The following is a 144,179-nucleotide window of genomic DNA, read 5'->3' as shown; positions in this document are numbered from 1 at the left end:
TGGAGTCTTTCGCCGGACGTGAAATCAACGGAGGCGGTGGAAGAGGAGGAGGAATTACGGCGGTGCAACCTGTTCATCATCTTCTGCTTAATTATCTCTTTCATTCTCCCCAAATTGACCGAGTCCTCTGTGAGACTCTTATGTAGCAATGACTTTGGGGAGAGAGAGATAGAGAGGGGATTAGCTGTACAAGTTGAATTTCAGTTGGAGCAGGAGTGCTGCTCCAATCAGTTTCAACACATTCGGTAACAAACCCCCCAAAGCCTTAATTTAATTACTAAATACACCATCAATTTTATGGTTTAAAATTATTTGTATATATACTTTTTAAATTTATATAAATTTAAAAATAACATTGATTATAATAAGTTTAACTGTTTAATAACTAAGTTTTCTCGGTAAATAGTTATTAATTAATATTTAAACTCAATAACTTTAAGTGCTGAACTTTACTTTATGATTTTTTTTATGAGAACACATCTTTCACATTTGATTTTGAAATAGTAAGCAACAAGCATATGTAAGGTGGGAAATGTTATAATCACATGTTTTTATTCGCAAAATATATAAAGTCAATTTTAAGTATGTTATTTTGACACGAGAAGTTAAAAACATCTTTTTTTTGTAATTAAAAATCAATGTTTCCGTTCATCGCGGATCATTACTTGATATTATTAATTTCATTTCTTTTAAAAAAAAAAGACTTTTTGTTGAATAAAATGTTTATTAAATATCGGATCAGTAAAATACTCTTTGAACTATATACAAATCAAATATTGTAGCTTTAGAACCACGAGAACGTATCAATTTAATAATTATTTAAATATTTCACTTATATAAGATATACTAATTAAATGTCTAATATAAAAGGAATCTAAAGCATGAAATGTTACTTGATGAATGATGATGGAAACAAATAAAATAGGATAATCCAGCTCTAGGAGAAAACAGTTTTTAAATATAAGAAAGAAAGTGATATATTATAGCCTGTCTTGCACATGGGACTGAGAAAGTGAAGATAGTGATTTTGGCATCACAATAGACCTTATCCTATAACGTTAGGACTAAGTTTTTCTTTGTAATTTTTTTAATTATCGTTTAGGACTACGTTCGTTTAAAAGAAAGAATTACCGAAGGCGTTTCAAATTTGTGGTATGATAAATTATACAACATGAGTTTGGTTGCATAACCAAGCACGGTTGAACGGGCATTTACTATTGTATTTTACCGCAATAAATTTAATTATTTAATAGATAAAATTTTAAAATAAAAATAATCTAAAAAAGTGATAAACTGTAGTTCTTATTTTGTATACGTTTAGTTATCATTATTTTTAAATAAGTCTTTGAACTTATTGTTTTTCTACACATTTAGTTTTTATGTCTTACTACTCCATATTAGGTTTTCAGTTTGTACATTTAGTATTTTTTTTTTTTTTTTTTTTTGCAAGATAAATCATTAGTAGGGTAGAAATGTAAGATTTTTTTACCGAGTTTCACATCTGGATAAGACGAAGGGCAACGACGACATTCCAGATCATAAAACCTTGAACATCCTTCCTCTTTTCTATTGATTTCCTTTTCAGTAGGTTTTTATTTCTAAAAACCCTAGCTCCAACGGGTTCGTATTAAGGAGGTAATCGGTTATAGTATTTATCATCGAGTACGATTATTCTTGAAATCGCCAGTGTGTGACTATGTATGTGTGTATGTTAAGTTTATGTAAGTAATCTATAGGTGCGTGAGTGGATGGTGGAGCTTGTCGGAGAGAAAAGGACTTGTTAGAGATGGAGGGTGGAGCTTTGTCGGGGATAAAGGGTGTTTTTGTCAATCGTCTCCATCCCCCTTGTTCTTTTTTTAAATCACAACTATGTGGTCTTCCATATTCGAAATCAAATCCCCAAATGAAATCGAGAATCACGAATGTTTTATTTCATGATTTTCAGATATAGAACTATGAGGGTGGTTTTCTGAGGCGGAGAGATAGCAAGTAGAAGGTAACGACATTGGAGATCGGTGGAGTCGTCTAGTGGTGGCGTTGATAGAAAAAGAACGGCGGTGATTAAAAGAAGAGGTTGGCGACAGTCTTCCAACTAAGAGAGGTAGGAGAGGGAGGGAGAGAGAGAGAGAGAGAGAGAGAGAGAGAGAGAGAGAGAGAAAGAAAGGGGAGAGAGAGAGAGAGAGAAAGAGAGAGAGAAAGAGAGAAAGAGAGAGATAGTCTAATAAAAAAGGGATGTGGGTAAAATAAGGTACCAAAATTTTTTTTTTTAAAAAAAGGACGAAAATGCCCATGACTTTTAAACATGTGAGACTTAACATATGTTTTGGATGAAAAGTTAACTCGAGGGACCAAATTTGTAACGTCTAAAAACTCATAGTAAAATTTTTGATTTTCAAAAAAAAAAAAACTCAAGTCAATAAAACATTGTTTTCCAAAACATCAAACAAATCAAAGTATCAATACATCTCTCAAAATATCAAAATCTATTTGCACGATCACGCATTCGCCTTTCCCCAAGCCTCTGAAGTACCTGAAATATTAAAATCCACAACTATAAGTCAACGTTTAGTGAGTTCTCCAAAATATTACACACAATCAAGTGCCAACACAATGCATACAAGTATGAGCCTCTAGTCTGCCTGGACTGCCTCACAAAGCCTATACTATGTACGGACCGCTCTCCCGAGCCGATAGTTTACTGGCCCGTCTCGCAAGACCTACAATAGTTGGACCGCTCACCTTGGGCCTACAGTATCAAGTTGACCGTCCAGGCCTTTTGGCCTTCAGCACACAGCTAAACCGCCTCAACCCAACCACAACATGTTGACATATACATATAAACAATATGAAGAAAACACATGTAATCTTAAAAAATCTACAAACCTATCATATCGCTATAATATATCAACATCCTATACCCAAGGATACAGAACATAATAAAGTGGGCTAGCCTTGGTGCCTTAGACCCATAGGAATAGTGAGAAAACTCACCTCGAAATCAAGCAGATAATACAATAGCTCCTTCTCGAGATCAAATTCGATACCACGAGTCACCTATAATACAGTAGGAACTCAACCTCAGTCTAATGTCCAAACTCACAAGTTGACTTAAAGTAAACTAAGTCAACAAGTCAACCCGCATGGTAAACGGTCAAATCAACATCTCAAAAACTCCAATCAGCGAGTCGCCATGTCATGGCCATCCAGCGGCCACGTCGTGGTAACATAAGGACAAAACAGTCGGGTTCTTACCCAGTTGCCACACCGTAGTAGCCTAAAGGTCATGTCGTGGAATAGCTTAACATATTAAGTTGTTTTCCAACAATTCCAAGAGCTCCAAAGCTCAGATCTGGTCTTTCCTACGGTCTTGATGAATAAGTTTACACATTTATCCATTAAAAAATCACAATAAGTCAATATCTCAAACCCAAAGTCCTTAAATGCAACTCAAGTTATGCAAACACCCATTAAGCACTTAATCATTATAGTTACTCCTTCAAAGTTTCTAGAAGAGTTTCCTACACCTACTGGACCATAAAAATCATAGATTTATGGATATGCATGTCCCTTCCATTTTAGGTCAAAAACATGGCAAATATGTACTCAAAGCTTGTGCATTGGACCAAAACTCTAAGGATCCTCAGATCTGGAACATATATCACTAAGATGACCACAAGGATCCATGAAGTTGCCAACTTTAGGGAATCCAACCTTCCAAACTTCCAAAGCATGAAGATTAAGGGACAAAAGGCCTAGATCTAGAAGCAAGTAACAAAAATATTGGATCTTGGACACTTACAAAGGTCCAGATGATGCACAAGGGAAAGATGATGAGGTTTGCTTGTTGAATCCACACTCTAAAGTACCTTCTTCTTCTTCTTCTATAAGCTACCAAGAGCACCAAAATGACCAAGAATCGCCAAAAGAGGCTAGGGTTAGGGTTTCTGAGGTTAAAGGATGATGGAGGATGAGGATGAGGATGAGGATGAGCAAATCCTAGCTCATACTTTCCTTTATATAGGCCATAAAACCCAGAACATTAGGGTTTTAATCGTCGGACAGTCACCACGTCATAGCGATCCCACTTCCATGTCGTAGGGACCAAAATAGATATGCGGTTCATTAATCATTGCCACGTCGTGGCACCCTAAAAACATAAATAATTTTAAATAACAAGTATCTAAAGATCCGGATGTTACAATTCTCCCTCACTTAAATCAAACTTCGTCCTTGAAGTTTGTGGCTACAAACATGTATGGGTAGTACTCGTGCATCTTCGCCTCGGGCTCCCATGTTCACTCAGAATCCTTATGATATTGTTATTGGACCTTGACCGAAAGCACTTCCTTACTACGCAATGTCTTGATCTTTCTATAAAAAATCTCTATTGCCCTCTCGATATAATTAAGGCACTCTTCAACCTGAATGTCGTCAATCGGCACTACTCTTGAATCATCCATTAAGCACTTCCGAAGCTGAGAAACATGGAAAGTGCTATGAATCTAGCTGAGCTCCTCAGACACATCCAACTAGTAGGCCACCTTGCCCACTCCCGGTGCTACTCGAAAAGGCCCAGTGAATTTGGGACCCAACTTGTCTCACTTCCTAAAGAGTATAACACCCTTCTAGGGAGATACCTTTAGTAATACCATATCCCCCAACCTGAAACCCCAACTTAAATCGTCGCCTGTCTATGTATCTCTTTTTTCTGCTCTGAGTTCTACAATCTTTTCCTAACCTACTGAATGATCTTTATCATCTTGAGCACTATATCCATGCTCCCATGACCTGCTGACCAACCTCTCCCCAACAAAGCGGGGTCTAACACTTCCTCCTATAAAGAAGCTCGAAGGGAGGCGTACTGATACTGTAATGATGATTGTTGTTGTATGAAAACTCATCCAAAGGTATGTAAGAGTTCCAACTCCCACCAAAATCAATGATGCAAGCCCTCAATGTGACATCCTAATTTTCAAGACCAAAAATTTTGTTTTTAACATAATCGAGTTAATTCTATTCATAAACCATAGTCACATGTCTCAAAATATATCATCAAAATAGTAATAATGTCAGAGTACAATCTCATAGATCTCAAAGTATGAAAATCATATGTGTGCGATGCGATGCTACCGTGCTAGCTCCTTTACCTTCGATGAAGAAGTACCTGAAACAAAACTGAAAATTGTAAGCACGAAGCTTAGTTATTTCCCCCATCACACCACATATCATACAATTTACATACTGTCGGGAAATTCTAGGGTGTCAACCTACCCTGCCAGGCATTTCTGGGGTGCCTGACCTACCCATGTCAAGCAGTTATGGGGTGCTTGACCTATCTTGCCAGGCAATTTTGGGGTGCCCGACCTACCCTCAGGTCCTTACAACCGTATCACGGAAACTATTTCACCCCTACTACTACCACATAAAAGTACATAGCATAATCATATTGTCAGACATATCGGGGTACCCTACCTACCCTCAGGTCCTTAATTCCAGGTGTTGGCCTCATTTCCAACCTCCATAGCCCTTAACCCTAATCTCAAAACCCTAAATCCTCCTTGAGTCTTGTGAGCTCATTGTGGGTGTGTTTGAAGATCATTGAAGGAAGAAAAGCCTGGTTCAAAGTGGTGGTTTGAGTAGGAGCTTTCAGATCTAGGTTTTTTTCTCCATTTCAAATACATTTCGGGTATAAAGTCCTGACCTTGCTTAATATTTGATTAGATCTCCTTATTTTGGGTTTTGTGGTGTTTTGGCCTCTTTTGGGGTTAATGATGGAGTAAATTCATTTTAGGGGTTATTCTTCCCAGATTTGGGTTGGTTTTGGTACCCTTGATCTTAAAGGTGCAAGCTTTATGAAGATTTTGGTGTCATGCATGCATTAAGTCAATTATTAAGTCCATTCCAAGCTTAAAAGATTCATTTAGACATGCATGAATGTAAAGTTGGCAACTTTACATGGTTTTCCAGCTTAGGGAAGTTAGATCTACGTTTTGGAGACACGTCCTAATGGATTAAGTGCTTAATGTGTTAAGAGGTGGGTTACTGGTGATATCAAAGAATTTGTAACATCCCAAAATACGACCCAAATTTTTTTTGTTTAAATAGTAATAAAAATCATATACTGATTGTCATATCATAAAAACCATACGTCAAATATCTCAACTCATAATAAAATGTCGTGAAACAACTGTATCAAAACAAATTACAAATCAAAACAAACTCCCGAGCTCTTCCCTTACTTGCGGAAGTCCAAAACTAAAACTATAAGCACGAAGCTTAGTGAGCTCCCCCAAACTACCATATACCAAACAGTAACATATAAACACGTACTGGTCCTTGCCCACTACATGGGACCGAAGCTCGGAAACTGCATCGGACCGTAGTCCGGAACTGACTAGGATCTTGTCCCCTGCATCGGATCGATGTCCGGAACTAACCGCATCGGACCGAAGTCCGGAACTGACTGCATCAGACCGAAGTCCGGAACTAACTGATCGTAGCATAGCATAAACATGTATCAACTAGCATAACGCACATCATCATAAACTAATATACTGCATACTACGTCAGGCCGTAGCCCAGAACACATAACACATAAATCCTGTCTGAGCCACGCAGGCATCAAACACACTAACAACTGCATCGGACCGAAGTTCGGAAACTAATACTAACTAAACGGGCCGCCATTGTGGCCTTAGACCCATTCCTACTGGAAGGAAACTCACCTCGTAGCCTAGCTGCTGAAAGGACTGCTCCGGAATCTTTCTGCTGCGTCTCCGGTTTCACCCCGGCTACAATATCCATGAGCACCATCAATGAAATACTGATAATAATAATAATGAGGGTAAAATGAATCTCCTACCCCTGGTCCAAGTCAACCTAACTGTCAAAGTCAACATTCAGTTAACCTGACTCGTCGAGTTGGGTCGCCAACTCGTCGAGTCCTTACTCTTACTTTCTTGATTCCACTCGCTACTACTCGTCGAGTTTTGGCGCAAACTCGGCGAGTTCCTCTTCACTACTAACACTCTGACTATCTGCATCCGACTCTCCGAGTTGTATGAACAACTCGTCGAGTTCTCCTTCATCAGATGATCATTCTAGCTGTGACTCGCCGAGTTGTATGAACAACTCGTCGAGTCTGTTCTTGAAGTATGAAGATGGCCTTGAACTCGCCGAGTCAGGGCATTGACACGCCGAGTTCTTCCACGAATGAGTCTAACCTCCTAGCTCACCGAGTCCACCTCTCACTCATTGTTTCCACTCGGCATAACTCGAAAAGGGAAACACAGGGGACTCGCGACTCGACTCGCCGAGTTAGAAGAACGACTCGCCGAGTCGCATGCATGCAAACATTATATACTCGATTCTGCTTGAAACCATTCCATACCATTAATAGATCTGGGTTCCTGGGACTTGATTTACACGTAAAGTATCCAACTTTACGTGTAAATAACATCAAATGAAGAATTTAAGGTTCAAAGCACACTATAATAGTAGATCTAGAGCTTTCATGCAAAATGGATACATAAAGGTGTTAGATCTAAGCTTCTGGAGTTCAAACCTATCTAGATCCGAAGGCTAATCAACTCCATGAGTCCTCTATGCTACTATTAAGCTAAGAAATGGTTCAAGAATGGCTTTAATGGCTTCAAAAAGGAGATTTAAGCATAGAAACAGAAAAGGCCCAAGATATACCTTACTTGCTTCTGAAATTCCTCAAGGATCTAGGATCTCCTTATTCTCTTCTTGCTCTGCCTTCCTTTATCTCTCAAAATCTTCAAATAACACACCAAAATCACACAAAATGCAAAGAGGGCTCTAGGGTTTCAAGAATGATGCTCTGAGGGGTGATGGGGGCTAACTTGAGGACCCAATAGTTGTTTAAATAGGGTGCAAACCCTTGAAATTAGGGTTTCATCCAGACTGGCGGACTCGTCGAGTCCGGAATATGGACTCGTCGAGTCGCCAACTTAAACGTGTTCGAAATCGCGACCCTACTCGACGAGTCCAGCTACCGACTCGCCGAGTCCCCCTTTAAACTTGAAGAAAAATAACAATAAATAGAATATAAATATCATACCAAAATTGGGGTGTTATAGAATTTGTTGGATAAACTCGGCGAGTTGGCTCGATTTTCCCCGACATTTTCAGATTTATAGAGAAACTCGACAAGTTGGTGAGTCAACTCGGTGAGTTCACTTGGTTTTTCTCGATCTGTGCAGATTGATGGAGAAACTCGACGAGTTGGGTCAACTTGGACTGTCGACTCTGACTTTCGATTTATGTCTTTGACCAAGTTTGTCCCGAGGGGTGTTATGATAACTTGATTTGGATTTAGGGAAAATATGAGCTTAGGATAAGACCTATATGGGGTTGGGCCCAAATTCGTAAAATTGGGCCATTAGTGGGCCTTCGTGGATCTTTCGGTTTTAAGCCTCAGGTTTGGTTCATGTTGGGTTAGGAGTAAAATGGTCATTTTACCCCAAGTATGGATTATGGATTATAGTGTGGGACCCAATTGATAATTGGGTGTGTTATTGGTTTTGATAGCTCGAAAGCCAGCATGGCAGCAGCTGAGGACTTTCTTTTGGTGAGCTTCTGTATTCGAGGTGAGTTTCCCTCACTGTACTTACGGGTTGAAGGCACCAATGCCGACCCTTTGGATTGTTATCCTGGTTTATCTTATGTTGCTATGTTGTTATGATATGTTAGATCGGTATCTTGGTAGATAGGATGTTGCTATGATGTTATGATCGATTAGATCGGAATCCTAGTAGGCAGGATGTTGTTATGCTTAGTGATCTGTAGATCTGTTTGTTTGTCTATAGACTTGTTGGAATAGTGTCTAAGGCTATAACTATATTCGGTTGTGCATGGTCCTTTTGGGTTGCCTTCACCATAGCAACTTGAAGGATGATTTGTTAAGAGAGAGTAAATATTATAAGAAATAATATTTAGCTATTTGATTAATATAAGTCATAAATTAATTGGTATTAATTTGGTGACTTAAAGAGATTAATTAAATAAGAGGGTATAAACTATCAATTGTTTGATAGTTAGACTTTAGACTGTAAATCCATTAGGGTTGACTTTGGACGGATTCTAAGAGCTTTAGGATAGCTCAAAATCGTCCATAGGGTTATCTATGGAATGGATTTGGATTGCCTTAAGAGAAGATTATCCAATTAGGGTTTAGGTTGAAACCCTTAAGGAGTCTACAAGTATAAATAGACCCTATGGGTGAGGGAATTCGACACACAACCTTAAGCAAGGATACTCTGGCCGAATTCCTCCCCTCTCCTCTCTCCTAAATCATCTTGCTTGCTATTGGTGTTTGTAAGCCATTAGAGGAGTGACATTTGTGACTCTAGAAGCTCCAAGACAAACAAGATCAACAAGGGATTCAAAGGTATGATTCTAGATCTGTCTCATCATTGTTATTTAGCCTAATTAGCTATTAGAAGTCTTGGATTCAAAAGCATGTTTATTAGAAAGCCTAGATCCAAGCATTAGGGTTTTGCATGCGCACATAGGAAAGTTCTTATGGCTAAAACCCAACAGTGGTATCAGAGCCTAGATTGGTTTTCTACAAATTGTTGCTTGAATAACTGAAACAAACCTGCAAAATTCGAATTTTTGGGTTTTGAGTCACTGACTCGTCGAGTTCCAAGGTGGACTCGTCGAGTAGGCCTGACTCGGCGAGTCCCTTTGTGCACTCGGCGAGTCCAAGCGTCAGGAAGGGCCAAATTCGGGATTTCCTTGTGTTTATCTTATCCAAACTTTCCATAAACTAATTAGATCAATATGAATCCGATTTCTTGATAAATATAAGTGTTATCTTGATCTAGTTAAAGGTAATTATCAACTAATTAAATATTTAGTTTCCTTATATGATAATTAATTAATTATTTTGATTATTTTTGGTAATTATCTTCAAAGAAATCAAAGATAAATCAAATAAAGATAATTAAGATATTAATTGTTAATTGAAATTATTTGTTATTTGACCCTCCATGTTTTAAATGTTTAAAACCTACCCTATAGTTTTGAAATTTATATTTGTGATTAAAAGTTCTAATTTAGACAACTTAAATTTCAAACCCTAGATTTTGAAAAGTTTAAAATGCAACCCTATACTTATATAATATTACTAGGATAATATATATATGTATAACTAAATGCTAGTCTTACCGCTAGTAGGCCTCATTCACGAAGCCGATCTATAAGGTGGGTATAAGGTTGCGGCCTATAAAATGGCGCTTAATGGGTGTACACTCACACCCACCGCTTGCTTGATTGGTGGAGGGTCGTTAGCCGAACGGGTAGGATAGGGCAACCTCATCCTCTCATTAAAAGTATAATAAGAAATACGAAGTAACTAAACTTTCTTTTAAAATTTCCCAATCTTAGTTACTTTAGGAAAAGTGAATTGATGCAATCCCATGAAATTACACTTTGCACCTTGCTAAGATGTTAGTGGAGCGTGAGTGGTTTACCGGCACACTAATTGGTTCTAAGCGAAGGTGGCAAAGGGTGATTCATTGTTTATCATAGTTCGATGGAGCGTGTGTGGTTTACCGGCACATCGAATAGGTGATCGTAACAATGAAGGCACCATGTAAATTTGCATGGTAATTCACACCCGCTTTGTGATCCTCGGCATCCCAGTCACAAACAAGAGGGGCATATCGAGATTTAAACATGCCATTGAATAGTTCAATGAATCTCATCCGAACCTAGGAATTCTCAAAACACTTAGGACTAAAAGTTTAAGTTTTGTAATGGAGAATTAGTGAATCGTCATTCACTTACCTTCAATTTATTTGCATGTTGGATTACGGCATCCCTTTTCTAGTATGTAAATGTCATTGTTGGATCCTAGCCCTAATTTTCTTATTGGGTGATAATTAGGGATTCCTGTTCTAATCTATCTTTGTCCTTTCTATAGATGTCAAACGCAAACAACGTTGCTGCTAGTTCTTTCACGTTGATGAGCCTTTGCCAAAAGGTCACCTTCGATGGAACGAACTTTGGCGAATGGATAAGATACATTCGCACCATTGCTCGCTATGAGGATAAAGAGTATGTCCTCGACGAGAAGCTCGAGAAAATCAACCCCGAAGTTGCTACTCCCGCTGAAATCACCGCCTTTGAAACCCATGAGCGAGATGCAACGAAAGTACATTGCATCATGATCGCCACCATGAACTCCGAATTCCAAAAGTCCTACGAGGACATGTATCCATACGAGATGCATCAAGACTTGTTGGAGAGGTACCACCAAAACGCGAGACAAGAGCGTTACGAGATCTTCACTAATATGATTTCCGCTAAGATGGGTCATGGAGAATCTCTTACCGTGCACTTGCAAAAGATGCAAAGGTATGTCGACCGCCTTCGCAAGTTAAATGTTGACTTCGGCAAAGACTTGGCGATCGACATGGTGCTTCACTCTTTGCCTCCAATGTACAATCAATTTAGGATGACCTACCATATGAACAAAGAGGAGGTCACTCTAAGTAAACTCCAAGGTCTCTTGAGGGTCGCTGAGAGCAATTTCAAGGACAATTCTGTTGCACCAACTCCCAATCCGTCTGCTGCTCCTGTCTTGGCTATTGGTCAAGGGAAGAGAAAGAAGAGGAAAGCTTCTTCAAATAACTATCGAAAGGTGAAAGCCCGAGATGGTTCCTCTTCTAGTGGGACCAAAGTTGATCCCTCTAAGCCCTGCTCTAACCCGAAGGAGGCAGAGTGCCACCACTGCCACAAGATAGGACATTGGAAGCGAAGCTGCCCGGACTACCTGCAAGCCATCAAGGAAGGAAAGATCAAGCCATCTTTCGCAGGTATATATGCAATAAAATCTAACGATTCTAATCATGCTATTTCTTGGGTTCTTGACACCGGTTGTGGTTATCACATTTGTTCTAATGTGCAGGGACTAAGAAGAAGTAGGGATGTGGAGCAAGGAAGAATCAATCTAATCATGGGGAACAAAAGATCGTCGCCTGTGACCAAGATTGGAGTGTATTCTTTAGTGCTTAAGAATAGTTTAGTTTTAGATTTGAACAATTGTTGCTATTCGCCAGAAATGGCTAGAAACATCATTTCATTTCATGGTTTATATAGACAAGGTTTTAGATTTTCTTTTAATAATGAGAATGGTTCTATTTTGGCTTATCTAAATGGTGTCTTTTACTTTGAAGCTATACCATGTAATGGAATATATGAAACTGTTATGATTGTTGATAACTTAGGAAATGATGTTTTGAATATTGATTCTTCCACTAGTATGGATAAAGCATCCTTGTGGCATTGTCGTCTTGGACATGTCAACAAGAAACGCATAGCCCAACTCCAAAAGGATGGAGTGTTGGAGTTATTCGACCTTAGGGAAGATGACACATGCGAGTCTTGTTTGCTTGGAAAGATGACTAAGTCACCCTTCACGAGTACTTGTGAAAGGGGTGAGGGCCTATTGGACCTAATACATACCGATGTATGTGGACCCTTTAGATCCACCACGAAGGATGGGAACCGCTTCTATGTGACTTTTACCGATGACTATAGTAGATATGGGTATATCTACTTAATCAAGCAAAAGTCAGAAACCTTTGAAAAGTTCAAAGAGTTCAAGAATGAAGTGGAGAATCAATTGGGCAGGAAAATCAAGATGCTTCGATCCGATCGAGGAGGAGAGTACCTAAGTCTTGAATTCCACGAGTATCTCAAGGAGTGTGGAATAGTTTCGCAATTGACGCCTCCTAGGACACCACAATTGAATGGTATGGCAGAAAGGCGTAATCGAACCTTATTGGATATGGTTCGCTCTATGATGAGTCGTGCTTCACTACCTATCTTCTTTTGGGGGTATGCCTTAGAGACTGCCGCCCATATCCTTAACCGAGTCCCTACTAAGAAGGTTGCCAAAACACCTCACGAGATGTGGACGGGGAAAGCTCCCTCGTTGGCACATATCAAGGTTTGGGGTTGCGAGGTTTTCGTAAGACGAGATACTCACGACAAGCTTGAACCTCGAAGTGAGCGATGTATTTTCATCGGCTACCCGCAAACTTCCTTTGGATATCTCTTCTATAGACCGAAAGATAATGTTATCTTTGTTGCGAGGAGAGGAGTTTTCCGAGAGCGAGAACTCATAAGCCAAGGAGACAGTGGGAGGCAAATCGAACTTGAAGAGATTCAAGAGTCGATAGATGAAGGAACCTCTACCGCTGGCATTCAACCCGAGGAGGAAACTCCGGTTGAACCGATTGACGAATCCTTACCTCTTAGACGTTCCGATAGAGTTAGAGTTTATCCCCAGTTTTATGGTTTTCATATTACTACCGAAGGGGACACGTATATTAGTGATGGTACACTAGTAAATCTTGATGAACCTAATAGCTATAAGGAAGCCATGGCAGGCCCGGAGTCTGCGAAATGGAAAGAGGCGATGGATAGCGAGATCCAATCCATGTACGATAACCAAGTTTGGAATTTGGTTGATTACGTGCCCGAACGTAAGACCGTAGGGTGCAAGTGGATCTTCAAGAAGAAGACCGACGTGGATGGGAACGTACACACATATAAGGCGCGATTGGTTGCGAAGGGCTTTACTCAAACTCCCGGAGTTGACTATGATGAGACCTTCTCACCAGTTGCGAAGATTAAATCTATTAGAGTGATGCTAGCAATTGCCGCATTTCATGATTATGAGATTTGGCAAATGGATGTCAAGACCGCTTTCCTTAACGGAAAGTTGGCTGAGGATGTTTACATGGCTCAGCCAGAGGGGTTTGTGGATCCGAAGCATCCGAATAGAGTGTGTAAGCTTGAGAAGTCAATTTATGGACTTAAGCAAGCGTCTCGCAGATGGAATCTTTGCTTCGATGAGAAAGTCAAAGAGTTTGGATTTGTACGAAGCGAAGACGAATCTTGTGTATATGTCAAAGCCAGTGGGAGTGTAGTAAGCTTCCTCGTTCTATATGTCGATGACATATTACTCATAGGAAACGACATCCCGACTCTGCAGGAGGTTAAGTCCTGGCTCGGGAAGTGCTTCGCTATGAAGGACCTCGGAGAGGCTTCTTACATTTTGGGAATAAGGATAGTAAGAGAAAGAAGTAAGAGACTAATTGGACTTAGTCAGAATACTTACTTGGAGAAGGTACTAAAACGTTTTAGTATGGAAAACTCAAAGAAGGGAGAACTACCGATACAAGGAAATGCCAAGTTGAGTAAGACTCAAAGTCCGAGTACCGAAGCTGAGATAGCAGAAATGAGCCGAGTACCATACGCTTCCGCAGTTGGCTCAATCATGTACGCTATGACTTGTACTCGCCCTGATGTAGCCTTCGCTTTGAGCATGGTTAGCAGATATCAAGGGAACCCTGGCAAAGCACATTGGATTGCGGTGAAGAACATCCTTAAGTACCTTCGGAGGACGAAAGAATGGTTCTTAGTCCTTGGAGGGAGTGATGACTTGAAGGTGCGAGGGTATAGTGACGCCAGCTTTCAAACCGACAGGGACAACTATCGTTCGCAGTCGGGCTGGGTTTTTACCCTAAATGGAGGAGCAGTGACATGGAAAAGTTCCAAGCAGGAAACCGTAGCTGATTCAACGTGCGAATCAGAGTACATCGCAGCAAGCGAAGCGTCGAAGGAGGCAATATGGCTGAAGAACTTCATCGGTGATCTTGGAGTTGTACCGGCCATAAAGGAGCCCATGGAGATTTTCTGTGATAACGAAGATGCGGTTGCCTTGACCAAGGAACCGAGGGATCATGGTAGATCTCGACATATCGACAGTAAATATCACTTCATTAGACATCGTGTAGAAGAAGGACAACTCGTAGTGAAGAGGATATCATCAGAAGATAACCCAGCAGATCCGCTTACGAAGGGACTAAGTAGGGTTAAGCACTTACAGCATGCTAGGAGTATTGGGCTGAAGGATGATATTAGCATAGATTAGATAGTATTAGAAACGTATAATAGATAAATGTAATTGACATTTGATGAATAAATAAAGAAGTTTTATTTATGAGTAAAGTTACTATCACATGTTAGTTGTTTAACTATTGTTTCACTTTGCATGTTTTGACTTCCAGAATAATTGAGTTTATTAGGAATAATCGAATTATTCAAATGGTCCACAATCGTTCATATGTTGGGAGTAGATATGAATGAAGATTGTCGTGAATTGGTGTGTAGAGTGTCTAAATGGTGTTAGACATAGCAAGAGTTGCTGCAACGTTTATGAGTGCTTATGAACTGGTTTTGAGCATTGGAATAAACCCGCGCTTGCTGGAATCACCTTATGGAATACGATATAAAAGGTGATCGCGAGACGATAATATCATATGGTCTTAAAACCTAGATATATGGTTTATTATTTGTTAATTGATTGTGCATTGATAATGCGAAAACGCATCAGTAACTTGATGTTATAAAATGCATTGTTGTGTATAGTTGGTTAATGAATAAGTAAATGCATATAAGTCGAAGTTTATCTGTAAATTTTATCCTAAGAGGATAGAAGAGATATCTTGGCCACTCGATGATTTGATTTGACTTATGTGCCGGGCCCGGTCAGAACTGAATTGATGTGTTCGATTAAGTTCTATGTCAAATAAATCGAAGATCGAGAAATCTAAATGCTAGACTAACCGTTCCATAGGATTGTCAGCATGATATCTAACAGAGGACTGTACGATCCCTTATCTAAAGGACAAGATTGATTAGATCAGAGTTGACAGCGTCTTTGAGAGCTACGATTGCAAACCGTATTGTACTTGTATAGTTACTAGACTTATCCAAGTGGGAGACTGTTGGAATAGTGTCTAAGGCTATAACTATATTCGGTTGTGCATGGTCCTTTTGGGTTGCCTTCACCATAGCAACTTGAAGGATGATTTGTTAAGAGAGAGTAAATATTATAAGAAATAATATTTAGCTATTTGATTAATATAAGTCATAAATTAATTGGTATTAATTTGGTGACTTAAAGAGATTAATTAAATAAGAGGGTATAAACTATCAATTGTTTGATAGTTAGACTTTAGACTGTAAATCCATTAGGGTTGACTTTGGACGGATTCTAAGAGCTTTAGGATAGCTCAAAATCGTCCATAGGGTTATCTATGGAATGGATTTGGATTGCCTTAAGAGAAGATTATCCAATTAGGGTTTAGGTTGAAACCCTTAAGGAGTCTACAAGTATAAATAGACCCTATGGGTGAGGGAATTCGACACACAACCTTAAGCAAGGATACTCTGGCCGAATTCCTCCCCTCTCCTCTCTCCTAAATCATCTTGCTTGCTATTGGTGTTTGTAAGCCATTAGAGGAGTGACATTTGTGACTCTAGAAGCTCCAAGACAAACAAGATCAACAAGGGATTCAAAGGTATGATTCTAGATCTGTTTCATCATTGTTATTTAGCCTAATTAGCTATTAGAAGTCTTGGATTCAAAAGCATGTTTATTAGAAAGCCTAGATCCAAGCATTAGGGTTTTGCATGCGCACATAGGAAAGTTCTTATGGCTAAAACCCAACAAGACTGTCATATGATTATTTGTTATATGTGCATATGTTTGGTCGATGGATGAGGCTTCATTGCTTCGTGTGTAAGACAACAGGCCAGGACATTCAATCATATGGTTGAACGGGCCCAAGGGTATTCCATCCTGAGGATGATTAGACCCATAGTATGTTGGCATTCTAACCCGATGGTTGAGGGTCTGGGGTATTCCAACGTGATGGTTAACTGGACCCATAATATGTTGGCATTCCAACCCGATGGTTGAGGACCTAGGGTATTCCAACCCGATGGTTGATTGGACCCATAATATGTTGTTATTTGTATATGTTATATGTTTGGGTGTGGGTACTTTGGGGGGACTTGCTAAGCTTCGTGCTTACAATTTTTGTTTATGGTTTCAGGTACTTCAGTGGATCTTGGCAAGGTGAAGGTGTGACCGTACACATCCTTGCGTTTTGGACTTGTGATTTATGGAAAACTCCGATAATGTGAAGGTTTTGAAAACTATGTTGAAAGATATTCTGATTTTTAAATAATCTTTTGGGAACAACGATTTTTGTAAACACTTCTGTAGAAAAAGGTTTGTTTTGAAAAAGCTATATGTTACACGACTGACTCTTGAAACTCTCAAGATCAATACGAATCCCACTAACTTCTTGACATATGAGTTTTCTCTCAAGGAACATTCCTTGACGAGCTAAAACAAGTATTCAAAAGTTTGTGTGGCTTCCCTACAAGAAAACACTTCATAGAATAGGTCTCAGAGTATCTTTTAGTTCTCGATTAATGAAAACATCACAACTCAAATTCTATATGTGCTAGAGTAAGTAAACATTTTACTCAACACATTTTGAGGTGTTTTCAACCTTTTTAGTTTGAAAAGAGTTTCAAGATACGATTTGTAGTTACTAGAACATGGCTAAAACATCCCAAAATACGATCCAAAAATTTTTGTTTAACAATTACTAAAAATACTAAGATAATATCATAAAATAAAACTCATACGTCAATATCTCAAAACAGCAACAAAGTATTGTGTAGAACTGTATCAAAACTGTATCAAATCACATTTATGAAAAACTAAAAACATCTCCCAGGACAACTGAAACTGTGTTGTATGCGATGCCATCAACCCGAGCTCTTCCCTTTGCTTATGGAAGTACCTGAAACCAAAACTAAAACTGTAAACACGAAGCTTAGTGAGCTCCCCCAAACTACCACATACCATACAATACATGTAGACACATACTGGGCCTTGCCCACTGCATCGGACCGAAGTCCGGAACTAACCAGGGCCTTGCCCTCTGCATCGGACCAAAGTCTGGAACTACTGAGGCCTTGCCTCCTGCATCGGACCGAAATCCGGAACTAACTGCATCGGACCGAAGTCCGGAACTAACTGCATCGGACCAAAGTCCGGAACTAACTGCATCAGACAGAAGTCCGGAACTACTGAACATAGCATAGCATAAACATATCAACTAGCATGAACACATAAACTGCATACTACATCGGGCTGTAACCCGGACACATAACACATAAATCCTATCTGAGCCAAGAAGGCATCAAACATATTGAAATCTACATCGGACCGAAGTCCGGAAACTACTACTAGCTAAACGGACCGGCATTGTGGCCTTAGACCCGTTCCTACTGGAAGGAAACGCACCTCGTGATCTGGCTGCTGAGTGTATGGCTCTGGAAGCTATCTGCTGCTGCTCCGGTATCTCCCCGGCTACAATTCCACAAATACACTCAATCAAATACTAATAACTGCATTGGGTAAAATGACTCTTTTACCCCTGGCTAAAGTCAACTCTCCTGGTCAAAGTCAGCTTACAGTTGACCTGACTCGCCGAGTCCCTACTCTCATTTCTCAAACCTGCTCGCTGCTACTCGACGAGTTCCCATTTTATTCTAAAACTCAGGCTATCTACATCCGACTCGCCGAGTTGTATGAACAACTCGACGAGTTGTTCTTGAATCTAAGAAGATTGTCTTAGACTCGCCGAGTTGTATGAACAACTCGTCGAGTCCCTCCATTACTGAGTCTAACCTCCGACTCACTGAGTCCATTCTACTACTCACTGATCCCCACTCGGAATCACTCAAAGGGGAAAGATCGGGGACTCGCGACCTGACTCGCCGAGTCCGAAGAACGAATCGCCGAGTCACATGCATGCAGTTACTAAAAACTCGATTCTGCTCAAAACCACTGCATACAATTTATAGATCTGAGTTTCTAAGGCTGTTTTACCACGTAAAGTTTCCAATTTTACGTGTACATATGCATGAAAAAGGATATAAAGGCTAAAAAGGCACTTAGAAGAGTAGATCTAGGGCTATCATGCAAAATGGCTCCATAAAGGTGATAGATCTACGTTTTTGAAACTGAAACATGGCTAGATCCGAAGGCTAATCAATCTAATGTGATCTCTCTACTATGAACAAGCTAAGGAATGGATAAAATGGGCCAAATATGGTTATAAAGGAGAATCAACCATAGAAACAGAAGGAATCCGATTATTACCTCAATAAACTCTGAAATGGGTGGAAGATCTTGGATCTTCTTCTTCTCCTTTGGATCTAGCCTCCTTCTTCTCTTCAAAACTTCAAGATTTACACAAGAAATGCTCAAATACTCAAGGGAATGGTTAGGGTTTGCTAAATGATGCTCTGAGGGTGAAGGAGACGAGTTTGGGGGCTCATATGATGGTTTAAATAGGGTGCAAACCCGGGGATTTAGGGTTTCTACTTGGCAAGCGGACTCGCCGAGTCCCGAATATGGACTCGTCGAGTCGCCGATCTAAACATTGCTCAAGACCCCGTCTCTACTCGACGAGTCGGGAAATAGACTCGTCGAGTCCCTCTGCAAACTTCTAAATAAATCATATAAAAACAACATACCATAGACGGGTCATTACAATGGCTCTAAAACTTGATTGTAATGAAGTATGGCTCATCTCTTGATCAAACTATTTCCAACAATATCTGATTCCTTTTCTTAATCATACAATTGTACTTAGATATTTTTGAGGATCACTTGTGATATAAATCCACAATCACGAAGATGATCATAAAACATGTTACTAAAATATTCTCATTTCTTATTAGATTGAAGAATATTTTATCTTTCTGCCTAATAGATTATTCTTATTCGTTTTGCTACTCTTTGGATCTTTTCAAAGTATTAGAATTATGCTTAATCTCAAAAACACAAACATATTTACTGAAGCATCAGTCAAAAAATTGGAACTTGTCCGTATAACGTAAAAAATGAAAATCATGTTTTTAGACCTCTCTGAAAAGTAATAGCAATCTATTAAATTATCCTAACTCCTTAGTAGTATCTCTAAATTATGATCTTTAAACCATGTGACCAAAGTCCATTTCTCATGATCATATTTAGCTCACATTGATCAAGCTCCCTTTTTTTTTATCTTAGCTCTTTTAATATCATCAAAATGTGATCATCACATCATGTATTAATACACAAATAAAACTAAAGATCATGAATACTAAGACCAAAATCCAACTTAGCGTGTTGCAAGCAATTTCATCCACTCAAATGAAGTTTTTTTAGCCCATTTTAAAATCTTTAGCCATAAAGAATAATCAGTGTACTTCCAATGACTTATTTATTATAACACTCAAATTTTATTTATTCTTGTTAAATCATTGTACCCTGTAAAATCTACCCAATTATAGCCATGTTATACATCAGATATTGAATAGTTTTTTACTCAAATTACAATGCTATTGATTTCATATTTATACATTAGACCACATACTCTATAACGATTATTTAGAGAGGCTTTAAAATGATTTGGAATAAAGTTGGTCTAGAAATGAAAATGGAAAGACAAAAGAAGCTTAACTGAATTGAAAATATTTTAAAGTCTCGTCTCCTCAATATGTTCTTATGCTCATCTTCTGCTTAAACTTCCATATAAAATAACTCTTGATTTAGATTAAAAGTCAATTTTCTGAAAGTCAAACACATGATGTCATTATAGGTTAAACTCATTAACATATATAAAAAGTCTATTTATTAATATAAAAATAAAAAAAAGGAGAAAAACAATTTACACTTAACCTTACTCTTGATTGTTAAAGTAGATAAGATAAAACACTTAACATAGCTTAACTTGATTTATTGTTAAGGTATTAAGGGTGTTATAATATTGAAAAAGTACATCCATATACTATGTCTTATCTATATTATTTGAAATCAGATTATTACTTTCTAAATGTGCATTCAAAATTTTCCTTGTACAAAGTATACATTTATCTCAATATTCAAGTATTTTACAACATCATGTAAAAAAGATGATCTAATCACATATCAATGATAATACATTGTTATTTGCATCCTATCTAGATCAATGGAATCTTGCATTTAGTTCAAGCTTGCAGCATGTGCTTGGTGATTGAACATAAAACATGATAACAATATCAGAGAGCATGAGTTACTGGAGACCCTGGAGAATTAATAACATGCTCATTCTCCACACCATCTTCATTCACCCTTTCTTTCCTTTTGGAGACCAAAAGAATGAATTGAAAGTGCAGGGACTAAAGTACAATTGTTCAGTAGTTGAACATGAGGCATTCTAGAACCATCTTGAGGCCTTTAAGGTTTCTAAAATTATCCTTGATGGATAATTAGGAAGTTAGATAATTACCTAGTTCAAGATAATATTGTTATATTGGGTTTGAGCTTATCTAGGGTTTCCTGACTGCACTATATAAAGGCCCCTAGGGCTATAATTTTCGACCACTCATACCTTAAAGAGTATAGGCTGAAATTTTGATCTTCTTCATCCTCTTTCCTTAATATCCTTCTTGTTTGTGTTGGATGTGAACCACTAGAGGCACGACGCTTGTGAGGCTTGCTTCCAAAAGATCGACAAAATGGTTTCTTGATTGTTTGCATACACAATCAATAAGGTATGTATTCAATCTTATAAATTCAGATTTTGATAAGAAGTTTTGTGGTTTTGATAGTTCATAGTATGTTGCCTTTATGTGAAAGACATAGATCCTTTATAGGTTGCATGTGCCATAATCATTTAATTGTTAAATGTTTTTCTGCTTAGTGCATATAATTTTGTAACATATGGTTTCCATTAGTGGTATGAAGAGCCAATGTATTTCTTTTATGTATTTGCACATTGGTGAATTGATCAAAACAAAAGAAACTAGATTTTTTGGAATAGTCGCAGCTCACGACGTGAGCATTGATGCTCACGATGTGAGCTCCATTCAGATCCGATTTTTTGAAGCTTATCTGCCTAATCTTCTTATGTGTGATAATTATCTGCTATATTTATCTTCTAAATCCGATTTTACTGAATATATGATGATAAAATAAAAGCCTAAAAATTAGGAGATAGGTCTTTAGCTTGATTAATTATTTGTTGATTAATATGATTGATTTTTTATGTGTATAAATAATTAATTTAGATATTAATTAAACTTAATAATTAATGTCAAATCTTATTTTGTTTATTTTAAATTTAAACTAATTGTTTAATTTTCAAAATTTAAATATAAACAAATATTTTTTTTTTTGAAAAAGTTTAAAAAATACATCTTATACTATATGTAGAATTAAATGTTTAATTATTATTATACGTATAAGATTAAGTTAGTCGAACCGCTAGTACGTCTTATTTACAAAGTTGATCTATGAAATATATACGGAAATTGTCTGTAAAATAATAATTAAATGGATATCCACTTTTGCTAATACATCTTATTTATAAAGTTGATTAATAAAAGATATAAAAAACTATCTATAAAATAATAATTAAATGGATATCCACTTTTACCCAACACTTACGTGAAGAAAATTGAAGTTAAAAACAATAATATTTTATAAAAAATTATAAAAAAAAGTAATATTTTTGAAAAAGTTATAAATCAATAGGTTATTTTTGGAGCATTTTACATATAATAAAAGTTAAGAAAATAAAATTTAACTTTTCCAACTACAAAAACTAAAATAAATACATCTAGGTTTAAAAGGCAATCCCAAAACACATCTAACGTATTTAAACGCAAAACTTTTCTAACGTATTCACGGAACGTCAAAACCCTAAAGGCCTAAACCTTCATCGTCAAATTGGCTGTTTGCCTCTTCTCGACGACAATGGCTGTAAGTAACAATCTTCGAGCTTCTGAATTCAGTATCTCTTTTTTTCCTTCTATTTCGTTCTTGTATAAAGATAATTAGACTGTCTCCAGTCTATGAGTAGATCGTTATCGTCTTCTTATCGCTCAAGTAGGGTAGACTTGCTAGTTTGAAGAGATTAAGGCTAATTAAAGTGTTTGAATCTCTAAGAGTCGGTTTGTGTTTATAAACCAGATTTTGTGGTTAAATGGGGGCGGATTTATCATTTTGGGTTGCTCATATACGCTCGAAATATAAGGCTCGAGTATTTGTGTAAAAAATTGACAAAAGTTTACAGGGTAATTGGGGTTTTTTTTTGATATTCTGTGCAGCAGTTATTTGCGTATTATGTACATTTGATTCAACTTTATTGCTTAGTTGTTTCTGATTGTAGGGTTGTAGTTAGTATGTAGTTTTTTCATTTTACTCTCACTTGCATCTGATGAACTATCATCATCGGCATCTAAGTTTGTGGAGAAAATTGTTATTTTTTTGCTGATGCTTGGATTGGGTTTAAAAGAATTTCTTTTGATTCTTGAACAGTTTGCAGATGATTTACTTTTCTGAATGTATAGTTTTGATGAAAATTTGGGAACTTAACTTAGTTGGTTATGCATTGCAGACTGTACCAGTTAATCCAAAACCTTTCTTGAACAACTTGACTGGGAAGCCAGTGATTGTGAAGCTCAAGTGGGGAATGGAGTACAAAGGTTATCTTGTCTCTGTTGATTCTTACATGAACTTGCAGGTATGATTAAACTTTTTGTTTCAACCTGTTATGTTCATTTGTGCATTTTTGTGCCTCTAATGTTGTTTAATGGCATCATCTTATTTTCCAGTTGGCCAACTCTGAAGAATACATTGATGGGCAGTTTACTGGTAACCTTGGAGAGATTCTAATCAGGTATGTAGAGGCATATGTAATAATGTTCTGTTTTGTGCATAGATTCTTGGCTAAAAAGATTTGTGTTTGATATGCAGATGTAATAATGTTCTGTATTTACGAGGCGTTCCAGAGGATGAAGAAATAGAGGAAGCAGATCGTGATTAGCTAGCAAGCAGGTGGATTGGATCATTAGATGTATTGTATTTTATTTTTATTTCTTCTGTTTTTGTATGGAAATATCTTGTGCTCCATATTCCCTACAACTTTTAATCAGGTGTGGATGTGGGTGGATCCATGAATATATCAGACAATGTTTCACAAATCATTAAAAAATATTGTTGCATAAGGAAATATCTAATTTTGTTTAATCATAAATATATTACAACGTAGGTTATATGTTAAAATACAACAGTTTAAAATTTAACAAAGAAAATACTTTTAAATTTTACTATAAACATAAGGGGATGAAAATATGTTCAATGTGTATGACCCATTACTAGATTCGTGTGAAATCCACAATGTCGGCGATGAAAATATGTTCTTCATCCTTCACCACTATAAAACCCAAGAAGGTATAACGATGAATAATTTACAAAACGAGTGGGTGGGTATTTTATAAAGTGCACTTTATATTTTTACTTACTAATCGTTGTATTTAACTATTTATTTATAATAACACAAAATAAATTCTTTTGCAACAAAGAAAGTTTTTAAGAGCTACAATTTTGAAAACGCATCATTTGTCCAAAAATGCAAATTTTAGATTCGATAATGTATTCCAAAAATATAAATAGTATACCTTACAAGCGTAACCTTCTATTCAGTGATCTAAAAGAAACCATGATAATCAATTTTCAAGAAATCCCGTCAACTTTAGAATAAAATCTCTTATCTTCAAGGTCGTCCCTCTTCCTGTATATATTGAATATGCAACATTTTCAACGATTCTCCGACGCCAAATCACATGAGGCGGAACTATTCTCTCACCTCTTTCATCATCATCTTCAAATAAATCAAAATCATCTACCGATTCTTCATATTCATGTAAGTTTAATTTATTTTCTGGAATGTTAATTGGAATTGAAGATTTCCTCTTTTTCTTCCGTTTTCTCTTTAACTCGTTACCTTGACGTATGTCAACGTGGTAGTGATTATCTTGTTTGCTTTGTAACGCAACTTCCACGAAAATTACCTCCGATTCTTCAAATTCTTCACCCATCACTTGGGTAGGGAGGCATCTCAAAGATGTTGGGAAACCATTGGAATTTATATGCGAAGCAAAATGAATCGTACAAGGCACACTGTGTAATTGATGTATGGGTTTGTTCTTCAAAGTCTTCTTTTGTCATTTGTAAATATCTTTAGATTTAATTAAAACAAAGTCTTTACACTATCGTGTCTTGTTGCATACATCTTTGTCAAAGAATTTTGGGGGTATTCAATGGATTAAATGACATGGACATTTCCCTAAGTTATATATATATATATATATATATATATATATATATATATATATATATATATATATATATATATATATATATATATATATATATATATATATATATATATATATATATATATTAGTTTATAACCTGTGGAAACCACGGTTATAAAATTAATTAAACTTTCATAGTGATTATTCAAAATTATTAAACAATTATTTTAAATAAATTATTAATTAAGAGATATTTTTTATTTATATAAAATTATAATCGTTAATTTAAATAAATACGTGAATTTATATCACCTTATAATTTGTATTAATTTTATTTTAGTTTTTATCTTAATGTTGTTAATTTAATGTAATTGAAGTGTGAAATTTAAAATTTGAAATTTGAAATAGAAAATTAATAGGTTGATAAATGACATTCATTAGTTAAAAGGTCTAATAGGGTGCCACATGACAAAAAAAGAATAAAATATGTATTAATTAGGAACCTTAATATGATGACACATGTTAAAAGGAGATAAAAATATTCTTTTATTACAATAGTTATATATATATATATATATATATATATATATATATATATATATATATATATCTTAACTATATTATTAAGGATATTGCCCACCTCTTGAAAATTAAGAGGTACAACATATCTTACCCAATGTACAATGACATTAAGCAATATACGTATTATACTACACGCCTACACAAGGATCATATACTACACCGTACAATGACCTTACCTAATCTCCTAACCACAACCATCTAACTTATTCACATCGACATGCCCCTTTCCAACTTCATACGGAGGTGGTGATGAACAGATCCGCAGATGGTCATGAAGACGGATTAATGATACTCAACATCTTCGATCCTCAATCCGATCGTCAGCCTTCAAGCAGTCGAGGTCTTAACATGGCGGATCTCCAGCGTTTCCAATATAAACCCTTTCCCCGCCTTCGATTTTCACCCTAACAGACGTCTTAGCATCTTCGATCCTCAGAAACCCTAAAGCTCTGCCATCTAACCTATTCACATCGACACCACCAAAGATGCCCCTTTCCCCGCCTTCAATTTTCACCCTAAAACGCTCTCAGGTCTCAGCTATTAACTGTAATCCCTAGCCCTATAATGTCCCCTCTATCGCCACCAGACATCACACACCATAAAAAAGAAAAAGCCCTAACTCTTCTAGCTACGACTGAGGACTTCTCTTCAACCTGCATCGAAAGCTATAAACCCTTCTTCCATTGACACGCCTTTTACCTTTTCCCCTCGTCTGCTGCTGACTGCTCCTGAATTAAGGAACTTCGGTGGCCGACACATTTCCTCCGCGCTCTTCATGGTACTACTTCACCATCATCTTCATCATCATATGTCGTTTCTTTTCTGTCTCTCTACTTTTATCTTTTTCTTAATGTAAAATTCAGTTCAGTCGTGTATTTGATTCGATATATAACCTGAAACAACCTTTGATGCCGACAATGGAATTGGATTCGGAAGCGTTTGTGGAGGTGGATCCGAGCGGCAGGTACGGACGCTACAGGTTTCGATGCAGGCCTTGAAGAAGTGGTCATTGCAAATATTGAAAGGCTTAGATTATCTACACAAGCATGAACCCTGTATCATTCACACAGATCTCAATTGCAGCAATGTCTTCATCAATAGCAATATCGGCGAGGTACAAATATTGATCCAATAAAGGATTGGTTTTAAACATTTTTAATAATAAATATATAATTAATTAATGAATAGATATATACATATTAGGTAAAAATTGGCAATTTGGGTTTGGCTGCAATAGTTGGTAAGAGCCATTGTGCACATTCAATACTGGGATGTGACATCCCCAAAATCACGGCCAGAAAAGACCGATTTTGTTTATGCTTTATAAAAATCAGAGTACTTCATTTTATAAAAAGGTTGCGGAATTTGTTCCCAGAAAAACATGGTAAATACGTTATTAAAACATTTTCGAAGAAACGTATTTATTTCATTTTAAAACGTTTGGGACGTCATCGTTAATACAGGAACATAAGCATAAACAGAACTTACAATTATTCACACTAGTGGTCTACATCTCTTTAAATCTCTCAGTGTAATGTCACTTCATATCAACACCTGTGATATAAATAAACTGAGTGGGTCAGGTTGGGAAACCTGGTGAGCACATAGGGATTTCAATCCCACAATGTTATACCATATATATAGTTTAAAATTCACAAAATATACAATTTCACTATACATATATATAAACAACTCTTATCCCACCCCGTCGATCCTCGCAACGAGGCTATCCATACTCTCGGACCTAAGATTAGTCGTTTTACCTACTCCATACTCTCGGATCAGAAATGAACGAATTTACCAAATCCATACTCTCGGACTAGGGACGAATGACTAATCCATACTCTCGGATTAAAGATGAATGATTATGCCTAATCCATACTCTCGGACTAGGGACAATAGCTAATCCATACTCTCGGATTAACGACGAATGATTATGCCTAATCCATATTCTCGGACTAGGGACAATGACTATGTCTAATCCATACTCCCGGATAAGTGACATATACTAACTTCTATTCTCTGAGTTTTACTCACTTGTACTCGTAAGAATATACTACCCAATATTCCTCATTTTTAATTTAGGTCTACTCTTTATCCTAAATTATCAAATATAATCAGGTATGTTCTTTAACACGAATTTCAAGCAACATCAATTAACTCGCACATAAACATATAATTAATACTTCAATCAATACTTGTATTAAAATCATGTTCATGAAAGGGACTATGCACTCACCTGAGAAGGTGGTGACTCGGTACTCGGACATCGCTTCGTTTACTTTAAAATAATTTCCTTCGACGAAACCTAGTATTATCACCAATAGATTTTAGTCTATTATTCGCCGAGACTAATTAATAGTCTAGCTATTATTACTATTATATAAGCGTTAAAAAAATACTTACATAACCCATAATAATAGCCCAAGTATTTATTATATGTTCTTAATAACGTTAATATAATTAAATAAAAACTATATTAAAAATAGCGTAGGCGTAGCTCACTTACAGCGGGTTTTATAGAAAACCAGGCTTTGCTTGGAGCAGCGTTTCCGAGCCGAAAAGCTCTTCTTCTCGGAGCCATCGAGCACTCCGGGGCTTCCGCCTCATGCTAGGGAGGTTCCCTAGGCTTTTCGGGGGATTTCGGGGCTAGAGAGAGGTTCTAGAGAGAGAGTAAAGAGAAGAAAGAATGGGAAAGGTGTGAAGAAAATGAGGGTGGGAGAGGTGGTATTTATAGGGTGAAAATAGCTGAACTTGGTGCCACATGTCACCATCTAGTGGCAAGACTTGGGGAGAAAGCAATGGCCAAGATTGTGCCACATCACCCATTTTCGCACAACACACTTCCGACTTCTAAAATCCGTAACTTTCACATACGACCTTCGTTTTTGACGTTATTTATATCCACGCGTAGGTAAAAATAATATCTACAACTTTCATTTTGACTCCGTCGGCTAATTCTCGACCGATCTTAAATTTAACAGTACGAGGCGTTTAGACTGTTAAATGACCGTGAAGAATTCGTAACTCCTTCATACGGACTCCGTTTTCGTCTGTCTTTTTACCGTTGAGTTCCTATTAATGGGATCTTCAACTCTCATTTATTTCACGTAAGCCAAAAACCGCTCGAACTAAAATTCGAGTTTCGGGCTGTACACTGCTAAGCCGAATCTTAGAAAAATCATAACTTCCTCATACGAAGTCAGATTTGGGCGTTCTTTTTATCGACGCTCTTAGTTTAACATATTCTACGACTTTTGTTTAGATTGCTAAGGCTAAAAAGTCTTCTATCGTAAATTCACTATTTACGTCTTCCGGTGCCGTGCCGGTTTTGCCGTAAAACTTCGGCGGGCCATAACTTCTTCGTTATAACTCGGATTTCGGCGTTCTATATATGTACGGAAACCTTGTGACATATTCTAAAACTTGGTTAAGACTATTCATTCTAAATAATCTTTTGTCGAAAAGTCATTTTTGACCCCTATTGCCTCTAAATTGACTAGCCCGGATCTGCGGGCGTTACATGGGGACACTTGAATTCATGGCTCCTAAGCTGTACGAGGAGGATTACATGGAGCTGGTCGATTTGGGTTTGAGATGGTGACTCTTGAACTGCCTTACAGTGAATGTGATAATATTGCCAGAATTTACAAGAAGGTGACATCGAGTCTATGCCCTTCATGGAGGCGTTGAGGCAACTATTTTTCTCTACAGGTGAGTTTACCATTACCATTCAATGCATCAAAAGTTAATGCATAATTGATCAGAATCTCAAATTTTCTTAGAGGTAAACCTTATAAACCAAAAGTTGTAATATAACTAGAAGGAATTATTTTTATTTGTAAATGTTGCAAATGTTATTATGATCCTAAAACACAAATGAAATCTTTCGGGTTATTAGTCATATAGACATGAAATGAGATATTAATTCTTTCTTATTTATTTAAATTTGAAATGTGGCGCCATGTATTCATTCCCACAAATAAAACTACACCCAAAAGCAATTGAAGCTACAAGAAGTGCTGGAAAAGTTCCTGATGTTTTTTATTGCCTCAAGCTCTTGGAAGCCACTGACATTTCTACTATCCCTGGTTCAGGTTTTGGCCAACAAGAAGGGTAGCTTACTTTTCTCCTTTGCCATTTATATCCTTCTTGTTTATTTATACTCTGGTTCAGGCAATGGCATTTAGATGTGTATTGTTTCTATTTATGCCTCCTTAGTTTAATTTATTGTTGATATGGTTTTTGTTTGTTTTCTTGGACTACGATTTTGCATCTTCATGGACTGTATGGTTTATCATTTGGGTATTGTCTCATAATCTCATTATGTCTTTTCCCCTTTACTTTATCATTTCCTTTGTTCAAAAAAGGTCTAATTACCCTTTGGTTCCTCTCTGGATCCCCCATTTGTAACTTTATTTCCTTTTTGATTAATATATTTGTTTCTAATTTCAAACCAGGTTGATGAAGATGACTACTATCATTGGAGACTCAAGAAAAGGAATATCTTGAAATTTTCGCATGATTCTGTTGCCACAAAATCACAATTAGCTCAATGAATTAGTGAGTGAAAATTTTCTTATTGCTTTGTTGTAATTTAACGTTGGGTTAAATGCATATTTATGTAACAACATTAACCAAATGAGGACAAATTCCTGCATTAAGTGGAAACAAAAGTTTCTATCTTTTTAATATAACCGAGAGTCTGAGACTAGATGATCAGACAAGGCCTAAAGGTCTTGTCATATCAAAATTAAAGTTTTTTATTTTCTTTTCCATGTATTGAATTTAGCTGATGTCATGGTTGGATCACGAACTCTGATTGGAGGAATTTTTAGACGCTCAGGCCTCAACCGCTTTGAAAGTAATAAATATTTGGATTACACTCTCACTCCTTTACAACTAATTCATAAAGTGTTGTTTGGATAAAATTATATTTGAGGACAAATTTGGAAAAAAGTTAGGAGATAACAAATTTTTATGCAACTTGTTTCAGAAGGAGCGCGTCTTCAAAGGATTCAAGAAAGATTGAACATACCATTTGATGAAGAAAGCCTTGAACATCAAGTATATTTCAACACCGCTTTAGATTTTTGTTTATAATAATGAATAATCATTACTTTGGAAAAGGTTAACATAAATAATAATTTATGTTATCAACAGAAAGCTCTTATAGATTTGTGGTATTTAACATATCCAGATGTTAAACTTCAAGGTTTGACCTCAGAGCAATGGAAGGATATGGGGTGGCAAGGAGTCAATCCATCAACCGACTTTAGGTTCAATTGCACTTTTTTTTTTTAATTATTTGAATTTCTTGATAAATACAAATATCTATTTTGTTCATGATAACATATTAGTTACGAATGTATAAAAAAAATTTCAAATTGTTTGTTGGTATGATTACAAATAGACGGGTAAAAAGGTCATTTACTCAAACATTACATTCGGTCCAAAAAAGAAACAGACTATTCTATATTCTATCACATCTCCTGTTTTTATACAAAATGTTTTTCTGGTGGAGTTTTTTTTTTCTATAGGGGTTGCGGTTTTATGTATTCGTTTGGCTACCTGTATGAGTGTGAGTGTATAACAAAAATATAATTTTTTTAGTGTATACCAATTATAATATCATACTTCGGCTAATTGTTTAGTTTTGTAGCCTATTAAAGTATCTTTTTTTATGTATCTATGAAGCTAGGTGTTTATAGAAGCTGGTTGAAGTGTCTTTGTGTGTGTGTTTAAAGAGAAGATGGGTTAAATGCAAGAAACACCAACCTGCTCAAGTATGTTGCTATTTCTAGCATATAGTCCGTTTTATCACTTTGGTGGAGTAACATTTACTTAGCATTTGATTCTTGGTGACCTATTAGATTAGAAAGATTTTTTGGATTGATTTGTTTTTCAAGAAGGATGACCTTGTCAAAAACTGCAGATAATAAATTGTGATGATAATTTCCTATGTTGGATCCACTATTTTGCCCACATTTTCTGTTTATTTGTTTCCTTAATTTCTATTGTAGAGATTCTGGAGTATTACCAGCAACTCGATTTTGTGTGTACGTTGTGGTTGACATGGTTTTTGAATTTTTAATGTATGATGTGTACACCTGAAAAACCCATTGACTGGTCATTTTCTACTGTTTATTTGCAAGGTGTCATGTTGTCTCCTTTTTGTTTGTTTTATATTCATTTGACTGTATTTGAAATCCACAACATAAGTCAACATATAAAGTTGTAACAATACATATTAGACACTATATATGGATCAATATGGTTAAACTATGGTAACATATATATTAAAAATTACTTATTTGCTTTATTACTTACATTGTTCATTATATGTAGGTTACATTGTACCTAATCATACAGACCAATAATTGTTATAAATTCAACTCGAAGTGCATGCTTATGTTGAATATATTGAATATAGTATAATAATTAATTTTAAAATAATTGTATGAATGAAGATTTCTAAAAGATTAGTAAATATAGGGCATATTTTTATTAGCTTTCAATTATTTAATTTATTTTGTCCTAACTAAATCTCTTAATTTTAGGGTTAATCGAATATTTATTGTAAAAGTTAAATTTAAATAAAAACTTATTTTTTTTTTTTTGAAAATTTTAAACACAATTGGTTTTTGGTTCAAATTCATATAACATACGGTGATTGTACGTTTTACATAAAATACCATTTTAGAAATATTTTTTTATGAAATAGTATTTTTAATTACTTTTATTATTTGTTTTAATTAATCATCACTACAAAAGCAATTCTCACTCCATAATACAAAAGAAAAAAAAAATCAGGACATGTTTTTTCATGGTAATAAAATTAAAACTAACTTTTATTAATTTTGTATTACATACTAAAATATATCATATTTTTCAGAAAATAGGTGTCGTGTAAGGCATGAGAGAGTTGTGTGAGCCGATTACATGGTGGAGTTTTTCATTTTTTTTTTATAAATTCGTAGTAGAATGAATATACTACAACACAATCTAGAACGAATCATATTAACAAGGAATAAAGTGACAATTATGTTGAAGAATTGGAATAAATGACCATGTAGGCTACTCTGAGATTCAAACATGGATTATGGAATGACACCTGATTAATATGTAAAAAAAAATTAGAACAATGTCATTGATGTCGAAATAGTTGTTGGTCAACATGCTGAAAATTGATTGTTTTTTACAAGGATTTTTCTATGTCCATCTAAAGATGACATATTCTCATTCAAGTTGAAGAGAAAATTGTTTCCAATTCAATTATGTTTCGAAATGACAATCAACAAAGCTCGAAAACAAACAATCTTGCATGTAGATACTTATCTTTTGAAATGGATTTTGTTGCATGACCAACTTTATATGGCATTTCCCAGAAGGATATCATGTGTCAATAAAAAAGTATTAGTGAACTCTGACGAACAATTAAATGGCAGTGATGTCTATACATCAAATGTGGTTTATAAAGAAATGTTGTGCGACTAATAATGCACAATTAATCATGTGTTAATGTATATTTGTAAATTTTCTCAACTTTTCATTTTAAATTCTTATTGATTTCGTTTTGCTAACATGACTTTTATATAATTGTTTATATGTGGTAAACTATTTGCACAAAAGAACTAATCGTTTTTACCGAGTAATTTCTGAAAAAATTTGCACCCGTCGCTTGGCGCGGGTAAACGGCTAATATATATATATATATATATATATATATATATATATATATATATATATGTATGTATATATATATATATGTATGTATGTATGTATATATATATATATATATATATATATATATATATATATATAAAAGATCAATGGAGAACTAAATTGAGGGAGAGAAAGAGAACACTTTTTATCTACAATGAATTTAATTACCAAATTTCATATGTGCATGTTAATACATATATCTAAAAATATTACAGAAAAAAAATTATATGTTTGTATATATGCATATCTTTTTAGAATATATATATATATATATATATATATATATATATATATATATATATATATATATATATATGCATTAAAAAAGCATTTTTTTAAATTCTTTTTTTAAATCTTATTTTTGAAATATAAGGCATATTTTCATATATTTTTATTTTTAAATTTTATTTTTAATTTTTTTGATTTTTTTTAAATCTATGAAAATATTCCTTAAAATTTGAAATTAATATTTGAAAAAAGATTTTTTCAGAAAAATACATTTTTAAAGCATATTCATATTGTTTGTGTATATGCATATTTTAAAAAGCATATGCATATTCACATACATATTTAATAAATATATCTTTAATGCATCTCATATGAATATCCCATGATCGTAAATTCATAAGCCAAGACATGTGTATTCCCTTCAACATAATAACTACACAACTCAACAAAGTCGTCATGCTTGAGTGTTGAAACCATTGAAACCTTGAATCAAAAGAAAAACATTATTCATAAAGAGTAATGCAAGAAATAGCAATATACTTTCATATAACATTGATTAGGTAGATTTTTCAATGTATAATTTTGTTATAGTAAGAAATGAAATTAGAAAAGGATATTCTAAGCAGATAAGTTGACTTTACATGAGTCAAAAACTCTGAATTTGATTCAGCATCTGGAGAAAAATCAAGTTTTTTTTTTCACAACAAGCTTCGACTGAGTATATATTCCCGCATTGATGCCAATGTTATCTTGGGTTGGTCCTAACAAATCACCAGAATATTAGTCCAATTATTTGGAATTGAACAATATAACACAATAAATCAATAAATATAATCTTATCAAAAATTTTGAAACGATGATGCAATTGCTTCCTTTCTTATATATCGAACACATTCCCTGATTTCAACATTTTTCTCCATTCACTTTCGTACACTGGTAATTAGCAGCCTCCATTCACTTTCTTGTATCGACCTCAAGATTGAAACTATAAATGCAAATTCATCCATGTTGCTGCAATTCTTTTGTTGTATTTTTTTGTAACTTTTGTAAGTTATATTTTACTTTATTCTGTGATATTTGTATTTAATAACAAGAAAATAAAAGTTGTAGCTATGAACTTGTTTTTAATTTAATACTTTTAATATTTCAAATTATAGCATTTATCATTTATTATGGTTTTTGTAGCTACCTTTAAATCTGGCAAATGGTGTTATGTGTCTGTGTAATGTGCATAGATGAAAAACAATGTGCATGTAAATAAATATATGTAATATAAATGCAAAAAAAAAGGTGCATGTAGATATGCACTTTTTTTTAAATGTATATATGTACAAAAAAATACGCATTAATAATGTTTTTTTTTTGAAAAATTCCTTTTATAAATCTTAGTTTTGAAATATAAGGTATATTTTTACTTATTTGAAAAAAAGTAATTTTTTATATTTTTTTAAAACAAAGAAAATGTTTATTACATTTCAAATTTAACATTTAAAAAAAGAATTTTTCAAAAAAAATATACATTTTTAATGCATATTCATATTTTTTTATATATATACATATTTTAAAAAAAACATATGCATATGCAGATGGACATTTTTAAAGAACATTTTAAGAGTAACGATATATATGCATATGCAATTATGCATATGAATACATCATATACATATGCATAAAAATAAGTATACACATAATGCAATTAAATAAATATGATTATTATGCGTATGCATATGCATATGAATTACTATATGCATATTTATAAGTATATATGCATATGCATAATATTAATTATATGTATATACATATGCATAATAATAATTATATGTATATTCATATGCATAATAATAAGTATATGCATATAAATAAGATATTCATTATAATAAGTATATGCATAATAATAAGTATATGCATATGCATAAGAATAAATATATGTATATGCATATGAATAAGTATATGAATATACATATGCATAAGAATAAGTATATGCATATGCATATAAATAAGTATATGCGTATGCATATAAATAAGTATTTTCATATACATAAAAATAAGTATATGGATATGCATATGCATAAGAATAAATATGTATATGCATATGCATAGTTATATGAATAAGTATATGCATATGCATATGCATAGTTATATGAATAAGTATATGCATATTCATATGCATATGAATAAGTATATGAATATGCATATGCATAAGAATAACTATATGACATATGCATATATGCATATACATATGCATATGCATATTCATATACTTATTCATATGCATATGTATATGAATAAGTATATGATTATGCATATGCATAAGAATAAATATATGACATATACATATACATACACATATGCATATACATACGCATATATATGCATATACATACGTATATGCATATGTATACACATTGTTGCTAATTCATTTGAATGAGGTCAGACTTTAGTAAAAAGAAAATTTTTGATTTTACATTTTCATCTTCTATTTAAAAAACGGGAGACAATCTCACCAAACACATATAGATTTTGTTGTGAAAAAAATCACAACTTTGTTTGCATTACAAAAGAATTAAACAAAAAGCAAAAAATATAAACATAAAGGGGCAAGGGTATAATGGGAAAAAGATTAATAATCAACTTCTGTTTTATCAAATTACCTAGATAAAGATTAATAATCAAAACTCAAAGTAGCTAAATCCCGACTAAATTTCATATGAAAATTAAACCAATATTTTGACAGTTGAGAACAATAAATAAGAAGAATAATTGAAGCCACTTATTCTTCTTAAATAAAACATACCTTTTCTATGTAATCAATCATCATATTGTCTGTTATTTTGTTTCCTTGTTGGTCAGTCACATGAAACACTATAGAAGAAAAATAGTAAGAACTTATAACTAAACTCGTATTTTTATTTAATATATTTATGTTCACATAATAAATATAAGCATACCATCCATGAACTATTCACCATCGGAGTAGATGTAAGCTTTAGTAATAATAAGATCGAGGTCTGCTAAGATTTGGACCACTTCCAATAGTATTCATTCTTTCATCTTTCCCAACAGAGCTACAAAAGTTAAGAATTTTGAAGTTGGTGATTCTAATAAAAGAAAATGCAAACATGGTAAAGGAAAAAAACATAGAAATTTAGGCAAAAATATTGAAGAGAGAAAAGAAAATTGTGACATAAATAAACAAAATAGTATTGGATGAGATTTTGATTGTAATATATTATTATACTAGTTATGGTTTTTTATTTTATATATATATATATATATATATATATATATATATATATATATATATATATAAAAGATATGAAAGTTAGGAATAGTAAACTTCCTAATTGTTTGACAAGATTGGTCCCTAAAGTTATATATGTTTGCTCCTTTTTTTGTCAATTTTTTTTGTCTCTTTTGGTCCTCTAACTTATCTTGGTTTTAAAAAACTACTTACAACATTGACACTTCACCTTTATTGTTTACAAAGAACCCTTTCACTTTCGTTTGAATTTTTGATAACCCTCATTATTAGTATTTAGTCTTTTTGCATAAATGGATTATTATTATTATTATTATTATTATTATTATTAAATCGTATATTCGAATAATAAGTTAAAACAATTAAAAAAATTTCAAACCACAAAATCAATGTTAAATAAATAAAGCTAAGAATAAATACTAATATGATATATATATATATATATATATATATATATATATATATATATATATATATATATATATATATATATATATATATATAATTTCGATATTAATTTTAAAAAATAAAAATAATTTTATAAGAAATCTATACAAATTTTATTAAAACAAATAACAAATAAAATTGATATATAATAATAATAATAATAATAATAATAATAATAATAAATTGTTAAAAAAATAAAAATAGAAAAAAGAAGGGTAAACTAGTTTTTTATATGAAACATGTATCTAAACTGTAATATTCATAAACCATAGGGGATAGAACCTATCAAATTTTATATTTAATGACCAAAACTATGAATTTGGCCAAAACACAAGAACCGGTTCTATAATTTACTAAGGGAAAATGATTCTTGAGGGTAACTAAATTGTTGCGTTTGTTCTCATTTGGTCCATTTTTTTTGTACTCAATATACCATCAAATTTATTGTTTGTGTTCATCATAACCATTTTGACCAGCTTTTGACATGTGATAGTCAGTCAAAGTGAACACAAACAATAAATTCGATGGTATATTGAGTACACAAAAATGAAAGGGACCAAATGAAAACAAATGCGACAGTTGGGTACCCTCCTGATTTATTTTCCCTTTACTCATTTACAACAAATCTCACGTCATCTCCTACTGATATTAATGACTTTGTGAGATTCATTCTTGCTTCTCTTCAAAACACGAAAAAACATTATTCATACATGTATAACTTTGTAATGCAGTTGAATATTTATTAAGAGAATCTTGACTAAGCATGTGTATTTAATGACTACGTTTACATTTTCATTCAAATGATATCGTATCATGGATTCTAGACAAGTCTATAAACGAGTGGAATCACAAGTGCTGTGATTTTTTTATTTTGCTTGGCTTTAAGATTGAATTCATGTGATAAGATACAACATCAATATGTACAATATCATGCATCTTTTGTAGACATATCACCATAATATACCTTGAGGTAAACGTTTATACTAATAAATATACCTCTCATACACAATCATATCATTTTGCAGAGAGGTGTTGACAGTTAAACGCAATAAACATAGCATAGACCATGTTTTAACGAAGTTACCCCTCCGAAACGCTCTTCATATACGTTATGGTCAAAGAAGGTTACAATCTTTGATAATTTTGCAACTTTAATTTCATTTAACTTTTCGGGAAAAATGACTCAGGAGGGTAACTAACTGTTGAGTTTGTTCTCATTTGTTTTTTTTTTTTTTAATTTTTATTTTTACTCAATATACCTTCAAATTTGTTGTTTGTATTCATCATAACCCTTTAACCGGTTATCATAGGTTAAAAACCGGTCAAAATGATTATGGTAAACACAAACAACAAGTACGATGATATATTAAGTAAAAAAAATTGATCAAATAAAACAATCACAACAGTTAATTATCCTTTTGAGTTATTTTTCCTTTACTATAAATCAATAACTTATTTTTGGATCATTTTATATATAATAAAAGAAGTGAGCAAAATAAATTTTAACCTTTTCAACTACACAAACTAAAATACATACATCTAGGTTTAAACAGCAATCTCAAAACACATCTAACGCTTTCATTCTGATAATCTGTTGACGGAACGTCAAAACCCTAAACCTTCATCGTCAAATCGGCTGTTTGCCTTTTCTCGACGACAATGGCTGTAAGTAACAATCTTCGAGCTTCTGAATTCAGTATCTCTTTTTTTTTTTTTTTTTTCCTTCTATTTCGTTCTTGTATCAAGATAATTAGACTGTTTCCAGTCTATGAGTAGATCGTTATCGTCTTCTTATCGCTCAAGTAGGGTATATTTGCTAGTTCGAAGAGATTTAGGCTAATTAAAGTGTTTGAATCTCTAGGAGTCAGTTTATGTTTATAAACCAGACTTTGTGGTTAAATGGGAGCGGATTGGGGGTTTTTGTGAAAACATTGACAAAAGTTTACCGGGTAATTGGGGGTTTTTTCATATTCTGTTCAGCAGTTATTTGCGTATTATGTACATTTGATTCAACTTTATCGCTTAGTTATTTCTGATTGTAGGGTTGTAGTTAGCATGTAGTTTTTTCATTTTACTCTCACTTTCATGTAGTTTTTTCTTTTGATTCTTGAACAGTTTGCAGATGATTTACTTTTTCTGAATGTATAGTTTTGTGATAGTAGTAAAGACTTTTGATGAAAATTTGGGAACTTAACTTAGTTGGTTATGCATTGCAGACTGTACCAGTTAATCCGAAACCTTTCTTGAACAACTTGACTGGGAAGCCAGTGATTGTGAAGCTCAAGTGGGGAATGGAGTACAAAGGTTATCTTGTCTCTGTTGATTCTTACATGAACTTGCAGGTATGATTAAACTTTTTGTTTCAACCTGTTATGTTCATTTGTGCATTTTTGTGCCTCTAATGTTGTTTAATGGCATCATCTTATTTTCCAGTTGGCCAACTCTGAAGAATACATTGATGGGCAGTTTACTGGTAACCTTGGAGAGATTCTAATCAGGTATGTAGAGGCATATGTAATAATGTTCTGTTTTGTGCATAGATTCTTGGCTAAAAAGATTTGTGTTTGATATGCAGATGTAATAATGTTCTGTATTTACGAGGCGTTCCAGAGGATGAAGAAATAGAGGAAGCAGATCGTGATTAGCTAGCAAGCAGGTGGATTGGATCATTAGATGTATTGTATTTTATTTTTATTTCTTCTGTTTTTGTATGGAAATATTTTGTGCTCCATATTCCCTACAACATTTAATCAGGTGTGGATGTGGGTGGATCCATGAATATATCAGACAATGTTTCACAAATCATTAAAAAATATTGTTGCATAAGGAAATATTTAATACAACAGTTTAAAATTTAACAAAGAAAATACTTTAACCATTTAAATTTTACTATAAAACATAGCGGGGTGAAAATATGTTCAATTTGTATGACCCATTACTAGATTCATATGAAATCCACAATGTCAGGCGATGAAAATATGTTCTTCATCCTTCACTACTATAAAAACCAAAATCCAAGATGGTATAACGATGAATAATTTACAAAACGAGTGAGTGGGTATTTTATAAAGTACTCGTTATAAAATAGAGATAATGTTATAAAATAGAGATAATGTTTATGTAGTATATGGAACTTGATTCAATGGCTTATTTGGTCCTTAAAGTTTTTTTTTTTTTTTTTTTTTTTTTTTTTTTTTTTTTTTTTTTTTTTGTATATTAGGCCGATAAACTTGTAAGTGACATTTTAATTACACCATTTTATCAAGTTTTAGAAGGTTTCCCGGTTACAATGCTTATGTGGCACGTTGATGTGTCCAATAAGCTTACGTGGGAAGCTTATGTGTCGAAGAAGTCCAGTTGTCGATATAGGCTTATTAATTCAAACCCTCATTCGGACCTCCATTAAATCTTTACTTTTTCTTCTCTGAAAAGTCAAAGACTTCCCCCTCCTCGACTATTTCCGTCCTGAAGAAGAATGTCTTCGAGCTCATCGACATTAAGGAATCAGCTACAAGTCACTCATGTTCAGTCGCAAGACGGGGTAAAGGTTTGTGATTGTGTCGTTCTAGCTAAAGAACGAACCTGTTGGAAGATAACAAACCCTGGGAGGCGATTCTGGAATTATCAAAACAGTATGGTAGGTCCCGATTCTCTTGATTTTGATAAGTTAGTATTTTATGGTTTGATGTGTTGTTTCTTTCTGTAAAGACGATAATGGTGTATTTGTATTTTGTTTCATCTGTTAAAAACCATAATTTTATTTGCTTCTTGAGGATCACTGTGAATAAAACTCATTTCGTTGGTACATTAAAGGTAGCTAATTTGTGATTGTCAATCAAACCCTAATTTTATTGGCTTTTTATAGACTAGGTTGAGGAAATGTAGCTTCTTTGAATGGAAAGATGAAGAACAGGCAGACGGGTACTACAAAAACCTGTTATATTCTCTGAAGCAGAAATTGGATGCCAAAGAGGAACTGTCTGAGATGAACAAATTGAGGAGAAGGATTGCTGAAGTGGAGTTTCTACTGTCACAGGAGCAGTATAAGGTGGCAAAGAGTGAGAAAGAAGTTCATGATGCAAGGAAGGCAATAAGCAGGTACAGGATGATAGTTGCCCTGTTGTTTGCTTGCTTGGCCCTATGTGTTTTGAAGTTAGGGGGGGGGGGGGTGATTGTAGTTAGTTAGGTTGGTTAGTGTAAGCTTTTGTTTTTTTGGGATCCCTTGTATTTTTTGTAAAGGCATACTAGAAAGTCAGTATTGATGGGCATTTTGTATGTATTGAAGCTACTTTTAGTTATAAATTGGGGTTATCAACCTTAATGTGTTGATGTTGTAAGGTGGTAAGTCTCTAATGAAAGGGCATATGATAAGTAATGTAAAAATAATTCAAAGTCCCAATTGTAGGGCATTTTGTATAATCAGATGTTGATTTTAATCAAACATATGCATGGCCTGTATTCCCAACAAATATATTTAATTAGATTCGTTGTTGTGCATGTTTTAAATTTGGGAACAAATTAGGAAGTGGTCCATGTGGAAGTACACTATGTGTATGGGGACCATTTGAAGTCAGTGGGTGTTTTAATAATGAAAAAATGGGACCTATGAAGCCATTATAGAACCATATCCGGGACCATATAAAACATCCCCATGCATGCACATTATTCAAATTTTTTCCATGCATAAATATTCAAAGCCAAATGTCATGATTTTACTTAAAAAGGCAACATACTTTCATACTTCATGTCATACATAAATAAATGACCAACATACCCTTATCTGTCATACATAAATAAATGACCAACATACCCTTTTCTGTCATACATACTTAAATGACCAAAATACCCTTTTCTTTCATACATACTTAAATGACCAAAATACCCTTTTCTTTCATACATACTTAAATATAAATTACCAACATCCTATTACATAAACTTTAAATATAAATTACCATCATCCTATTACATAAATTTTAAATCCAATTTACCATCATCCTATTACATAAACTTTAAATACAAATTACAATAAACACTAATCAATTACAAGAGTTTTTCCCTTCGAATTTCCTGGATCATCAACACCACCAATTGTTTTGCCTAATTTCAGCTTCAATATTCTCTCTGACTTTCTTCTCCTTATCCTCTTCAAAATCTCTGAAATTGGCCTAACACTTACCTGCTGAACTTGGATAACAAGAGCAACCTCCTGAACATTAAAATTATCAACTTGGGCATTAGGATTAAACTCATCAACCTCTGGAATATTTACATTATCAACTTGGATAACAAGATCAACCTCTTCAGCCTCCTCAACCACAACAGCTTACTCAACCACATCAGCTTCCTCACTCATAACACCCTCATCACCTTCATAACATCTAGGTGGAGTAAATTGCATATAATGACTAAAATCCCTTGCACTACTAGATTCTATTTCATTATCGAGTCTATTTCAACTCATGTATCGGCCCAAGCCGTACCGAGTCTATTTCACCCCCGAGTCTATTTCAACTCATAAGTTAGCACAACGTTGTACCGGGTCTATTTCACCCCCACATACATATAGCAAACAGGCACACAAACATATAACACATACAACAAGATTCACAAAGACTACAAGCAGATAACATATCATATTGTCCTACAATATAGTGAGCAAACTCAACACAGTCTGTTGACAGTCAGAAGAATAATCGGGCTGCTGAACCGGAAATCCCCACTAAATCACAAGAAACCCTAATTAGAAATTAGGTCAATAATCAAGCCCAAAAGTCCCAACCCTAAATCCTTGCCTTAAATGAGAAAGACACTTATTCCTTGCTTTATTGGGCCTAAACCATCAAGGCCCAAATGCTACTAGCCACGAAGCCCAATAAATAATCTATGTCTAAAATGGGCCCAAGCCCCAAAGGCCTAATAAATCAAAAGCTTATGGACCAAAAAGGGCCCAAAGTCCTTATATCCCACCTGTGGCCCGAAACAAGCCCAAAAGCCTCTCTAGTGAGTACACTCAATGTACCAACCAATACGCTCGAAATCCACACATTATCGGGACATAAGACATATACGCACAACGTACCCCAAGGTACGCCCAACGTACGCTGCAACTGGCCAAACTCTCAATCCAAGGTCTTAATCAGTTAATACTCAATGTCCAATCTTAGATATAGACTTATTAAAGTGCATTAAGCCATAAAGTTGTCATCCTTATGCTTTTTCATGTCTTAATGGCGGAAAATCTTGGATTTAACCATAATCTCTTAATGAAACCACCTTCAATCTTTACATGATTAAACTTAATCCCTCAACACTCCATTTTTATGCTCAGGGGACGTTAGAAACACTAGGATCTAATATTATAACCTTCTGGAGTAGCTCATACTCTCAAGAACCAATTAAAGGACCATTTTATGAAGAAATAAGCCCTAAACTACCATCTAACACATGAGGTCATCAAGGTAGAAGCTTTTTACCTTCAACAATACAGAAATGATGAGAAACCTGTGGATCTACAAGCTTTTTCTGGTCCAATGCTTTTTCACAACTGGGAGTGTTCGTTTGGATAGATCGGTTTGCTCCGATCCAATTAAGTAAATCCAAATTGATTTCGGTTTTCAAAATATGGATCTGAATACTCCAAAGTAAATTCAAATCTGATCCGATCCAATTACAATTCGGTTGGGTCGGTTTTTTATAATTCGGTTTTCAAAAATCATAACATTTTAAAACGACATATAATTATCATATTATCTAATTGTCACAGAAAAAACCAAAAACAAATTTTTTAGTTGTAATTTAGAATTTATAAACAACTATTAAGAAGATATATTATAGTTTAATATTTAATAGATAAAAAACTTTTGAGAGAAAGTACATATTAATTTTTTTTATTAGGTAAAACTTATTTGAAAAAATAAATAAATAATAAAATTAATTAAATAATTATAGATATACTAAAAAAACATAATAAGTTGTTATTCGTTTTTTTTACTATTCGGTTCTTATTTTATAAACCAAAATTAATCCGAAATCCTAAATAATAATTCAGTTTTGTTGAAAACCAATCCAAGAATCCGAATATCCGAACCAAATTGTCCAATTGTTCAATTTGGTTTTATCCAAATAGTGAACAGCCCTATTCACAACTCTTCTTCTTTTTCTCTGGCGACTAGGGCATTACACCTCCAACCATAACTCCATCCCCACTTCATCTCCTCCAGCGAGGTGAGATCCGAAACCCCAAAAATTATACAATGTAAAAAATGTCAAATCTTTTAGTTCGATCATGTGTACCTCCCTAACCTCTGTTTTTCCACTCTGTTCAGGGAGATCTAACATCACCTACCCAATAATCGCAGGCTACCAACTAGTCCATTATCACCATCTTGACCATTATTCTCATTGTTTTGACCTAACCAACATCATCCAACCACCAGTAAAATTCAAACACTCAAATGATAACTAAAACACCACTAAACAATCACCTCTAATACTAAAATCATCAGAGCACCGCCATCACTTATTTCTCATCATCTAAATGGACCAACACCATCGATTATAAAAGCATCAAGTGTGTGTTGGGGGGGGGGGGGGGATGATACCTTAATCAGACGAATCGATCAACCAAATTTAATTCCAAAGTCTGAGAAGGAAACCAGATTCCTGATAACCTGGAATTGATTCTTTGCAAGAGAGAAATCAAAATTTTGTTGTTTGGTGGTGATGTTGATACATCTTTAATGGATTAGGTGTGCAATCATGAATAAGTGTTGAATTATCGGAGAAGCTAGAGGGGTACAATGGTCGGTCACCCAAGAAAGCAGAGGCGCACGATAGGCGGATCACCGGAGAAGATGAAGGTGAAGAAAGTGGAAATGGAGGTGTGTGGTGTGAGATGTCGGCGGGATAAGCTAAGAGAAGAAAAACGATAAAGACGTCTTCAAAGGGTTATCTATTTTCTAATTATTAAATATTAAAATAGTTATGAAAATATATATAGAAAAAACAATTTAAAAGAATATAAACGAAGATATAATTTTAGATGAGTGATGCAAGTAGAAAAAGATTTTGGATTTCATCTATTTTTTTTTTTTTTTTAACCACAATGACCAAATTACAGTTTAGTCCTTTTATAATTATCATAGAAATGAATAAAACATGAATTAAAATTCTTATGTCGAAGAATGTTTTTTTTAATAAACAAATTTGATTGTTACTGAAGTTAATATTTCGGGTAAGTGGCTTTTCCAAATTCCAATCTGTTTTTCAGATAGAATTTTCAATCTTCTAACCGCTACTCAGTGTTAGTTTGCATCTAGTGCATCGACAGTTAGGCCATGCTTTGGATTTGTAAATTTCAGCTCTGGAAACTAGGCATGTCCAAAGTATAAGTACAATTGTACAAACCGACGACTACATTCTCCCCCGTTAGGATTCCGATTATTTAGATCAAACTGCCATCGTGATCCGACGGCCGGCGAGTTCTCCGCAGGATTTGGTACTTTACTGTTCGTTCTCCTCTACTCATAAGCAAATCGATTTAGAGGTAATCTCGAATATGGCTTAAACCCCAATGTTCGGGTTCTTATTTGTATATAATTTATGTGATCTACTGTTGTTATCAAGTGTAGTGATGAATGGTATTAATTTGGGTCTAATTACAAATAATTGTGTATGATCGAGGGAGAGTGGTGGCTGAGACGGGAACCATAATTTGAACTTGATTATGGCTTTAGATCGGTAAATTCAACAACTGTTGACTGCGGTTGTAAAATTAATATCTTCAGGGTTTAATATTAGTAGAGACTGAATCAAATTAGAGGAACCAGATGGCACTGTTTCAAAATTTATGAAATACTGTGTCATATGAGAATTGTTGGCTTCCTTTGTTTCTTAATCTTTTATATGTAATGGATCTGCAGTTGAAGTTGAAGACCTGATCTAGGGACTAGTTAATAGAATGCAAAAGTTAATTAGCAATAGAACTAAATCAACAGATGAACCAAAGCATGTTTCATTCTATTTGCAACATTTCATTTTATCACACTTGTTAGTATGTTACAATTCTCATCTTGCTCTTTAATCTGATAAATTTCATTGATTCTAGGAAACCTAATATGGGAACAGAAAGTGTCAATTGGCATTCAGGTTTAGATTGTGACCAATGGGTTGCCCTCCCAGTAGCTGGGCAACGACCATCAGCCCGCTATAAGGTTCACTCATATCTTTGCTATACAATTATTCTTATCTCATTCTTCATATCTTTTTCATATTCCTTGTTATACAATCACTTGTGTGTTATTCCAATGCCATTTTTTTCTTTCATTGTAGCATGCTGCAGTTGTTGCTGATGAAAAGTTATACATTGTTGGTGGAAGTCGTAATGGGAGATACTTATCTGATGTTCAGGTATCTTTATTGTTGTCTGCTCATCTTTCCATTGTAGGTTTACTAATAAGTGGTTATGATAGCAGGCATTTGATCTGAAAAACTTAAGTTGGTCCACAATTAAAGTAAGCACAAAATTAGAATCAGAAAATTTCCCTGCTGTATCTGGTCATAATATGGTTAAGTGGGGAAACAAACTCCTCCTTCTTGGTGGTCACTCAAAGGATACCTCTGATAATGTGACAGGTTTGTTTTATTGATAAAGTTGTTCTGATTGATATTTGCTGACCTGGACAAGTATTTAGTTCTCATTGAAATGATCTTACTGGTTGTTCATTACCTTGTAGTGCGTTTCATTGATCTTGAATCACACGTATGTGGGACACTGGAAGCCATAGGAAAAGTTCCGGAAGCTCGTGGTGGACAATCTGTTTCATTGGTTGGTTCAAAACTCATAATGTTTGGTGGAGAAGACAAAAAGAGAAGACTTATGAATGATGTTCATGTTCTTGATCTTGAGACATTGACATGGAATGTTGTTGAGACTATGTAAGTATGTTTCACTTATATTCATACTTACATACTACTAGCCTCATTGCATGCTTTTAAAAAGTTTATGCATTGATTTTTTCTGCTTTGATAGACAGACTCCTCCAGCTCCCAGATTTGATCATACAGCAGCAGTGCATGCAAACCGTTACCTTCTAATATTTGGTGGATGTTCTCATTCAATTTTCTTTAATGATCTACATGTGCTGGATTTGGAAACAGTAAGTGATTTTTTTATATATATGTATATATTTTTTGCTATCATCTTAATTTTAAGTTTATGATTTAAAAAAAAAAAAAAAATCATTGTATTGCAGTTAGAATGGTCCCAACCGCAAATTCAAGGTGATTTGGTGTCTCCTAGGGCAGGCCATGCTGGCGTCTCTATTGATGGAAATTGGTATATTGTTGGTGGTGGCGACAATAAAAGTGGTATGAATATAATATAAGCTTAATAAATAAATAAAATAAGGTTTGAGTTGTTTATAATTTATAAAACCTCAATATAACCTCATGTTGCAGGTGCCTTGGAGACATTGGTGATGGATATGTCAAAACTTGTTATCTCAACATTGACAAATGTGAAGGGAAGAGATCCACTCGCCAGCGAGGTTGCCATTTTTAATTTTTGTATATAAATATTTTTCTTTGTTATTTACAATCCTATTTATTTTCTTTTTTTAAAATGAAACAGGGGTTGTCTGTATCATCAGTGTTAATAGATGGGGAACAGTATTTGGTTGCTTTTGGGGGGTATAATGGGAAATATAGCAATGAGGTATTTGTGATGAGACCAAAACCAAAGGATTCTAAACATCCAAAGATCTTTCAGTCACCAGCAGCTGCAGCAGCAGCAGCTTCTGTAACTGCAGCATATGCCCTAGCCAAATCTGAAAGCTTAGAGTTCACAACCATGGATTCAAAACCTAAAGTGGATCTTTCAGTTGAAGTTAATATGATCAAAGGAGAGAAAAAAACATTGGAATCGTCAGTTACCGAGGTCAAAGCAGTAAATTCCAGTCTAATGGAAAAACTTGAGGAATGTAATGGTGCTCATGTTGACTTATCCATGGAATTGCATTCTGTTAAAGGCCAACTGGCTTCTGAAAGATCAAGATGTGCTGAACTAGAGGTATTAATAATGAAGATACATTTAATTTGGAATTACAATGTACTTATTATTATGGTGGTTTCAGGCACAGATCTTGGATCTACAGAAGATGTTATCATCAATGGAGTCCATTGAGCAAGAGGTTCAAACACTTCGCTCTGAAAAATCAGCAATAGAGCAGGATATGGAAGTTTCTGCAAGTGATGAAAAGCAAGGATCAGGTGGAGGTGGAGTTTGGAGGTGGATAGCTGGATAAATTGGTGATATGATACGGATCAAACTTGCAATCTTATAGCATCTTAAAGGTCAAATATTTCATTCATTATAAGTCAAATATTCCAAATACTTTTTTTTTTTTTCGTTTAATTGTTTCAAATTATAGGAACGAGTGTCTACATTTTGTGACATGTGATGGTAATTGATTGGGATCAATTGATTCATTTGAATTGATGCTATTCAATTAAAATATTAAATGGTTTATTTGTTTATGCAAAAAAGTGAAGAGAAATAAGATATTGAAAAACACTAGACTACACTTGTGACTTGCTAATAACAAGTTATTGATGTCTAATAGAATACATTGAAGGATGTATCAATGTTCCGGCTTTATGATAGATTGAATAGGTATTGAAGCAAAAGTTATGGTGGTCAAAGCTTGGATTTGACTTCCTGTTTGCTTTGTGCCACTAAATCCTTTCGTAATATCTTGCCTGCAGCAGACTTTGGTATTTCGTTTATGAAGGAAACTTTCCTCACCTTCTTGAATGGAGCCACCTGCAACATACATGCAGATAAATACAATCAAATGATTGATGATGAAGCTCTTAGGTTGCATTTGCTACATAGAGTCTTGATTGGACTGGACAAGCTTTCTTCGACAATTTTCGATGATGAGAACGTAGAGGGCGTTCATGTGTTTTGCACAGATAAAAGATCAAGAGCAAGTCCCTCTTCCACCTTTCTTGGTAGGACAATAAAATAGCCATTTTTTTCCCATTCTTCGGTTCTAGTCTCCCAGTCCAATCAATACATGTCAAACATAGTACAGTCTGTTTTGTCATGTCATGAAGGTATCTAGACAAACCTGACTGGCAACAAATTTAATAACTTGGTCTTCACTGAGTTGACATCCAGCTGCTCTCACCACATATGCCATGGGTATCTCTCCTGCCTCTTCATCTTCAAGTCTAAAATATTGCAGATTCTTTAAAAACACACGAAAAGTTAATCACACACATACACAAGCACACAGAAACTCACGGTATGACTGCTGCATCCAGTATTTCGGGATGGCTCAATAGTACGGCTTCAAGTTCTGCTGGAGCTACCTGCATTTGTGCTTCATGTCATTTCATCATATATTCATTTCAAAACACGCACACATTCACACACTTGTCCACTTACCTGATAACCATTATGTTTAATGAGCTCCTTTATCCTATCAACAACATAAAGACACCCATCTTCATCAAAATAACAAAGATCTCCAGTCCTCAACCACCCATCCGAGTTAATAGTTGCAGCCGTGGCCTCTTCATTTCCCAAATAACCTTTCATCACAGTGGGTCCCTTCAGCCACAATTCACCTTCCTTATAAGGCGGCATAGCAACCCCCGTTTCAAAATCAACCACCTTAGCACAAAAACGCGGTAGCAAACCGCCCGAACTAGCTGGATGAGTCTTCGCCTCTTCATTACTAACAAATAAAGTCGCTGCCCCACAGCTCTCGGTCAGCCCGTACCCCGGCCTAAGAGCCACCCATGGAAACCTAGCCCTGAACCGGTCCACCAACTCCTTACTCAACGGTGCAGCTCCAGACCCCACCCGTCTCAAAGATGATAAATCATACCCACCTCCATCATGTTTGACCAAACTTAGTATCACCGGAGGAACCGCCGGAATGTTGTTGACTTTATGAGTGTGTATAGCTTCTAACATACCTTTAAACTCGTATTTTTTCATTAAAACCGTTGTAGTACCCGAACAAAACAACCCCAAACCGAAAAACGCGAGACCGTAGATATGAAACATCGGTATGAAACATAAGAAAACATCGTTGTTAGCCGACATGTTGTCGACCGACCATTTTAAGAGTGTCATGACTGAAATGAAATTTGCATGTGTTAAAACGACTCCTTTACTCACTCCGGTCGTCCCTGAGGAATACAGTATCGCCGCCGTATCCGACTGAGCTAACCGGGTTTCGGGCAACTCCATCGGCTCACAGCCGTCGATAAGTTCTTCTACAGACAACTCATCCCCGCTAGAGGGACGAGAGGTCAGTAGGATAGGTACATTAGTTGACACCAACTTATGCTCCTCCCCGGGAGCCACAACGGCCAATGTCGCACCCGAGTCGAGCACTTGTTTGGTTATTTCTGACTTGGTGTTAAGCGGATTAGCCGTGGTGAGGACCCCGCCGATTAAAAACACAGCTAGACATATGGTTGGGTAGAGGATTGAGTTTGGTGATAACAAAAAGACGACATCCCCCTTACGGATACCAAGGCAGTGGTGCAACCCGGTTGCTAACGAGTAGATTGATCGTTTAAGTTGAGCGTAGGTGGCTCGCTGGTTTGTAGCCAAGTCGATAAGAGCTACTCGTGATTCGGCTTGGTCTGATTTTGGGAACTGTGACAACACAAATGTAGCTGTATCGAGGTAAGGAGTGGTCGGGATCTTGTTATTGGTCCCAAGTTGCAACAACGAGTGGTAGATCCCTGTTTGGGGATCGAACCCACTCGTGTTTTTTTCTCCTGTGGGCCGAAATCGGCTGACAGGTGATACTTCCTCCAAGGTGTCCATGTGGCTGATCGATATGGGAGAATTTTAATCTCGTTGGATCAACCTATAAAGGTTTATAGTATGGAATGATAATGCAGCTGTGTCTTTATGTGCATCGTTATCACCGGACGTTAGGTACATCAATATCTGTCATGTTTGCCGGCCGGGTTATATTGATAAAACATGACTAGGTCTAGGGTAGATTCGATAGAATGTTAAAGTGATGAAAGGTATATACTTCGATAATTGTTTATATCTTCTTTGTCCTTGTCCTATCTTTAGATCATGCTTCATCCCTACAAAAAGGAAAAGAAAAGTATTAATTGCCAACTATATGTCACTAACCTAAACATTTTATAAGACTTACATAACAGTTTAATATAAACCTTTAAATTTAAATAATCATTTTACAAGTCCTTTAAAATAAAAGTTATACAAAATATACTATCTGCTATATTGATTAGGGCCTAAAGATTCATTTTTTTTTCTTTGTTTTTACTGAAATTAAGGTGGAGAAAAAACATGTAAAATACTTATTAAATCAAATTTCATACATTTTTGCGTATATTTAAACAAAATAAGAATATATATATATATATATATATATATATATATATATATATATATATATATATATATATATATATATATATATATATATAATTGGAGATGTCGTACGATAACGTACTCCCGGTATATGTTCTTGGTCTCATTGGCCATGCAATTTTGATAGCGGTATTTTAATAAAATGAAATATGCCAACTATATGAAACAACTTTGTTCCTATCAAGTTGAAGATTTAATCACGGAGATTGAACTTAAATGGAGTGCTAACTTCTTTGATTCTTGTCGATAAAACAATTGTTGTGAGCTTAAGTTTATGTATCATTTGCACAGCCACATTGAAATGTACCATGAATAATGTTCGTACTACTTGTGAGACTTTGTTGTCGATTTGGATATTGATACATGCTTGGTGAGAGCTTGATCGGGTTACGTCTAACTGTATTAACTATTGGATCTCTTGGAAGGATAACTTCTTCTTTGATGCAATTGTTATTACTTCTTTTCGGCAATTTGCAAGTTTCACAATACTATCTTTGAAGCGAGCAAGCCAAAAAAGCAAACTATTTCCATCATATTGTGGCAATTTGTCTCAATTGTTTTTTTGGATTTGCAATAGGAACAATAATAAAATTAATTGGATTGGTTGACTCACAAGTCACAACTCACACCCCTAGATTAGCTTTAAATATTGTGTAATGTGCTCTTTTTTTAGCTCCTTGATAGTCTTTTAATATATTTTACAGTTTTAGAAAAATAATAAAATAAGACTCTGGCTCACCATGAGTATCAACGTTTACCTCCCTTATACCTATTCCAATGGAATTACGAGTCTGTTGATAATGTTGTTGTATAAACATGATAAAAAAAAAAAAAAAACTTGTCACATAGTGTCATATTCGTATTATGATATGAAACCATAAATGTATACACAATCATAAAAGTTACATCTAGAAGTGAGGATGAAAACATAAAATAGTTAATTAGTTATCAAACAAAAAGCCGAAACCTTGAAGTTTCGATAAATACTTGTTCGGGTTGTTCGATGATTCAAATCACAAGGTTTTGTTTTATGGTTTGTTTTACCATTTATAAACCCAAAGAAATCATGTCATTTGAAAATTTGACTGAAGTGTAAAACCAACATAACTTGTCGCTTCCGGTTGATTTGACAACCAACTTCAACCTAATATGTTTCATTATCAATTAGTTATCTAATAATATTATATAATAACTTAATGCGTATTTATATGAAATAGTAGGCTCCTGATAGTAACACCCAACAACTTTTGTTGATATTTACAAGATGCTAAAAAATGGAAGTTTTTTTTTTTTTTGTTTTAAGTAGGTAAAAGATGTAACATTTCTCGTACAGATTATAATTCATGTCTATTATCTAACTACTGAAAGATATGATTAATTTAATTTTGATCTAGAACCTTTCAAAATTTCGGGACACTATTAATTACCATTTAGTGGTATTTATTAAATTATTTGTGTAACATCAAAAGACTTATAGACTAAGAGTATCAAGAATTGATTATCAAAATGAATTTCGAGAATTCGAATCATTAATGGAACATAGTAGGTTTCGAGTGTTGATCAAAATTAGACCATGCTTCTAACATCAAACTTTGCATCCTATTATCTATAATTCCATAAAGCTTAATCCATCAATTGAGATCACAAAGTATATGAGGAAAGTAATTAAATTTTTCCAGAAATGTTTAGCACCCATGCGTATTAAATGCCATCAACAGCTTTCATTTAGTGATAAAGTATGTATCACATTCACATAGCTTCGGATCTTTTAAGCATGTTATTGTTAAATCAAGATATATGAATAAGATTAAATCAGCAACAGTCAATATTAGTCATAACAATAAACAAACACAACTTGCGTGGAACAGTTGGTTAAAAGTAGGACTAAAAGATCAACAAAAACAATGACATGAAATAGCGATGTACTATTTCCTTCCAGTCAAACTTAAACTTCCCCAAATGTTGTTACCAACAACTTTTAACAGAAATAAACATTTCCCAATTCCAGAATCAGAGATCAGTCAGCAAAATGACTGATAATGATTATTTGTTAAACAGATGCTGCTAAACTAAGCAAATAAACCATGAAGCAGAAGCATATCCTCCTCCTGTTGACCAATTTTTTCAGCTCATGTATGACCTTGGACAGATGAGACTGCTGATCTGAGAGCTCAAAGAAACAACCATGATGCACAGAAACAGGCAAAAAAACCAACTCCTGGAAACACCGGAATGCCCCTTTCCAGAGTTCAACCCAACAACACTTTGATTTTGATCTTGATCTTGATCCTGATCCAACCTCAATGAGAGAACAATGTCCAGATGACCATTCTTCCCCAATGACCAGTCCAGTTTGGTCCCTGTGAAAGAAACGTCTCTTATACGGATCATTCCTGTGGTCACCCGAACTGATGTTGAAGCTTGTGAAGCAGCAGCTGCCAAATACTTTGAAGGATACTCTGATGCAAATGCAGGTGGTGCAGATATGTTCCCCAGCATGTAACTCGCCCTCTGGAGAAACGGATATGCAAACTCTGCAAAAACCTCACTGTCAGATATAGACAACAAGGGTATTTTTGTCTTTTAATAAACAAAAAAAAAAAAAAAAAAAATGGAGTCGAATTCCATCCATTTGGCAACCAAACACGCCATGGAATGGAATCTACCATACCTTCAAACGGTTGTTGGCTTGCTTCATTTGCCTCGTGAGGTGCTGCATCTTGATGTTCTTGACCTGAAGAGGAGGCAACATTGTTGCCTGTTGCCAAATCTGGTTGCTCTACCTTTGTTGGAGCAATATTACAGTTCTGCCCTTCAAAGAATTGCTGGGTAGCTTCAATCGCATCGTGGGTATCTTCGTTTGCATTCTGATTATTCAAATATAGTATCAAATTAGATAAAAAAACAGGAAAAAGTAACTGAAGTTATGTCGTGGTGTTGATGTTACCTCAGGAATGAGGGATGATTCTGGGAGAATATCCTCGTTGTCTATTGAATCAAAAGTGTACTCCAAGTTATTTGTTGGATTAATAAATGAAGTATATTCATCAAACATTTCAAGGCCAGGTTCTGTTTTAACTTCGTTTTTAAGGTCATCTGCTTCGAGGAATGAACTTGCATCAAACTGAAAGTCACCAGTAGAAGCATCAAAAAAGGGCTCATCAAGCAAGTAATCCACATCAAAATCTGAGGCATTGTTTGTTTCACCAATGTATTCATGCTTCACAGATTTTGGATCCATCCCATTCTGCACAGGCAAATCAAACAGCTTAGGCCCATCTTCTTTGTCAGCTTGATGTTGATCCTCACCCTCATCCATCAACACCTTTTGAGGGTCTTCGATCATTTCTGTGGACACCTCAGCACTGCTGAGATTATCACCATCATGCAACTCCAATGGAAGGGGAGCAACTTTGTCTGGTGTATCTGAGCCAAGAATCTAAGGTAAAATAAAAGGAAAGAGCATTCATCAGAATCATGAATATATATATATATATATATATATATATATATATATATATATATATATATATATATATATAAGTAGATGCACATCAGAATTGCATAAAGGTCAAACCTGTTCAAGGTCATTTGCATCTAAGTAGGCATCATCATCATCAACAGGAAAATCTTCAGCAAACTCCTGCTTGGGGACCATTACCAGTTCATCATCCTCCCATTCCTCCTCAACAAATGGAGCCCCATATTGTTCACCATTTTTAGGTCCGGAACCACTCTTCCGGAAGATTCTACAGAGGACAAATGAATCCTGCCAGCACAAAATACAGAAAATCCAAGAAGATGCATCAAAACTAGCATAATGTATGATTACTTTGCCGAAGCCATATAATTTTCTCATACACCTATTGTATGTTAATGTTATACAAAGTACATGGATCTCACCTGGACAATTCCAGCTTTTTCCAACTCCTGATCAATGAGTCTGTATTCATGCATAACCCAGTTTGTCCTTTCTCCCTTTGGAGCCCGACCACTATGATACACCAGAGTTTTTTTCATGCCAACCAGTTGAGACCTATGGTAAACAGACCGGTCTTTCCCAGTTGTCTTCCAGTACCCTTTATCAGTTGCTCGATTTGTACGTGACCCATTCCCATACTTCTTATCCAGGACACTGAAAAAGTACCATTCCAGATCTCTGCTCTTAAGCCTGGACAGACCTGCACCCCCAAATTGACCAAAGAGAATCAATTCAACGAATCTTTTGAATTTGTTAACCTTTCAAATAAGATGACATGTTAGTTCTATGTTAAGATAATTGCTGGAATTTCACAGTATTGCCACTTAGATTCACACGAATCCAACCAATATCGTCCAGATCACTTCCCAGATGCATCAAAAGTTTGGTTCTAAGAATATCTTGTTGATCCGGAGCGGAATAACTAAACAAGGGCGCATCAAATCGACAACTAAAAGCTGGGTTTCATTAAAACCAAACGAAATCACACAACTAAAACGACAACCATACACTTAATTAAAAAATAAATAAGACCTAATTAACACAATTCTTCACCATAGAAAGAAGTGAATTAACCTGGAAGATCCCAAGGTTCGACTTTGTAGACATCAACATCAGAAATAGCGTCAAATCGGAAGGGTTTGCCGCAAATCTTACGCCTCAAATAATACCGTACAAGTTCTTCATCCGTTGGATGAAACCTAAACCCAGGAGCGAGAGAGGAAGCCGTTGTTGGAGCCGGTGTTACCGAATCAAGAACCACTGCCATATACGAATAAGATTTGAAGAAGAATTTAGAGAGAAAAAAGTGGGGTGAATTGAGGAATTGTGTTGATTAGGGTTTCTCAATTTGAGGCATTTGATCCAGAGAAAGTAAAAGCGGGCTTGAGTTGGTCCAAAATGACGACTTTAATTCCTTATATCTGTCAACACGTAGTCGTGGATGCTTCCTAGAAGCTCAGAATAGACTTCGGTGGCACTCAACATACCACTTTTTGTTTCCTAACGTAAATCCATTAAATAAACAAGTACTGTATTACCTAAAATAATCATTTGTAAACCATATACAATTTTCATAAACGTATACTAATTGGTATAAATATGTAGATTTAATATATGGAAGTAAATTGGATTTTTTAACAACTCAAAACCTAAATGCTAATAAAAACATATTAACCAAAAAAAATCACGAAAACAAACCAAAAAAATAAGTATCATTCTTCTATCAACAAGTGAAAACATCTTTATTCTAATCCTAAATTTCAAAAAAAAAAAAAAAAAAAAAAAAAAAAAGACAATATAAAGTTGTCATCAAACTTGGCAAAGAAGTCTCTTGCAACCAAAGTGGAAAGTGACAATATCTTTTGGTGAATATATCTTGAAGTTAACATCGTTGATAATGTGTAATAACTTTATAGATCGACATTATAAGTTTATGTTTTGTTGAGAATATATACATGTGGATGCTTAGATACGACATTGTGTGTAAACAAATGTGTTGAACAAAATTTATAAAGTATGATGTTTATATTTACATCTATGGGTAGAAATATAATATTTATGTCAAACACAAACAGGTAGGAAGTCTTATATATATCAAACACAAACAGGTAGGAAGTCTTATATATATCAAACACAAACAGAGAGAGAGTCATATGTATCAAACATCATCATGGTTTATTAAACAAACTTAATTAAGTATATGTCATTATTATAAACAGAACAGTTATATGTATCAAACATCGTCATGGTTTATTAAACAAACTTAATTAAGTATATGTCATTATTATAAACAGAACGATAATAAATGTAGCATTAGGTAACCATTGTATTCTTTTAATTGATTTGTTATAAGTGTATACTAATCTATTGCAACAAATATAGAGGTTTAATTTTGTTAAATAGATACTAGGTGTAAAACTCATGTATTACATGGGTTATATATATATATATATATATATATATATATATATATATATATATATATAAAGGTCAAAATATTTAAGAACTTTAGAATTATAAGAAAATAAGAAAACTAATAAATTATTAAAATTGTTTTTTTATCTTTTAAATTTAAATATATAAACAAAATAAACTAATGAGCTTTAATTTGGAAATTTTGAAATAAGAATGTAAGTCTATTAATGAAATTGATATTCCTTTATTATTACATTTATTGTAATTATTACATTAAAGTATTAGGTAAAATTTATTAAAATGGAACAACTCATAAAATAACATGTGGAAAATTTTAATTTAAAATAACCACAAAATGACATTTAACAATTTAAATGAGAGTGTGATATGTGGCAAAAAAAAAAAAAAAAAAAAAAAAAAAAAAAAAAAAAAAACTTCATTTATTAGTGTAGATTATGAAAGAATATTTTAAAACATGTGGCATATAAATACATAGAAAGAAGAAATATGTAGGTCTAATAACAAGTTATATGTTTTATTCTGTATTTAATTTTGTGTTTAATTTCATGTATGACTTTTACTAAGAGTGAAAGAAAAGAATGATTGATAAATTAAGTTTTGTTAAAGAAATTTGAAGAATATTATAATTTTGTGACATGCCAACAACCAACGATAATATTATTTACTAGTGTATAACCCGTGAGAACTACGGTTATAAAGTTAATAAAATTTTCATAATAAATCTTAAAATTATTAATTAATTATTTTAAATAAATTATTAATTAAATAATATTTTTTATTTATATAAAATTATAATCATTGATTCAAATAAATACGTAAAATTATATCCTCAACATCCTGCAAGTACTTGGGGCAGCTTCGCTTCCAGTGCCCCTTTTCCTGACAGTAGAAGCTGTTGGATTAGTGTCTAAGTCCATAACTATTTTGGTATGTACTTGACCCGATGGTGCATGGTCCTTTTGGGCTGCCTTCACCAAAGCAACTTGATAGGATGAATTATGAAGAGAAATGATTAAATATGATTTATTAATGTATTATGAGAATAATATATTAAAGGAGGAATCATATTGTTTAATTAATATTAGTCAATAATTAATTGGTAATTAGTTTTGTGACTAAAAGAGATTAATTAAACTTAAAGGACTGGAATTGTAATTATAAGATAATTATAATTTGGGCCATGGATTGCCTTATATTATAAGGTGGACGAATTCTATGGGTAAGCCCATATGAAATCGTCCAAGGCCTTAGGGGTGTAAGTGAGCCGAGCTACTCGGGATCGACTCGCTAAAAGCTCGACTTGAGATCAAATTAAACGAGCCCGAGCCGAGCTCGAGCCCAAATATGAGGCTTGTTTATTAAACGAGCTCGAGCCGAGCTTCAGCTAGTGGGCTCGCGAGCCTAAAAGAGCCTAAACGAGCCTATATATATATATACACATATATATATATATATATATATATGTGTGTATGTGTGTGTGTGAGAGAGAGAGAGGGTGTGTGTGTGTGTGTGTGTATATATATATATATATAGGCTCGTATAAGCTCGTTTAGGCTCGTGAGCTCACTAAATTGTTCACGAGCTGAGCTCGAGCTTCATTTTAAGGCTCAAATCGAGCTCAAGCTTCTTCAAAATTAAACGAGCCGAGCTCGAGCTTGGTTAGGCTCGGGATCGGCTCGGCTCGTTTACACCCCATGCCTTAAAGAAAAGGCTCCATGGGTTGCTTAGGGCTTAAGCATCCAATTTAGGGTTTCCTTGTTAGATAACCCTAATAGACTCACTATATATAAGACCCTTATGACCCAAAAACGTGGCTAATGATCTTTCTAGGGTTTCACACGTTTTTAGGCAGCCTCCATCCTCTCTCCTCTTCATCCTCTTACTTATGGTGTTTGTGAACCATTAGAGGAGTGACACTTGTGACTCTAAGCATTCCAAAGTCAATACAAGGAGATTTGGGATTGTTATTGCTACATAACAATCAAGGTAACATTATAAACTTATTCTCGTATTAATATGATTATTTGAATGCTAGAATTAGGGTTTATAGTCTTGGATAACTTGCATGTACAATAGAGAAACCTAGATCCAAGGTTTAGGGTTTGTATGAGCACATAGGATGTTCTTAGGACCAAAACCCAACAGTGGTATCAGAGCCTAGCTTGGTTTCAATTGTATTGATGCATTGTATATCTGAAAATTTTGATTTTTGGTGTTCTGGAGGCTGGACTCGCCAAGTCCATAGCTGAACTCACCGAGTCCATGCAGACTCGACGAGTCCAAGCCTGACTCGACGAGTCAACTCATCAGATGGAGGGTATCTCGGGTTTTCTTGCTGTTTTTGCTTATAGATAGTTGCCTTATCATGTTAGATCAATATTCACTACTAGAAAACAGCCCTTTAATGACGCGCAAACAATGACACGCGCCGATAGAAGACGCGCATTTGTGCGTGCCCTAAAATATAATGTTAGTTTTGCAAAATTTGAAGGATAGTGGACACGCATTTTTTGGGCGCCCTAAAGTTAGTGTCCAATAAAAAAAGAAAAAAAAAACACGGAGGGCACCTATCCTAACAAGCGTGACGTGTAATCATGTCGCTTTATAATTGTAGACTATGAGCACGCGTTTTCGTTTTTTAATAGCCAAAAAATTAAAAACCCCGCCTGTTGCATCTCCTCCTTCCACAGGAACGCTCACCTCACCTCATTCCACAGAAACGCTCACCTCATCAGACTCACCATCATCTATCTCTCTCTCTCTCTCTCTCTCTCTCTACAAATCCCCTCTACGGTACAGACCACCACTATCTTGTACCACCACCATGGTCGTCGCACCTACATCTCACCACCTGCAACCTCAATACGATCGACCATCACCACCATTCTTACCATCCATTGCTGCCCTACCATCTTCTCCATCACCACCTTTTTCTTATTCCGTGTGAAACCCTAAAATCGGTACCAACAACTAATAGGGTTTGGAGAAAAACTTGATCTAAGAAAAATCAAAGCAAACGACTTAGAAGATGCTACCATATACTCGTACAAAGCAACTCAGGTAGGTTATTTAATAAATTTTGCCTTTAATTCTAAAGATATTTCCTTTGATTCTAACACTCTTTCGTTGTCCCCCCCCCCCCCTTTCCTTCGGAAACACACATGAATTATGAGTTCCTTCTCTTTTCCTATGGGGTTCACGAAGCGTGGTTTATACATCTAGGGTTTCTGAATTTCAAGTATTATGAACACAAATTCTAGAAGAAATATGGTCAACCAGCTCAAATATGGTCCGATTCCAGTTCTCAAAGCCCTAAACTCCGATTGACATGTCATTAAGGCTCAACAGGTACCACAATCGTTATTTTTCTATTTGTATATATTTGTTTCTTTATTTACATATTTTGTGATTATATTATGATTGTTTGGACCTGCTTGGAAAAAACTTAGTCTGTATGATGTATGATTGTAACATGTTTGTATCAGAAAGCAAAAATGTTGGGTTCCTGTTTGTTTACTTTAAGGTTGGAATGTTGGATCCCCCAAGAGAGGAAGTAAGAGAGGTTGTTAAGAAAGGAATTGACTGGAATGATGCTAACAATTAGGTTGTAGAGGTTCAGAACATGCTTAAAAAATATGCACATAAAGTGTTTGTAGAAATGCCAAAGAGAGAAAAAAAAAAGTGGTGAAACTGTTAAAACTATGGTGACAGCATTGAAGCTAAGAGGTTCTTCACCAAATTCATCCAAAATGAGGTAGTCCATGAAATTAGTATCAATCCTAATGTATCTGTTCCTTTTTCACATGTTTCTATCTTATAAGGAGTTTAATTTATATTCATTGACTTCAAGAGTTCTTCATATTTGTACAGGTGGAAGCAAGCATTGAGTATAATTGTAGGCATGAAGGTCCAGGCAATTATGGTATTTAACACAATTTGGGATGAATCTCAAAGCTTCTCTACAATGTCAAAGCTACTAGAATATATTTATTGGTGGCTATATTGCAAGCCTTCAGTAATGCTATTGGTTTTGCTGTGGACCACAACAAAAAAGTGAGTAGTTGATAGAAATATTTTCTATAGTCAGTTTTATATTTTTAATGTTTCTACAACTTTGGATTTAGGTTTTCTGTGTGATTGGAGATGTTTTCTTTTTACATGATACTAATCGATTAGCGCTTCTGAAATAGAGGTACAAAATACAAATCCTACATTTCTTAGATTTTTATATTTATGTTTTTGCTAAATTTCTTGTTTTTGAAGGATTTCAAGAAAACAAATGACATTAATTTTACTAGATTATTAAGGTTGGAACGTTCCCACATGGGCATCTTCACTGAGTTGGGTGTCCTTTACGCCAGATACCGCTACGAGATTATTAGGGCTGGAACGCTCCCACATGGAAGTATGTATAATGGAGATTTTGTTTTTGGTAATTGCATTTGCAGGCAGGGCAGCTTCCTCTTGTAAAACCATATATGGTTGCAGTTTAGAGCAACAATGTATCTGCTGTAAATGAGGCATTGAATGAAATATATGTGGAGGAGGAAGACTATGATAGGTTACGTGAGTCTATTGATTTGCATGACAACTTTGACCAGATTGGCCTTGCGCAGAAGGTACTTTGTTTGTGGTACTATTATTATTGTTATTAAATGAAGTGAATTGTGATGTCATGATATTGATTGATGCATATGAATGGATTGTTGCGGATTGAGAAACACGAGCTTCTTGAGATGAGGCATGTGGCTGCATATATTTACAAGAAGGCTGGTAGATGGAAGCAGTCAATTGCATTGTCTAAGAAAGACAAGGTTTACAAGGATGCCATGGAGACAGCCTCACAATCTGGTGACCGTGAGTTAGCAGAAGAATTACTCCTTTATTTCATCGACCAGGTACAAACCTATTCACTGTGGTGGGTTGTATGTTGAATATGAGGGTATTTGTGAGGGCCAATTGGTAAATTCAGTGTTTTATAATAACATAATATAATTGGGGTTATGCATCATTTCAGGGAAAGAAGGAATGCTTTGAACAATATGATCGATTTTTCCCTCCCGTATCTGGTTTAGGTCTGTTTTTTTGTTAAGCCTGTACATATTAATATGATATTCTATGCGTCCTTAATTTTATAACAGAGGATCTTTTTGATCTAAAACCCGACTTTTCTTCCACCATTAGCATTTAGTTTAGCAGATGTCCTCGAAACTCATAAATCCTTTTTAGTGGTTTTGATTCATACATAGCTCAGCATCTTAGAAGAGGCAGTCCAATTGTTTGTTTTAATTCCTCTCCAAGGTACATACAACTGCTTTCAATTTCTCATCTCATCTTCTATCTCTATGGGGTTGGTTTAGGTAATCGCATGTAGATTCCCGCAATAGAATTATTTGGTTACGTGTTTTTTTGTAAATGGATAAATGGCCTGCCATCTGAATTAAGATTCTAGTATAATTTTATCTTGAAGGTTATATGGTACATAGGATCAGATTAATCAAATATTAAACAATGTTGCCCAAAACAAATCCAACAGATCCCTAATCTAAATTAAATTCTGAATGTAAGGATTTTCCTCAAAATTGTTAAACACTATGTTATGTGTCCTGTAGGATGGAGGTTGCATTTTTCGGTGACACTACTCGCCTGAGTTACAGGTTGACATGGGAGTTCTTGCTATGTTTACTACCAGTTTTTACCTCCACAATTGTATCATCAATCCTGATATGGAATTATGAAGGTTCAGACAACTCAGAAAGAGCTACTTCTCTTTATGATGGTGAATCATGGATGCCATGTCTGAAAGGACTAAGCCCTTTTTGGTTAATGGGTTCCAGAATGATTTCATTTTGCTTGATTTTAGCTGCTTCCATTGCTGATGTTGCTACTCATGGCACCAACTTATTTTACTAATATACCCAGTAAGTCATCTACTACTACCACAAACTTGCAATGAGAATGAGTATGTTGTTGCTCTTTTATAATTATTTCTCTAACTTACAACTTCTGTTTGTGTTTAGGTGGACTTTTATGTTGACAACAATCTATTTTCTGGTATTTAAATTATCGGTTAATCAATTCATGTAGGTTGAGTATGAATATTATTCAAGTGTCATCTTTTTCTTTGACTTGGTTTTGTCATTTTTTATTTTTGTTTAGTTTGGATCGGTGGTATCTGCTTCCGGATGTTTCCGGATGGACAAGAAGAAGATGTATAATGCTCATAGCATAATAGATATAGAGCAAGGAATTGGAATCTATATGCCCCTCAATCATGCAGGAAAGGAGAAACCAGTAAATCTTCAAGAGGAATGTTATTTCTAACCAACTGCTGCCATTTGGGGCTACATTTTTCAAATTGTATTTCAGGTGCTTTAACTTTAACATAATATGCCAATATTAAATAATTACCTCTTTGGAAACCAATCTAATCTCATCAGAAACTTAATTTTTCCTTCACGGATTACTGTTGGGGCAGTGATGCTGACTGATGGTGTTTATTGGCTTGTAATCTTCCCATTTCTTAACATTTCAGATTATGAAATGAGTTTTGTAAGTCTTTATAATTACTTTACACCATTTTTCGTGATTTGGGAGTTTTTTGTGGGGTTTAAAGATTTAATTTGTTGTTGTTGTTGTTGTTTCTTAAAACCAGTTGACAGTTGTTGTTCATTCCCTTAATCTTGTTTTGGTGCTAGGAGACACTGCCATGAATAGCTTGGTAAAATTTCTTCATCATTAATTTGTTTCAATAACTATTTTTTTCTTATATTCTAACTTAAAAAATTGAAATGAAACACTCTTGTTTCAGCGTTTCCCTTGGTTCAGAATATCATATTTTATCATGTTCACTGTGTTATATGTGATCTTCGAGTGGATTGTTCATGCCTTTGTTTCAACATGGTAAGTATACAAAACACCAGGTATGGGTGGAGGAGGATTTTCTCCACCACCACCACCACCAATGGGTGGAATGGGGATGCCGCCTATGCCACCAATGAGCTCTTACTGATTCATTCATTATTGGTGGATGAAAGAACAAACGTGAACAGTTTCAAGTCGTGTGTTTTGGGGGGTTAAAAGGTAGATTTCTTCTAGATATGAGAATAAATAAGGCGTGGTTCTACTTTTTTTTTGGGTAGTTGAGGAATTTTTTGCAGGTGGATAGGCAAGATGAGGGAGTGTTCGATGATATGTTTTCAGCCAGTGGTTGATGCTTTTGATCCAAGATTATTAGTGGCTCCTACTGTTTCCCATGTCATCAATTTTACTACTGTCAAGGTATTCCTTTTTTATTATTATTACATTTCCATAATGGATAAAATTTTATAATATTATTAAATGAATGTGAATTCGATCTAGATATTTTTTTTCTTCTTATTTCATATACAGGAAGAGGATTTGTATGAAATTGACATTCCACTAAAATTCACTACTTCTGTGGGCACAAGGATACATGGTTTAGCATGTTGGTTTGATGTTCTCTTCAATGGAAGGTAATAAATTATATACATATATTTTTTTTCTAGTTATTTAGAGAAAAAAAAATAATAATTTTGTATGTTGATTTATATTACAACACAGTGCAAAGGTGGTTGACGACTGCCCCTGGTGCACCCACAACTCACTGGTATCAACTTCGTTGTGTTCTGTCTCAACCAATTTATGTTAAACTTTGGTTTCGGCCCCTTTTCTTATGATCTGTTTCTACAAGAGAACCACTAATACTTTTTTTCCCCAATCAAACCATGAAAGTTGCATTTTGACCTTTTATATTACGACTTTTTATTAGCTCTTGTTACTTTATTCATTAAATATGTTCTTGTTATTTATATAAACATTAAACATTTGTTGTTTTTTCAAGTTTTTGGCAGATATACAAGTTGATGATGAAAACATTGTTCCAAGACCATCTACTAAAACAAGGTTGGTGTAAGTGTTGATGACGAGAACATTGTTCCAAGACCTTCAATGAGTTATGATGATGTCCCTTAATAGCAATGTAGTATTAGGTTATATAGTTAGGGATGATTATTTGTATTTGAGATGTTAGTGCAATGAATTATCTTTCATATTATTAATTGTATATGGTATTTTATTTTATATTATGCAATGGATTGTATTTTTTGTATATGGTATTTTATTTCTATTATGAGAGATTAAATGCAAATTTAATTTATAAATTAATAAATATATAAATATATATATATATATATATATATATATATATATATATATTTTAAAAAATTAAAATTACGATACGCAAAAATGTGTGTCGTCTTCATTTATGACATGGCCTTTCTTGACTAGTGCTTCCTTGATACGCATTGCGTGTCATAAACACGCGCGTCGTAAGGTTACGACACGCAAATGCGTGTCGTCTTCCTTTATGACAGGGCCTTCCTTGATACGCAATGCGCGTCATAAATGCGCGTCGTCTATAGACGACGCGCAAAAGCGCGCCATCTCTCTTTATGACAGGGCTTTCCTTGACACGCATTTGCGCGTCGTCTGAGCGTTTTACGACGCGCAATGAGCGTCGTAAAAGGCCTTTTTTCTAGTAGTGATTAATCCGATTATATGATATATTTGACTATAATTTTGATCTAATTGAAGATATTTATCAATTAATAAGATAATTCTTTCCTTATGTGATAATTGATTAATTATTTTGAGTAAATTGATAAATTGTTTTGCAAGAAATCATTAAATAAATCAAATATTGATAATTATGTGATTAAATGTTAATTTAGATTATTTGTTATTTGATCCTTGTTGTTATGAAAAGTTTCATATTTTCCCCTTTAGGTTTTATAGTTTAAATTTGAACCCAAAAGTTTTGAAGTTTTGAAATTTAAATAGTTAAAACCCTAATGTTTTGAAAAAGGTTTCAAAACTTGCCCTCAAGTTTTGGAATTTAAAAGTTGATTAAAAGTTAATTAGGAATGTTAAATTCTAAAACCCTAGTAATGTTTTGAAAAGTTCAATTCACACCCTTATGGTTTTATTAATTAATTAAGATGTATAATTAAAAAAAGTTTAATAAATCCATAAAAGTCTAGGTTTGCAATTTAATTGAATTAAAGGTATAATTGTTAAATTTCACCACCTAGTATTTTAAAAGTGTAAAATACACCCTATACTATATATATAACATTAAAAGTCTAACATTATATATATGTATGAGTAAAAGTCAGTCTTACCGTTAGTAGGCCTCATTCACGAAGTTGGTCTATAAGGCGTGTTTATAGAAATTGCCTATAATATGGCGATTGAATGGGTATCCACTCTTACCCACCGCACTCTTGACTAGTGGAGGGTCGTTAGCCGAACGGGTATGATAGGACGAAACCTTCCATTATAAGTATAATGAAATACAAAAGTAACTAAATGTTTTTACAAATTCCTAATCTTAGTTACTTAGGCAAAGTGAATTGATGCAATTCCATGAAATTACACTTTGTGCCCTTACGAAGACGTTAGTGGAGCGTGTGTGGTTTACCGGCACACTAAATGGTTCTAAGCAAAGGTAGCAAAGGGTGACTCAATGTTTGTCATAGTTCGGTGGAGCATGTGTGGTTTACCGGCACATCGAATAGGTGATTGTAACATGTGAAGGAACCATGTAAGTTTGCATGGTTATTCACACCCGCTTTGTGATCCTCGGCATCCCAGTCACAAACAAGAGGGGCATATCGAGATTTAAACATGTCATTGAAATGTTCAATGAATCTCAAAGGATCTAGGAGTTTTCATAGATTTAAAACTTAAATTTCTTTTTTGTTTTTCATGGTGGAAATTAGTGAATCGTCATTCACTTACCTTCAAATATTCTGCAACTAGATTACGACATCCCTTTTCTAGGTTGTAGTGTATTGTGTTGGGTCCTAGCCTTAGTATCTCATTTGGGTGATTTACTAAGGACTCAATCGATCAACTAACTTGAATTTGTTTTCTCCCATTTTGTAGATGTCAAAGTTCGACAACTATGGTCTTCCCAAATCCCGTGGAACAAGCATTCCACATGAAGATGGTATTCCACGATTTGATCGAGGAACAAGAAATCATGATTCACTTCCTCCACCTCCTTCAATTGTTCTCCCTAACCCACAAGATCGAAGAATTGAAAAGGTTCAATATCACTAAAGCCCTGTTGAAAATGAAACATGAAGATGGTAAACCCGTGTGTGCCCACGTTCTAGGAATGAAATCACACATTGATAGGTTGATAATGTTGGGTGTGTCATTCCCGAATGAGTTGGCTGTAAATTGGGTTTTGCAGTCACTTCCTGAATCATATAATGAGTTCAAAAGAAAGTATTATATGATGGATCATGACGACAACCTCATTGACCTAACTTACATGCTCATTACTGCTGAATCATAAATGATTTGGCGAAGCAATGGAGCGTATTTGTTGGGAGAGTCAACCGACCATGCTTCCAAGGAAGTTCCAAGAGAAGCGACCTGCGTTTGCTGCCAAGAGAAAGGGCGTTGGATAGAAGTCTGCCCCAAGAGCCTGAAAATTCCAAAGATGGGAGAGTCAAAGAGTATGACTGCGCATCAGGTAAAATCCACTATCTAACTTCGTTAAGTTCCTATTCATTGATTCAAAATACATGATGTAATAAGATTGCATTTGAATGTTTTGCAGGATCGGTGAAAAGAAAGGAAGCTTGGTGAAAGAGCAAGATGAATCTAATCACAAGAAATGGAACTTGATTGCATGGACTTGAAGATTAGATTTTGAGCTTAGATAGTTATGATAGAGTTGTTAAATTTTCCTTTTGAAATACATAGTTTTCAATAGATTTTGCATTGTAAGGACAAATGTTTTCCGTTGCTTTTATAAATAAAATAAATTTTGTTTGACTCATTCATTTATTTCCTTGCAATGAAATCATTATGAAAATTGATGTTTGCATATTTCTACAACAAATGAATATGATTCTTATTTATGGTGTTTATGGAAAAGTCGAGAATTTACCAAATAGGAAGAGTTTCTCAATTGGATAGAAATTTGGAATCACGCAACTTGGTTGCATGATGAATGAGAAATTTCATATTTGGAAACTAGACTAATTCATTGACAAAGTGTCAAGTGAAAGGACTAGGAGATCGAGCACACAAAGTTGTGTGTTGATCAAGTCCACCATAAGAGAAACAAAGATATTCGTCATGATTTACTAACGGTTTAGTAAATATGATTATACTTATAAGATTAAGTGTAATTCGGAGTTGATTAAAAGGGTTTAAATCAACAGCAAAACGAATAAGAAGAATCAAGTAGGCAGAAAGATAAAAGTTTCTCCATTCTAAGCAGAAAAGAGAGTACCTTTTATGCTTTATGATAGGACTTGATGATTAAAAACCATATCTTAATTGATCCTCTAAGTGAGTCTTAGTACAATTGTATGTTTAAGAAGAGGAATCAAGAATTGAAGAAATGGTTAAATCAAAAGGTCAATCATACTTCGTTCCAATAACAAGTCTTAAAGTTAAGATTGTGACAATGAGTGAAAAATATTAAGAAGGTTTATAACATTCATCAAATATGGAAATTTGTGATGTCTTGGATAAGACAAAGGCCAACTAGGACCAATTTATGAAGTGTTTTGATAAAAGCTACACTAACTCTTCAATATGTGGTTGTCAACAAATGTTTATTGACAAGAGAATCTTATATGTCAAGGAGTCAGTGGGAGTCTTAATGGTCTTGAAAGGTTTCAAGAACAAATCAAATGAACCTTATCGATCATCACTAGCACACGAGTTGAGGTTTACAACCTATCGTGCTGACATTATTTTGTTTTTGTGCCAATCCAAACGAGTTAATTATGCATGTGAGTTCTATGAGTTCTCATTTTGAACGCATAAAAGGCAAGACACCTTAATCAATGAAAGGTACATTGATAGGAAAAGGTGAGCTGCTTAACTACTTGGAAGACATGGTGGGCAACTGTGCTACCATAAGGCAAGAAATCAAGATTAAGAAAGTTCGGTCCATATGAGTTTGAATTTGTCGTAAAATCTGGTTTTAACAAATTCACATGGATAGGAACACATACACCGTTTAAATCTAAGTGTCATAAGATTTCCTCCTTCATGAAAATGATTGTGAGAAAATGCTTTCACTAAGAAAGATTTTAAGAAGATAGTGATTGTAAAATTGCATTCTCGAATTCGATTATGGTTACGGTATCCCTTTCCATAATTTGAATTGTGAGGTTTGGCAATTAGTCTTAAGTGTTTAGACACACATATGAACTATCTAAAGAAAAGGTGTATAAGTTTAAGAGGCCTTGATAAAAGATTATCAAAACATTAAATATTAGAAACATGGACTTAAGAAATTCAATAGGTATTGTTTTTCTGGAAGTTAAGATGTTTTGAAGACATATCGAAGCTAGTGGGAGCATAAGTGTTATGTTTTTATAGTAATCATCATGATAGTGGGAGCATAAAAGTTATGATTGTATGATTATTATGGAAAGTTTTGCAAGTTGGCAATATTAATTATAGAAAACAAGAGTTATACCTTGCAAAGTCGTAAGGGTTGTAAAGTTGTTTTGCTATAATTAAGGGAGAGAATATTATGCTTCATTTCAAATCTAAAGGATCAGGTTGAGAAATGTTGATAAATTTAGTCAAAGGTACATAGTGTGTTCTTAAAATTTCGATTATGATTACGGCTTTCCTTTTCACAATTCGAATTTTGAGAACATAGCGGATAAAACATTATGCGTCGTATCCCATACTCTTCGGGTATAGGATCGATTGCAAATGCTTTAATGTTTGACCATTCTAAAATTTTCCAAATGTCTAGCGCATTTAGAGGGAAAAGGGACTAGAATTGGTTTTTTTTGACTAAAATAATTAAACAACTATCAAAGGACAATCCAAAGTTCGACGAGGATTGGTTGCTTGTGAGTAGTTGGAAGCATGATATTGGATGGACCATATCGACATTATTATGAATAGATAAGATTCTATTAAGAATGAGTTATCATATGGAAAATATGGAAGCGTGTCCATATTGGGAATTGAATATTGAAAAATCTATGACTAGATTAGAAACCTTTATGCAAAAGGATGTTCAAAGGAATGTACTTTGAGTGAGAGACATCATATCTAAGGAATTGTCTTGTAACAATATCCGATAGAGGATTTTGTAATATCATTGGCAATAGTCTTTGTGACTTTGGTGCAATGATATTCCGAAAGGATTGTTGCATAGAATGTTAGAATCTAGCATATTCTATAAGTAGCAAGAATTTGATATTCTTTCACTTATGAAAAAGGATTTGGAGTTGTGAAATGAGAATGATTGGAAATGTGTTCAATTTGATCTATTTCACAAAGAACCATAGATAAACATTGTGTGCATGCTAGGAGCATGGGACAAGTGTAATAATTCAAGTAAGAAGTTGATTACCCAAAACGAAAAATAATGAGTAATCGATATGGTGATAAATTAAAGGAGTTTTATTTATACTCAAAGGGTTGAGGCCATATGGGATTAGTATTATTCTTGTGTTTCACTTTGCATGTTTTGACTTCTAGAATAATTGAGTTTATTAAGAATAATCAAATTATTCAAACGGGCCACAGTCGTTCATATGTTGGAAGTAGATATGAATGAAGACTTTCGTGAATTGGTGTGTGCATTGTCTAAAAGAGTATTAGACATAAGCAAATGTTTGCTGCAACGTTCATGAGTGCTTATGAATATGAATTTGAGCATTGGATTAAACCCACGCTCACTTGGATCACTCCATGAATTGTATCACGAGTGATTGGTGAGACGATAACATCTTATATTCTTGAAACCGAGATGTGTGAGTTGTATCTTGCTAATCGGTTGCACATTGATAATATGTAAACGCACTAGTAACTTGGTGTTATAAAACATATTGTTGTGTGTGATTCGGTGAGTGAGTGCAAGCAAGCATTGTATCAAATTTTATCCGTTCCTTTTATCCAAAGTAGGATAAAATCGATATCTTTGGGCCCCTCGATGATTTAGTGATGACAAATGTAAATGCTCGGCCGGGCTAGGGCTAATTTGATTTTTTCAATTAGTCAGTCGTCATAAATCGGAGATCGAGATATAGTACAAAGAGAATGATTAGAAATCATGTCTCATACGATATCTAGAATGGAGGAATATATGATCCCTTATCTAAGGACACGCGTATCTGATAGGATCAGAGTTGACAGCGGCTTTGGAAAGCTACGATTGCAGATCAGGATCTGAAGTCATACGCATAATAGTTATTAGACTTATCCAAGTGGGAGACTGTTGGATTAGTGTCTAAGTCCATAACTATTTTGGTATGTACTTGACCCGATGGTGCATGGTCCTTTTGGGTTGCCTTCACCAAAGCAACTTGATAGGATGAATTATGGAGAGAAAGAATTAAATATGATTTATTAATGTATTATGAGAATAATATATTAAAGGAGAAATCATATTGTTTAATTAATATTAGTCAATAATTAATTGGTAATTAGTTTTGTGACTAAATGAGATTAATTAAACTTAAGGGACTGGAATTGTAATTATAAGATAATTATAATTTGGGCCATGGATTGCCTTGTATTATAAGGTGGACGAATTCTATGGGTAAGCCCATATGAAATCGTCTAAGGCCTTAAAGAAAAGGCTCCATGGGTTGCTTAGGGCTTAAGCATCCAATTTAGGGTTTCCTTGTTAGATAACCCTAATAGCCTTACTATATATAAGACCCTTATGACCCAAAAACGTGGCTAATGATCTTTCTAGGGTTTCACACGTTTTTGGGCAGCCTCCATCCTCTTTCGTCTTCATCCTCTTGCTTATGGTGTTTGTGAACCATTAGAGGAGTGACACTTGTGACTCTAAGCATTCCAAAGTCAATACAAGGAGATTTGGGATTGTTATTGCTACATAACAATCAAGGTAACATTATAAACTTATTCTCGTATTAATATGATTATTTGAATGCTAGAATTAGGGTTTATAGTCTTGGATAACTTGCATGCACAATAGAGAAACCTAGATCCAAGGTTTAGGGTTTGTATGAGCACATAGGATGTTCTTAGGACCAAAACCCAACAGAAGCATTGTGCATCCTTCGGGTTGGAAGAGGGAATGGAAGAATCAACTTTGGTTCCACTCGAAGAGGAGCCATTAAGAGACTTTACCTTGGTACCATTTGAAGGGTTTTCCTCTTATTCCCTTTTCCTTGCCCGATTGCCAGGACAGGGGCGGTAGTAGGAGTAGGAACAACATTCTTACCTTTGAGTCTACTTTGAGCAATCCTCAAAAGTCCTTGAAGTTTGCTAAGCATGACTTCCTCTTTGTTCATATGATAAGTCATACGAAACTGATCATAACAAGAGGGTAAGGAGTGTAGAATAATGTATATTGCTAACTCCTCATCAAAGTTAACATTCAGCTTAAGCAACTGGTCCATGAATCTTTGCATTTTCTGCAAGTGGCCCATGATAGACTCTCCATCCTTCATTTTTCTTGTTATCATAGAGGTGATGATTTCATACCTTTCCTGATGAGCACTCTGATGGTATCTTTCCATCAAGTCAATGTGCATCTCATAAGGGTAGAAATCTTCATAGGATTTCTGGAGTTCTGCTGTCATGGTAGCCAACATGATACAAGACACCTTAGTGGCATCCTTATCATAGCTAGTATACTCAACAATCTCCTCGGGAGTAGCAGACCACTCATCGACAACCTTAAGCTCTTTGCCGAGGACATATTCCTTGTCCTCATAACGAGTGACCGTCCATATGTTCCTAATCTAATCATTGAAATTAGTTCAATCAAAGACGACTCTACTATAAAGGTTCATGAGACAGTAGGGTTTTAGCCAGAAGCAACATTGTTGGAAGACATCTGAAAATGGAAGAAAGATAAGTTTAGATTAGATATAGAATCCTTAATAAGACACCAAAATGAAATATTAAGGCTAGGACCCAACACAATATTTTATAACTTAGAAGAGGGATACCGTAATCCAAGCTACAAAATATTTGAAGGTAGTTAAATGACGATTTACCAATTTCCACCATGAAAAACAAAATAGATTATTAGGTTTTAATTGGATTGAAACTCCTAGATCTTTTGAGATTCATTGAACAATTCAATGGCATGTTTAAATCTCGATTATGCCCTTCAAGTTTGTAACTAGGATACCGAGGATCACAAACATGGTGTGAATAACCATGCAAATTAACTTGGTACTCTTAATTTTATCATCTAATCCATGTGTCGATTAATCACACACGCTCCACTGATCTATGATAAACCTTAAGCCACCATTTTCCATCCTTTTTAAGTCCAAGTTAGTGTCCGGTTAACCACACACGCTCTACTTACGACTTTAGTAAGGTGCAAAATGTAATTTCATGGGTTTGCATCAATTTCAAATTTTCCTAAAGTAACTAAGATTGGGAATTTATAAAAGGTTTAGTTACTTTATATTTATCATTATACTTTTAATGAGAATTATAGTCTTTGTCCTACTCGTTTAGCTAACGACCCTCCACCAGTCAAGGAAGCGGTGGGTGAGAGTGGACACCCATTAAGCTGTCATTTTATAGGCAACAACCTTATACCCCCCTTTTAGACCAGCTTCGTGAATGAGGCCTACTAACGGTAAGACTGGCTTGATCTCATATATATATATATATATATATATATATATATATATATATATATATATATATATATATATATATATATATAATTAACTTATAATATTATAATAGTATAAGGGTTGAATTTTAAACTTTTAAAATTCTAGGGCTTGGAATTAAAGTTTTCTAAAGTGACTTTACAAATTACAAAACTTGAGGGCAAGTTTTGAAACTATTCAAAACCTTTCATTTATATAACTTATGAGTTTTAATGATTTTAATGCAAGAGTTTGACTCGTCGAGTGCATGAACCAAATTGAAGAGTTAGATGAGATTTCACATTGAATCGTCAATTCCCCCCATGGACTCGGCTAGTTCACTGAACCATGAGCAGAAATAGCAATTTTTTAAGTAGTTTGCATCAATTATAATTGAAAACAAGCCTAGTCTATGATACCATTGATGAGTTTTGAGCATTCTAACACTCATATGGTGTACATGCAACCCTAGAAACCTTTGATCTATGTTTTCTCTATTATACATGCAAACTTTCATTTTCCAAGGCTTCCATCCAAACTAGCATATAATGGGGTATATGTATTACAAAAACTAGTAGAATGACATACATTTATTGTAGCTTGGATTCCTTAAGACCTTGTGATCCTAGAACCCCAAATGTGATGCCTTAAATGTTTCACACAACACCACAACTCTTGGAATAACTTGAGATAATAACACTTGTGTACAAAATTCGGCTAGCCCTCACCCTTATGTCTTAGTGCCGATTTTGCTTGCCATGAGGTCCTTTATATAATGTTTCACATGTAGGGTTACACCATGTAAACCCTAATGTGCATGACTTTTAGTTTCCTCCATGATCCATGGGTTTTAACCTCCATGGAGCACCCTATGTTTCCTAGTCCAATCTAATAAATTATGGATTATAAGCCCATTATATAAGAATGAATGATTTACCAAATCAATCCCTATATATTTAATTAGTCTTTTTTGATCACAAAATTAATTCCAAATTAATACTAATTAAATAATATGATTTCATATTAATATATTAGAGCTTATAATATATTAACAAATCATAAGTGTCCCTTTTCTCATTTTGTCTATCCAATTGTTACGATGCCATGCAACCCAAATGGACCATGCCAAATTGGGTCAAGTTCATAACAAATATTATTATGGACTTAGACTCCTTATCCAACAGTACATGAAACAAAAAACTGAAAACTGTAAACACAAAGCTTAGTGAGTCTCCCCAAACTACCACATACCATACACATAATCATATAATCATATAATAACATAAAATGTCCCTGTCTGCTTCATTGGGCCCCGCCCGACATCAGACAATGTCCGACATCGGGCCTCGCCCGATATTGGATCGAAATCCGGCATCGGGCCCCGTCTGGCATCATGCAAAGCTCGATATACATGTAAACACATCAACAAATACACATAATTAATCACATAACATAAACATATAAACATTTGTCGGGCCCACGCTCGACATCGGATCGAATCCTGAAACATACTAACATTCATCGGTCATTGCCCGAGATCGGACCGAGATCCGAAAACATATAAAACAAGCACATGTAGGAATCACGAAGACATCAAGCATACAAGCATTCCTCAGGCACCATCCGACATCGGATCGAAACCCGGAACATATAACTCTACATTGGGCATTGCCCGACATCAGACCTTAGCCTGGAACATACTAACATACATATATGGACCGACATTGGTGCCTTCAACCCGTTCATACAGGAGAAAACTCACCTCGCAAAGCTGATGCTGAATCTCATGGTAAGGAATCTCTAGTGGCTAATTCTATATAGCTTTTCCAAGCCCACTTATGGCCTAATTTTCAAAATATGGCCCAACTTCTCAAATGGGTCTTCCCTAAAGCCCAATATGTAATATTGTCCAAAAGAATGATCCATCAAGGCACATAGTCGTATAGTCCAAGGAAATGGACCAAAGAAGCCCACTGACGCAATGAACGCAGGGCGTTCACTTGTGGAACATTGGGTGTTTCGCTTCGATTCAAATTGCGAGTCCCGACGGGAATGCAACGCGTTCCCGAGCCTTACGCATGGTGTTTGCGTCTGGACTCCAAAAAAATGTCCATTAAGCACTTAATGCTTAAGCCATGTTATCCAAACATAGATCCAAGCTATCTAGGACCTCTTTAATCGTAAAGTCACGGACTTGGTGACTTTGCATGTCCCCAAAAGTCCCAATCCTAAGAAATAGTAATCCACTTCCATAAAGATGGCCATAACTCTTGCATGAACCCATTAAGACCTTAAAGATAACAACTTTTTTGTCCTAGGGACTTAAATAGCATCAAGTGTGGCAACCATAAGTCCATAAACGAATTTAAACCATAAAAATCCATTCTTGGGACCAAAAAGGTCTAAAACATCATTACATAGATGTAAACATACATGAGGCAAGTTGTGAGCTTTTTTACCTCAAAAGAGTACCAAATGATGATGCTATCCCGGATCCTTAAGCTCAAGATACTCAAGTTCTTCTTCACTAAATTCTTCTTTCTCCTTCCAAACTTAAAACCACCAAGATGAGCTTCACAAGATCAAAATCACACAAGGATGAGGAGTGTTAGGCTATCTTGGGTTTTTTTTTTAGGTTGAGAGGCTGGTAAGGAGGCTGAGGTATGGGACATAATTTTCTTTATATAGGTCCCAAACCCTAAAAGTTAGGGTTTGCATTCAACAAGGGAACGCACTGCGTTCCTCAGGGGAACTCACCATGTTCGGGCTCCGCCTCCAAAATCCTGAATTGGCATAAATATTCCCTCCTCCTTCCAAACTTACTAATTAGAAGGTCTAAAAGCAGCAATTCAATATATAAGGGACCAAAATGCAAATAATACATGGACTGGGTATTACACATTTGGCTAAAAGTTGCACGTTTCATCCATCGTTAGTTTAAATTGACACGCTTCATCCCTTGCAAGACATAAAATGACTATTATGCCTTTCTGTATTTTTTCCAATTAATTTAATATTGTTATTATTATTATTTGCAACATTTTGATTTCCAGGTATTTTCTAATTTGATCCTTGGTTGGTGCTTGTTTTGCAAAGTTGGTCCCTAAGGGGTAATTTCATAATTTTGGCCAATGCTTGCGTACGTAGCCAGGGTGCAAATCCTAATTTTTTTAGTTTAGACCTTATTTAAGCATCTTTATGGTATCATGCACCCTCTTATCGTCAAGCTCCTTCCTCATTTCGAAACCCTGAAGTGTGTGAGTGCCTTGTGAAGCTTGAAGAGCCTTTGTGTCATTTTGGAGCTTTTGGGGAAAAAGGAAGAACCTTGAGGTTGTCGTGTTTCAATCAAGGCCTTGGATCCAACATCAAATTCCAATTGTGTATATTTTAGAAGTATAAAGCTCCAACCTTGAAGAAAAATTCATTTGGATCTAGTTTTAGCTTAAAGTTGGCACCTTTTTGTCCTAATCTTGATCTTTATAAGTATGGAATACTACAAGACATTTTGGTTGTCCTTTCAGAAGTTTTAGATTGTGTTATGTCATAAAAATGTGATATTGGACTTAGGTTTCTTCCCATGCATGGTCTAGGTTGTCATAATGGGTCAAGTGAGTGTTTCTTCTTAAGTATGAGTGTTTTGGGCCAAGTGAGGAATTGGACCTTAGGATATGGCCCAATAAGGAGTTTGGGCCCAATTTTCCAATGATGGGCCTTGTATAGCTTGGGACTTTTTGGATCAAGAATTAGGCATGGGTCTTGGCCTAATTATAAATTGGGTAAAGTGACCATTTACCTTAAGTTTGGGTTATTAATCGGGAATGGTAACCCAATTATTAATTGGATGTTTATTTGTTGTGATAGTTTGGGATTTTAGTGAACCAGCAGTCGGCGGTTTTCTGTGCGGTTCGTCAGTATGAAGTGAGTGTTCCTCACTGTACTTTTGGGTCGAAGGCACCAAGGTCGACCCTTTTGGATGGTTATCCTATTTATTGCATGATTAAGTATTATAGTGATCTGTTAAATCTATATCTTGGTAGATAGGATGATGCTATGCTTAGTGATATGTAAGATCTGTCTGTTTGTTATTGGATGGTTAATTGCATGATTATATGTTATATTTATGTGTCGACACTTGTATGAGTGGTTGGGTTAAGGTGGACCTGCTTTGTGCTGAAGACCAACAGACCCAGGGCGTCCCAGATAGAATGAAGGCCAACAGGGTGTACCAGTTAGGTCGAAGGCTCGGAGAACGTTCCAAATAGAATGAAGGCCCGAGGTGGCGTACCAGTCATGGTGAAGGTTTTGTTAGCGTACCAGATAGACTGTAGGCCGGTGGGGCGTTCCAGTCAGACTGAAGGCTCTGTATGCATGTTGTTTATTGTATTATTCTGGTTTTGGAGGAAGCTCACTATGATTTGGACTTACAATTTTGGATTATGTTTCAGATACCTCAGAGGTTCGCGGAAAGACGAAGGCGTGATCGTGCACCTCCTCATGTTATATTCTAGGATTTTGAGAAAAACTCTGATGATAAACATGTTTTGAAAACTATCATGTAAACAATTATGATTTTTGGTTGGTTTGGAAAAGTTTAAATTTTTATGAAATTTTATGAATGTTACATGAAAATAGAGATCAAACATGCGTTTTGGTATATGGACGATGGACGATTGGTGTAATTTAGCAATTTAGAAAAGGTAAATTTAGATTATTTGAATTGTGCTCTTAAAGCACGACATTTAATCATAAACTATCTAGTCATCAATGTTTTTTATTGTCTTATTATGTTATAAGTTTCATTATTCCTAGATTTTGGCTCTGCCTCTCAACTAATTAAGATTTAAGATATATTAATATCACTTTAAGTTTGGAAATACAATGTCTTTTAGAACTTAAATACAATGTCTTTTAGAATTAAGAACCCTAAGCCATAAACCCTAGTCACTATTAATTAAAACAATTAACTTTTGATCTCTAACACATATATCTTTTCAATTTTCATGTCGTTAAAAAAAAAAGCCTTGTCCGTGGTATAAGGACAAAAAAAGGATATTACAAATTTAAGAATATTTTATCTGTTTTATTGGTTATAAATACGATGGTTCATCATAATTAAACCTGGAGATAATTTCAGAATATAATATAATAATATAAAAGTTAAACACATCATTGGTGAGTTCTTTTTGGAGAATTGATTCATATCTTAATATTTTATATTGACCACGTGGTAGTTGCTTAGTTGGAAATGCAATACCTTCCAATTGCATTAAAATAAAAAAAGACAAATTAAAACTATTAACAAACTACTTTAATTTTTTAGCATTAAAATAAAATAAGACAAACTAAAAGTATTGACAAACTACTCTTTTTTTTAGTTTGATAATGAAAACTAATTTTAGTACATTTAGAGTTTTTAACCAATTCATTAAGTTTAATGTACATTTTTATGGTAGGATATATCGGTTCAAGCCTTCAAGGACATTAAAGCTTTGTTTCTGAGTTCTACTTAAGGAGGAAAATGAGAGAATACAGAGGGAAAGTGAAGGATGTCGAAAAAAAATTGTGTTTCCGAGTTTTATTAATAGAAGGAAAGTGAAGGGGGAGGAAAGGATTTTGGAGTCATATTTTCCTTTCAAATTGGGCGGATTTGAAAAGAAAATCAGGGGAAGGAAAATTTGAAGTTTTATTTTCTTTTTCCTCTTAATTCGGGAGCACAAAAACTTCAAAATTTCCTTTCATTTTTTTTTCATTGCCTTCGAATTCGGGAACACAGAATAATGAATACTTTTCTTCCCCTCCATTTCTTTCTGTCAAAATTTTCGTTCCCTTTCTCTTATTGAATTTACGAAAAAACTCAAGGATAAGACGTAAATCTACAAGTAAAAAGGTTTAGTTAAGCTAGAAGATTACAATCATACATGTTTAGGAATATAATGAATAAGAATCAATCTGAAACTTTATATATAATTGACTTGTGAATTTCAATATTTCTCCGAATAAAATCATTCATATTCAATTAATGAAACGGTTTACTTAAGTTAGAAGAGTACAATGTTGTCGAAAATGAAAAATGATATTATAGGAAAAACTGCAGGCAATACTAGAATGGTAAGATATCCATCAACCATTATCAAATTTAATAAAAAATAATTAGCCACGTTGTTTGTTATGTTTTAATTATTAGTAGTGTGTTTTAGACTTTTTAGTTAAATATGCACATCAACAAGTTACTTTGGTATTAACGAAGGCCGAAACTTTAGACCGGTCGGAGTGGGCTGTGACAACTGCCGTACTTTGGTGTCACGTGTATAGGAACACCGCCCCCACCGTGGTAAGGATGCGGGAGGTGCAGTGCGGCCGTAGAGGGGTGCACGTGAGTAATGATTGTGATTGGTGGGTTTTCGTGACCGTTGCAAACGATCATAAATTCGAATTTATATATTTATTCTTTTTAACATTTAACTTCTATATAAACTTCTCAACCCTTCATATATATATATATATATATATATATATATATATATATATATATATATATATATATATATATATATATATATATATATATATATATATATATACTAGTAGTGTACCCGCGCAAAGCGGCGGAGCGTGTAAATTTTTGCGGTGATATGTTTCCTCTACAAAAATGTTATGTTACAAAAGAAAGTACATGTCGAAGACAAAATAATCAAACTATGGTGTTATTTGGGAAATGAAGTCATTTTTTGTTCCTGGACGGTGGGCTTTATAACAGAGGAGGGAGCAAAGAGGTATATACGATTGGAGGGATATTTGAATCAACATGTTAAATTTAAGGATATCTAAAAGGGTTCAAAATTTAAATGAATCTGAGATTTGAGGGAACCATATCAAATTGTTGAGAAATATAAGGAGATTTGATGATAAATATTTGAATTCAAAATATGGTTAAAATTTAATATTATTTTATTAATGATTACTTGTACTATCAGCTTCATCATTTGGACGTCTTAAAAAATATTATTATTATAATCAATCTATTTTTAGAAATAGTTAGATTTCTTTTATAAGATAGTAAAGATATATATATATATATATATATATATATATATATATATATATATATATATATATATATATATATATATATATATATCTTTTCTACAATATTTCCTCTAAAAAAATCAAAAAAATGTTGTCGTTCGATTCTTCTGAAAAATTTGATGTTATGTTTGATGTTTTTTTTTGTTGCTGCTAAATTTACGAAACAAATGTATGAAACGGCATGCAGTAACGCAGCCGACAATGCTCAACGGAGAATCCGAAGATTTATTTGTAGAAATATGAAGATGCAAATCAACGTTTGATACAAGACTACTTTCAATAAAATGCAACTTTTCAAGGATACTACTTCAGAAAGCGCTTCGGAATGTTCAAATATTTGTAAGAACGTATAGTCAAAGATCTAACGAGGAGTGTGGTTTTTTCACCTCTTTACAAAAATGCATAGCTGCACTTCGTCAATTAGCATGTGACATCTCTCTTGATGCGTTGGACGAGAGTTTTAGGATGTCCGCTAGGACTACACAAGATAGTCTACATTATTTTTGCAAAACTATCATTCAGTTTAATGATCTAAAATATTTACATAAGTCTACATGCAATGACATCATGAAATTGCAATCTCATCATGCTAGCGTACATGGTTTTCATAGAACGTTAGAAAGTTTAGATTGTCTACATTGGGCATGAGAAAATTATCCTACCTCACACCATGTTCAATTTACCCGAGTTGATCATCATGACATCCAACGGTCATACTTGAAGCGATGGCATCATAAGATCAGTGGATTTGACATGCTTTTTTTGGTTCTCCTAGATCCCTAAATGACATTAACGTTCTTAATTATTCACTTATATTTAACAACGTATACGATGAATCTACATCAGATTCTTCTTTCCAATTACATGGAACACCATATAAATATAGTTATTATATAGTTGACGAAATCTACCTGAGTATGTAGTTTTTGTTAAGTCGTTTACGTGTTTAAATGATACTTGTTGGAAAAAATTCAAAAAATCTCAAAAAAGAGTTAGGAATGCTATCGAGCGGGGTATTGTAGCTCTCAAGAAACGTTAGTTTATATAAAAAAAACCAATAATTTTTTTCAGCGAGGAAAAAATGCATGAAGTCATGTATGCATGTATAATACTGGATAATATGATTATCGAGCACGAAGGAAGAGCGGTATTTGAGCATGATGAGGAGGAAACCATTCCCGCGACAGAAGCAATAGAAATTGGAGGCGACGAGTACATTGAAAAGAGAGCAGAGGTTCGTTGCAATGAAATATTTCACAATCTTCGTATAGACTTGGTGGAACGCATTTACGAGATTCTACGTGACAGTGAAGGGAATGCAACTTTTGTTGCTCCACTCTATCTTATATTTTGTTTTTGAACTTCCATGGATAAACAAGAAAAAAATAAAGAAAAGATGAGTGCTCAAATGGGAAAAAGAAGTGACGGCGTCATTGCTTTTTTCTTCCAAAATTTCTTTTAATTTCGGAAAAAACGTGAGAGAAATATTTTTATGAAGGAATGAGTGATTTTTTCATTTTTAAAAAATTGATTTGTCCATATAAAATATATATTTTAGTTATTTGTACACAGAGGATGTTATATCTATATGGATAAATTAATTTCTTAAAAAGCAGTCAAAATATTGGGAGCCTTTCATATTTTGGTTTCTGTTAACAAAACCAAGGAAATACACATAATGACATACTGATCATGATCATGATTGAGAATAGAATTGAGAACCAAACTTTATTTATTAATTAAACTCATACGCAAAATAGCGTTTAAAAACAGGCTAAACATGTGAAGAAACAAACCTCAGTCGAAAAAACTAGAGAATCTAGGTTGCCTTAATGCGTACCTATCATCATCTTAACTTATCTTTCAAGTCACCATTCTCCTTGGTCAAAACATCAATTTGGGACTGAAGAATGTCGATCATCGCATGCGCACGCATCACTTCAATCTTCACAGTCTCTCTTTCCATTGACACATTAAGGATTTCATGTTCCAAGTTCTTGATAAACTTTAAGTAGCCAAGTAGCACTGATTTCTCAAGGGTGGCAGCATCAAATGAGTATGGTTGACTCGTAGATGGCTGACTCACTTTTGCTTCAAGAGACTCAAGCAGAGGGAACTCCATCAGTGCAGTTGCAGTTGCAGATGATGATAGTTGTGCGATTCTTGGATCTTGACTCGTGGTCGAGTCTTCTGAACCATTTCCATTGCTTCCATTATTGTTTTCAATTTCATCACTCTCTTTTGTTCTTTTGTTGTGGAATAGAGAGAAGGTTTCTAGCTCAGGTCCACGGTTTAGAACCGAATCATCAGACCTTTCCCGTTTGCAGACAAACGGGATGCTCTGATGATGATCCACCATACCCTCACTCTGACATGCTATCATGATGAATCGGAAATGAAAACAGCAAAAAGGACATTAAAAAAAAAACAATTTTAATCTATATACCAACAAGTTCCCATGGCTCGGATTTGTAGACGTCGATTTCTGATACAGCTTCGAATCGAAACGGCTTCCCACAAGCCTTACGCCTCAAATGATACCGCACAAGTTCCTCATCGGTTGGGTGAAACCGAAATCCAGGTGCAAGAGACGTCGGTGGTGGCGATGATGGAGCTGCCACCGCTAATGCTGGAGTCGCCGCTGGCTGTGCCGGTGGTGCCACAGTCATCAATTCATGACTCATTTCTGCTTTTTTTTTTCTTTTTTTTCTTTCGATATGGACTGAAATTAAACTTGTGGGTATCAGTCTTTTTCTGATTAAAAAGCAGAAAGATTGATAAAAGAGTAGAGAACAAGACATTAGAATTAGGAGTGTAGGTGAAGCAAGTGAACTAGAGGAACAGTACACATGATGAGAGAGAAAGAAGAGATATGTAATGCCCGTGGGTTAAGAAACCACTATTGAGTATTGAAGAATGGATGCTTGCTTGACAAGGAAATCGAAAAAACACAAAGAAAGAGAGAGACAGACGTATATCCTTTGCATCTGTTTCCATTGGGGTTTTTATGGTCTGATGGTTAATTTCAATTTCCAGAACTCAATTCTTAAATTTAGTTCAAGACTTGTACAATGTGTATTGATAAATGTAAAATGGTTTCATTTGATAAATGCAACTTCGGAAAATTACGTTAAGGATTCATTTGATATGAATTGTATTATTGTAGACGATTTTTGATTATTTTATCATTTTATGCTTGATAAGAAAAGGACGATTATGTTCTATTAAAAAATTTTGTTTGTTCGATTTTTTTTTTTTTTTTTAAATTTGTTATTAAGTGCATATTAAATGTTCAATTAATAGTCGATTTTTGATTTTTTTTTTCAAAAAACTAATCTTTTAAAAGAAGCTTTTTTGTTGAAGGGGTCTGGTAACCAATTTCCGTTTCGACCGTGAGTTCAACCAAAAACTTTCATATGTCTGGCGATGGTGTGTGTCGGTCTTTGAATTGTATACACTCCAAAATTGTTCAATTTGCTTTGGAAATGTGTTGTTTTTTTAACGAGCTAAGAGAAATTCAACTATACAAGTTCAATAAATTGGTTTAAACGTTTTTTTATCGATTCTGTCACAACCCGGGTTATGAAGAAACCGTCCAGTTCAATCCGGATTATTAATTGACATACAATCGGTCATTGTTGAACTGCTATCGTCCTCGGTTTTCGGCTCAACCAGTTCGAACTGGTTTTTAAAACATTGCAAAAAAAAAAAAAAAAAACTTATACATTTCCTTATTTTAATAGGAATGTTCCTCAAAAGTACATGATTAAATCTTAGATTGATTGTATTATTGGTATTTATAATTTGTTAAAACAGTTCAAAGTCACTCCGTGATTATTCAATGTGGTTTATTCCTTGCATGGCTGGTCTCAGTTGTTTGATTTTGTTACATAATCGTTCTAATTATAACAAACTAGATCAACCTTTATAATTATATAATGTTAAGAATGCTATCTTAGTAAATTATAGGACTAGGTATCAAGACAAATATCAACTACTAGACTTCCAAGAAATCAAACACCGTATTTCTTCTTCTTCTCTGTCTTCCACCACCACCTAAGTCCCAAATCAAAACCAAATTAAAAATCCTAAACTAAATCAAAACAAAAATGAATCATCCAACCTAAAGTTAAATAAGAATCAAAAAGAGAAATTGGCATTCGTCATGTGTGCATGGGAGGGTGCGAGGCAACGATCGCAACATGGTGGTGTATTAATTGTCCGGAACCATTAGGGGACGGGGGAAGAAAAAGGAGATGCCAGTAGGTTTAGTGGTGGTCGGAGGCAAGACGCATCATTAAAGGTTTAACAGTTGTGAGAAAAGGTGAGATAACAACGAAGAGCACAATAGATTAGTGGTTTTGGAGCCACCAACTCATGATGTTGTGATGCATGTTGACTGGTGGAGAGAGAGAGCGAGAGAGAGAGAGAGAGAGAGAGAGGGCATGAGAAATGGATGTTGGAGGTTAGAGCATGATAGGGGATTTAACTCAACATTTAATGGTATTATACTATTATTAAACTATAACATTCTATTTTGGAATTTAAATAAATAAGATTAAATAAAAAAAATAAACAAAATGAACCCCGGGATGAGAAGTATATCTCATATTATTTTATTGAAGCCCTAAATCCATAATAGTTTATCAGTGTCAACCTTGGGAGTAAAATGTTATAAATTCGAGAATTTATGGTTTAAATGGTATCATTTGGGATTGTGTTGAATAGATTTTGAGAAGCAATGGCTAAAGAGTAAATTTTGGATTCAGTTTGTAAAGATTTCTGAGGGCAGGGTATGCTTGGTTAGTTTTGGATTTAAGTTGAAGAGGATTTGAGAAGGAGGGACTGAAAGTGTCATTATGGAAAAAGGTTTGAAATGTGGCCGGGGTATATAAATCGTCACCCATGCCCTCATAACCCTAACCTTAACCATTACAACAGCCGCCACCCTTATACCCCCTAACTTCCGGCCGCCACCTCCTAACCTCACCGGAACCGACGAACACCACTACTCCAATTAGCGGTCAAGTTGCAGTACCATCTCTGTCAACGATGCAGTCCCCGCTCCACCTTCTTCGTATGTTGGTCCGTCTTATTGTCGTCGTCGTTGTCATGCGGTCGCTCCGTAACGATGCTGCCCTCTGGCCGCCCGCCTGCCGTTTTGTGGGTTGCATTGTTGGGGGTATTTTCTTGGCAGAGTTTGTGGCTCGTGATGTGGATACGCATGCGTGTAGGTTTTCTTTCGAATGGAAGCTGTGAAGAACCACCATGGCGGCCAACCATGGTGGTTGTCGCCGATGGCGCTGTTGTTGCCGTGAGTGCTGCTGTTTCCGTCGCCATTCGCCACCAAGTGGTTGGCTGTGACCATTTCTCGGTCGAGGCATAGTGTTGGTGTGTGTTGCATGATCAGGAACCAAGAGAACCATCACCACCACCTTGAGATGGTGGCTAGCACCTCCGACCACCGTCTGCATTCACAAAGGTGGTTGAGTGTGTATGTGTGTGTGTGTGTTTATTTTGGAACATATGTTGTATAATTATAGTTTGGCAGGAATAATCATGGAAATCGCTACCACCACCACCACCACCATGAGGTGGTGGCTGCCATCGCTAATCGTCGTGTTGGGTGGCGGTGTGCATTTGAGTATGAATGGATTTCTATTTGAGTTATGCTTGGACATGTTTTGGATCTAGAATCACAACCACCACCACCACGAGGTGGTGGCTGCCGTCGTGAGCCGCCGTTGACCACCACTACCCGAGGTGGTAGTGGGTGGTGCCCGACTTAATTAACATTAATCAACCTAAAAACCTTAACCAATGGACTAATTGACACACAATTGGGTTGGAAACCCTAATTTTGGAAGATATTAGTTTTGGATTGTCGGGACCAGTGGATTGAAATATGACTTATGCCCAATTACATTGTATGTTTGGCCTAGTGGAGTGATAGACTAAATGGATTAAGTCCCTAGTGGGTTAAGCAAGAACACTTAACCTTAATCGTCACTTTATGTGAGATACCCTAATTATGTTTGGGCTTGAACATGGGCCTTCTATTGGGCTTTGGTGATTGGGCTATCGATGAGCCATCTAAGAATCGGTATATGGACTAGAATATTGAATTGAGCTTTAGGATAAGGCCCATTGGAAAGGCTTGGGCCCAATTTGGAAAATTGTGCCATGGATGGGCCTTAATTGGGCCTTAGTTGTTTATTTGGATTTTAGGCCTTCAGGGTGTGAATTTGGGCATTGGGTTTGAATCAAGCTAGGTTAGGGGTATAGTAGTCTTTTTACCCCAAGCATGGACATATGGTTATGTATTGGAACCCAATTATTAATTGGGGGTCGATTTGATGTTGACAGTTCGGGGATCTGTCAGCCAGCAGCCAGAGATTTATTTACAAGACTTCAGTAGCATGAGGTGAGTTTTCCTCCAGTAGGAACGGGTCGAAGGCACCAATGCCAGCCCGTTTATGTATGTTAGCATATGTCGAACTAATGTCTGATGTCGGCCTCTGCCCGATGTAGGTTTATATGTTTCCGAACTTCGGTCTGATAAAGGGGCAAGCCTGAGGAATGTTTGTATGCTTGATGTCTTCGTGATTCTTGCATGTGTTTGTTTGTATGTTTCCGGACTTCGGTCAGATGTTGGTGCAATCCCGAGGAATGTTTATATGCTTTTGAATTTCGGTCCAACGTCGGGCGAGGCCCGAGGTATGTTTATATGTTACGTTATGTGTTTATGTTTATATGTATTTGTTGATATGCTCATGTATACTAAGCTTTGCTCAATATCAGGCGGGGACCGGTTTCTTGCTGACATGACATAATGATGTGTCAGTTTTGATGACGTAGCATGCTGACATGACATCATGACGTGTCAAAATTGATTTTTTCCACAAAAGACACTAAGTTTTTTACTTTTTCAATTTTGACACAAAATTTAATTTTCTTTTTCAATTTTGACACTCTATTTTTTTTGTTCCAAATCAAACATCAATTTTTTCAGTTTTGTTCAATGTTGACTATTTTCCATTTGAAACCATATAAATATTTTTTTAATACATTTTAAACCGTATAAATATTTTTTTCACTTAAAAGCTCTATTTTTGTATAAATACAAGGTTTTTATTTTTTTTTTATTTTTATTTTTTACATTCAAACCATATTTAACCATAAGCTTTAAATAAGATCAACAAAATTTTATAATTTATTGCTTATGAAATATTATTTATTTTATTTTTTGTTGTAGATTTTACACATATTTTTATTTATAATTAAATATTTTTATTAGTTATATATTGATATCCAACATTCGTTTGAAGCATTGAAGAAAAGTGTAACATCCCAAAAATACGACCCAAAAATTTCATTTTTCATTCAAGTGAAAATAATATTTCAAATATGTAACATTCCAAAAATTCAAACCAATTTAAATTTTTTAAAACATTTCAAACCATTAAAAATCATTACAACTTTGTTCTCAAAATGTATAATATCAGAGTTTTCCCAGAGACATAGGTAAAGCAGGAGGAGCTGTACGATCACGCCTTTGTCTTCCCGCGGTCATCAGAAGTACCTGAAAAAAAATCAATAACTGTAAGCCCGAAGCTTAGTGGGTTTCCCCAAAATACCAACGCCATACAGATATAACCATATTGTATAAACATATAAGAAAACAACAAACAACATGCATAATGCGCCATCAGTCTGACTGGACCGACTCCTGGTCCTCAACCTATCTGGACCGCTCTCCGAGCTATCAGCACGTCTGGACCCCCCTCGGGGCCTTCAGCCTATCCGAACCGCTCGCTGGGACTTCGGCCTGACTAGATTTACCCAGCCCGTGCCTGCAGTTTACCCGGTCCGCCCGGGGTGTCTTAGCACTACAACACACAGCACGACCTGCCTCAACCCTTCCCCATACCAATAAACATGTGCACATAATTATCGTACGCTAGCATGCAATAACAAAGAGTCATATAGATCTAACCGATCTCTAGCATAGACACCTTCCTACAACCAGGATATCAATCAAACAAATTACTAGCATAACAACCATCCTAAACCAAGATGTAATCTAAGATAGTAACCATCATAAACCAGGATGTAAATCATAAAGGGAGAGCCTTGGTGTCGTAGATCATGTTGATATAATGAGGAGAACTGACCTCACAACTAACGTCTGAAACTAAAAAGCTTTAACTCCTGGATCTCCAACACGAACTTCACTACCTATATACCATAAAATCCTCTTTCATAAATCTCCAAATTACCAGAATACCCTCAGAAGTCAACTGGTCAACTCATGGTAAAAATCAAAGCCCACAGTCAAAGTCTACAGACCATGTTAACTCGACCCGTCGAGTGCAGTTCACTTACTCGTCGAGTCCTTCCTGAACTCGAGAAGTCGGGAAATCCTTGATTGGCTCGTCGAGTTCTCCTTTAACTCGCCGAGTTCATACGTGTCCAAGAATTAGGAGAAACCCCAGCCGACTCGCCGAGTTCAAGGAAAACTTCAACGGACTCGTCGAGTTGTTCATACAACTCGTCGAGTTCATGTCCATCTTCATCGGGCTCGCCGAGTTGTTCATTCAACTCGCCGAGTCCTCGCAAACCTTCATCCATGTAGATGCTTTTTAAGCCATGGCAAGGCTCTAGATTATAGATCCAAGCTTCTAAGGCATGATTATCATGGAAAGTTGCAAAATTTACGCACATGAAAGGTGCTAAAGCCCCTAAATGACCAATCTGATGAGATGAAAATTCTCTTTGATCGTTTAGATCTTACACAGGTTAATCAGAATCATGCAAACAAAATAACAAACAAGAGAATGAATCAACAATGAGCTGAATGATTCAATAGATTCACGCCTCAGCAGAGCTCGATGAAGAACTTCCGTTGTAGAGGCTTTTAGGGTTACAATCGATAGAAACAACAATCGTTATGAATAATCGACTAAATAGCTTCGTACTAAGATGCATGCAAGCATTTATAAATACTTAAACCCTAATAATTAAATCACGGATGGACAAGACCAATCCGGATACAAAACTGGACCAAGGAACAAGCCCAAGACACAACACATAATAGACCCAACAATCTTCCCCTTTGCGCCAATTGGGGCGAGACCCTACTTTGGCTTACTTGAACCTGCAACACCAACCTTCTTCGTGGTTTTGAACAAGCAAGGAATGATGGCGAGAAGAGTTTGTCGGAAATGAATATACCAGTGGACCATGTCGTTGAAGTATTTCTTATCACTTTCAGAATTTTGCTTGCACCGATTGATGATCCCCAGAACATGCTCCAGACAAGAGGTGGTGTGAAGATGTTTGTCAGCCAAAGCAAATAGACATTTCTGGCCTTCTGCCCTGGTGAACATGACTGAGTTTCATTTTGGATCAATCTTCCCCATCTGCATTTTATTCAAATCACTTGCAGAACCGATTGGGGTGATAGTGGGCTTCTTTCGGAGTACACTAGCAACCTCCTGATCCAACTTTGCAACCTCCAAGATGTAACACACCAACATCCTCTTGAAGTGATCAATGATTGGCCCATATTCTGTTTAATTGGTGAGGAGGATGTTGTGCAGGATGATCCAGTCATGAGGATTTAGGTTGGGAAGATCAGCGAGAGAAATGGCATGCTCAGCTTTATCGGATCCCCTTAAGACTTTGAATCTGACATTTGTGAAGTTACCCTCCCATTTGGTGACATAGCCCATTTGGTGACGAGCGTCCAAAACCTGGCATAGGAGATTTCAGTGTGCCGAGAAGTAGAGCCGAGGCTTTGAATCAACTGCTGCCAAAGAACCGAGCCATAATCGAGGTTGATCCCATTGTACAACCCATAAAGAATGGTCATGAATAACCGGATGGCCCCGTCAGAACCTGCACTCCTCTCAGATAAACCTTTGAATAAGATCGTGAAAAAGTCGTTCCATTGAGGAGGAAGGCATGACTTCTTGAATTTCGTCACAGTTGTAAGGATTTCGGTGTAACCCATATTGTAAAACATGGAGAATAGTTGACCCACGGAGATCGAATTAGGGTTAACCCTCGATTCGTCAGGTTCAAACCCTAGAAGCCAGCAAAATCGATTCTTTGAGATGGAGGTTTTGTTGTCAAGGATGTCAAAGTAGATGTGATCAACAGATTTGTCATAGTGAGCGGTGGAGAAAATCTGAGAGAGACATTCCATAGACACGATTTCAACCTTGGAGAGTGCGAGAATCAGTGGAGAGTATGTGAGACACTCCACTATGGGATACATGAAGGCATCATAGGAGATTGGGTTGAGGTCGATGACTAAGCTTTGCTGAGGTCGGATTAGGAGAATGGTAGAACGAGAAGATGTTTCATGAACTGAGGAGGAATCCGCCATTGTTAAATTCTTCGAAGAAGAAGATGAACAGTGGGAGAAAAATCGCCTTTGTTTGCTCTCAGAAATTTGGGTTGCGGTGAAGAGGGAAAACAACCGGGGTTTAACCCTTTATATCAGTTATGGAGGTAAGAGAAAAATTCGCTCCCAAATCTTATCGGAAAGCGGAACGGTGCTTGAAGTGATTGAAATGTGACAGTTGGCAACCCCGATGATTACGCATGAGAGAGAAAGTTGTTTCCGTTTAGCACGCCTTCCCATCAAATCACTTTTGAAATCTTGAAGCCGTTAATATTCCGGCTGAGTCATCATCTTATCTTTTAAATGAGCTGTCATCAGTAAATAAAATCAAAGACTTATAAAAACCACAGCATTCCCTTGTTGAGTACATCATTAAGAACCGAAGCTACATAAAGGAAAGTAGCTGGTAGAGAACCGAACCAGACTTTTGGAAAATCAAAGATTTTCGTGCATAGAGTGTCAAAGATAAAGAAATAAAGCTATATCTACGTGAGAATTTGTGATGTCAATATAGACACGAAATAGTGGATCCCAGACACGAATCTCTTCCTTCAAAGTCAAGAGAGATTGTAAAGTGTTTGTGTGGTTTCCCGTTGAATTACGATCAAGCACTTATTAAGAAGTGTTGAAAGGCATCTTTTGATGAGGCTTAGAAGGGTGGCTTTCGCTTCAGTTCAGAATTCCGGATCTTGACATAAGACCGAAACCGAACGAAATACCCTGTGAGACCGATGTGGTCTGTTGAACAAGTAGGTTTGGACTATATTCAGTGACTTGTTGGAAATGTTTGGTATGAAATCTCAAAAAAAAAAAAAAAAAAAAAAAAAAAAAAAAAAAACTGGATTCTAAGGGAAGAAATGTTATGGTATCTAACAATTTCATAAGAATCACACAAAAAAGAGAAAATTAGAGATTTCATGGTACAACCACTTGGGTGGTTTCGTTAATTCATGGGTGAAAGCTAGAGCAATTTTAATTGTTCACAGTCAATACATAGTGGGTATTGAATTTTGGGTTTCACTTAGCACGTAGTGACACGAAGCTAAGATCATAAACACAGAGATAGTGTAACCATAAACCTCAGTGGTTGTATTTGAGAGTCTCAAGGGTTACATGTATGAGCCGAAAGATGATGGAGAAAAATATTTGAGGTGTTGTAAAGAAACCAAAGTACCTCTGCTATAAAAAGAGTAACCAAGCAAAAAACTCTCAACTCGTATGAGAAAAGAGTAAGGTAGCTCATGATTAGAATAAATTTAGCAGCCTGATTGGGAAGACGAGGTTTGTATATACCCAGTCAGTAAGGCTTTATTCAAAATCAGGTGAGGCTTTGTACAACATACAACAACATGCTTCTAGAGACACTTAGCTAGTACAAAGTGTGAGAATGATACCTGCCCCATCGATATTCCAGAAACCGCTAACATAAACAGAAGTAAAGACAAAAGAGAGAAAATATTTTTGGAATTTTGATATGTTAGTAAAGAGAGGGACAAAACAAAACAAAAAAAATTAAACCGAACCAGAAATGGATCGCACGCAGGGTTCATTTCGGTTCCTTAAAAAAATATGGATTGTTGGAAAACAATTGTACAAAAGGATACAACCAAAGACATCACCTTTTTGAGATAAGCGAAAACAAGTTTAGTGGGACCGAACCCGAAATAGACCAAGAGTTCGGTTCTTTCGGTTCCCGTGTGAACCACGCCCGAAATAGACCGAGCGTTCGGTTCATTTCGCTTTCAATTTTTTTAGTTTCGAGAAGGTGTTTTTGGTACTGACTCCGATTCCATCATACCTAGGCCTTGTAGAATTTTATTGAAACTTTCTTCAGGAAGGGCTTTGGTGAAGATGTCGGCCAGTTGATTAGTGGTTCGAACAAAGTGAATTTCGATGTTTCCATCTTCCACATGAACCTTAATAAAGTGATACCTTAGTGCTATATGCTTGGTCTTGGAATGTTGCACTTGGTTATGACAGATCCTAATTGCACTTTCTGAATCGCAATATAGTGGGATCTTTTTCATATTCAGTCCATAATCCCGGAGTTAGCTTTGGATCCAAATCACTTGTGATGTTCAGGTGGCGGCTGCAATGTACTCTGATTCGGCTGTAGATAGAGAAACACATGTTTGTTTCTTCGATTGCCAGCTAACCAACTTCCCGTCTAGGAATTGGCAGCCTCATGTGGTGCTTTTCCGGTCTAGACCACATCCTCCTAAGTCTACATCTGAGTAGGCTTGAACAAAGAAACCTGAGTTTGAGGGATACCAGAGACCAAGAGAGGTGGTTCGCTTCAAATACCGGAATATATTCTTCACTGCCAGCATGTATGGTTCACGAGGATTTGCTTGAAACCTAGCACAATAGCATACTAAAAGCATTATATCGGGCCTGCTAGCTGTGAGGTACATTAGGGAACCAATCATTTGGCGATATAGCGTGATGTCGACTGCCGGTTTCTCCAAAGAAGGTGTGAGCTTGGTGCCGAACGCCATAGGGACTTTGACCTTTGAGTCTCCCATCATGCCTAATTTAGCAAGGAGAGTCTTTGCGTATGCTTCCTGGATGATAAATATTCCTTCGGGTCCCTGTCTAATAGTTAAACCAAGGAAAAAGTTAATCGGACCCATTGAGCTCATATCAAATTTAATCTCCATCAACTTCCTGAATTCAGTTGTTAGGATGGGATTCGTGGAGTCGAAGATGATATCGTCGACATAGATTTGAACAATCATAAGGTGGTTACCTTCCTTTTTACGAAAGAAGGTTGGGTCAACCGAACCTTGTTTGAATTTAGACATCTTTAAAAACTTAGTTAGAGTTTCATACCACGCCCTAGGAGCTTGTTTCAGACCATAAACTGCCTTATCCAAGATATAGCAGTCATTTGGATGTTTTTCATTTACAAAACCAGGAGGTTGCTCCACGTACACGGTTTCTTCAAGTTCGCCATTCAGAAAGGCACACTTCACATGCATCTGGTAGACCTCAAAGTTCTTATGTGCGGAATAGGAAAGAAATATTCGAACTGATTCCAATCTTGCAACTGGAGCGAATGTTTCTTCGTAATCGATTCCTTCTTCCTGGAAATATCCTTTCACCACTAGCCGAGCCTTATTCCAGATTACATTTCCCTCCTTTTCCAGTTTGTTTCTGAATACCCATTTGAGACCGACAACCGAGGCATCTTTTGGTGTTGGAATAAGTCTCCAGACCTTATTTCTTTCGAACTCATTGAGTTCGTCTTGCATTGCTTGAACCCAATCAGAATGATCGAGAGAAATATTGACGGTCTTCGGCTCTATTTTGGAGATGAATGAATTAAACATGCAGAATTCTACTTTGGAGAATAGAGCAGTTTGCTTCGCCTTTAGTTGTGATCGAGTTAGAACCTTTTCTGATGCATCACCCACTATTTGATATGCGGGATGATCTCTAGTCCATTTGGTGAGAGGAGGACAATTTGGATCATAAGAGGGATCCAATTCATCATTTACTTCTTCTTCCAACTCTGATTGAAAATCATCATCATAAAACGTATTGGAATTCTCCCCCTCGATAGATGATGAAACATGTGGATGTGAACCAAAAAATCCTTCTTCTACTGGGCTTTCGGGTTGTTTTGGACTTTTGGTTGTTATAGGACTTTATGTTTGTTCCGGACTTTCGGTTGTTACTGGACTTTCGGGTGCAACCGGGCTTTCGGTTCTGGCTGGGCTTTTGCTTCCATCAAAGATTGGATTCTCCCCCTAGATTTGTGAGTCCTGTTGATCTGAAAAGATTCTCCCCTTCGCCTGAGGTATTGCTTTGAGGAGGTTCGTTACTAACCGGTTCTTCTTCTGCCATTTGTTTGGCTGCGTTTTCGATAATCTTCTTAAGGTGATCCACTTTGTTGTCTGTTGCCCTAGCTTCAGAATGAATAGCCTTCTCAGGTTCATCAAATAAATCCATGAACTGGTCAAAAAGATTGGCGATTGAGGCTGTGACCTGACCGGTTTGAGAGAAAATCTCTCCAATTGTCCATTCGGTAGACTTCAACTTCTTGACATAATTGTCATTGAAAGTTACATAATAGGTTTCTTCAATACGTTTGGAACGCTTATTCAGAACCCTGTACGCCTTTGAAGTAAGAGAGTATCCCAGAAAGATGCCTTCATCGGCTTTGACATCGAATTTGTTGCGATGCTCTTTGGAGTTGAAGATGAAGCACCTCGAGCCGAACACATGGAAGAACTTGACATTCGGCTTCCTGTTGTTAAGAACCTCATAGGGGGTGAGAGAGAAATGCGTATTGAGATAAGATCTGTTTTGAGTGTAGCAAGCTGCAGCAATGGCGTCTGCCCAGAAATATAGAGGAAGGGAGGCAAAACTCAGCATGGTTCGGGCTGCCTCACACAGGCATTGGTTTCGCCTTTCGACAATTCCGTTCTGTTGAGGTGTATAGGGAGTGAGAAATTGTGACTGGTGCCTTTTTCTGCTAAGAAATCTTCGAATTCTTTGTTCTTGAATTCTAGTCCATTGTCGCTCCTAATGTTTCGAACGACTTTTCTCAGTTTCACTTCAACCTGTTTGATAAAGATCTTCAGCTTGGGAGTCGCCTCTGATTTGAGCTTTAGAAAGAACACCCCAGTAAACCGTGAGAAGTCATCAACAATAAAAAGGATGTACTTGTTATCGCCAATGGTCTCAATTGATGATGGACCACATAAGTCGATGTGAAGCAACTCAAGTGGTTCAACAACTTTTGTGTTGATGGTTATTGGGTGACTTTGACGACTTTGTTTCCCCATTTCACAAGCAGCACATAAGTGTTCTCGATCGAACTTAAGCAGTGGAAGACCCCGAACATGATCACCGATGACTAGCTTGTTAATGTATTTGAAGTTGAGGTGCGAGAGCCTTCGGTGCCACAACCAGCTTTCGTCTGAATGGGCTTTAGACAATAGACATATGATTGGATTTCCTTTGATTGGGTTGAGATTCAGAGGGAACATTTCACCTTTTCATTTTGACTTCAGAATAACCTTGTTGGACCTCTTCTCTATTATCTCTGAACCTTCGTCATCGAACGAAACTTTGAGACCTGTACCTCCCACCAGTTGAGACACACTGATGAGGTTATGCTGCAATCCCTCTACATAAGCCACCTTCCTGATTGTAAAATATCCATTGGTTATCATCCCATAACCCTTTATCGTTCCATAGGAGTTGTTACCAAACTTGACGTTACCACCATTTTGAAGAGACCGAAGCTCCCTTAGCTCTTCCTTTCTTCCTGTCATGTGACGTGAGCAGCCACTGTCTATGTACCATTCTTCATCGAACTGCTCGTCACTTATAACCTGCAAAAATTAAGCAGATTTAGGAACCCAAAGTTTCTTGGGTCCTCGTGAGCCTTTCACAGAAACAGGAATAGCAAGAGAAGCATCAACAAGATAAGTTCGTTTTGTTAATGTTGTTTTATCTTTCCTTTTAATAGTAAACACTTTGATTTTATTGGAGTTAGTTGCAAGTGTTTTGGATTTAGGTTCAGGAGTTTGGACTTTAGCTTGCTTTCGGTCTTTATTTGCTGAGGAAATCTTACTTTTTCCTTTCAAATCTTTCATCGATTGTGAGCTTGGTGTAGGACGAGAATTAGGCTTAGAAGAAGAATGAGAACGAGAAGAATTAGAGGAATAGAACTTAGAATGAGAGTCTTTCCTGACTTGAGGTTTGAAATGATCCTTTTGGTTTTGATCATTTGAGGGACCGAAGCCGAACCTTCGGTTGCTATTTGTTGATGGGCCGAAATTGCCTTTTCGGTTGTTATGAGTTGTTGGACCGAAACTGGGTCTTTTGCTATAAAAGCTTGATGGACTGAACTATGGTCTTTGTTTGTTGTTGTTTGGTGGTTGCTGTTTCTTTCAGGACCGAACCTATCCATTCGGTTTTATTCTTTCTATGGTTCGAAAGTCTTCTTTTGGTCCTTTTGATCCAACCGACCGAAGCTCCTTTTATCCTTATTCTCTTCTCCTTTTGGCTTGGAGTTTCTATTAAAGCGAGTGTAGTGAGGATTTTGGGAGCGCCAAAATTGCTTTTGCTCTGAGAGATTTTTCTTGTATCTCAGATTCCTCTGGTGCTTTTGATTGTTCACCTGTTTCGGTTGTTTGTGAATATTTGCCTTCTGTTTCGGCTTCTGAACAACAGGTTCACTTTTCATGGAAGAGGTTTCGCTTGTTGAGGAAACGTATTCCACTGGAACCTCTTTTGTGCCACTGGTACTGGGTACATCAAGGTTGGTAGGTTTATTAAGTGGTTCTGCCACATATCTACCTTTGGCCTTCCATGATGTTCGTTCCGACAAACCAACTGTTTCATCTGCATTGTCTATCGGTGCAGACCAGAAAAATTCATCACAACCATCTGCATTATCTTCATTCACCAATGCAGTGAGTTCGGCTGTCTGATGTTCGGTTACTTCTGTGACTTTATAAACCTGATTGGGAGTGGTTCATACCTTTTGGTATACAATAACTTTTTCTTTAAGGATTGGGGACTTATTTTTGGACAAACGCAGAAATCAAGTTTTTGTGGTTTTCAGGCTCGCTCCTAATAAACTATGAACAGTCAACCTCATCCTCTACAGAGATTTCACTCATGTCATCGTCCTCATTAAGTTCAGATGCATTTTCAACATCAATTTTATTTTCTGAACTTAATTTGGTACTCAATGAGTCAAAATTTTGTATAGTTTCGACTATGAGTTTCAACTTATCATTTTCGTCCAAAAGGTCTTTAAGCATGTCCTTATGGTCTTTGGACTTTATAAACGATTCAATTTTGTCCAAACCAAACATATAAGTGGGACTTACATCATTTGAAGATACAACACTTTCACAGTTGTATGCTTCGGCATCAATTTCATCCTCCTTTAGCTCAAGAAAGGGTAAAATCATGCAATGTATTTTCTGTCCTATTTCACAGTCTAAATGCAGTTGTGTAATGTTAGTATAAAGTCTTTTTGCAATCAAACAAAAAACATTTCTCTGCTTTAACAATTTATATTGTCTCTTTGCAAATAGATATTTTCATCCCTAGACCTAACCAGCTCCAACTCCTTCTGCTCAATCCATATTCTTCGCTCCTCACTCTTGGATGACACCCTGCTTATTTGGTTAATTAGATTAGAATTGGTGACTCGTGTTTGAGTTAAACAACTATCTAGATTTGAAATTCTTGAATTCAAGTTATTTAATTCTTTTTCATACGATGTTTATGGGATCTTAAACGAAACAAAATTGGATTGTACCTTCTTGATCAGTTCATCAAGTTCATTGATCTGCACACTGAGAGGCTTCGCTGTAAAGCACACATCCTCTTGCTCCTTAGCCACTTCGTTTCCACCATCGGTGTTGTTTCCCCTCATATGGGATACATCTGTCACTATCAAAAACCTTCCACTAGCGTCACCACTCTTCGCCACATAAGCCTTTCCATGAGAAGGCTTTCTTACTATATCATCTTCTGAGTCGGTTGACCACACCTGTACGCCACCGAACTCATCATCATCTACCGAACCCTGCACAATTAGAGCATTCATAGAGGGATTAGTAGCAACTTTTTTTCTGTTAATCTCCTCCAGTCTTTTTAGGAGACTTGCATCTTCATCCTTCTCAACATCTTTCTCTGCCATTTTCTTCAACACGCAATCTTTTGCATAGTGATTTTTCCATCCACAGTAAAAACAGCTGACACCAGAATCAGCTTCACCCTTCGTTTCATTCTTTGGTTCTTCAACCTTCGGCTCCTCTTTCGCTTTTTCAGAGCTGTAGCTTCCTTGCCAATTTCGGTTCTTGTTGGTAGGAAACTTCTTCTTGATGAACCTCCTGGGATTTGACACCATCATAGCATAGTCTTCAGATGTTAGATCGTAGTCTCCCAGATTCAGATCTTCTTCTTCTTCTTCTTCTTCTGCTACGCTCTTACCTTTAGACAGAATGGGCCAAAGACCCAAAGTTTGAGACCACGTTCTTCTCTTGTAGCACAATCTTTTCTTGGGATTTTAGAATCCCCACAAGTTTCGCCAAAGAATATGATTTAAACTGCTCATGTGCTTTAACCGTCGACACAACCACCCTCCATTCGAGTCTTTAGCCATTTAAGAAAGTGACCTTCTGTTCGATGAGCTTTTTTTCTATGTCATGTTTGATCATCTTACTGAGAAGATGATTGAACCGATCGAACGTTTGTGTAACAACCTCCTCTGTCTTCTACTTGAACTCTCCAAATTCTGAGAGAAGTAGGGTCTGAATCGAGTGCTCCAGATCTTCATCTGTGGAATATAGTTCTCGCAGCCGATCCCAGATTTCCTTTGCTGTACCACATGAACTTACTAATCTAAACGTGTCAGATTGAAGGGCGAATCGAATTAGTCTCAATGCCTTAATGTTGCATTGGAACTTTTCCTTTTCGTCCTGAGCGACGTCCTTCACATCTTTTAAAAGATCATTATACTCCTTCTGAGTTTTAATGATTCTTGAAGTGCTTGAATGAGCGAATGGGCCAACTGTGATTGCTTCCCATATCAGATACCCATTATCTTCCGATCCAATAACATAATCTTCAAAATGGTACGTCCACACTTCGTAGTCTTGAACGTAGAAGATTGGGATCATGGTTGTTGATACCCATGATCTGATGGTTAATCGTTTAACCTGTTATAAGATCGGACTTTGTAATACGTAATATTAGGGCAAGATTAATAATTAATGAGATAAGTCAATTAAGGAGTGACGGCTCAATAAATATCAATGAATGTGGAATGAACCCTAATCACTTCTTTGACAGAAAAGATGTGTGTAAATTACACAGCCTCCTACTCTGATACCAATTGATGAGATGAAAATTCTCTTTGATCGTTTAGATCTTACACAGGTTAATTAGAATCATGCAAACAAAATAAGGAACAAGAGAATGAATCAACAATGAGCTGAATGATTCAATAGATTCACGCCTCAGCAGAGCTCGATGAAGAACTTCCGTTGTAGAGGCTTTTAGGGTTACAATCGATAGAAACAATAATCGTTATGAATAATCGACTAAACAGCTTCGTACTAAGATGCATGCAAACATCTATAAATACTTAAACCCTAATAATTAAATCACGGATGGATAAGCCCAATCCGGATACAAAACTGGGCCAAGGAACAAGCCCAAGACGCAACACATAATATACCCAACACAATCTATTCCTCCAATGGAGCTTTACACCTTGGGAGAGTCTCATTCTTGCACAAGCTGGAAATTTTATGTACTAAGAAGCCCAAAGGAGCTCAGTTCTGAAGTTACAACTTCAGATCTGAGATTGCAAAGAAGAATAGCTTCAAATCATATTATGAAAACCCTAGAATTTGACCAAAGAGGGGATCTAGAATGAATGAGGTTAGGGTAATGATTTATACCTTCCAGAAGATGCTAAATACAATATATTTCAGGTCCTTCAAGCTCCTTGCTTCTGAATGCTTGATCTCCAAGAAAATCCTCCTCCAAGCTTAAGAATGCACAAAATGAGTACATACACGATTAAGGATTTAGAGGGATAAGAAGCAGTGAAAGGGAGGTTGGGGAAGGCCAATGATCCTTTAAATAGGGTGAAATACCCCGAAATTTAGGGTTTCATCTGCCAGCCCCTACTCGTCGAGTACCTTTATGGACTCGGCGAGTAGATCACTAAATGCGTGATCCCATCTCGCTACTACTCGACGAGTAGTGCAACCAACTTGTCAAGTAGATCTTTCAACCAAATAAGATTTCATTTAATTCCATACCTGAGAATTGGGGCGTTACAATTCCCCCCACTTGAAATAGACTTTGTCCTCGAAGTCTGCTGCAGCGAATAACTCCAGGTAATGCTCGCGTATCTCCACCTTCGGCTCCCATGTCCATTCGGACCCCCTCTGATACTCCCACTGCACCTTCACCAAAGGTATTTCTTTGTTCTGCAAAATCTTCTTCTTCTTCTCCAGAATGGCCACATGCCTCTCCACGTAATTCAGGTGCTCATCGACCTAAACATCATCCAGTGATACTACCGCCTCCTGATCCATGACGCACTTTCATAGCTGCGAAACGTGGAAAGTGTTGTGGATCCTACTAATCTCTTCTAGCAGCTCTAATCTGAAAGCCACCTTACCAACCCTGGAAATGATCCTGAACGGCCAATGTAACTGGGACCCAATTTCCCCCTCTTCCTGAAGCGAATCACACCCTTCCAGGGTGAGACCTTCAGGAGAACCATATCCCCCAACTAAAACTCTAACTCAAATAAACGTCTGTCGGCGTAACTCTTCTGCCGACTCTGAGCGGTCTGTAATTGCTGCCTAATCTGTTGAATTTTCTCGGTAGTCTGCAGGACTACTTCCGTCTATCCCATCACCCTGTATCCGACCTCACCCCAATAAACTGGTGTGTGACATTTCCGTCCATACAACATCTCGAAAGGCGGGCAGCTAATACTAGCATGATAGCTATTATTGTAGGAGAACTCTGCAAGCGATAGGTGGGAATCCCAACTCCCACCGAAGTCAATGACACATGCCCTCAACATGTCCTCGAGGGTCTGAATGGTCTGCTCGCTCTGACCGTCTGTCTGGGGATGAAATGTTGTGCTGAAGTGCAGTCGTGTGCCCAGTTCCTCATGGAACTTCTACCAGAAACGGGAGGTAAATCTAACATCCCGATCGGAGACAATGGAGATCGGAACCCCATGGCGAGCAACGATCTCGTGGACGTACACATCGGCCAACTTCTCGGTCGATGAACTCTCCCGTATAGCCAAGAAATGCGCACTCTTGGTCAATCAATCTGTAACGCCCGTGTTTCCAGGCTAGGTATTATCATTGATGTCATAGTCTAGGTTAACCCTTGTAACTCTTTTTGAAGTATTAATGATGAAATATTTGAGTATTATGTGATTTATGTGTTTATTTTCTTAAATATTATAATTTAATGAATTAAGAATAAAATAAGCATCAAAATTAAAGTATGAGATCATCCCAATATCTTTGCATAAAGATGTAGTGGTTGAAACAAGGATTCCGAAGATATAAAGAATGCCGAAATCCGAGTTATAACGAAGAAGTTATGACATGTTGAAGTTTCGCGACAGAATCGACAACGTTGAATGACGTAAAATGTGAAATTTACATTAGAGAAATATTTAGCCTTAGTGATTTAAATGAAAGTCGTAGAGTTCGTTAAACCGAGAGCGTGCATAAAAAGAACGCCCAAATCTGACTTCGTATGAGGAAGTTATGATTTTTCGAAGTTTCGATTTAGCAGTATGCAGCCCGAATACTCGATTTGAGATCGAGCGGTTTTTAGCCGAAACAATCTAAATGAAAATTGAAGGTCTCGTTAATAGTAGTAAAACAATAAAAAGATAGGCGAAAACGGACGTCGGATGAAGAAGTTATGAATTTATAACGGAGTTTTCCTGTCCCGACCTACTAAAAATAAATAATAAAAATAAAGTCAAAATTAGCCAACGGAGTCTAAACGAAAGTTGTAGAGCGTAGTCTCACCTACGTGTGGATATAAATAACGTCGAAAACGGAGTTCGTATGAGGAAGATATTAATTTTTGAAGTTTATTAAATATTTTCGATATTTAATTTAAATATAAAATACCGATATTATCCGAAGTGGGGGGGGGGGAGTCAGCGACCTCATCCTCATTACGCCCAACGTAATTTCAATTTACGCCCAATGTAAATCGAAGTTCCAGTCCCCTATAAAAGGATGTCGAGGGCAACCGAGTTCTTTGCTCATTTCTTCCCTTTTTCTCGTGTTTTTGCATCGTTTTTCGTGCAAGAATTATCTTGAAGCCTCGGTATCATTCCCGAGCCCCGAAGCCCTGAAGATCCCGAGAAGTTCAATTCCCAAGCCGAAGATCTGTCCGCGAGGAGTCCGGTTTTTTTGAAGATCTTCCAGATCTACCGAAAAATACTACTTCTACAAGCCGTAGTGTTGTCCGATCATCTTCTAATCAAGTGAGTGCGTGGTTACTTTCTTCTAACGCATAATTATGAAGTATTTTATACGAAATACGTGTTTTGTGTATATTTTATGTTATATGTGTGAATGTATATTCACTTTCTTCTATCTCATAGATATGATTTATTCTCTATGAAATATGTGTTATGTGTATGTGTCTCATCTGTTGTTTGGAATATGTAGTGAATGAGAATGTTATACAGGTTTTAAACTATGTATAAAAATATATATTTTTAGCTACTAATATGTCGGGTAGAACATGGGTAGATAGTTGTGTGATAAACAGATGAGAGGCCTCGATGCTGTTTTTGATTCAGTCATCTAGCGGAGTTTAGATGACGACCACAAACTTTTCTAGACAGTCCTGTGGAACGCTAGCAGGTTCACCACCTGTAGGTGTTAATGAACTTGGGTGTTCATTTGCTGTACTCCATCCCCCTCATTGTTGCCTTATTTGACATATATTGCCGGGAAATCCCCGAATGCATGTGTTGTCACCCCGATGAAATATTCTAAGACTAGGTCCCGTGTGTTAGTTATTTTAGGGACGTAAAGTGAGAATAACGGGAATGTGTAATTGGGTTATTGTTGGTTGATGAAAATTAATTTAATTATTTATTGTAGGTTGAAAACCCTATATGCTCACCAGGCTCCCAACCCTAACTCACTCAGTTTATTTGTATTACATGAAGTGGTGCAAGGGCATAAGATGGATGAATCATCAAGTGACTTTGTTTACAAGTCTGTATATGTATATATTTGTTGAATGACTTGTAATGTTATCGTTTATGCTATATGGTCTGTATCCAAACATGACATCCCGAGTTTTGATTATATAATGAAAATAATTTTCTTTTATGAAACGCTTTGGTAAATATTATTTTATCACGTTTTGTTTTTAGGAACAAATTCCGCAACTCTTTCAAATCAAAAGGATTTACTCTGAAATTATTTTAAAAGCATAAATGAAACTCGGTCTTTTCTGGCCGAGATTTTGGGGATGTCACATAATCCATGATGAACCAAATGGTATCAACCCCTTCGCCGTCCTCGGCAGCTTGGTAATAAAGTCCATTGTGATATGTTCCCATTTCCACATGGGAATCTCCAGGGGTTGCAACTTGTCATGCGGCCTCTGATGCTCGGCTTTAACCATCCTACAGGTCAAACACCTCTCGACATACTAAGCGATTTCTCGCTTCATGCATGACCACCAGTAGCTCAAACTCAAATCCCTGTACATTTTGGTGGCCCCGGGTGAATAGAGAAGTGAGACTTATGAGCCTCCTCCATGACTATCTATCTGACTCCACCAGACATCGAAACCCATACCCGACCGTATCGGGTCAACAAGCCATGGATATCCCGCACAAACCGGGCGTTCTCGCCCCTGATCCTCTCCAGTTTCCAGTTCTCTAGTCGCATGCCCTCCACCTGAGCATCTCTGATCAAACTCACCAGCGTAGAATCCACTTCTATCCTCATACATACCGATGGGATGGAAGACCCAACTGATTTGCGGCTCAAAGCATCCGCAACCACATCCACCTTACCAGGGCGGTAAAGGATTTCACAATCGTACTCCTTGACTACATCTAACCACCTGCGCTGCCTCATGTTAAGGTTCGGCTGATCCATGATATGCCTCAAGCTCACCGGACCCCATAAAAGGTAATGCCTCCATATCTTGAGGGCGAACACCACCTCCCCAGCTCCAAGACATACGTAGGGTATCTCGTCTCATGCGTCTTCAACTGCTGCGACACATAAGCTATCACTCGCCCTCTCTGCATAAGGACCGCCCCCAAACTTGTGATGGATGCATCACAGAACACTACAAAATCCTCAACTCCCTCCGGGAGCGTCAAGACTGGGGCCTCGCACAATTCTGCCGAAGGGTCTCAAACGCCCTCTGCTGCTCAGGGCCCCACCGAAAATCCACCTCTTCTTCGTCAGACGAGTGAGGGGTACCGTAATATTGGAGAAATCCTGAATGAATCTCCGGTAGTACCCTACCAATCCTAAAAAGATCCTAATGTCTGAGGGAGATTTCAGAATCTCCCACTGCATGACTGCCTCGATTTTGGTCGGGTTGACCAAAATCCCATCCTGGTTAACGAGGTGTTCTAGGAACTAGAGCTCTCGTAACCAAAACTCGCATTTTGAGAACTTGGCATAAATCCGTTCTCGCCTCAAAACTCCCAATAACTCCCGCAAATGCTCCTCGTGTTGCTCTCGAGTCTTGGATCCCTCCCGATATTGCCACTGGACCTTGACCAATAACACTTCCTTGTTACGCAAAACCTTATCTTTCACTCTAAGATCGCCACCGGCTTCTCCATATAATTCAGGTGATCATCGACCTGAATATCATCTAGAGGAACAAATGCGGACTCAATATTGGCCACACACTTCTGAAGCTGAGATATATGGAAGGTGTTATGGATTTGCTAAGCTCATCAGGCAAATCCAATCGGTATGCTACCTTGCCCACCCGGGCCGAAATCCTGAAAGGTCCAATGAATCTGGGGCCAATGACACTTCCTTGTTACGCAAAACCTTATCTTTCACTCTAAGATCGCCACCGGCTTCTCCATATAATTCAGGTGATCATCGACCTGAATATCATCTAGAGGAACAAATGCGGACTCAATATTGGCCACACACTTCTGAAGCTGAGATACATGGAAGGTGTTATGGATTTGCTAAGCTCATCAGGCAAATCCAACCGGTATGCTACCTTGCCCACCCGGGCCGAAATCCTGAAAGGTCCAATGAATCTGGGGCCTAGCTTTCCCCGCTTCCCGAAATCGAATGGCACCCTTACATGGTGAACCTTTAGAGGCACTATGTCTCTCACTTGGAGCTCGTGGTCCGAACGTCACTGATCAAAATAACTCTTTTGGCAGCTCTGCGTGACTTGCAACCTATCACGCACCTACTGAGATTTACGGTGATAATGTTCTAAAAATAAAGAGTCGATTCGAAATTTCAAAATATCACTATTCGATTCTGTAGTTACACATATGTATAAAATGTGATAAATGATATTTTAGGATACCGATTTTGTGGTTTATCTCAATTCGATGTGATCAAAATGTCCATTGTTACTCTGTCTTTTATAACCAACCGATTATGATAATTTATGTGTTCTACTAGCTTGTTATAATTGCATAGCTCAAATAATTTCGTTTCTGTAATGCGAGTGCAACAAATAAATTGAGTATACCAATTTAAGGTTGTATGTGTAATTTATATAAAGTAGCAATATATATATATATATATATATATATATATATATATATATATATATATATATATATATATATATATATATATATATATATATAGAGAGAGAGAGAGAGAGAGAGAGAGAGGGGGGGGGGGGGGGGGGGGGATTGGTTCATAAGAGACTATCATGTTTTATGAGACATGAGGATGCAATTCTAGTAATTTCTTTTGGAGATAAAAAATAAATGTTTTTAAAATGAAAAATAAATGAAAAGTTTAAAAAAAAATTTAAATATTATGTTCGTTATTTAATATATACAAAAAAATTTAAAAATAAAATAAATTACTTTTTTTTTTCAAAATATATGTAAATATTCTAATAAAATATTATACTTTAAGTATTTAAATTGAAAATTTTAGATTGTTAGAATATTATACTAGAATATTAAACTATAGATGTTAAAAAATTCTAACAAACCAAATGATTCAAATAGAATATTAGAATATTTTAACATATTTAACAATTTTAGTAAAATTTTAGAGTATTCTAACATTTTAAAAATTCAATTTGATTATTACAATATTTCAATCATATTTCGAAAAAAATGTGATTTTTTAATTGTTTTAATTGATTTTTATTTTCTTGGATAAATTAAATAACGAAAATAATATTTAAGAAACTAATTTTTGGATTTTCATTTTGTTTTGCAATATATATATATATATATATATATATATATATATATATATATATATATATATATATATATATATATATATATATTATTTTGATCTTCAAGATAAGTGATTAGGATCACGACCTCATGTCTTATAAAATTAATATGATATCAAATAAATATCTCTCTTTCTCTCTCTCTCTCTATATATATATATATATATATATATATATATATATATATATATATATATATATATATAATAAAGTGAGAACGTAAAAACGATTGTTGACCAATCATTTTATTTGATTTATTTTATAAAATTAATTGGTTAAATTAACCACTAAAGGGTATTTGTGGTATTTTGATATTGAATTAAATATAGCATTAAATAAATCCCTATTATTATGGAAGTAGTTTTACTGATTATTTCCATTATATAAATTATTATTGTATCTCTTTTGTAACAACCAATTCACACACCACCGTCATCTTCTTCATCAAACAAACTACACCTACTTGAGAAATCATCATCACAACAGAAATCATCATTGGCTGTTTCATGGAAATTTCTTTTCTTCAATCCGGCATCCTCCGTTCTCTCTTACTTACTAAGTCGCACCACCAATCCACATAAACAGCCATGCGGGCATAGAAATTGGAAAATCGGCAATGCTTTTTCTTTCTAAATTAATTTGTTTCGGTCGTTTCAAATTCAATTTTCTTTTGTTGTTTGGATATTTGGTTTTGTTAATAGATAAAAGTTATCTAATAGATTTTTTTTACACTGCTATATAGATTTCGTCAATGATTATAGGCTCTATTCTTTATTTATTTTAAAAGACAATTACATCAAATAAAGAGAGGACATTGCGTTTGATTTTAAAGAGTTTTAACTTTGCATCAATGATTTCTTTATATTTTTACTATTAATGAATAAGGAGATAAAGTTATATGTAATTTTCAATTTGGAAACAATCGGAAGGAATGAAGGTTTTGTAATTGTTTGATTTAAAAGGTTTTTGCGTTTGTTTTTTTTACATATTTTTTTGTTCTATTGTGTATATTGAAGTATATGCATTTTTTTAAATGCAAATGTCATTGTTTTTGTATGTTATTTTCATTCAAAGTTGTTATCTTGTATGGAATTTGTGATATTCTATCTTGAATATTGTTTTGACACTTGGTTATTATTTATAAATTAATTAATTTATGTTTGCTCTGCAATGAATTTATGATATTTTATCCAAAATATTGGTTGATAGTTGGATATGTTTTATTACTTTATTGATTATGGTGATACTTTTATATGATTATGGTGAAGATCAATTTAATGTTTATGATGTTATTCTATTATACAACTTAGTATTTGTGTTATTCTGTTTTGAATTTCTACATACATCTTAGTATTTTATTGTTATTTTGTTATGAATTTTTGCATACAACCAATTCTTTATGTTTTTGGTTTTTATATTTGCATGTTAAAAGGAACTTAGAAGAAAGAAAAAATGATGAAGGCTAAGAAAGAAACATAAACCAAAAACAAAAAAAATTTAGTAGAATACATATAACCTAATTAACTTGTTTTGTCTTGAATTTGTGTGCATACTTTATTTTTGTATAAGTTCATATTTTTATGTATGTTAAGGTTTTATTATGACTTCTCTCAATATAAATTCCTGTTTATATTGTTATTCAATAAAAAATTCGTTATGTAGTTAATATTTTTATATATACATTCTATTGTCAGCTAGAATTTAGCAAGAGTAAAATATATTCCATGATGAATATTAACTTGAAATTTAGGTTATAACATGAAATTTAAATATTCAGATTTTTTAAAATTTTGAAATTTAATAATTTTAAATTTAAATTTGGAAAATTTAAGAATCCATTAAATTTCTCTTATTTCTATAATTATCTAAAAATACAATTACTAATTTACCCTTCCACATTATTAATGCATTTTTTAATAACAATTTTTATTATTTACCAAAATAATTTAACTAAAGAAAATGATTGGCTGAGAATCGTTCTTACATTCTCACTTCATTTAGTGTTTTTATTTGAACCATCATATATATATATATATATATATATATATATATATATATATATATATATATATATATATATATATATATATATATATATGTTCAGGTTTATTTGATACCATTCTAATTTTGTGAGACCGTGAGATCAAATCTAAAAATCATTTTAAAATGCAAAATAAATGGAAAAATCCAAAAAAAAAAAAATTTAAATATTATTTTCGGAACTTGAATTAACTAAAAAAAATTAAAGAAATAAAAAAAATCCCGTTTTTTTTTTGAAATATACGTGAAATATTCTAATAGAATATTACACTGACATATTCTAAAAAATAATTTTAAAATGCAAAATAAATGGAAATATCTAAAAATTCTTTTTTTAAATATTATTTTCGAAACTTGAATTAACTAAAAAAAATAAAAAAAAAATCCCGTTTTTTTTTTTTGAAAAATACGTGAAATATTCTAATAGAATATTACAATGTACATATTCAAAAAAGTAATTTTAAAATGCAAAATAAATTGAAAAATCCAAAACTTCTTTTTTTAAATATTATTTTCGGAACTTAAATTAACTAAAAAAAATAAAAAATAATAATAAAAAAGTGCGTCTCACGGTCTCACAAAATTAGGCTGTCTCACATTAACCTATATATATATATATATATATATATATATATATATATATATATATATATATATATATATATATATATATATATATATATATATATATATATATATATATATATATATATATATATATACAACCTACAACCACCGTCCTTGTTTTACTTAGTTTTCTCCAAAGCCAAACTTGTTTTCATGTGACACTATGAAATTATCACCATATCTCCCCATTTTTGTCCATATTACATGACAACTATACTAGTATAGTATGTAACATTCATTTACACGTCTTTATTAGTTCAAAAATCACACCTAGCTAGATTAATGCCCATGATCATATGATATGGCTTTCCTTGGTGAATTTTCGAGGCTAAATTTTTATGTTGCCTTTGCGGCATTAATGTTACAAGCAATGTTTGTGAATGCTGATGATATCTATCTAGAGTGGCAAGTAAATATTGAAACCACCATCAAACCCGGTTTAACTGATCAACCGGTATTTATCATTGATCTTTGTGTTATTTGTTTCTTTTTTACAACTCTTTAAATGATGCTTTATTTTTATTGTTTGAACATATGATAGGTCATAACGATTAATGGGATGTTTCCTGGGCCACTTATTAATGCGACTACCAACGACATTATACATGTTAATGTATTCAATAACATGGATGAACCTCTTTTGATCACCTGGTAATTATGTTTTCTCGCTCACTCAAACACAAGATAACATTTCTTTTCTATATATGGTTTTTTTCTGCATTTCTACATATGATATGATGATAATTTGAAAGTGAAATATCAGGTAGAATTGATTATAGTGTCATTATGTGAACATTGAAACTTATATTTTTCTTAAGAATTAAGATCAATCTAATATTGGGAAAATAGCAACTTGAATAAAAAGATTTATCAAAAACTTATTTATACGGTCGCAAATCTATTAACAACTTATATCATTCTCGTTAATTACATTTTCATTATCTTAACTGTTGGGGTACATATCTATATTTTAGCATTTTTAGTCTTAATAAAATTTTGCCATTAAGGCAAAAGGTAAGAATAATTTGACAGGAAACTATAATAAATATTGATGATTATTGTTATTTATGTTATCTAATTTGATTAATATGATTTCATCGTGTGTTTATATATATATATATATATATATATATATATATATATATATATATATATATATATATATATAATAGTTCATTTGAGACGATAATCGTGAAATATTATAATATTCTATCGTTCATAAAAATACAAAAGGCAATATTCTAACATTATATGTTTTAAACTATTTCAATGAAAAGTATGTTAAAATTATTGTTTTAGAATATTAGAATATTACACACATTTAATTTTTATGAACACTAAAATATTAGAATATTTCATTAGAAAAAAGTGGTTTCATGGTTTTACAATATTTAAGTCGTCTCGAATGAACTTTTATATATATATATATATATATATATATATATATATATATATATATATATATATATATATATATAAAAGAAAACAAAGAAAATAAATCATTAGATAATTCAAAAGTAAGATTATTGATGATTCATAAGAAAAAAATTCACAAAAAAACACTTTCATAATTTGTTGTTAAGTAAATTATTATTATTTTTTTGTTCATTTTTATGACAATTGTAGTGAATATCAACAAAATCATCGTAAAAATTAATTATCAAAATATTGTTCCGGGAATTTTCTTTTTATAAATCATGTTATTTTTTATTCATCTAGCGATTCATTTGTTTTTTTACCAAAAAAAAAAAAATAGGCCAACTCGTAATAAAAACCGCTTTGAAACTCGTTTAAGAGAAATCCACATTAATTACATTCAATCGGATTTAATGTATATGAATATTACCGCTAAATTGGATTTGAGAGCAGATAAAAAACTGGATTTTTAAAACCTAGGCCTGACAATCGTATCGTGTTCGGGTTGGCGTGTTGTGGGTTAGCGGGTCAAAATATGTCAATCCAAACACAACCCATTTAAATATACAGGTCACGGGTTGGCGGGTTTGGAACATAAACCTATATATGACCCACCAACCCGTTTATTTATACGGGATCACAAATTGGCGGGTTCGTGGGTGAGATTTGGGTTCGTAGGTCAGATTCCATAAATAAAATTGACAATTAAACATAAATAAAATTTTGATGGTTGATGCAAATATATCCAAATTTTAAACAGTTAACTACTTAAGTTTTAAAGATCCAAATGAAAATAAAAACCATTCGTAGAAACATGTTCAAATAAAAAGTTAATACAAACATAGATAATACTTATTAAATATTAATATTTGATATATAAATACACTTAAAAATAAAAAATATATATCTTTTTAATTAAAAATATAAAAAGGTTGGCGGATCAACCCGTTTATTTTTTGAGAAACTCATATATGACCCGTTTAATAAACGGGTTGGCGGGTTGAAAAACTCAACCCGAACCCATTTATTTCGTATCGTGTCGTGGGTCGTGTCGAGATAAAACCAAATAGTAACTCGTTATGTAGGTTACACATTTTTTTTCATTGAAACCGGTTAAATCCAATTAGGTCCAGAGACAGACAACAATAAAGCCCGAAAACCAATTTGGACAGGTTCCAAAACTAAATTTGTACGACTCATTTATGACTAAGATACTTGGGCCCATGGCTTGTAAAGAATTGGTCTATTCACTATTGACCTATATTTGGGCCATATAGGGCTGTAAAGACATTGAGACAGCCTATCTAATTGATGGGTCGTACTGAATTTTAAGGAATGGTATACAACAAAGGCTCAACTCATGGCAAGATGGAGTGTCAGGTACGAACTGTCCGATCCGACCCGGTTCTAGTTGGACTTATGTATTCACCGTAAAAGACCAAATTGGCACCTTTTCTTACTTCCCCTCCATCAACTTCCACAAGGCTGGTGGAGCTTTTGGCCCGATCAGAGTCAATCCACGGGTCATAATCCCAACTCCATTTCCTAAACCACATGGCGAGTTTGATCTTCTTATTGGAGATTGGTACAACAACAGTTTTAAGGTACCACCACACAAACACTATTGTAGTATTGTATCACGATCGTCACATTTTATTATACAACATTTTATTTTTCCTAAAATACAAATGAATTCAGTTTAAAATAACCATATATTTTTATAATATCGTAATATTTTAATCCTTAGAGCATATTCTTTCCACATTAAAAGGTGGTTTATGATATTTGTTATTTTACATCATCTTTGTTTTGGTTTTTTTGGGTAAAACTTTCAGGATATCCGCTCGTCTTTGAACAAATCGCTACTTCACCTACACCCGGACACAATGCTCATGAATGGAAATAGCCGTTACCCGCAAACAAATCGAACCATTGTTGTTGAGCAAGGTAAATGTAAAAAGGCTAAATGATAAGTATTTGATTAACCAAATTTAGTTATCAAAAAGTTGTTGAATTCAATTTTATAATTTAGGACACTTTTGTTGTGAGGACTACATGGACATTTTATACTGTGCATGCCAAATGCAATATAAGACTGTCATGTTTTTTTTTCTATCGAATGCAGTATAAGGACATCCACAATGCATTGAACTCTATAAAGTTTAATGGAGTGTCATATCATCATTCACTATTTAATACAATTCTATTCATTTTTATCCTATAATGTATTAAATTCTACAAGTTCAATGAAACATATTAAAAAAATATTTATATAAAGATTTGAATACTTTCATTTTTCTCATTGAAGAGTTCAATGGTCATTAAACTTCAAATCCATTGAATGCCAATGTGATATTTAACAATGGTGGAGTTGTATCCATAGAATGACAAGTAAGCATGACACTTCATTCAATTCTTTCATTAAACTCCCCATTATGGATGCTCTAAGACTGTCATGTTTTTTTCTATCACACGACATGTTAAATATGGTTCTAACTAAGTGCTAGCTAACCGGTTAGATTGACACAAGTCTCTTAAAATATAACCTTGACTCGAAGTTTGCTTAATTATAGTATTTTAAATACACAGGTGAAACATATCTCGTAAGAATATCAAACGTTGGAATGGAACGGAGTATCAATTTCAGGATCCAAAACCATCCAATGCTACTAGTTGAGACAGAGGGGTCATATACAAGCCAAATAATATTAGATTCGCTCGATATACATGTAGGCCAATCATACTCCGTTTTGGTGACAACAAACCAACCCAAAGCTGACTATTACATGGTGGCAAGCCCTAAAATGGTTAACACACCTGAATCTAGCCAACTAGTCGGTGTTGGGGTGTTACATTACGACGACTCTACCACACCAGTCCAAGGTCCATTACCTCGAGGACCTGATCCATTCGACCTTAACTTTTCAATCAATCAAGCAAAGTCAATCAGGTAATAATTAAATGATTAGAAAATTAATCAAGATTTTTAGGTATATCCTGTTTTATACTCACTACAGGTAGTTTGCATTTAATTAGGTGGAACTTGACGGCGGGGGCAGCAAGGCCAAACCCACAAGGAACATTCAACGTATCGAATGTGACATTATCCCAAACGTTTATTCTCCAAGGATCATTAGACGAAATCAATGGCAGTGCTCGTTACGCTGTTAACAATGTGTCATATCGTATTCCTGATACTGCATTGAAACTAGCGGATTACTATAAGAATGGAACAGGAACTTACAAACTTGATGCGTACTCGGCTAATTCATCTAACCCTGTTGCCATTGATGGTACTTTCGTTGTTTCGGGGGTTCACAACGGATGGCTTGAAATTGTGTTCAAGAACGATATGCTAGTTATTGATACATGGCATTTAGATGGTTTCGGATTCTATGTTGTGGGGTAAGGTTATGGATTCAATTTATAAAAGATTATTAAATGTATGATAGCCATTATAATTACTAATTAGTCTTTGAAATTAAATGAGGCATATTTTAGGTTTGGTGCTGGAGATTGGACTCCTAACATGCGATCAACGTACAATCTTTATGATCCAGTAGTTCGATCAACTGTTCAGGTACGTAATTGGGCCACACTAGAAAAAGTGTTTGTTTGGATATTTATGATTTTTTGGGTTTCTATCGTTTTCGATCCCTTTCTGTTTTGAAAAACTGGAGAACAGTGTGGATTCTAATGAAATTTATGATCGATGGGTAGGTTTACCCGGGAGGATGGACGGCGGTTTATGCATACTTAGACAATCCCGGAATGTGGAACTTACGTTCACAGGTGTTAAAGCATTGGTACTTGGGTCAAGAGCTATACATTCGGGTGTATGACCCTGATCCTAATCCTGCTAAAGAACGACAACCACCATCCAACCTTCTCTTTTGTGGTTTGTTAATTCTCTTTTGTATTTGTATTTTCAATTTGATTTTCTTCTACTTCTAGACCTCGATCGATGATTCCAACCTGTTAATACTTTCGTGCTTTCAGGATCTGTTATTCCTCCACCTGTGCCAACACCGACACCAGTGCCAGTTCCACCTGGTCCAAAGCCTTCCCCCGCCACCACGCTAACCATAAACTGGTGAGTAGGATCTTGTCTCACTTTATATGTTGGTTACACCTGTTATAATGGACTAGGACTAGACTGAACAACAAGACTCTAAAATATATATTTTTGTGTTTTTGGATGGGACACAACTAAATCCCAATACAACATGTTTTGTTGTGTCTGAGTACCTGGCCTTCAGTGTTTACAATTTCTTCTAACATATCACTTTTTTATTGGCAATTGGTTCCAGGTTTTCTATTCTATTGATCTTTGTATTTGCACTCGTTTAAAAGCAATGGGCATTTGATCGAATGATGGAAAATTCACTGAGTGACTTCAATAAGGTTAATTGAAGTAGGGTGTTTGAATTTTGATATTATTATTTTTGACAAAAAGTGTCTTGTATATTTGAGAAATTATTGCCATTCAATAGAAAGTATGTTTAATTACTCAAGCTCACTAGAACTAAAAAAGTAGCCAAGTTAAAGATTGAAAAGTGTGAGGCTAAAGCTATTAATTATACATGGCAAATCCAAGCATAATCCTTAAAACCGGGGATTTAATTAAACTTTTGACAGATTAAACGTGGTGGCTTGTGATGAGCTTTTTTTAAGATGTATGATTATCACACCATGACACTAAGAAATCACATGATTTGCACGTGCAGTTAAATCATAATACAAATATATGTTTCAAATTCTAAGAATATTAATACGAGTTTCAGTTTTAAGATCTAAAATTGCTTTCTTTAACACGTTGTTTCGTTTAATATTTTTTTGTTTGAAAATAAATTTCTGTAAGCTGAAGACAAATTAATTACTCCGATCACAATGCCATGTCATGTAGAGTTGAAGGGGTAGTGATACACAAAAGGGTGGAGACTTTTCGCATCTATTGATATATTTTAATCAACATGTCATCTAAATATAACATTTAAAAACATATATATTTTACGATTATGAGTTATTTAGATATATCTTTTTAACATCATTTCCTTATTAAAGTGAAGTGATTTTAATTGCATATATAATTTTTAAGATTAAATTCCCTTTTGACTTTTTGATTGATTAGGATGTTAATGACAATACCTTGCCAACCTCTCTTTCACACACTTGAACAACATGAAGAAAACCAACAGAGAGGAACAAGAAAAGAATGCCACTTTTCTCAAACCCAAAAGAAACGAATTCCAAATTTATCAACAAATTTTGATAAAAAAATCCAAAGAATTTATATCCATAATTAAAAGAATTAGTAATTTGTGGGTATGATGAACAATTTCACATCTTACCTTCACAAGATCAATGGTGTAATCGATTAAATAAAAAATGTAAAAAGAAATTTAAGAAAATATATATGATTTTTGCACCTTTGTGTTAGTAGTGACAATCCACCAATGTTGGGGTGGCAGATAAACGAACGGTGTGTTGTTTGTTCTGATCGGCCGTGAATTTGAAGCTCGATTCACGGCGTTGGTCGTGATTTGCTGCAGCCATGGCTGTTTCCGGTGGTGCCGGAAGGTTGAGATCCAAATCCAAACACAAACCATCATTCCTGGACATTTGATAATCTTGATCGTCGGCAACCATGGTTGTAATCGGGCTGTAAGGAATCAAAGACAATGTGGTGTTGGTGGCAGTGACGGCGGTGGCGGTGCCATTAGTTACCCGGTGACGCCTCATGTGGCCGCCCAATGCTTGTCCGGAATTGAATTCCGTGCCACAGATTGAGCATTCGTGAAGTTTGGTGGACGATTTCTTGCTGTGTCCCGGCGAAGAAACCCGGTGGTTTAATTGAAGAGAAAGAGATGAGGAAGATGAAGAATTGTTCTTCCTCGACGGGAATTGCAGTAATGGTTCATCCTCGTCGGAAAATGCCGTATAGGGTGACAGTTTTCTTTTATCTAATTCATTGATTCTTGGTTTTTTATGGCTGGCTCTATGGCCCCCGAGAGCTTGAAACGACGGGAACGTCCGGCTACACGTCTTGCACTCGTAAACATACATTCCGGTGAATCCATGGGCGGCGTCCGTCGATGTTTGTATATATCTTTTGCTGTTAAACTTGTATCCGGATAATTCATCATTACTGTTCCTCGGAAGCACGTTATGACCTTTGGAAAGTAGAATGAGGCACATGGCCGTATCTTCGTCTTCCGTGGTGGTGCTACCAGCCGGAAAATCGGAAGATGATGCCGGAGAAGAATTGAAAACGTTGTAGGAGGTGGAAGAATGAGATACAACTGCGAAAGGAATAGAAGAGGAGGACTGTAGCCTTTGACGCTTTGTACGTTTTCCTTTAACGATATTGTTGATGGGATCTAATATTGAAGCACCATTGTCAACACTTCCGGCGGTGGTGGGTTGTTGTGCAAGGGCAGGAACAGCAGGATCCATGGGTGGTTGGTTAGCTTGAATACTACTCCAGCCCCACACCCAAAAAGAGGAAGAATTGGTAATTAAGAGAAAATATGGGGTTGGAGGAAGCTAGAAAATGAGTAAGAGGTGGTGGTGAATGTTTATATAGGTGGGTGGAGTCGGGAGTGGAGGAGGGAGATAAGGGCGGAGAGCGGGTGGCGGGTTTAGGAGTTTTATGAATAATAAAGCGAGGGAGGAGGATATATAGCAAGTGTGAATTAGTCCACCAATATTCTTTCTTTTTTCTCTTTACATGGATGGTTCATGGATTGGTTGATAACTTGATATTGGGGAGAGAAAGTGATGGTAAAGAGTGGAAGCAATACAAGGGGTAGAAAAGTCATTTAGAACGGTTGACATCACTAACAATCCATATTTTTTTTCTTTCTAATATCGATCGTAAAGTTTGATAAGGATATAGGTGTTAAGATTTTTAATTGTAACTTTATAATTAATTACCTATGTTTCATGTAAATAAGTGGTTGGTCGGTCACCATAAAAGGCTGTGTATTGCATTTAATATATATAACTTTATACCACATATCCTCAAGATAAGGAAATACAATTTATACAAAAACACATACATACGGCAATGGCAAACATGCCTTTCAAACTTTCGACATTTCACACCATATCAACGCCACACCACTTCCTTCCACAATATTTCATACCATTTCTTCTCCAAGGAAATACCCACATTTTAAGAAATAGATGAGAGGGAAGGTAAGATGGGAGAGAAAGTGTGTGTGAAAGAGAAGTTAAGATGGGAGAGTATGTTTGTATCTGTAAATGTGAAGGAGAAAGCTCCATTGTCGGACCTTTGGCTTCTTGAGCTCCTCAATGGGGAATCGTGGTGTAGTCGTGTCAGACCCAATGCCACTTTAGCATACCGTGCATACCTGGTGGAGGTAGGTCGTGCATACTCGGAAGTCATCAAAACGTATAATTAGGAGATATTTAATTAGTGAAAATATTTACTCCATCTTCGTTTGTATTATCCTTTTCAACAAACATCTTTTATGAAAATTTCGGCAATATATGTTGTATTGTAGTGGTTAAGTGGTTTTACTCCATCGTCATCAACATCTATTATATATACAAGATTAATTGAAGCGTGTGAGTAATTAACAAGCTCGTACACATGCTAATTAATAATTATGTAACGAATTGGGTGAAAAGTAGACTTACGAATTGCTCGGGAAACCATATTAATCTTAAGACTTGGGAATCGTATCTATATCTATCTATCTACCTATATATCTATCTGTATCTATATATGTTATAAAAAATTATTTTTTCTTTCACCATATCCTTTTGAAAACCTCCAAACATTCTTACTTTTGCCTAATTATAAACAACCACTCAAAAGTTTTTGTAACTTATGATACTTATGACATAATTGATTAATATTTAGCTACATATAATTAATATAGGTAGTATTTAAAAAAATGTGGATGTTTGTTTGGTAGATTTGAAGTTTTAAACAAGAATTGTATTATTTATCAATTTTAGCTCCAACTTTTTGTCAAGTATTAGTAAGATTACGCCGATTTTTGTTTTATGTAATTTTTCTCTTCTGTAAATGATTCTCTGTTTTATGTAATTTTATTCTTATGTAAATAATTCTCTCAATTTTAGCTTTAATTTTTCGTCAATTATTATTATGATCAAGTCCAATTTTGTTTTCTTCAATGCATTTCTTATGTGAATAACACACTTTTTGTAACACCGGATTTTTCAAAATAAAATTTTCATTTTTAAAAAATACTTTCATTCATAAATTAATATCAAACATAATGTATCCACTGTCATTATAGTAAAAACATGTCCCATAATCACATAAACAAAACTCCACGAGTGTGTACAGATCATGCCGGCGCCTTCCTGCGATCATCACTGGTACCTGAAACATATACACAAAACACTGTAAGCATAAATGCTTAGCGAGTTCCCCAAAATACCACATATAACACATATTAGCCACTCGAGGCTATAACTCTGTGAACCCTCTTGTCCTAACTCTGTGAACCTTCCGGTTCTAACTCTGTAAACTCTGGAACATACACAAGATAAATCACATAGAATAATGTAATGCATCTCAATCACATAAATAACATACAAAATACTCTGTCATATAACTCTAATTACCACTCTAGGTAGAGTATAGTGAGAAGACTTACCTCGGGAATCTAGGTAAAATCTCGGATTCAGAAATACTGGTCTAGCCTCCGCCTAGTCACAATAATAAATTACACTAAATAAATGTCTCTCCACAAAATTGGATATTCTCTCATAAAAATCCCTATAATGGTAAAAGACCATTCTACCCCTCTACAGGCCCAAAGGCCCACTTGATGACAAACCCTAAAAGTCAACTGTCCATTTTGAATAGACTCGCCGAGTGCATACGACGACTCGGCGAGTCCCAGCTTCCCCACAGACTCTTCCCTTTCCAAGCCACACTCGACTCACTGAGTCATCCCTCCACTCATCGGGTCTCTACTGTATTCAGATCCCGGGGCAACCTGATCCGAATCGTCGAGTCTACATATGGACTCGACGAGTTTCTTCCATGAACTTGCTCAAACAACCTCCTGAGGTCAGATTTGCTTGACCAACCCATAGATCTATCCCTCCAATACCAAAAGTCACGTAAAGGTGCAACCTTTACGTGCATGCAACCCATACGAGGCCAAAAATGGTGAAATAACTCTAAAAATGGCAACCTAGTCTCTAACATCTCATTTGCTTGCAAAAAGCTGGAAGGTAATGACTCTAGGGACCTCTCATGGTCCAGATCTGATGTCATAATCCCAAAGAGGACCTCATACTCACTAGATCTTTCATAAAATGAGGTTAAAAACCCTAAAATCAAGAAATCCATCAATATAACACGAAATGGAAGGGATTATACCTCCAAAGATGATATCACTAGATGATTAGCTTAGATCCAGTCCCCTTCACACTCTAGATTTGTGCTCCTTCCTTCCTTCAAGCAAAACCACACAAAAGATGAAGAAATAGCCTCCTCTTTCCCTCAAACTCACTATCTCAACTCTTTAGGGTTTATCTGGAACAAGGTGTCCGCAAATGAAGGCCATAAAGGTCTTTAAATAGCCTCCCAAACCCGGGGATTAGAGTTTTAATAATCAACACCGACTCGGTGAGTCAGATACCCAACTCGTCGAGTCCGATCGCAAAACCGCGTCAACAAATAAGACTCTACTCGACGAGTTGAGGCACCATCTCGTCAAGTTCCCCCAATAAAATAATAATTCAAAATAATAAAATTACATACCCAAACTCCGGCTGTTACACTTTTACTATTTCTTAAATTTTGTTCCATTTTTTTGTCAAGTATTATTAAGATCAAGTCATTAATAAATGGTTTCTAGCCTAGCGGTATCAGGTGGTGCCCTCCCTCTTTGAGGTCGAGGGTTCTAATCCGTCGTGGACATAAGTGGAATTAGGTGTTAGTTTAAGAGATATATGTATTTGCTGGTTCAAAAAAAAAGATCAAATCATTAATATTGATTTTACAATCAATCTATGATAAAACATAGCTTTAAACATAGCTTTATTCTTATGTAAATAATTCTCTCAATTTTAGCTTTAATTTTTTGTCAATTATTATTATGATCCAGTCCAAATTTGTTTTCTTCAATGCATTTCTTATGTAAATAACACACTTTTACTATTTCTTAAATTTTGTTCCATTTTTTTGTCAAGTATTATTAAGATCAAGTCATTAATAAATGGCTTATAGCCTAGCGGTATCAGGTGGTGCTCTCCCTCTTCGAGGTCGAGGATTCTAGTCCCGTCGTGGACATAAATAGAATTAGGTGTTAGTTTAGGAGAAATATGTATTTGCTGGTTCAAAAAAAAATCAAATCATTAATATTGATTTTACAATCAATCTATGATAAAACAAGCTTTAAATAAGATTTGTCTACTAAAAATATAACTAGATATTATATAAAATGTTTTGTTTTATATTATGTATTTCTTATGTAAATGATTATTTATTAATTTTAGTTCCAACTTTCTATCAAATATTAATAAGATCACATTGATTATTGTTTTATGTAATTTACTTCTTATTTAAATAATTCTTTGTTTTATGTAATTTATTTCTTATATAAATAACACACTTTGACTATTTATCAAATTTAGTTCTAACTTTTTGTATGTATTAATAAAATAAAGTCATTAATATTGATTTGACAATCAATCTATGATAAATTATAATTATGGGTCAAATAAAATAATTTGTAAATAAATATTAATGTAAGATGCTATATTATGTCAAATAACCAAAATATATGGTATGATTATGTTTTTATTTTATTCAGATATATGTATTGACAAAAAATTATTTATACATTTAAAACATATTATTATGTGCATATAAATCTAAGTTCATTAACTCTAAAAAATCTAACTCACAATATGCATTACTTTATACAAATTAGTAAGATATTAGAATTAATTTGATTGGTCATATTTAAATAAAACAATTTGTTTGAAGGTGAATCGTTAATGTAAATTAGATCGATACTTATTATAATGTGATGTGGTTAATATTTAATTAAATATGTTGTATATGATTGTTTATTTTGTATTGCTTCAAAAAAATAATTAATTAAAAGTCATATGTATATAATATTTTCTATATCAGTCTCTTTTTAGATGCTAGCCGAATATCTTATCACGTTATATTAGTTTCGTTGCAGGTATACGCCTAGTGTATATAATTGGAATGGTTAATTGTTGTTTTTAAGGAAATGAAATTTCAGTGGTTATTTTGAAACATGTGTCGATCATTAATGGTTATTTTATAAAAAATAACTATTCTTCTGTTACATGTGTTCAATAGCCCAATCACCATCACTTTCGGTTAAAGCAACATTAATGTGTTTTAATGATAGTAAGAGATGTCAAATAATATGAACCAATTTTGTCATCGACGGGTCCATTTAACGACCGTCAAATGATGGCTATGACTTACACTTAACTATTGAAAATAACATAAAGATTTTGAGTTAAAATCCTTCACCTTTATAGGTAGGGAGCCAAAAAAAAAAAAATCACCCTTTTAATTTGAGCTTTTTATATTAATCGTTATGAATTTAAAACTCGGTGTTTGAAGGAGTGGGGAGGAGGTGATGGAGGGAACCCCATGTTAAAGTGATTCTTTGCTTGGCCTAAAACTTACATACACGCCCCATTTGGTGCTTTTTGGTCCTTTTACGTGCCTCACACAACCAACCATTACCTCAATTATTCATTTGACATACAGACTTATTAGCATACTCACTTGTGCTTGTTGGATGCATGTAGAATGATCATATGATCTCATGAATGATCCATTCCAACCAAGGATTATATATTATCACTCCAGAAGTGGCCTTTTATGATCAAGATTAATTTATTGCAGAAAATGATTTTGATAAACATACAAAAGAAATATAAAAATAGATGAACTTGAACTACATTATCATAATACTAAACATGTTTAGTAAAAATATTGATTTTATACAAATTGCATTTGAATAGTACATTGAATTAAAAAAATATACCAGTTTACTGTTTACGCAAATGTAGTTAAAACCGTAGATATGATTACAACGGTGTAGTTAATTTTGAAAACGAATGATATTTATGATACCATACTTAATGGAAAATGACATTCATTTATTAAGTATTTGTGTATTTAAACGTCCATAGAACCTTAGTATTTCAACAATACAAATTACATAAAAAAATATTTATCTACTTTATAGCCATGGCAATTTATATAAGAAAAAATCATTGACAAGTTTATAATTGTTATAAAATTAATTAAAACAAAAAATATCGTTGACCAATCTGTCGGTAATTCGTCACTAATCAATTTTTAATACTAATGTACGTAAAACATATTTGGGTCCCCTAAACGACTCAAGCCATGTACGATGTTTTATATCCGGATAATATTATAGAGTAAAATTTTACAAAAAAAAAAATGTCAAAGAGCATGTATAATAAGGATTAGATCGGTACTACTCGGAATTGAAAAAACGAAACCGGAAAATAGAAATTCAAGGAACCGAGAAATGAACCGATTTACATATTCGTTTCCGATTCGGTTGGGATGAGATCGGTTTTGAAACTGAACCGAACCGACCCAAAACTGGAAAAACCAAAACCAAAAAATAAAAATTCAAGAAACTGAGAATGTTGGACCTCATTTTGACGTTCATAACACCATCTTTGTCATACGGTATAATTAGAACCGTAAATAAACCGAATGAACTCGAACGCAGGTTGTTCATATTCGTTCGTTTAAGTTAGTCAAACAAATTAACAAACACGAACGAATAAAATAACAACTTTTCTTGTTCATGTTCGTTCGTTTAGCAAATTACATTATTCAAGTGCGTTCATTTATGCTTGTAATTAAACATGCTAAACGAACATAAAAAACATAAACGAACGAAGATAAACAAACACAATTGAACATATATAAACATAAACAAACATATATTATAGTAATGTAATCAAACATATATGAACATAAAATGAACTTAAACGAACGTTCATGAACATATTTGAACGAACAAGATCATTGTTCATTTAATTAAACAAACGAGAATTTGTATTAATGTTCGTTCATCAACTAAATAAACAACATAAACGAATTCCCGTCTAACAGTTCACGAACGTTCGTTGAAAGTTCAGTTCGTTTACAGACTAGTGTAATGCAATATTAGCCACATATAAACCTTTACTTTTTATAAACTTACTACCATCATCCGTAAACATTTTTCAAAGGTTATCAATGGGTCTCAAATACTTATTTATGTTTTACTCTATCCTTACATAGGTTTCCAGTCAATATTTCTTGTAGTTTACAAATGTATAAAACAGTTAGTCAGCGACAACTTTCCTTGGATAAAGAATCCGTGTAGATCCATTGTTAATCATCAAAACCATGCATCCGTCCCTAATCTTTGAAACAAACTGTCACTGCCAAGCATTGTTTATCAATTATGAGCACTATAAATAGTTAAATAAATTTATCTGTGTTATAATCAATTTACTATAACCGTTTAGGCTCTAACGCCTTAATTTGTTTACAAAACTGCATATTTTTTCATCTTTTAATGTTAATAACTCTAAACCCATGGCTTCATCATCAGTTTCAACAATTTTATCAACCTGCATCGTTGATTAAAAGCGACTCATAAAGCATTGCAAGCTAGATCGGGAACCAAATTAATCTCGATTCATCTTTTAATGAGGCCGGGTGAGATGGCATTTTCTTCTTTGACATTTTCTTGCTCGACATCTTTGTTATTGTGTAAAATAGCTATCATGATTTTCTTGCAACAAAAAATAATTTATATCATTTCAAAATAAATGCAACTGTCCCAATATAAGTGAATTAGTCCTTCTAACATATTTAAATAATTCATCAAGTATTTATATTAACATATAAAATTTTGAGAGTTGGAGTAATTAGTTCCTGAAAATTTTGAGGTAATAATGGGTATTTAAAGTTTGAAAAAGAATTTACATTATTGAGAAAACACATTTAGTGAAGTAGAAGCAAATGATTGGGTGGGTTCAAGGTTGTACTCTAGGCTTCAGAAGTTATAAAATGCTTATATGATGTGGTCGTGAAATGGTTTATAATATATGCAAGTGTTTATTTAATTAGATAGCATAGATTTCAATAAAGACTTTTACGTTATTTTTTAAAATAATGAAAAAAAGATTACCGAATAACTTATTATTAATTTGAATAACAAATGATATAATGATGGTTGTTTCTTCCTCTTTCAGTGACAGTTTCCATGTTGCACTCAAGGATACACTTTATAAAGATAACACTCTACCCTTACAATAATTTTAATTATCTTAACTGTTTAAAAATTATAAAATATTATTATAATCAACTGTATTTTTTTTAGTATTATACACAAATTAACAGATGCATGCTTATGTAAAGCATGTAAAATGAAAGTATAGAAAAAAAAAAAAAAAACCTTCCAAAATCAATTTATAAATTAACTTTATAAATCCTTCATTCGCACGACCAGGGATGGCTGGAATATATTTGGCTATCAATTCCAATTTTACTTCACATTTCATTCTGTGTAAATTGTTAAGACTTAACTTATTGATAAACCATATTATTAGATTATGTTAAATAAATATAGAATAAAAATTGTTAAAAAATAATTAAAGAAACGGAGATTCCGTGTAAACAGGCTAGCAATGTCATGGGATTAGGGAGTGGTGGTGAAGTAATGGCTTGCCTTGCTTTTCTTCCAACCCCCTAGAATCTCTCCTTCACTCACTGTTGTGTCATCCTCTGTGTGCCCTACTCTGTCAAAACACACACACACACATATATATATATATATATATATATATATATATATATATATATATATATATATATATATATATATATATATAAAAGAAATTTTATTACATCATCTTAAATAATTTGGACCCTTAATTGTATTTCAATTCTATGTTTTCCACCATTATATCAAATTGCTGAAATCATCTTATTCAAATCGAATGTATTTAATTTCAATAAATGTTTTCCAATTCTCAAAAAAATTAACTTACATCCGTTGAAATGGAATGTATTTAATTTCAATAAAAGTTTTTCATATTTTAAATCTTGAATTTCCGGTAATAAAGGTTTGGGTTTTTGTCATAAAAGCCCCCAATTTTAAACAAACAAAAAAAAAAAACCGTTATGCCCAAAGTCGTTTTTTTTTTTTTTTTTTTTTTTTTTGCCACAGATGCCTCAAATACCGGAAAATTGGTTCGATTTTGCCCTTTACCCTGATTTTACCTTCTATGGCCGGTAGCCCACCTGGTCTTCTTCTCAACACCCTCTTTACCTTCACCACCATCTTCGATTTTTCCCTTCACCACCGTCTGCTTCTTCGATCGACAGGATCCAAAGAAACAAGAAAAAAATTGCAGCTCGCTAACTCTCCAAAATCGATTGAAGGTTCTTCTTCCTCTTCTAATTTTGTTCACCAATAATAGATGGGGCTTGATGCTCGATTGAATGTATATGTATGTTTGCGTGCGGAATTCTTTGAGTTCTGAATTCAATTGAAGAAGGCTTGGTGTGTCTCTAACCCAGATTCATGTTGCTTTTAATGTGTGTGTATGTGTTTTCCAAGAACAAACCCAAATTTTGTTTGAATTCTTCTTGTTTGAGTTTTGAATTGTGTTTCCAAAATTTCGTTTCAAGAACAAAAACATCTTCTTTCCAAAATCTCGTTAGGTGGATAAATAGCGCATAATGAGGTATGATCGAGCTTATGATTGAAGAACCGGATTTGCAGGTTTGTTGATATGGAAGCAAGCATTTGGAAGAAGGAACAGAGGACAGAGAATACGAGCATTTGCATACTGGAATGCTTGATTCGTTAAACACACAAATTCCGACCAGACTGGGCTTGACATTCTGTCGAACAGTTGGAAGGCACCATTAGAAAGAAGAACAACTCGAAGATCCGATTGATTTGGGGTTGCTATACTTCTCCAATAAACAATATTGTTTTCCCACTTGAGTTCCAAATCGCCGATGGCTCCAATTTTCAGACTGTAAAAACTCCAAACAAAATTGTGTTTGAATTCTTCTTGTTTGAGTTCTGAATTGTGTTTGAGTTCTGAATTGTCTTTAGTTCTGAATCTGAAGTCATTTCCTTGTTTGAGTTGTTCTGAAAATCTTCTTTGAGTTATGAATTCTTGTTTGAATGTGTGTGTATGTTTGTGTTTCAGTTAAGAAACCATGTGTGTTTAAGTGGAGAAGATGATGGGTTTCTGTGATGGAGGGATAATGATGGCGTTGGGTGGTGGTGGATGATGGATGGTAGTGGTGGTGATAGTGGATGATGGACGGTAGTGGTGGTGGTGGTTTGTGTATGGCTGATGGTGGTGCTGGTGGCAAAGGGTAGTGATGGTGGAAAAGGGTGGTGGTGGAGGTGATAAGTGTATATAAGGGCTTCTATGACAAAGGTGACTGGCCCTAGAAGGTAAAATCAAGGTAAACGGCAAAATCGAACCAATTTTCCGGTATTTGAGGCATCTATGGCAAAAGAAAACGACTTTGGGCATAACCGTTTTTTTTTGTGTAAAATTGAGGGCTTTTATGATAAAAACCCTAAAGGTTTTAATATAGTCAACTTTAATAACATATTATTAATAAACCATTTCAATTAAGGCATTAATATCAACCATTAATATAAATTTGTTTATATTAGTAAACCATTAATATAACTCATTTTTATTAGGAAACTATTAATACCAAAAAATCATATTCAAATGATCACATACATATATGATTCATACTTGAATCCACAACTCACACTTATTTTCAATCGTTGCTTTTTTTTAAACCTTCTACCACAACATCATTCTCATTGCTGATAACTTCCGTCATCATTCTCCTCTTCAAACATTCGTTATTATGCATTAGAAGGTCAATACCTTCTTTCGCTTTTTATATTTTTTCGATTTTTTTTGTTCCTATATCAAATATATGTATTCATATATTTCGATTTTCTTTGTCACAAATTACATGAAACAGTTTAACTACTTTTCTAAAACTTGTCAAATAAACAGAAAAATAGATAACGTACCTTTAACAAAACATAAATCAACTATCTTTGGAATTGACACTAATTACGGAAATGTTATTTTATATATCAGAGATGATTATGATTTTTTTAATTATTATGTCATAAGAATCCGATTAATTTTGGTATGATTTTAAAATATTTTGGTATGACCTTATTACAGTTTTAGGTTGATTTAATAGGAAATAATATATAATCTATTTATGCATCCTTTGAAACTAAGTATATAAACAATTTTGTTGACATCTATAATAGCTTTCATATTTTTTTATAAATCATACCTCTTTATAGATAAATACATTCTATACATCCCTTTTATTTCATATAAAAGTTCTTTCTAATTCTAATTGTTTTCTCTTTCATTTTACACACATGACACAAAACAATTGCGATGAGATCATCTTTAATAAGGTTGTTGACGTTGTTGCATCCAAGGAAACCTGGAACATTCGTGTTCAGGTACTATTGCTTTGGAAACAAACTTACAAAAACAACACTAACATGTTCAACAACATGGAAATGATTTTAATTGACGAGTATGTATAGTTTTTTTCTTTTTATTATTATGTTGCTTTTAATTTCTAAAATTTTAAACTTAACCATTTTTTTTACTTACGTGACACTAAAATTCAAGCAACAATAAAAAAAATCTCATTGGTTCGTTTGAAGCCCTATTTGTTGAAGGATCTATAAGTGAAATTAGTAGTTTTGATATGGCCAGAAATGAAAGAGATTACATGTTGGTTAATCATAAGCATAAAATCAATTTCTATAAAACATTAAACAACCAATGTTCGTGTATCAAATGATTCATACCATAAAACATGTCGTTTGCATGAAAATGACATGTTCATGTACACTTCTATATACATGTTTATTTTAGCAGAATGAGATTTGGTCGATCCGGTCAAGATTGATGCAGTTATGCGATGGGATGTGCCGAGGTCCCCATCCGAGATCAGGAGTTTTCTTGGCCTGGCAGGCTACTACCGGAGATTTATCAGGGGTTTCTTTAGAATTGTCGTTCCTCTTACCAGATTGACCAGGAAGGGTGTTACTTTTGCTTGGGGGCCCGAGCAGCAGACCTCATTCAAGACTCTTCGCAAGAGATTGTGCAAAGCTCCAGTGTTAGCCCTTCCCGAGGGAGTGGAGGACTTTGTAGTTTACTGTGATGCATCTATATCAGGGATGGGTACTGTGTTGATGCATAGGGGACACGTGATAGCATATGCATCGAGGCAGTTGAAGCCTCAAGAGACGAGGTATCCCACCCACGATTTGGATTTGGGGGCGGTGGTGTTCACCCTTAAGATATGGCGCCACTATCTCTATGGTGTCCGGTGTATAATATACACGGACCATAAGAGCCTGAAGTACCTTATGGATCAGCCCAACCTGAATATGAGACAGAGGAGGTGGTTGGATGTAGTGAAAGACTATGACTGCGAGATTTTGTATCACCCCGACAAGGCTAATGTGGTAGCCGGTGCCCTGAGTTGTAGAGCAGTGAGTGCTCCGATCCGAGACGTATGCATGAGGATGACGGTGATGACTCCAGTCTTGGATACCATCCGAGAGGCCCAGGTGGTGGCCGTGAGACCAGAGAACTATAAGAGAGAGCGGGTGATCAGGCATATTTTTGAGTTTGAGACGGATAGTCGGGGGCTTATGAGCTTCCGTGGGTGGATATGGGTGCCATATATGGGTGGAGCTCGACGTATTTTGATGGAGGAGACCCATAAGTCGAGATTCTCGATCCTTCCGGGGCCCACCAAGATGTATTTGTATTTGAAGAGGGATTATTGGTGGCCTTACATGAAGAGAGATATGACATGTGTAGTCGAGAGATGCTTGACCTGTTGTTAGGTCAAGGCGGAGCACCAATGTCCACATTGCCCGTTGCAGCCTTTAGAGATTTTCTTGTGGAAGTGGGAGTAGATTTCCATGAATTTTATGACCAAGTTACTGAGGACCGTGCGAGGTGTCGATACGATATGGGTGATTGTATACCGGTTTACGAAGAGTGCTCACTTTCTGGCTATCAGTGAGAGCTCTTTTGCGGAGAAATTGGTCGAGGTCTACATTCGAGAGGTGGTAGCACGACATGGGGTGCCAACATCTGTAGTGTCAGATCGAGATGTGCGTTTTACTTCCAGGTTCTGGAAGAAATTTTATGAGGATTTGGGTACCCGGTTGTACTTCAGTACCGTATATCACCCACAGACAGACGAGCAGAGCGAGTGGACGATTCAGACGCTCGAGGACATGATACGTGCATATGTTATGGACTTCGGTGAATGTTGGGACACTTACTTACCCTTGGCTGAGTTTTCATACAACAACAACCATCATTCCAATATTGGTATGCCTCCCTTTGAGCTCTTATATGAGAGGAGGTGTCGGACTCCTATTTGTTTGGGAGAGGTAGGGCTAAGAGTGATGGGGGCACTGAGATAATGCTCAAGACAACATAGCAGATCCAGCAGGTCAAATAGAGGTTATTGACGGCCTAGAGTCGTCAGAATGGTTACGCCGATCGGCATCGTTCAAAGCTAGAGTTTCAGGTCGGAGATTTTATCCTCCTAAAGGTATCCCCATGGAAAGGGGTGCTTCGATTCAGGAAAAGGGGCAAGCTGGGACCTAGATACATTGGTCCTTTAAGGGTGATCGTCCGAGTGGGTAAAGTAGCTTACCGGTTGGAGCTGCCTGCAGAGTTGAGCCAGATTCATAACACCTTCCACATATACCAACTGAGGAAGTGTGTAGCCGATGAGATGATAATGGTCCCTTTAGAGGACATTCAGGTTGATGAAAGCATGAACTACATTGAAAGGCCGATATCGATCTTGGATAGGAAGGTGAAGGCCTTGAGGAATAAAGAGGTACCCTTGGTTCAGGTTCAGTGGCAACATCAGAAGCGATCCAAGTGGACTTAGAAGTCGGGGTCCGAGATGCTGGAGCAGTACCCAAAGTTATTTCCAGAATATGACTTCAAGGGTGAAGTCTGATTCTAGTGGGAGAAAATTGTAACATCCCGAGATCAGGTATATCTCAACAGCCCTTAATTTATTGTATTTGTCAAGTTTGGCCATTTATTTGAGAAAAGGTGGTAGTTGAGTATGCATGGCGTATGCATATGTACGCTTAGCGTACTCATGTGCGTGTTTTGGATGCGGAAACCACCTGGTACGTTATACGCTGGGCGTACTAGGATCAAAGTGAAAACCCTAATTGTGGGGTGTGTCCCTATAGGGCTGTGCATGGGTCGGTTTGGGTCGGTTTTGGACCCAACCCATAAATGGCCGGTTTCTGGTTTTCAGAACCCAATAGGATCGGTTTCTGGTCGGTTCGGTTTCTCGGGTTCTGAGATCGGTTTAGGCGGTTTTTCATTTTCTTGGGTTCAACCCATACACTCACAGGTTATGGGTTTAAACCCATGGGTTTTGGGCTTTAACCTGTTTTCCATAAATGAAGCAACAAGTTAAATACTTCAAAAAAAAACACCAAATTTAAGTTAAATACTTCAAAAAAATGAGTCTTACAACAAATAGTCTATTACAAGTTGCAGCCAAAGCCCGCAATAGTCTATTCCAACCAAAACACAATCAAGTATGGATCGATTTCTCGGGTTGAATGGGTCGATTTCTTGGGGCGGTTTTTCAGTTTTAAGTATCGGTCGGTTTCTCGGGTTGGATGGGTCGTTTTTTTGGGTAAAAACCTAAACCGAACCCAATTTTTCGGTTTTTAAAAAATTCAAACCCTAACCGTCAGTTTTAGTTTTTTCGGTTTCAGTTTCAGTTTCGTCGGTTTCTCGGTGTCTTGGTTTGGGTTTGCTCACCGCTACTATTTAAAGAACATGATGGCCTCATTTCTGGCCACCATTTCCAATCATCAACTCCCCTCAAAACCCTAATTTCCATTCTCTTAGCTTGAGCGGCCATTTTAAGCTTTTGAGTGTTCTTGTGGGATTCTTAGAGTGAAGAAGGAGCTTTGAAGAGAGTATAATTGGAGTCCAAGCTTTGTATCTAAGTTTCCCTATGGTTAGTGCATGATTTGAAAGAATCAAGCTCAAAGCTTTCTCATTATTTTGATTTTTGCATATTATGGTTCATTTTAGGGTTTATGTCCCAAAGCTTGAAGCTTTATGAGTTTATTGAACTCCGTAGCCTAATACTTGTCCCTTTAAGTGTCTTTAGTGGAGTGGACTCATAAAAATGGGATCTTGGACGTCAAGATCTCCCCATGCATGATATATGAGCACTTTTGTGAGTAAGGAGTGAGAGTTTATGGCTTTTAGACTTTCTCAGCTATGCAAAGGCTTAAAGTCACGAAATTTATGGAGTATTAGCCCTTAGTGAGTCCAGATCTGAGATTATGGCTACTTTCTTAACGGATTAAGACCAGGAGAGTGGGAAAAGCAAGTATGGGAGGTATGCTGAGCATACTCCCAGATACACGCATCATAGTGTCGAAGATTCTCGATGCATGCATGGCAAAGTAGTACGCCCAGTTTAAAGGGTTGTACGCCCAACATACGCGCTCACTATTGACTTTTGTTGACTTTTAGGGTTTGGTCAAACTGTGGACTTTAGAGACCTTGGAAGGGTAAATCTTCTGAAAATTTGTAGTGGGTTTAGCCTAACATCTATAGGGGTCATTTATTAATTAGAGTTAATTACGATATATGTTAAGCGGAGGCTAGACTGGTGGTTCGAGTACGAGACATATTTGCTTTACTTACGAGGTGAGTGTTCTCACCATACTTACATGAGTAGTAATATTGTGTGACCGGAGGGTCTTATTTGAGTTATCGACCAAAGGGTCCTATGTGCTTATATTTAGTTATGTGATATTATGCATTTTGTCTTTGTGATATATGTTATATTATTCTGTGCTTTACTGAGATAGGACCGGCGGGTCCAAACCGAGTTGTGAGACCAGAGGGTCTTCACTGAGATACAGGACTGGAGGGTCCAACCCGAGCTGTGAGACCAGAGGGTCCTCACTGAGACACATGATCGAAGGGTCCACACCGAGCCGTGAGACCGGAGGGTCCTCACCAAGACGCATGATCGGAGGGTTAATGTCGAGCTATAGCCATGAGAGGCTTATTGTTTGTGTATGTAGTATTTTGGGGAACTCACAAAGTTTCGTGCTTACCATGTTGTGTGTTATGTGTTTCATGTACTTCTCAGGATCACGAGAAGGCATCGGCTTGCTTGTACACACCTGTTCGAGACTATGTTTGAGGATTCTGGGATACTATCAGTTGTTTTGTTGATTTGTGTTTTTGACATATGATACATTGCGTTTTTTAGAATAGTGACATTGAGTTTTATGTGTTTTTAAAATAAAAATTTTGTTTGAAAATTTACGGTGTTATATGAACGGAGCAACTTCAGATGTTATGATTATGTCTTTGTAAATAATCATCCCAAATCACAATAATTCTTTTCTCACGTGCATATAAATGTTGTAATGTTTTTTTCAGGTAAACTTTTGAAAAAATCTTATGCATCAATCAAATGCATTGTTTTTTTTTTTTTTCTATTTCTTTGCATCAACAATAGCAGAGCTTTTGAAAAAAAAAAAAAATGTTAGACCCTCTTTTGCACATCTTAAATTCTCCAAAACTTCTTTAATGTGTATGCTTTCCTGCAAAAATTAATCAAACCCAATAAATAAAAAGACATACAAAAAAAACATGCATTTGATTCAAGTATTATTTTTTTTCCCTTTTTTTAGTTTCACATTTACTGCGAATTAACCAAATTTCATCACAAATCTTTGAATATGAACTGTAATCGTTATGTATGTTGTTCGTTTATGTAGAAGTCGGAGGTTGTTGTGGTTTTCGGTAAGATTTTGAGTATAATTGACAAATCAAATGAATTTAGGAAAAGTTTGTTGGTTCGCTCTCATTTTTAAAGTTCGCTATTGAACTTCTCTCTCTTTATATATATATATATATATATATATATATATATATATATATATATATATATATATATATATATATATATATATATATATATATATATATATATATATATATATATTGAAAGAGATAGTGAGCAAGTAAATGGCAAAAAATACAGCCTATTTCTTACACCGATATGCATCTTGGTTTATTATTTATTTTTCCCTGTACTCCACTCCCACTACTTGTGTTTGAGTGTTTGTGTGGGTGTGTTTATACATATACATAAATATATAATAAGAGAGGGAGAGAGATGCTTCCAAGCAACTCAACATGACATGGGTGTTGCAACTAATTAAAAGGCAACACATTTCACAGAATACGCAAAAGGCGTATAATAGGTCAAGCAGAATATGTGTGAAATCATCAATTGATTAATTTTAAATTTTTTTAGGTTTACTTGGGAATTGTTGCAATTATTTATGGATGGAAGGCTTGTGTTCTTTTCCTTTAAGAATATATATATATATATATATATATATATATATATATATATATATATATATATATATATATATATATATATATATATATATATATATATATATATATATATATATATATATATATATATATATATATATATATATATATATATATATATATTCAGCAATGCACACAACTAAGCAGGAGCTGACTTCCACCACATTAAATATTAGTATTATCATAAAACTCTAACAAATCAATCACAGATCCTTATTTATCTTGGCCTGCATGTCTCACTTGTGCTCTACATCTTGACTATGCACCTCCTCATGAATCACTACAACAGAAATTCTATGATTGATTCAAAGTTTATATAACAAACAATAGGAATAAACTTTTTATTGGTGTTACATATGTTAACAATATACACATCCTTTTGGATTCAAAAAGAACATAGGATTGACCTCAAAAGTCAACTCCTACTCTTGAATGTTCCGAGGCTCAACAAACACAGCAGTTGTCCTTGAAGGAACCCTGAAGCATCCTGCTGACGGATCATAATTTGAGTTCTTCACTAAATTGTCAGTTGACATCATCTGCGCCAAAAACCAATTGCAAAATAATGCTTTATTCTTATTCATAAATCATAAGAAAAAGAAAGACAAGACGAGGGATCGTTCTTGCACATGGTGTCAAACTTAAAGGACCCATATGTCAATGTTCCAAAACATACCTGCACAGAATGCAATTGGAGAAGTTTCCCTCGAAACACAGGGCTTGTGAATGAGATTTCAGTTGGGCAAGCATTGATAACAACCACAATGTATGCATATCTGTTATTATAGAAGAAGAAAAAAAAAATCATGATTTGATCATTAAATGGTAACAAATACTAAAATACAAATAAGAAAAATAAAAAATACTGACTCTGGGTCAAGTTGAGTCAACCCTGGAACTCCTTCATGGCCATCTTCAATGCTCATGACTATGACACCAGGGACCTGAGATCCACCCGTGTTGTGGAATCGTACTCTTTCCTGGATGAATGAATGATTTATGTTTTTATCAGCATCCAATTTTCTAATAAATATAAGTTTTTAAAAAAATCAAAAGATTCATTGAGATATAAATACTGACCTGGATAGCATTTGCAGTCCTCAAACGAAAGAGAATGGAAGAGTATCTGATACGTAACAAATTTTGGAAATTTCCAAGAGCAGATAATATGTGGTTTTTATGAGGCTTGAATGATGGGGAAGCCAATCTTGGTTTAATTCTGAACAAGAAAACAAAGGAAGAATATTTCTCTACTTGTTTCATTCAAAGTTATTTTAGATGAAACCATAAAATCTTACATTGGCCAGCTTTTTTCATTCTTCTCTTTCGGAGGAAGGCCAACACCCCAATTATTCGAGTTGTAGCTAAAATCTAACCTGAAAATTATGACTTACAGATATTAAATTAATTTTCATATAAAGTCTAAGACTCTAAAATATATAGGAACACACCATTACACCCTATAATTTATACCTGTTGAACCAGTCACCAGAATTGTAAGAGTCACGATCCAAAGACTTGGAACGCAGGATCTCATCTCCACAGTGGAAAAATGGAACACCCTACAATTTGTCATATTAGTTATAATGTACAATTTTTAAAATAATATTCTTTTTGGGATAAATGGATATAAACAAATATGTTCATACTAGAAACAAATTTCAACCTGGGAAAGCGCTATTATACTTGTAGCTAAATGGTTTATCCTGCACCTCTCATCAATGGAAATTTCCATTGCTGCCTTCAAACTAATAATATCAAACAGGGTCTCATTGTCATGAGCAGACACGTAGTTGATCTGTAAAAGTGAAAATATAGAAAATGAAAGATGAAAAGGCCTCGATGTCAGACATGCTTTAAAAAAAAAAAAAACATACTGTTTCCATTGGTTGTAAAGTGTATGCAACAGGATCTCCACCATACGTTAAAATTTCAGATCCTTTAACCTAAAAAATCATAAAATTTAAGATTATGGATAATAATTGAAATGTGAGATGCTAAAAGTGGAAGCTTAAATTTGAGGTGAGATGTGAAGTCTATAGTTTACCTCTTGGCCATCACAGTTTGTTAGCACAAACTCCTTCAAATTTGCAGCCATTCCAATCTAAAAAGTAAAATTAAAATAATAATAATACTATTGAAATAGTTCTATTTTTGGAAAGTTTTCATTTATTTACCTGAATGTGATCCTTTGATACATCAAGTACGCGTGCTGCATTAACCTCAGTACCATGGTCGTGACCATTTGGCTGTACAAATTATTATCAAGAAAAAGTTACAATTTTTTGGTGAAACAAATAACAAGATTGCAAATTGGGAGATAAACTAAATTGATGGATTAATCATTACTTGTAAAGATAATCCTGTGAGGAACCCTTGTTGAAGAGGATGCCCAAATGGAGATCCACCAAGCAATGCATCTCGAATTCGATCATTAAAGCTGAATGAAATAAAGATTTAATAAAAACATCATATATTATTGTATAAAAAATAAACACTCCAGCTATAAAAATATGCAAAATTAAAAGGTATACCTCCCAATTCCAGTTCCTGCTAGATTAAATTGTGACGCATTTACTCCTCTACCATTATTCGCCACTTCACCAAAATCCCAACCCTCACCATATCTGAAAAAGTCAAGAAATTCAATACAATTTTTTAATAAAATTTGTTGCAAGTAAAATGATGAAAGTTTAAAGACTATCAATACTTACATGAAGATTCTAGAACCATCTACTCCATCATTTTCCTTTGACAAGTTTTTAAGCACACTTTTAGCCCTCATCTGTAATTAGATAAAAGAAAAAAAAAAAAAGTTACAAAACAATTAAAAGTTTTTTGTTTTGTGAGAATCTCATACCATTGTGCTTTTCATCATATGACCCATAAGATCAAACCGGAACCCATCAATCTGTATGTAAAAATCACAAAACTTATAATTATAGCAAACATAGAATCAGAGGTGAAAATTGCAATGGATAAAAAAATTATTTCACTTTTACCTTATAATTAACTGCCCAGTTTAATAGATCATCAATGATTAAACGATCAACCATAAAATGCTCACTAGCAGTGTTATTCATACATGTGCTATTCTCAATGAAACCATCTGCATTTCTTCTCAAGTAATAACCTGGAACAATCTAGAAACAATTCAAAATTACCATTTTTAATTGAAAATAGAAAAAAAAAAATGGAGCTTGAGAATCAAATGAACAACCTTGTCAAGCACAGAGTTGCCACCTACAGGACCACTTCCATGTAAGTGATTGTAAACAACATCCAACACAACACGAAGACCTATAAAATTAAGTGCCTGCATTCGATTACATCATCATGAAAATGAAGTCCAATAAATCTTTTAAAAGTCTAATTATAAATTATGAAGATGAATAAATATTAACCTGAACCATCTTCCGAAACTCTATTATACGACATGAACCATTGGGGTTAGTTGCATAGCTTCCTTTAGGGACTCCCCACAGAACAGGATTATAACTTTTTATTGAAAAAAAAAAAAGTGAGAGCAAAATTTTAAATTTTTAGAAGAAAACAAATTTTAGAATCAAGAATTAAAGAGCATGAATTAGAAATTTAGAATTACCCCCAGTTGTATCCATCCTCATTTTGGATGGCTGTGATGTACTCCTGTTGCTGAGGTGAATCTGGTGGCAGAGATTTGAGCATCTCCATATCTAATCTTTTTCATTGCAATCCAAATCATAAAATCATACACTGTAAAATCTGAATGATAAGAAAGAAGGAAATGAAGAGTTTTTCTCACCTAAAGACTTCCATTTTTCCTTCTCATCATCAACATCTCCAAAGTGAAAAGTTGGAAGTAGATGAACATGTGTGAGGCCAGCATCTGATAATTTTTTCAAATGAAGTACACCAGCCGAGTCCTTCAACAAAATAATGTTTGAACTTTATATTATTTAAAATCTTTAATAAAAAAGGATCAACTATGTTTGTATTAAACCTACTTGAGAAGTGAAGGCAAGATAACCTCCTCGAATTTCTGGATCTACTGTAGAGTCATTAGCACTGTATGAAATCATATGTTAGATCAAGAACAAGGACAATTTTGTCATTTTACATACTAAAATACGGGTTATGCTATATGGCATACCTAAAATCTCTAACATGCAGTTCATAGATACTAATGTCAGAAAAATCTGCAATATTAGGTTTCTCGTCTGCTAAATCATCCCATTTCTGAGGTTTTAAAGCATCAGAATCAAGATTGACTAAAAAAGTCCGCTTCCCATCACCTGAAAGCCTACCAAAACAACAACAACATGAGCAAAAACACAAGATGAGGGTGCTGTAAAATTACAGACATACCCTCTGGCATAAGGGTCATTTGCAATACACTTTTCTATCTTCAAGGTGCTCGGATGGTAGACAGATACTTCATATACATAATAACACCCCTCCCAACTTCTTGGACCATTTACACTCCAAACACCATTGGATTCCTTAAGATTGACAATCTCAAGTGGTTCTCCGCCTAAGGGTCCATTATAAATAAATGCACGTACATCCTGTTTTATGAACCCGAGAACTTCCATCAACAACTTTAACATATTTCAAAAAAAAAAAAAGATAGAAAGTTGATAATTAAAGTAAGTTATACTTGAGCAGTTGGAGCCCAAAGATGAAGTGAGACAACTTCGTTTAAAAAAATAGCACCAAGAGGACCCGAATAAGAGAAAATGTCATCAAGAACACCAGGTAGCTGTAAACCAGTAACACTAATGCATTGTCCACTTGCTGCACAAAGACACAAAGTTTGTAATTAAATCTTTGAGCCAAAAAGGGAAATGGCAACATAAATACTTACAGTCAAAGAAAGCAACAGCTAGTTGGTCTTTAAGAATGCTCTTGGGATCCAAACTTGTGGGAACCTTAAAAGCGTTATAATCTTGTATATGAGGAAACTTATCTCTCGCCTGGAATACTTGATACATTATGGTGGGAAAATTATATAATTATACACTATGAGGTTATCAATCAGATTCTACTAAAAACAATTATCTTACGTTTTCTGGAAGCCTCTGATCATGCCTTTCGAGCTTAATACTGAAGTCGGAGCCTATCAATGGTAAAATTCTAATCATTGAAGATTACGTATTGATTTATAAGAATCCCAGTTTGTGGTAGAGCACATACCTTCAATTCCATTATCTGTAACAGATAGAGCAGCAGATCTACTGGAGTATAAAAAACACGAACCACCAACAGCATCCACATTCCAAGCAATTATTGAAGTAGAGACCCAGTACGCTCGAGAGTACGATAGGCTATCCTGCAATTCATGATACATGGTCAATAGCAATGAGGATGAAGCACCTTCTTTGGATATAACTCTTTTTCTTTTTCAAGTCACGGATTGAAACTATTCAAGCAGGAACTCGTACTTTTTTGTATCTAAATCCCCTTTACAACTACTTTAAATTGTGAATTGGGATTATATTTGAATACCATTTAAAACTACTTTTTGATTATCTTGGAACTCGTTATAAAGTATCCTTAAAATAAATAAATAAATAAAAACATACGGCAGAATGCCGACATATGAGAATAAACAAAACAAAACTAATCAAGGGCACAAAGAATCATACTATTGATGATACAAAGGAACCTGAGGGGGTGACGAAGCGGGGTCCTTAAGTGGCATTGTTGAACTTGAGCAGTAACAATGGTGGGTTGTTGTTCTGCGTTTAGTGATGAGGGGAAGACCATGTCGGAGTTGGGTCGAAAAAACAGTCGGGCGGGTCTTTTTGTTGTATATACGGAAGTGAAATTGGGCGGGCGGAGTACGAGAAGAGATAATAGCAGGAAGTAAAGAAGAAAAGGATTGGCAGGGAATGGACATTTGGGAGATCACTTCAGGATTCTTGATTTTCAGTTATTTAAAACGAACTCCTGTTTGAAACGGAACATGACCCGATCCGACTCCGATTCCGAAAATGAGAAGCTACGCTTTTACGTTTATGCATAATTGCATATGAAATATAACTATATTCTATATATGTAGATCATACACAACTGAAAATAGCCAACGTAATTATCCAGATTGAATACAAATAGTAAGTATGCTGAAAAATGATGTATAAATACACAGCTATTGAGGCTTTCAAGGCATCTAAGAAAGAAACTTATCGCGTGCCAGACTCTCTCTATAATAGGACAATCTAATCAAGCATAAAACTTAATATGTTTCCCATGTGATCACATGAAAATAAAGAACAAGAAGAGGGGGATCCATTTCTTTTTGGTGCTCCAAAATGGCGACAAAACATACAAGGTTTCCAACATCTATAAATTGTCCAAAACAAGAACCCATGTGATAGAAAGGAAGAGCAATAATAGAGGAATTTGTTTTCTTTTTATGCTCCAAAAATGATGTCAAACTAACTATATACATAAGTTTCCATTAACTATAAATTGTCATAGCTCACATAGACGAGTCTAGAACGTAAAACCATATGGTTTACTATTTAAATGATATCGATATAAAATTTATATATATATATATATATATATATATATATATATATATATATATATATATATATATATATATATATACACACCAGTTGCTGTTCCGGGTCGAATCAGATCGTATAAGCAAAAAATAAAATTAAACTTCTTTAAATTGGGACCCGATCCTAAAAAAACTATTTAAAAATTGGACCGTTTAAAAAGAAAAACAAAACTATTTTGGTTAAAAGTGATGTTTGTATACCTCTATTTTGGATAGATTATTTATTTGGGTTATTAAAATATAAAATGTGAGCTTTAAAAATCTTGATTTATTAATATGTTTTGTTTCTAAAACTAAATTTTATTAAGATGGATCACAATTTTTATTTCTATATATCTCTTATTAGAAAAAAAAAATGGTAGGTAAAATGACCTTCTTAATGATACATAAACTCATCATTTAGCCCACGGCCCGTTTTTATACGGGTGTAAAGTGTTTATGGATTTTTGTTAATTGTATTAGCAAAATTACGTAAAAGTACATGTGGGTCTGATAAACCTAGTTTTGATTTATTATTTTTTTAAATTAGATAAAATTGGATAAGTCCATATTGAATTTTTGGATTATTCGGAACTATTTTATCCGGTTATTGGCTTAAATTTTTATATCCAATATAACTGGATTTTGATAGGGTATGATTTGAAAATTTTGGATTATGCAACTTTCATATTTATATTTAAAGAAAAAAAATGAACTCCAACTACATATGCATTTCACGATAAAAAAAATCCATAAAGAAAAAATGGCATCAAGTTTTTTCGGGCATCAAATTTGTATCCGGTGTATCGGATTTATCACCTATCCAGCTATCTTATACCTGGTTATGATAAATCCAGTTTAGATTTTTCGGGTATGTAAAAATCCGGATCCGGTTTGTGCACCTCTATAACCCGTAAGATAAATATGCATAAGTGGATGTTTTCTATTTTTTAGTAAGTGGGATAAGTCCTTAAAATTCAAACCATACTCCATACTTTTTTTATTCAAATGCCAACATGAATAAATTAATCTCTTAATTTTTATTTCACCAAATAAAATACAAAAATCAAAACGTTTGTCACAAACTCACAATTGTAAACTTTATGAAGGGAAATTGAATGGACACATATCCGGATATGCCTAACACATCATGCGTTTGCCTCCATAATGTCAACATCAACTTAGGCACATTGTTGGTGATGACAAAATCTTGGACACTGATATGATATGAGACCAATTCGAATTAGTGACGAAAGAAAGAGGTGCACAACTTCACATAAAAACTATTTTTAATAACCCATTTTCTTTTCACGGACAACAAGCTCCACAAAACCCTATATTCAATAAAAACAAAAATACCTAATAAGCCTCGTGTAATGATTTCTGCACTAAAGTTCAAATTGAAATAGATTTTCGATCGGTTCATTTTTTTTATTTTTATTTTATGGTGAAATCTTAATATAGAAAGAACAATCATTATCATGTAGGCAAAGTCATGATATAGTATTATAGTATCGTCTTAGTTTTGTCTTTTTATTTTGTTTTTACTTGTAGAGATTAACAATGCAAGGGAACATCTCAATGGGAAAAGAACAGCTGAAAAGAGAACGTGTAGTAATGGTTGTATCTAATTACTATTACTAGATTAAAAATAATTAGGCTAAAAAGCTTTAAATAAAGGATGATGTAAATAAGTCATATAAAGAAGTCAAAAAAATATATAGGAAAAGGTTACTTCACGTGCTGAAATAAACGGTCTTTTAACAACATATCGATCTGTTTAAGAAGGGACCCGTGTTTACAACATCAAACTATAAACATCTATGCATAAATAAATACAAACAAAATTATAGTGAAACACTAACTAATATATCGACATGACTTTTTATAAGGTTTACAATGGATTAGATACAAAAACATCAATCAATCCAACAACCCTAGCAACCTTAACAAACAGGAAACAAAAGTATATTGCTAAAAGACCAACCGCCAGTGTTCGATCGAGTCGCATTTCCCTCTTGGTCAATACCACAAGAGCCCATAACAAACCACATATCATGAACCCTACTGTCTCACACAAATAAGGGTTCACCGGAACCATATAAGGCGCCGGATAATGTGACCAACAAGCAATCACAAACGAAAACCCTAATCC

At 35.0% G+C, this 144,179-nt stretch overlaps 10 protein-coding genes, 1 long non-coding RNA gene and 1 pseudogene across 13 annotated transcripts in view; 4 read left to right on the top strand and 8 right to left on the bottom strand.

Moving 5' to 3' along the window:
* Positions 1-239, bottom strand: part of LOC145032523 (uncharacterized) — a 6,063-nt gene extending 5,824 nt beyond the window's left edge. The window contains exon 1 of the mRNA XM_078981355.1: positions 1-239. This exon is cut by the window's left edge and continues 31 nt beyond it. Coding sequence (XP_078837481.1) covers positions 1-104 — 104 coding nt within the window. The 5' untranslated portion in view covers positions 105-239.
* Positions 240-22,574: 22,335 nt separating this feature from the next.
* Positions 22,575-23,954, top strand: LOC145032521 (putative small nuclear ribonucleoprotein F). Its single transcript, XM_078981353.1, has 4 exons — positions 22,575-22,702; positions 23,340-23,465; positions 23,557-23,621; positions 23,699-23,954. The coding sequence occupies exons 1-4, from the start codon at positions 22,697-22,699 to the stop codon at positions 23,766-23,768; spliced, it is 267 nt and encodes an 88-aa protein (XP_078837479.1). The 5' UTR covers positions 22,575-22,696; the 3' UTR covers positions 23,769-23,954.
* LOC145032522 (uncharacterized) lies at positions 23,947-24,942 on the bottom strand. The gene is made up of 2 exons (XR_013677154.1): positions 24,403-24,942; positions 23,947-24,158 (listed from the first exon to the last, which is right to left on the bottom strand). It is a non-coding gene; the product is annotated as an uncharacterized LOC145032522 (long non-coding RNA).
* Positions 24,943-38,802: 13,860 nt separating this feature from the next.
* On the top strand, positions 38,803-40,084 carry LOC145029294 (putative small nuclear ribonucleoprotein F). Its single transcript, XM_078977876.1, has 4 exons — positions 38,803-38,947; positions 39,499-39,624; positions 39,716-39,780; positions 39,858-40,084. The coding sequence occupies exons 1-4, from the start codon at positions 38,942-38,944 to the stop codon at positions 39,925-39,927; spliced, it is 267 nt and encodes an 88-aa protein (XP_078834002.1). The 5' UTR covers positions 38,803-38,941; the 3' UTR covers positions 39,928-40,084.
* Positions 40,085-45,654: 5,570 nt separating this feature from the next.
* On the top strand, positions 45,655-48,826 carry LOC145032520 (Galactose oxidase/kelch repeat superfamily protein). Of its 2 annotated transcripts, none has more exons than XM_078981352.1 (10): positions 45,655-45,779; positions 46,389-46,494; positions 46,613-46,690; positions 46,756-46,915; positions 47,017-47,218; positions 47,313-47,439; positions 47,536-47,650; positions 47,741-47,829; positions 47,913-48,350; positions 48,415-48,826. In XM_078981352.1, the coding sequence occupies exons 2-10, from the start codon at positions 46,399-46,401 to the stop codon at positions 48,583-48,585; spliced, it is 1,476 nt and encodes a 491-aa protein (XP_078837478.1). In that variant the 5' UTR covers positions 45,655-45,779; positions 46,389-46,398; the 3' UTR covers positions 48,586-48,826. The 2 variants fall into 2 exon arrangements, with proteins under 2 accessions (XP_078837478.1, XP_078837477.1); XM_078981351.1 differs by having other exon boundaries at positions 45,678-45,827.
* On the bottom strand, positions 48,786-51,235 carry LOC145032518 (putative CoA ligase CCL5). The gene is made up of 4 exons (XM_078981350.1): positions 49,734-51,235; positions 49,590-49,657; positions 49,414-49,516; positions 48,786-49,103 (listed from the first exon to the last, which is right to left on the bottom strand). Exons 1-4 carry the CDS (start codon positions 51,132-51,134, stop codon positions 48,978-48,980), a joined length of 1,698 nt encoding a protein of 565 aa, XP_078837476.1. The 5' UTR covers positions 51,135-51,235; the 3' UTR covers positions 48,786-48,977.
* A 2,389-nt stretch (positions 51,236-53,624) lies between these two features.
* Positions 53,625-56,602, bottom strand: NAC2 (NAC domain containing protein 2). The gene is made up of 6 exons (XM_078981349.1): positions 56,275-56,602; positions 55,623-55,900; positions 55,297-55,488; positions 54,667-55,158; positions 54,391-54,586; positions 53,625-54,253 (listed from the first exon to the last, which is right to left on the bottom strand). Exons 1-6 carry the CDS (start codon positions 56,465-56,467, stop codon positions 53,844-53,846), a joined length of 1,761 nt encoding a protein of 586 aa, XP_078837475.1. The 5' UTR covers positions 56,468-56,602; the 3' UTR covers positions 53,625-53,843.
* A 26,510-nt stretch (positions 56,603-83,112) lies between these two features.
* LOC145030326 (NAC transcription factor-like protein) lies at positions 83,113-84,420 on the bottom strand. The gene is made up of 2 exons (XM_078978711.1): positions 83,848-84,420; positions 83,113-83,798 (listed from the first exon to the last, which is right to left on the bottom strand). Exons 1-2 carry the CDS (start codon positions 84,200-84,202, stop codon positions 83,248-83,250), a joined length of 906 nt encoding a protein of 301 aa, XP_078834837.1. The 5' UTR covers positions 84,203-84,420; the 3' UTR covers positions 83,113-83,247.
* Positions 84,421-110,836: 26,416 nt separating this feature from the next.
* LOC145030325 (monocopper oxidase-like protein SKU5) lies at positions 110,837-116,316 on the top strand. The gene is made up of 10 exons (XM_078978710.1): positions 110,837-110,932; positions 111,020-111,129; positions 113,228-113,498; positions 113,730-113,841; positions 114,484-114,844; positions 114,931-115,299; positions 115,396-115,474; positions 115,615-115,792; positions 115,894-115,987; positions 116,205-116,316. The coding sequence occupies exons 1-10, from the start codon at positions 110,837-110,839 to the stop codon at positions 116,242-116,244; spliced, it is 1,710 nt and encodes a 569-aa protein (XP_078834836.1). The 3' UTR covers positions 116,245-116,316.
* An 880-nt stretch (positions 116,317-117,196) lies between these two features.
* Positions 117,197-118,581, bottom strand: LOC145029293 (C2H2-type zinc finger family protein). The gene has a single exon (XM_078977875.1). The coding sequence runs from the start codon at positions 118,348-118,350 to the stop codon at positions 117,331-117,333; it is 1,020 nt and encodes a 339-aa protein (XP_078834001.1). The 5' UTR covers positions 118,351-118,581; the 3' UTR covers positions 117,197-117,330.
* A 17,066-nt stretch (positions 118,582-135,647) lies between these two features.
* On the bottom strand, positions 135,648-141,680 carry LDA (limit dextrinase). 2 transcript variants are annotated; one of them, XM_078981348.1, is made up of 28 exons: positions 141,140-141,680; positions 140,668-140,803; positions 140,538-140,590; positions 140,339-140,447; positions 140,132-140,268; positions 139,840-140,039; positions 139,625-139,774; positions 139,479-139,539; positions 139,277-139,397; positions 139,097-139,187; positions 138,897-138,990; positions 138,713-138,808; positions 138,495-138,635; positions 138,353-138,403; positions 138,207-138,277; positions 138,027-138,119; positions 137,842-137,932; positions 137,670-137,741; positions 137,540-137,596; positions 137,370-137,438; positions 137,159-137,290; positions 136,966-137,054; positions 136,791-136,868; positions 136,573-136,711; positions 136,363-136,472; positions 136,169-136,268; positions 135,900-136,031; positions 135,648-135,772 (listed from the first exon to the last, which is right to left on the bottom strand). In XM_078981348.1, exons 1-27 carry the CDS (start codon positions 141,371-141,373, stop codon positions 135,915-135,917), a joined length of 2,892 nt encoding a protein of 963 aa, XP_078837474.1. In that variant the 5' UTR covers positions 141,374-141,680; the 3' UTR covers positions 135,648-135,772; positions 135,900-135,914. The 2 variants fall into 2 exon arrangements, with proteins under 2 accessions (XP_078837474.1, XP_078837473.1); XM_078981347.1 differs by having other exon boundaries at positions 135,648-136,031; positions 141,140-141,676.
* A 2,084-nt stretch (positions 141,681-143,764) lies between these two features.
* The window catches only part of LOC145032515 (cation/calcium exchanger 1 pseudogene), a 1,880-nt pseudogene continuing 1,465 nt past the window's right edge, over positions 143,765-144,179 (bottom strand).

This window comes from Lactuca saligna, chromosome 2 (genome assembly GCF_052625555.1).
Source record: "Lactuca saligna cultivar CGN05327 chromosome 2, ASM5262555v1, whole genome shotgun sequence".
Taxonomy (NCBI): domain Eukaryota; kingdom Viridiplantae; phylum Streptophyta; class Magnoliopsida; order Asterales; family Asteraceae; genus Lactuca; species Lactuca saligna.
Note: the sequence above shows the minus strand (reverse complement) of the source record. Positions and strands in the feature narration are given on the sequence as shown.

Coding starts and splice junctions, on each gene's coding strand:
- LOC145032521 (XM_078981353.1), top strand. Junction 23,466..23,556: donor ATTCTTACATGAACTTGCAG/GTATGATTAAAC, acceptor CTTATTTTCCAG/TTGGCCAACTCTGAAGAATA. Junction 23,622..23,698: donor CTTGGAGAGATTCTAATCAG/GTATGTAGAGGC, acceptor TTTGATATGCAG/ATGTAATAATGTTCTGTATT.
- LOC145029294 (XM_078977876.1), top strand. Junction 39,625..39,715: donor ATTCTTACATGAACTTGCAG/GTATGATTAAAC, acceptor CTTATTTTCCAG/TTGGCCAACTCTGAAGAATA. Junction 39,781..39,857: donor CTTGGAGAGATTCTAATCAG/GTATGTAGAGGC, acceptor TTTGATATGCAG/ATGTAATAATGTTCTGTATT.
- LOC145032520 (XM_078981352.1), top strand. CDS start 46,399: ATGGGAACAGAAAGTGTCAATTGGCATTCAGGTTTAGATTGTGACCAA. Junction 47,651..47,740: donor TGGTGGCGACAATAAAAGTG/GTATGAATATAA, acceptor CTCATGTTGCAG/GTGCCTTGGAGACATTGGTG. Junction 48,351..48,414: donor CAAGATGTGCTGAACTAGAG/GTATTAATAATG, acceptor TGGTGGTTTCAG/GCACAGATCTTGGATCTACA.
- LOC145032518 (XM_078981350.1), bottom strand. CDS start 51,134: ATGGACACCTTGGAGGAAGTATCACCTGTCAGCCGATTTCGGCCCACA. Junction 49,658..49,733: donor TTAAACATAATGGTTATCAG/GTAAGTGGACAA, acceptor GCACAAATGCAG/GTAGCTCCAGCAGAACTTGA. Junction 49,517..49,589: donor CTGGATGCAGCAGTCATACC/GTGAGTTTCTGT, acceptor GCAATATTTTAG/ACTTGAAGATGAAGAGGCAG.
- NAC2 (XM_078981349.1), bottom strand. CDS start 56,467: ATGGCAGTGGTTCTTGATTCGGTAACACCGGCTCCAACAACGGCTTCC. Junction 55,901..56,274: donor CGAACCTTGGGATCTTCCAG/GTTAATTCACTT, acceptor TTGGGGGTGCAG/GTCTGTCCAGGCTTAAGAGC. Junction 54,587..54,666: donor AATCATCCCTCATTCCTGAG/GTAACATCAACA, acceptor TTGAATAATCAG/AATGCAAACGAAGATACCCA.
- LOC145030326 (XM_078978711.1), bottom strand. CDS start 84,202: ATGTCTTGTTCTCTACTCTTTTATCAATCTTTCTGCTTTTTAATCAGA. Junction 83,799..83,847: donor CGAGCCATGGGAACTTGTTG/GTATATAGATTA, acceptor TTTGCTGTTTTC/ATTTCCGATTCATCATGATA.
- LOC145030325 (XM_078978710.1), top strand. CDS start 110,837: ATGTTACAAGCAATGTTTGTGAATGCTGATGATATCTATCTAGAGTGG. Junction 111,130..113,227: donor GAACCTCTTTTGATCACCTG/GTAATTATGTTT, acceptor CTGAATTTTAAG/GAATGGTATACAACAAAGGC. Junction 113,499..113,729: donor GGTACAACAACAGTTTTAAG/GTACCACCACAC, acceptor TAAAACTTTCAG/GATATCCGCTCGTCTTTGAA.
- LOC145029293 (XM_078977875.1), bottom strand. CDS start 118,350: ATGGATCCTGCTGTTCCTGCCCTTGCACAACAACCCACCACCGCCGGA.
- LDA (XM_078981348.1), bottom strand. CDS start 141,373: ATGTCCATTCCCTGCCAATCCTTTTCTTCTTTACTTCCTGCTATTATC. Junction 140,591..140,667: donor TACAGATAATGGAATTGAAG/GTATGTGCTCTA, acceptor TACCATTGATAG/GCTCCGACTTCAGTATTAAG. Junction 136,869..136,965: donor TCTGGTGACTGGTTCAACAG/GTATAAATTATA, acceptor CATAATTTTCAG/GTTAGATTTTAGCTACAACT.